The sequence below is a fragment of the Xiphophorus maculatus genome, chromosome 20, assembly GCF_002775205.1.
Source record: "Xiphophorus maculatus strain JP 163 A chromosome 20, X_maculatus-5.0-male, whole genome shotgun sequence".
Lineage (NCBI taxonomy): Eukaryota > Metazoa > Chordata > Actinopteri > Cyprinodontiformes > Poeciliidae > Xiphophorus > Xiphophorus maculatus.
In genome coordinates this window covers 30975036-31094275 of record NC_036462.1, presented here as the reverse complement: position 1 = coordinate 31094275, position 119240 = coordinate 30975036, and the positions used below count along the sequence as shown (strand labels likewise).

At 39.1% G+C, this 119240-nt stretch overlaps 1 protein-coding gene across 5 annotated transcripts; it reads right to left on the bottom strand.

The window, feature by feature from the left end:
• Positions 1–20116: 20116 nt before the first annotated feature.
• LOC102220602 (calcium-dependent secretion activator 1) lies at positions 20117–116434 on the bottom strand. Of its 5 annotated transcripts, XM_023324902.1 has the most exons (30): positions 115609–116434; positions 108795–108908; positions 108082–108414; positions 100760–100840; positions 99494–99730; positions 98393–98514; positions 97623–97734; positions 97396–97532; positions 95255–95321; positions 86358–86466; positions 83597–83809; positions 78902–79038; positions 76991–77178; positions 71655–71756; positions 71495–71558; positions 70463–70586; positions 67508–67576; positions 64176–64282; positions 63744–63752; positions 61636–61792; positions 56170–56311; positions 51401–51556; positions 50434–50581; positions 49178–49252; positions 48433–48516; positions 47933–47965; positions 44436–44543; positions 25075–25179; positions 24408–24616; positions 20117–20381 (listed from the first exon to the last, which is right to left on the bottom strand). In XM_023324902.1, the coding sequence occupies exons 1-29, from the start codon at positions 115957–115959 to the stop codon at positions 24443–24445; spliced, it is 3858 nt and encodes a 1285-aa protein (XP_023180670.1). In that variant the 5' UTR covers positions 115960–116434; the 3' UTR covers positions 20117–20381; positions 24408–24442. The 5 variants fall into 5 exon arrangements, with proteins under 5 accessions (XP_023180670.1, XP_023180668.1, XP_023180671.1 ...); XM_023324900.1 differs by having other exon boundaries at positions 20117–24616; XM_023324903.1 differs by lacking the exon at positions 63744–63752 and having other exon boundaries at positions 20117–24616.
• Positions 116435–119240: the final 2806 nt, after the last annotated feature.

Sequence of the window (119240 nt, the reverse complement as noted above, 5' to 3'; positions counted from 1 at the left end):
TCTCTCTCTCTCTCTCTCTCTCTCTCTCTCTCTCTCTCTCTCTCTCTCTCTCTCTCTCTCCCTCTCTCTCTCTCTCTCTCTCTCTCTCTCTCTCTCTCTCTCTCTCTCTCTCTCTCTCCGGCTCCCATCCTCACTTTAACAAGCAGAGCTCCGCACTCTGGACCTCCAGTCTCCACCTGTTTAAAGAGCGCAGACGCCCCCTTTGGGTCCTATAAGCGCCGCTCCTCCACTCGATTGTAAGGAAGCAATTTTCCAGCGCGATTCACAGAGAAAGAGAGAAAGAAGAAGAAGAAAAAAAAACAGAAGCTCATTTACTTTTCGCAACTAAAGCACCGCGTGAACGTGTTTTTTTTTTGTTTTTTTTTTGTCGTTGAAATAGAAGAGAGGGAATTAAAGATGGAGAGAGGAGAAAAGAAACAACGTTTAGTTAATGACATGTAAAAAGAGAAAATAGTAAAAGAGGGTATTTTTTCCTCTCCTCTCTCGCTTTCTCTACATTGTTTAGAAGGAATTTGCTGGAATCCACTTCGTTGACGGATCAGCCTTGAGCTTGTAGGCCTTTTTTTTTTTTTTTTTTTTTTTTTTTTTACCTGAGGGCGTCTGAGTCTGAGAGACAGGAGAGGTTCCGACCCACCGACACCGAGGGACAATGAGTGTGCAAAGCACATGTGGAAACCATGTTAAGTAAAGAGATCCCCTTTATTTCTCAGTTCCTAAACATTTGTGGTAAAAAAAAAAAAAAAAAGAAAAGAAAAATTAAAATTAAAATTAAAATACAACTGGTCGAGCAAGTTAAACAAGCACAACATTAGAAAGGAATAGCACAATGACAAAAAAAATATATATCATGTTTTATTTCATCAAAAACAAACCAAAATGTAGAAACAATAAAAAAAAAAAATACAAATAAAATCTTGACCAAAAGGATTCATCAGCATCTATGAGCCTCTCCATAGCAACCCTTAGATGACTCCGGTCTTCATGGAGAAACTCGCTTACATTTTGAGGTTGACAATTGAGAGGATTAGCAAATGTTTGGACAACTTTTCTTTGTTTTAATTGAAACCCATTCAGAAAATGCAGGAGAGAGAACCTCACTAATCATCCCCCCAAAGTGTTCAGTCTGTTCACAGAGACAAAATAGGAATCGACAAAAGCATTTTTGAACAGTTTTCTTTTTTTTTTTTCTCGGGCAGATCGATGAGCGCGGCTGTTCAAGTGAACCGCGACCGCGTACCGTTTATTTACCACCGGAGTGAAGAACTTCTTAGGTCTTCTAAATACAAATGGCCTCCACTGGGGCAAATTGGGTCAGATTAACAGCAACCCAAACGAGGAAGACGACAGCAGTAAAAGAACCTGGAGACCAGAGCAACACTTCCGGAGCCAGACCTGGGGAAGTTACCGGGCGGGTCATGAGGCTCAGCCAGGATCACAGGATCAGCTCCCCCCAAAAAAACAACGACTAGAGAGACACTGGCTTCATGTGGGCCCACTTCCTGTAGGCAGAGGCCTTAGAGAAAGAGTCAAGAGGTTCCGTCATCCACGGTGACTTGGAACAACGCGGTGTCCGAGGCGGACTGGGTCCACAAGGCGCCCTTCCCTTTGGACACTTTCTGGTCATTTTAACTCTCGCAGGAGACGTCAGGGGAGAATCAGAAAGGACTGAAAACACCTTTCGTCACTCCAGGAATGGCAACAGGTCAGGATGCGTAAACAAAACAAACAGAAAAAGTCTCTAATTTACGGTAAAATACCGCCAGAAGTTTACGGTATAAATCCGGTAAAAAAAAACAACAACAAAAAAACAACAACAACAAAAAACGTTAGAAACGTGTTTTTTGTTGTTGTTGTTGTTTTTGCTCAGGTAATCACCAAATTACACCTGCACACATTTCTGAGCCTCTAATTTGGTCTCAGTCTGGGTCAGTAGGCTGACTGGACAGGTGTCCAGAAGACAGTTCCCTGCTTGTTGTTCACAGAGCGCTATATCCTCATAGAAGGTTAAGTGGAAGGAAAAAGTGCAGTAGTTGGATCACATTCTCTCTGGTCTCCAACCTGATTTAACGTTGCAGTGTCATGTTTAGTGACACGTCTTCATTCACTTTCTTACCAGCAACTAAAACAAAAAAAACTTCGGGCCTCGTAGATCATGTGTTGTTATTTTTGTTTTTTCTTGTCTGGTCAGGAAGGACAGCATTCATTCAGCTTTGGACAGGGTCCACACTCAGTCTGGACGCGGAGCAGCGCCTGTTTTCTTTGGGTGCCACATAGGAGAGTCTTGTAGCTCATGTAGCAACCGGACATGCGGCATCTCTGTCCCAACGTGGCCCTCCCTCTGCAGCAGAACCTCCGCCTCCACATTGTGGATGCAGCTGCTGTGAGATACACTTTATTTTTAAACGTCGTCGTTCAGATTTAAACTGCATTTGTCTATCGAGCTCGGAGAGTAAATAGCAATGAGGAGGAAGGGGGATGATGGTGGGGGGGGGGAGCGTGAGCAGCAGCTCTGGGGTTTTTAAACACAGTTCTGACTCACAGAGAACAATGTAAGGATCCAGGCTCTTGCTGTGATCAGGCTAAAGTACTCAGTGCAAAAAAAAAAAAAAAAACACACTTACCATAGATTTATAATTCGTGATTCTTTCTGCCCGAACCTGCCAAGACGTGGATGCAAAGCTGCGGCGGGGGGTTAAAATTAATTTGTACAATGCCGAGCGTTGGAACTTTTCATTTTGCTGGATAAGCTGATAAAAACGTTGGGAGTGTTTCCCCCGTGCGGAGCGAGGCCGAAAGCAGAGGCACAGACATGTTTAATGCATAAAGGGAAATACTGCGGCTTGTTAGGGAAATTGTTTGGTTTTTTTTTCTACACGTGCTCCTCATGGACATGTCATTGAGGTAAGATGGATAAAAACAACAATATTTGTTGCAGTGGTAATCCTGAACGGGTCGTGAGAGTGAACCAGGGTAATGTTTGTGACCTAGTCCAATCAAGTTCAAACGGTATTAAAAAAATAAAATAAATCCTGGAAACAACACCGCCGAGGCTCCTTTTGGAAACTTAAGAAATTCTATACTTTGATTACCCGATAATTACCTAATTGTGACGCTTTCTGCTTGTGCATGGCCCACGTTGGATGAACTGAAACAAAGTCAATGACGTCAAATGATGAAAATGATAAAATAACTACTTCTTCAGCCGAAGAAGTAGTTATAACCTATACTTATTACCCTAATCAACATGAAAAATATGAACAACAGATTTTTCCTGAGAGAACTTGCTAAGCCCGGTGGTAAGGGGTCCACCAGCAGCCCACCGAGTTTTTGCGTTAAAAGTTACAACAATTCTGAGGTCTGTGTGTGTGTGTGTGTGTGTGTGTGTGTATGTTTGTGTGTGAGCTGGCATCATCATTTGGAAACTCACACCCAGTTCAATGTGTCATCTATGAACCGAGCCTAATCTGTCTTCACTGTTACTGCATAAAGAAACAAAACAAGTTAAAATAAGCAAACTCTACTTAGCTTGGTTTGGGGTGGCAAGTTAAGCCTGGTGGCCCGCCAGGCTTGTGATACTCTGGGGCAAACCCTGGTAATAATATCCAGTGTCCACGATAATATGCATCAGCTCTGCACAGCCATTCAAGAGGAGCGAACCAACACTCCACAAATGGTGATCAGACCAGATGCTGACTGGTTTCCAGACCCTCCAGTTCAGCAGAATATTGTCATTGCGGTTAGCCTAGCGCACGCCTGAGCCAAAATCATTCTAATGTCTAATCAGCATCTTCGTACGCCACACCTAAGAGGTGGGATGGATTATCTATGCAAAAAGGAGAAGTGCTCGTTCTCATAGGTTCAGACAGTTTTGTGAACAATATTTGAGAGAAATTGATATTTTGTGTACATAGAAAATGTTTAAGCCCATGTAAAAAAATAAAATAAAATAGGAGCAACAACAAAAGTGTTTAATTTATATTGTTATTCAGTGTAACTGAAAAAAAAATATATATATATATGAAAAGGTGTGCATAATGTGTGGCGCTTTCACTAAGATGAACTAAAAGTGCTTTTTTGCCTAACAGTAAACATCACAATATGTGAACATTGTTTAGTTATTTGAAAATACCTTACAAAAATACATTACTGTACTGCAACATTGAAATCGTAAAGTACACATTCAAGTGTCAGTATACAAATTAGAGTGCTAGAGTGTTTAGGCACAATTATAAAAAACAGCAGCCAGTCATAATGTCATTACAGTAACATAGATCATAAATATAACATCCATGGCAGAGGTTTTCATTTATGTCACTGAAAATCACAAACGTGTGTCTGTCAGTCATACTGTCATACAGTAAGACTCAATGCACTTCAAGGGGTCTTTAACTCTAGGTGTTGAGGGTTGGTGTTAGACCCGTCTCTGCTTCAACGCATAATCAGGTCATTAGCAGGAGAGCCTGACTGCATACTGATGAGGCGATTCAGCCTTTTGATTCTGGTGCGTTGGACCAGGACGCATCTAAAAGTTGCAGGACCCTCAGACCCGGAGTAAAGGTGTGCCGCGTGGCTCCTTCTCACCATTTGACGACTTTGGTATTTGTCACTTTTGGGCTATTTCATAACCTCCTTATTTTCCGTGATATTTCTCGAAGCACTCAATGCTTTGAATAAAACTGTGAATGCCTCCAAGGCATTTGTGGTGCGTAACACAACGTCTCAGGAAGCAATCCCCCGTGCTGATTGACCAGTAAGTGTCTTGGCCACCTCTTGTCGTGTCTTCAGTAGAAGTGTCTCTTGCCTTGCGCCAAACATTTGTATAAGAAAATATGCCACAACCCTTGACGTAAGCAGACGAGCACATCAGTCGTCGCTAAATGGTCTGTACTTGTAGAGCGCTGTGCTGAAGGACAGTGTTTCTGACCAGGTGGTAGCAGGAGCACCACAGGGCTCTGTACTCTCTCCATCCCTTTTCACAAGACTTTCACACACACAATCACACACTAGTATGTATTACGTTCTATCAGTCTGTGGGCCTTTATAAACTTTATCTATAAATAATAATTTATAGATAATAGTAATTAGAAAAACAATATACAGTAAAGCACCTTCTCAACAAAAAGGAGCTGGATTAAGAAAAAATAATAATAAACTAGTGCTGTTAAAATGTTCGTCATAAAGGCACGGTTATTTATTTGTGGTCCACTTGAAGTTGATATCCTCAAAAAGCCCAGATGGATTTTGTTATTTTGTGTCGTTTTAGTAAAAATGTCTGATTAATCGATGATGAACATTTGGCCCAATAGAATGACTGACATCTGTACCGCCCACGTTCTCTCCATCTTCCGCTTCCGAGGGTTTTTCATGTTGAGTTTTCCCAAAACACTGCAGTTCTTAACAAATGGGCTTTTTTTTTCTGCAGCTGTTCAGAATACGAGTAAATCAAAATGTCATTTGGAAACGGCGATAAAAGCCTAGATTTCCGTACGTAGAGAACAAGAGCCGTACTCAGCGACACTCAGAACACCTGACATGAGACGTCTGAGTCACATGCTCACGATGCGTAATACTCATAGTGGTTGGTGTTTAGCATTTTAAAAGCAAAATAATATTCCATAACACTCATTGAAAACAAAACAGCATGAGAAAATGTTTATTTTTCAACCTTCCAGACACTCGGGATGTCTGAGTTATTGTTTTTATTTTTTTTAATGTCTTTTTATTCTTGAGCTCACAGAACCGAAGGCCGCTGCTTTTTTATTATTATTACTTCCATTCAATAGTTTTCCATCGGTCTGTCATTCCAGAAACGAAATACAAATAAAACACATTTGCTTGTCTTCGCTTCACGAGTGTCTCATTTTCACTTTCAGCGTAATAGCACTTCTACTTTGCTGTTGTTTTCATTGCCATGTCTAATAACTTGTGGTGCAAACACCATTTTTACATGCAAATGAATAATTAAGGGAGCGTCTGCATTCATTCATGGGTTAAGGCGACGAGGGAGTGCAAGACAAAGGTCCTGTGTGCAGTTTTCCAGATTTAAAACGTCTGAGGTGAATTTAAGACCCTGTTTGTAAATCTAGCAGTTTCACAATTAGCAGTTTCACATTAATTAACTTTAACTCCTATTTTTTCCCTGAATAATGGGATAAAACTGTTAGTTAACATTAGGAAGTGATATGTTGGTGCAGGATTTAAAACTAAAACTATGGCTTAAGTTTCAATCCTGGGTCTGATACGCCAGAGACTCCATCTCAGATAATCCAAAGACAACGGATAGCATGCACTAAAAGCCTCTCCAGGCTATGCTGCTGGATTTTGTTAGTTTTTTTGACTCATAACTTTATTTTTACGAGGAAAATGTGTCCAGTTGTTCACAAAAACCTTGTAAACGTCTTTTATTTTCATGTTGGATAACAAACTCAGAACTTTGCTCATAGTTTTCCGTAAACCAAAAGACAAAGCAATTTATGTTTGTAATTTCAGTTATGAATTAAAGAAGAACTTCAGACTGTATATTCAGTTCAGGGCATCGGATGCTTCTGAAATTAGGAAAGCAACATAAATGGGCAGAGAACCCAAAAATTGGACTCAAGTAAAAGTTGTACTACTTCAACATATTTTTATTTAAGTAAGTAAAAGTAAAAAGTAGACATTCAAGACATTACTCAAGTAAGAGTAAAAAAGTATTTGGTAAAAAAAAAAAAGTCTACCCAAGTACTGAGAAACTGATCAAATTATGAGTCATTTCATATTTAATCACTACGTCATCAGACGGAACAAAATATAAAGTTAAATGGAAATGTTGGTATTTTAAGGACCAAAATGACAATAATTCACATAAGTAACAAAAAAAAATAGCAAAACCCATAAAAACATTTTTTTTTTCTTCCACAAATCGTTTTTTTTTTTTCTCTCTCAATAAAAAAAAAAACTTATGAAACTTTAACAAAAACTGCAGGTGTGTCTCTGGTGCCTGGTGAATTTTTGGTTAAAACATGTTTGTTCTTCATTCAGTGGACACTTGAGAAATTTTACTCGAGTAGCAACAACTTTATAGTAAAACGACTCAAGTAAAAGTAAAAAGTACAGAGTTGTAAAAATACTGGCTTTTTTTTTTCCAAAAAGGTTTCTCGTGTAAATGCAACTAGTCACTAGTCCGCTCCGGTTAGCAACACCTGTAGCACGTAGAGAACCACATTATGATCTGACTGTGTTTTAGAGCCAGAGTCAGTGTTTTAATTTAATATCGTCTGCCCCCCCAAAATGACCAGACACAAACCTCTACAGAAATGTAGCTCCATGGGATTTTGATCAACAAGGTTATTCTTATATGAAAAATGTTCCTGGAGCACTTAGTGCAGCGAACCTGAAGCCCCTGGATTCCTACAACATCTTACATTTTAGAGAAATACAAAAAAGTACATAAAAAAAAACTGCAGTAGTGAAAAAATTCCTAAGACATTTCTGCACTTTATCACACGATGCAGTGAAAAGACTATTTAAATAGTTTTACAAAACAGGGTGTTCTTTTTATTTATTTATTTTTGCAATATCTTATTGTATTTTGGGGTTTATGGGTATAAAAACAATCATAACTGGAAAGGCCTGAAACAAATACAATGGAAATAAAACAGCAAGTCACTATCAAACACTGTCATGTCTGTTCAGTTTCAACTGCGCGTACTTCACTCAATAACGCAGATTTAAAGCAAACGTTGACACTACAGAGGATGCACAGCGACCTTAATGTCAGCTGGCTGTTAATGAAATAACAGGCCGACAACGGGCCCGACTTCAGCATCACACATTTCCGTACAGGAAATCGCAGACAGTTGTCGTCACACTTTCTGACTGTGGTGACAACTTTCACTGACGTTAAAACCTGAGAAAATGAGATGAGACACTGGGGAGGGATTCTCCTACAGACACGGCTCACTTTAGCCTTTGCCAGTTCTCTGCTTTAACCTGCTATGCGTTGGCAAACACACGTTTGCTTCCTTGAGTTCCCCAGTCGTCGTGTCGCTCGTTAGATTTCTTACTGGCAAAAACAAATAACTGGAGAGGTTGCATGGTGATCTGCGGAGCGCGACGGAGGAGGAATGGAGAGACAGGTTTTCCGGTCTGTGTGCCGTAGCTGTGGTGAAGAGGAGACTGGTCACTTCTTCCATCATTCAAGTCAAACTGGTTTATAAAATCAACTAGGATGAGTTGTGCAGAGCTGTTGAGGTTGGAAAAGCAGCTGCGTCCCACTACACCACTATACCAGCGTGGACCAGTTGGACCGATCACAGCCCCACTAGTCAGTGTAGCTGCACTGTTACAAGAGTTGGGTAGCAACTAGTTACATTTACTCAATTACATTTACTTGAGTAATGTTTTTTTGAAAAACGTGTACTTTTAGGAGTATTTTTTTACTGCGCTGTACTTTTTACTTTTACTTGAGTCGTTTTATTATGAAGTATTTCTGCTCTTACTTGAGTAAAGTTTCTGGATTTTCTACACACTGAATGAAGAACAAACACGTTTCAACCAAAAGTTCACCAGACACAGACACACAGCTGCACTTTCAGAAGTTTTTTATTGTTGCTGTTGTTTTTCATTGAAAGAAACTGATCTAGAAAATAAAATAATTCTGCCTGATTTTGTTATTTTTCTGTTACTTCCATGAATTATTGTCATTTTGGTCATTAAAACACCATAATTTCCACCAAAATGTTGTTTTTTTGTCCAGTAGACTTTTTACCAATTTAAAAAAAAAAACCTTTCGTTGAGTAAAAATATGTTGAAGTAATGCTAACCTTACTTGAGTACACTTTTTGGGTCCTTTGTCCACATCTGACTGTTACTCCTCTTCATCATCAGAAGCAGAGCAGACCAACAACTGCCAGAATATGAATACTGTAAATGCTCAGTCACTTTAGTAAAAATAATACTCTTGTTGCAGTGCACCGATTGCAGTTTTCTGGTCAATTGCTGATTACCGATCTTTAAATAGCCTGATCTGCCTATTCTGATTGTGGCAAATACCCATTTTTTTGTGTCTGAAAGACTGGAGACGGAGTCCAGAGGGAAGAGCAGCAGGATTTATAGTTTTGGAGCCTGATCCGGATCGGCGGCTGTAACTTATTTGCAGACGTTCCCCAGAAAACGAACTGCTACATGTCTTATGAAAGCAATCGCTCAAACCTGAACATAGAGGTGGATTCAAAAGTTGAAACAGCATCTCTCCCAGTTCTTGAATGTCTGATGTGAATCTTTTTCCTCCATCTTGGAGAGGGAATGATTCAAACTCAAACAGTTAAAGAGCCGCAGTTTAACACGCCGTTCTCCTTGAGTGAATGGGAACTCATGGCTGAGCAATGCTGACTGTAAACACACGGCGACATTTTGAAGGTAAAGACGAGTTTTGCAAAAGAAAAAACAAACAAACAAAAAAGTAGGTCCAAAAGTCGACACTTTTTTAATGAAAAAAAAGTGTATCTGTTAAAATGTGTGTGTTACTTATTGACTGATTTTTCTTTTGTTTATTATTTTTACGATCCTTGCAGTCAAGGGAAACATTTTCTATGGACGATGTGCAGAACGAGGTCTGGCTCTGGTCTGCTGAAATGAACACGGACCCCTCTGGGAAACAAATCTCTGCTTGATCCTGATCATCTGTGGCACGTAGAACCTGAAGTCTGTCCCCCTCACCAGCCGACCCTAAATTAGACACGGCCGCATGTGACAACAGGCCAGCGTGATCACCAAGCATCCGTACATCTGACCTGAGTTAATCAAGTCAAATTTCTCTGCTTTACGGATTATCTTTACATTTAGTAATACAAAACGTTCCAGTTCGTGAATAACAAGAACTAGATGTGAAGTCGGTCCAGCCGGGTTAAATTGAACTGGATATGGTTCACCGCCTAAATGTGTTGAACTAAGCTCACAGCCTCACAGACTTAAAGTAATTTTTATTCATGTATTATGTTTTATTATAAATGAACAATGAAAGCATGCATGCGTCGTGACAAATAAGCATCCTCTGCTCCTATGAACTGCATTTGGCCATGGCTGAGTTCTCACAGCAAGCCGCTCATAGTCACATATTTTCTCGCTTTCGTTATCAGAAAAGAAAACAATAACTATGGTGAAATTAAACTCTCTTGTTGCAGTGGCTCTCCTCCTCGTCGTTCAAAGTTTGGAGATTTTTCTCTGGATTGTTCACGAAAAATCCGCCTAGTTGTGGATTTTTTTTTTTTTTTTTCCCGTAGAGCATATTTAAGAAATTCCAGCTGGAAAACTGAACCTGTTCAATGTAATGGTATTCGACACCCTATTGGCTGGGGGTTTGCAAAGCAGCCAATCCAGGAGAACCACTCATTTCCTTTGGTGCTGATTGGCTGAACACCTAAGAACCGAGGTCTGGTAAACTTCCTGTGTATTTTTGTGCGAACATGGTTTCCACTGTGGCTGTTGGTGCATATGAAGGAATATTTGATGTTTTAGGTATTAAAATAAGGAAAATAAACATTATTAGAAAGGTTTCAAGTATGTGTGAATTTTAGCTCTTCATTGGAGGATCATTATCTACCGAGTCAACGCAGATGGAATATGGCGGGAAGCTTTTCGTTTCCCTTTAAACGATTATTTCACTAAGAAAATCCTACAGTAATACCGCAATATCCGCCGTAGCCATTTATGTGGCCCTCAGGACTTCAGAGGGCCACATAAGTGGAGCTTCAAGATAACAGTTGTGTGCTTAAATACTATTTTATCGGTCGAATCAAGTCAATTTTAATTTTTTTTATCACTGAAAAGAAGTTCAATTGTATTTAATTTGAAGACGGACTCATTGAATACAGAAAAAGCTATTATATTTTAACAGTTTATCACATTATACCCCCCTTCTTCAGGCTTTTATGCATTTTTTAAGTTTGAAATATGAACTTGTTAATTGGTTTGAAAAATATTTCTTACTAGTTGCATGTGTTCATTGTAACACAGAGTGAGATGTAAGACATTCGACTATGTCTTGATTTTGCTGGAATTAGAAGAGATAAGACTGAGAAAAATGTTCTGTCATTATCTGACTCTTCAGCTTTGTTGGGTATTGTTTGTTTTGTGATTCAAACCAATTTGATGAAGACAAAGTAAATAAATAAATAAATAAATAAAATCATTGTGTTTGTATGAAATGTACGAATTCAAAACTAATATTTACACCACTTGTAAATAGTGATGGCTGTTGGCAGGAAAGATCTCCTGTAGCGGTCTGTGTTACAGCGACTCTGAAGGAGCCTCTGATTGAAGATACGAAGAGGATGGTCAGGGTTGTCCAGAAATTTCTTGATTTCACACAAATTCCGTTTTTGCACTCTAAACTCCGTAGAATCATAACATAATGATTCTTTTTTTTTTTTTTTCATTGCAAATATTTCTCACAGACCAGAAAATAAATGACTGACATGTTTTCCAAGTCAAACTTTGAGATGAACTTGAAAGAGTCTCAAAAACAGAACAACGGTTTTTGTGCTGATTGGACGACAGGACCTCTCCCTTCGTAGCCCAGCGATGCTCTAAGAAAAAATAAAAAATGAAGCTGAAAGTTTGCGGCCATGGATGCGACGTGTCTTGGTGTGTCACCTCAGGACTGCGGCTTTATGCTGCGAACAGCAGAAGTGATCGCTTGACTGGATTCCGACGGGAGCCTTTTTGTCAAGAAGCATTTCCATCCCGACGCTCTGCAGAGGGACGACTGTCACGTCTCTACCTGGCCGGCCGAGTGCTCCCAACCTCTCTCGCCCTGCGGCGTTACCTGTCACATCGCCTCACCTCTGTCAGCGCACAAATCTCTGCACATATTTGTTCCACCGTTTCCACCGGGAACGTTTACTCCCAGGCCTCCTCGTTACCTCTGCAGCCGTCGCTGAATCCATTGCAGTCCGTCAAAGTGACTCACCGCCGCACTTGTTTTTATTAAATGGTCTCTAAGGGCCCGAAATGGACATTGCGTTGGTAATTTCGCTTCGTGTGAAATGCGAGCGGACAGATACCAAGAGGCAACTTGCAAAGCAACCTGCTTCTCGGCTCACAGGTACATTGCCAGCAGGTTTCCCCCCCACAAACAACCTCCTCCAGCTTCTTTCACCCTCTCTGCATATTTACCACTTCTTTCTGTTACCCAGAGGAACAATCCTCTAATTTTTGACCCCGTTTTTTTCCCCCTTCCGGGTCATCAATCAGACAGGCCCGCGGCAAAGTGAGGGCAAAAGGAGAGCAGCAAGCCAGCTTCCGACGCCCACGTCTCCTTGAATGCTAGCGCTGCGTTGAATGTAGCCCAGAGAGACAAACAACTGAACATCCTAAACTGCCCCGGCAACCTCACGAGGAGGCACACAGAATAAGATGTCAGACGCTTACAAGTATTTTAGGTTTGTAGCCACTTTCGCGGCATCCTAATGACTCCAAGGCGTTTGTCACTTTTGAATACCGGCCGCCACATTACACTCACATTTACTCAATCAGCAGTGTGAATCTCAGGCTTTGATCAGAGGAAGTAAGAAAAAAAAAAGTGGGATGTTTGAGAATTCTGCTCCACGGGGCATTCTGGTGAATGTTCAAAGGATGTGTGACCCATTTTTTTTCATTTCTGCATCAGTGGAGTTTTATGCAAGCTCTACTTGACTTTATATACAATTCTAATGGATGTCCGTGTTTGGAGCCTCTGGCTCTGCAGAGGTTTCTTCAACCTTAGCCTGACCCAGGAAAAGGTTGTGTTGCGTTGTTGTGGAAGACGTCCTGCCTGGTTACGGTACCGAAGGAAACTCAAACATCGGCAAAAACTGATCATAAACCTGTTGCCCTCTGAAGGGCCATGTTCTTTAGAGAGTCCTGCTGGCCCAAACGGACAAGCAGACAAGCAGGCATCAGGAGTTTTCTTATCGCTGTGGAGTTGAAGATGCCATCATGCACCTTCTTCAACAAAACCTTTGTTAATATTTTATTTCTGGACACAGCAGGAAGCAGTGAGAATCATGACCTTTAATTTTGTCCATTTAACACAATTCAGCCTGATCTGCTTTGTCAGAAACTACTAGAAGACACAGGTGGAGGCCTCAGCAATCGCCTGGCTCTATGACTACCTCACAAACAGTTTGTGAGACTGACGGACTGTGTATCTAAACAGGTGGGTCAGTGACACAGGAGCACCACAGGGCTCTGTACTCTCTCCATTCCTTTTCAATCTCTCTCTCTCTTCAACCACTTCCAGCACAAGTCTGACTTCTGCATTCTCCAGAAATACTCAGACGACTCTGCAGTTGTCAGTCGTATCAGAGATGGACAAGAGGCTGAGTACTGAGATCTGGTAGAGCGCTTTGTGTGATGGAGGGAACAATCATCTCATCTCATATGTAAACAAAGCAAAAGGAGATGATTGATGATTTCAGGAGGAACGGGGTTAGATCAAACCCTATTTCCATCATGGGAGAGGAAGTGGAGGTGGCTGAGGATTATAAATACCTCAGTTTTCACTGGACAACAGACTGGACTGGACTGGAGACGCAGCAACAGTGAATCGTCTTTAAGAAGGGACAGAGCAGACTGGAGGAAGTGAAAAACATGCTGCATATCTTCTATAAGGCTGTTGCTGAGAGCGTCATCTCTTCTGCCGTTATATTTTGGCAGCAGCATCAGAGCCAGGGACCTAAAAAGGCTCAACAAACTGGTTCTGTTCTGGTTCTGTTCTGGGGACGTCTGTGGAACCTCTGGAGATGACGATGCAAAAGATTTTTCACAAAATCAAGACAGCTATGGATAACCCTGACCATCAGCTTCACGAGACTGACTTAGAAAAGCAGAGTTTCTTCAGTCAGAGGCTTCTTCAAATTAATTGTAACACAGACCGCTACAGGAGATCTTTCCTGCCAACAACCATCACTGTCTACAATAACTCTTTGAAGAATCTGAATTAATTTGAGTTATAACACCATTTAATTTCCCTTTGGGGTGAATTTTGAATTTAAGTTGAGTTGAAGTCATCTCATTCTAGATGTACTTCCTTATAAAGGCCTGCAGGTGGCCTTGAACACCCCAAACAGAAACTTTAGGGTTTTCTTTTACCCACAGACTATTAACCAGTCCCCTGACGGTGTGGTTATTTCAGTGGAAGTGTTGTATCCACCCACAGTCACTCTACATCACTGTTTTGCCAATTACTGCACCGCATTTACTGTATAAATCTAAGTCGATCAGCCACGTCAAAAATCAGATGTGCTCGATTTCTTTTTGAGCTGAAACGACTGGATAAGAATATTTAATCCATTTTCAGCTAGAAAAACTACAACCTCCAAGGGATTTTGGTAGTTTCACACCTCTTCCTATCGTAAAACATATTTTGAATTGCGTTAAAGTTTTTGTGGGAGAAAATAATGAATTCATTAAGGCCAACAGCAGAGTTCATAAGAGGAAACTCGGCAGGTCTCAACAATTTTTGGAGTTTTCCTTTAAAGGGATAGTCATTTTGAAAAGAGCCTTCTGATTGTATAGAGTTTATACCTTTTAAGGTGAAACAGTGACTCAAACATTTATAATATAGTGATGATTATATTATACTGCAGCAACAAAATAATAATTTTAGCAGATTTGTAAAAGTCACTTTCATGCAGAATTGTGGTGAGCAGGAGATCATCCCACTGTCTTCTCTTTTTCTCTTCAAACACAGGATGTTTGCCTAACTTGAAATCAAAGGACAGTAATAGTTTTGTTACTTTCATATTCCGTATCACGTTTCATTTAAATATATTTCTTATTATGATCGCCAATATGAGCTCGGGCGGAGCGATTCCACTGTCACAGCGGTGAAACACGAGAAACCATCTGGTGAAATTTTGCTCCATGAGATAACACACAATCTGCTTATCTGTGTTGCCTGAACATTGTGTAAGATTGCTTTAAATAGTAAGCTACTGTTTTCAGGAAGAAAAAAAAGAATCTAAAAGTAATCAGTAGGCTGGTTGTCCCTTCGTTAAGCCACGATAAGAAGGTTTGTGCGTGGAGAGGGGATCTATAAGAGGCTTTAAAGTCCGGATTTATTAAAAGGATCTGACATCTACCTGCGTTCCCAAATGACAGGCAATTTCCATAACGGCGCCTCGCAAATTAATTGTCCATAAACACAAACCCACAAACACGTTTGCGTGGCTATCTTTGTGGGGACTTTCCATTGACTTCCATTCATTTCTACAGCCTAAACCTAACCCTAACCAAAACTCAATTCACACCGTAGTCCTAAATCTGACCCCTGACCCCAAAACAGCGTGAGTCCCCACAACATAGTATATGTCAGGAAAATGGTCCCCACAAGGTATTACAAACGCGCACACACACACGCCCACACACGCACACACACACACACACACACACACACACACACACACACACACACACACACACACACACACACACACACACACACACACACACACACACACACACACACACACACACACACACCGCCTGGCCTAACTCCTGCTTTGTTCTGTTGACGTCGGCGTCCTGAAGGACACTGTGAATAAAATACAAATCACAAAACAATTTATTTTCGTCGGCCTGCTTGTTTGTGCTGCTATCTGATTTCAGACCTTTTTTTTTTTTTTTTTTTTTCCCCTTCCGCCGTTATGCGTCCGCATCATAAGAGAAACGTCTTGATGGGCAAAACATACGGCGGGATTCAGCAGAGCACAGCGGCGGTCTGCCGGCTCCTCAGACTAACGGCCAGCTCTCACTGTGATGGTCAGTTGGAGATTCTCTTTTATTTTCATACCGTTATCATTTCCCATTTCCGCGCTTGATTGAAGCTTAACAGCCAAAGCAGCTCAGATCGTGCCAACATAAATCTCCAGGCCCATTAATCCGCCCTGGTGTCGTCTCTTGCACAGGACTGCCCAATCGTGTCTGGATATTCATGGGGAAATTAAATGAATGACATTCAGAACGAGCTCACCCCCAGAGCAGATTGGATGGTGAAATAGGTATGCTGCTTTGGAAGCTGTGTGTTGATTATTATTTTTTTCTCTCCATGTATTGGATATGAAGGAATCCATGGCCTCTGCAGAGACAGTTAAGGTCAAGATCATGTTTTGTTCTGTTTTTTTTTTTTATTTTCCTCTATCAAATGGTTCTTTGACATTTCTTTATTACTTTCCATCCCCCCATCAATAAAGCTGATGTCTTAATTTCTGTTGATGAATTACCAGTGGAATATTACTCAAATACACCTCAGTAACTCTTTGAATGAAGTTCTGTTCCTGATATATTTTGGGGGTTTTTTAAAGGAGAATTGAAATCACATCTCAAAGTATTGATGTTGCATAAATATCATTTTGTGAAACACTACAATAAAACACTCCAGGGTTCCATTTCTCTGAGCTTAAGCTTAAACAACTTGTTTTTAGCGTTTATGACAATAAATAGAGGTCGCGGGAGATTTTGGAAGCCGGAGTTAACAGTCCACTATCACTGAAGCAATGATTTGTATATTTATTTTTGTAATAAATAATATACAATTCTACCAGAATGAACCAGAACCAGCAGATGTATCTCCAGAATCCAATTAAAACTCTTTACTGATCAGAAACATCAAGGCCAACATGCTTAGCGACCAAATTTGGAATGTAGCATAGCGATAAATGATTACCATTTGTGATGTAATATTTGTGGATTTAATGTCTCATCTCATCACAGAAAAAAAACAATGTTTTGTTTCAGTGTAGTGTTAAATTTTTTTAATACTTTTTTATTGTTTTACTTTACAACAAAAACATGTTTTTCCATATTTGTTAAAACTGTCACCATGTCATGGCGGTGTAATATTTTAGACAATGCGAAAAGGTTGATCTCCTCCACTTCCTTCCTGAGCTGTAGCAATGCTCCGCCCTGCTCAGAAACAACCAATCAGAGCCAGGAGGAGGGGCTTAGCGCTGTGACGGTAAAGGTAATTTTATGTATTTAGCACATTTTCAGCAACAAGGCAATACAAAGGGCTTTACAGGATTTAAAAGGAAATACAAACAAAATAACAAACCGAAAGAAAGAGCAAAAGAAGAAAAAGCTAATAATGTTGATCCAAAGTAAATAAACTAGTTACTCCTATTCAGGGTTGGTATTTAAGTATAAGTAAATAATTCTGGTCTAAGTGAATCAATGCTAATGCAGGAGAAACAACTTACCATTCCAGGAAAACTGTTTGTCCGTCGTCATCAGTCACTAAGCTAGACTTAGCATCCTCGGCAGGCTATGTTGTGGTGAACCAGCTGTAGACTAGCAGAGAGAAAGGGGGAGGGAGTGAGCACCAGAGTGATTGACAGCGCTAAGACCCTCCTCCTGGCTCTGATTGGTTGTTTATTGTGGTGGTGTATTTCCAAAATTGCTACTGCGAGAAGGGAGAGGAGCTCGATTTTTTTTCACAGATAATTTGTCTCATTATACTGTTATAACATAAAGATAATTTAAAAACAGATTTAAAAATAAAATAAAAGTTATAAACTTTAGCTCTAAAGTTAGAATTGGTCTATGGCCTACACCAAACATGTTAATGACATTTATTTTTTGCACAAAATCATTTTCAGATGACGAGATTTCACCTGCTCAGTCCTGCCTATTTTGAGCTGCTGGGTGTTTAGGTTTAGGTCACTTTTATACAAATGAGCTTTCGTTGGCCACGCCCTTCCAACCCCATGTTTACACATCAGCACATCGTCTTTATCCACATGAAAATGGTTGCAAACAGATGCCCAATTGCAAACTGTACATCTTTAACTCAGAGTCAGAGCCAGAAGCTGAAGTGGAGCCTCCTGCACAATCATCAAGGACACAGCAAGAGGTTTTTAACTGGTAAGTCAACAACAAAGAACTTATCCTTTCCAGCAGCCATTGTACAGCACATATAGTGTTAAAACAAGCAGGCCAAATGTACTGCTCTTCTAATAACCAAGTGGGCGAAGATCTGCTGAAGTTGCTAGGGCAGGGGTGTGTCCCTGCTGATATACTGTATATATATATATATACATATATATATAAGCTGTCAGTATGCATCAGTTAAGGCTTTGCATACACAAATGTGGATTTGTGTGGTTAAGTTTCTCACTCAAGTCACAGCAGAAGCATCAGTCAGAGCAATGGAGGGAAAACTATTCATTTTGGAGGTTGAGAACTACTGCAGCGTTTTCCATGATATTTCTCGTGATTTTTTTAATCACTGCCTTCGCGGTGCGCTCTCTCACTTCCCACGCCTGCGTCTTGCAGCAGCGCCGCCGTTCACAGTCGAGCAGAGGCGGATGTAGTGTAAATTCGGGGTTACGAGTCACCTTTATTCCCTGTGAGTGGTCCATTTTTCACCAGGTCCTTTGTGTCTGAAATGGTAATTCAATAATTAACTAATTAAGAGAGAAACTAACCATTTCGTCTTTACTAATGTCGTAAAGACATTAGTCTTTCAATTAGTTGAAAGGCAATTTCAATTAGTTTTCAATTAGTGATCATTCAATTAGTTGGTTTTTTTTAAACAAATAAATAAATCATCTAAGTCACAGGTGTCAGACTCCAGTCCTCAGGCGCCGCTGTCCTGCAGTTTTTAAATCTGTACAAAACACTGGAATGAAATGGCTTAATTATCTCCTCCTTGTGTAGATCAGTTCTCAGAGCCTTAATGACCTAATTATTCTTCAGCTGTGGTGCAGCAGAGGCACATTTAGAAGTTGCAGGACAGCGGCCCTCGAGGACTGGAGTTTGAGACCCCTGATCTAAGTGCATTGGATTAAATCATTTAAAGTGTTTAAAATCGTCATATCCTGATGATTTTTCCCCCCCGTTGGTCAATAGTGTTCGAGAGGGTCTGTAATTTATTTTAATGCTAAACAAAATGTACATTGTAAAAAATAAAATAATCTTAAAACTCACAATCAAAAACCGTAAAACTAACAGTTACAGACTGTGACGTCCAAAGCAACGTATTACTGTATGATTACTGCTCTTGTTTTTGAAATGATATTTTATACGATTTATTTATTTAATCTAATGTAAATATAAAACCTGTGCAACCTAAAGCAAACAGCCAACTTAGCAACAGCATCATTCACAGCCAACCCTAAACCCAAGGCGGAAGAAAGAAAATGGCACTGGCAATAATATTGAACTCATTTCATCCATCTTCATCTAAAACCTCTTTTCTTTCTTCTTAGAAGGATTTGTTTCCCCCGTTCTACAAATAATTAAGATTTATCTGCCCTTCTTTTGAGACTATAATATGCATAATCCTCTTGTCTTTTGTCTGGGTCTCTATATTATTTTAATTTTGAGACAGAGATCTCTGGATTTTAATTTAGTCATTGAAGATTTGATCTGTGACAATTCTTTCAATCTTCTTCTGGATGTGACACGAGTGACGCTTTAATCCGCAGGATTAATCTCCGAGTCCGTTTTAAGAAAATGCTGCTATGGATGAAGGAAGGAGATCATGCTCACGGATTAACAAATATGTATTTTTTTTTTTTTTTTTGCAGTCTCACAGGGTAAAATCCCTGTGCACTTCCAGTGTCCACTCCTTCTGAAATCTGGAACATGAAGTAGCTGAACAGTTTGTATTCTTACAGTTTTTTCTTTTGTACAAATACAAAGAAACATTTCACAAATCACTTAGCACGTTTTCTCCTCTTAAATGGGTCGTTTTACGTAAAATCGACTTTTTCTGAGCTTTAAATCGCATTATGATGTTATTTCCTTATCAAAATCATGCCTGGAGTGTTGTTTTGATTCTTCCAGGCATGATTGAGAAATCCTTTAATCTCCCACGGCAACCGTTCAGCTTCGCAAAACACCTGGGTTAATTCTCATGATACGACTTCATACTAATTCGTTTTCATAATATTCTAACTTCTGCGATGGACTGGCGACCTGGACAGGGTGTATGTACCCCACCTCTCGAAAATGGATAGATAGATGGATATTTTAACTTTATTCTCGTAATTTTATTTCTTATTCTTCCTCAGCGTGGCCCTAATACTCCATCATAGACAACACACCCATTGCTCTTTTCCTTTCAAAAAAGTCAAATAATCGAGTTGACAGCCGTTTCCACATTTTATTTACCTTTTATTGAAATGTTCTCAGAAATAATGGGCACTTGGAGAAGGCAAAACAGAAGTTTCCAGTGACTTCACACATGAAGCAAAAGCACTTTGAGGAGTGGACACCAGCTACATGCAGTACTTTTACACAGGATGACGCAAAGGTCAAGAAGAACATCGTTAGAAAACAGCTGATAGAAGGAAACTACTGGCAAAAACTTCACTTACAATAATCCAACACAAGGCGTGGAAGCCACATCGTACATCCTGGAACGAAGCAAAGGGCACGTAGAAAAATGTACATCAGAAATGGGAAATACTTCAATCATGTAAAAGGTATTTTATATGAAATAAGACATTTGCTTTCAAATGATAAATGTGAAAATATGTAACACATTAATGTAATAAAACCAAGATTCAAATTATATTACCTTGCTAACATATCCATTTAATAAAAAAAGACAGGAAAAGGAGGGAAACTGAGAACACAGTTGCAGTCGAACGTCTCGAATGTTTAATGATTTCTGACAAAAGGCAGCTTATTTTTAAACAATGTTATCTGTAAACTTATAGGGAGATTTATTATATTTCCAGCCTGTTTGCAGTGGTGCCATCAACATTACGAGAGCAAAGTTTAGAGTTAGAATACTAATTGGGGAAAAAGCCATAAAACCGTGGATCTGTGCCCGGAACAAACCCAGTGTACAAATTAAAAAACCTGCGGACCTAACTTAGTGTTTCACAGCATCTATATGGAGGTGTATTTGGTACAAAAGTACTTGTGTCTTGTAACTGTGAAGTTGAAGTTTTGTATCTTTTATTTGTAATTGGGACCAAATTTTAAATGTAAACTTTTTTAAAAGCGTGACTCAAAGAATACAATTTGTATACTTATACTTAATAATGTAAAGGCTGTTGTGTATTTTCCAGACACATAGTCCCGTTTTATAAGACAATCAAGAATTTTCAGTTGTTGTAAAAATGCTGCATATTTGTCAAATATGACGTTAAAGATAATAGACTTCGTAATTTAAAATTGGGCCTTTGTCTCTTTAAGACAGTCTCTCTCCTGCTCTTTCTGACACTCATTTTTTATTAAGTCATCACAACAAGGCTCCTTTATTAACCCTTTAATAATGTTTTAAACGGTGTTGCACTGAGAAGTAACTCTGATGAGCTCAGTAGAGGTGGAGCTCCACCTGGTATTTGCTAATTGCTGCTGGCTAGTCTGAAGGAGCTGAGGCCAAAGTTTAGAAACTACAGGTCTGAGGAGGAGATTTTACATAACGCTGCCTTTTCGAAAGACTGAAAAAAACCAAACTATTACAAAACTCCTACAGGATTTTTCTCTCTAACTTCACAGCTCCAAGGAACAAATACTTCCGAACCAAATATACAATTTAATGTCTCATGCAAGCGGACTTAAAAAAAAAAAACAAAAACGGTGTGTTTTTATGAAGTTGAATGTATTTCAACTCCAGATTGATTTCCCATAACCTAAATTGTGTAACTTCAACAAAGGAATTGATTTCGCCAACTTCTAACTACGGAGGTTTGTAATTAAATGAAAGTCAGGCTAACATCATCAACCAGCTCCATGTTTCACACATAAATCATTTTTTAATAAAAGAAAAGCATTTTAACTATCCCAACCCCTCGCTTAGAGCAGACCAGATAAGTTTTCTATGATGCAACTAGAATTTACTTTATCAAATACAGTTGAAACCAAATATTTACATACAAAATTTAAAAAAACATTTTTTTCCCTCCCTGAAGCTGAATCAGACCATACCTTTCTTATTTTTGGATAGTTGAGGCTCCGATACTCTGGCCTACTTTGTGTATCCTGTGAACCACATGGGCTCTGCACACACTGCGGACGGTTGAGATTTCATAGTCAAGCTTACCGACCGCATATATTCTTCCTGACAAATTCCTTCAAGTCCCACAATCCGAATGGATACTAGTAGGTTTGATGATCTAGTTGGGCGCTTAGCCCCGTTTCTCCTCCACCAGGGCAGCCAAAGCACACGTTAATGGCAACCTAGCTGCTTTGTGTCCTGGTCACTCTCTCAACCTTATCAGTTCCGTGTTGCATATAAAAAGATTCAATGTGAAAACGCTTTCCTGCAGTTTACTGTGCTACACCGGACATGTCCGGCACACATCCGCTTTGAGTCGGCATCGAGAACGCCTGGTTTATGTTCACCTACTGTAAGTATGTGGGGGGTCTTTAGAATCACCAAAATGATATTTATTTGCTAAATGCCTAAACTTTATGAGGATTTTTTTTTTTTTGTAACTTAGAAGTTTACGTACGTTTGCTCAGTATCACTGATATTTGTCTTTTAAACTTCATGACTTGGGTCAAAACTTTTGGGTTTCCCACAGGAACACTCGTGGATGTATTTTAAGGCCACACCTGAAACACACTGCTTCCACCTTTGATCCGATAGGAAATTAAAAAGAAATCAGCCAAGACATCAAGAAGAACACCTTGGGAACAATTTCTAGTCGCTTGAAGGTGTCGTGTTCATCTGTTCAGACAATTATATGCAAGTATAGACATGCTGGGAATGTCCAGCCATCATCCAGATCAGGAAGGAGACGGGTTCTGTGTCCCAGAGATGAATGTCTTTTGGTCCAAAATGTGCAGATTGACCCCAGAGCTAAAGCCAAAGACCTGGTGTAAAGACAACAGAGTCAGTTTTTTGGTGTGGCCATCACAAAGACCCAATCTCAGTCCTATGGAGAATTTGTGAGACGGCTTCCAAACCTGAAAGAGTTATGCCTTTTCTATCAGGCGGAATGGACCAGAACTCTTTCAAATTACTGTGAGAAACTTGCGGAAGGAGTCCTAAAAGGTTTGGCCCAAGTCATACAGATTCCAGACACATTTCTTTGATTTTGTTCAGATTTCACTAAACTTCTAAATTCAAAGAAAGTTACAAAACAATATTCGAAAAATGTTATTGCAAAGCTTTCTGGCATTTAGCAAATGCAAATACTTTTTGTCATTCTAACCAACCTAACACAAGAGAGGTTTGGTCTGATTTGGCCGCAAACAGTGAGAAACAATGTGTGTGCCTTTTTATTTGCTGTATGTACATTTCTGGTTTAAACTGTAACTAGACACATCACCAAATGAACATGTTTGGGAATTTTCAAGAAATTTGGCTAAAAGAACTTTAAGATACGGATAGATTCAAGTTGGGTTCTTAAATATTCAAGACCACAATATGCATTTTTGGCTGTACGACAATGTCACAAAAATTTACACAAATGTCAAAGAAAGGCATAGTTAAAGGAAGGAGACGTGTTCTGTGTCCCAGAGAATCTTTTTTTAAAGAAGCAAAACTTGGTATCGCTCATTTTTTTGATGTTTTTCAAAATCCTGCCAATGGGACAGATGTCTGATAAACATAAATGATAGCAAAAGAACAGTTTTTTTCTCACCTCTGGGTGTTTTTGTCATAATTTGATATAAGAGCCGAATCCCCCTCACCCCTATTCAATATTTGTTGCTTTCAAAGTTAGGAAGGATCTGAATGTGTTTGTTAGACCTATGGTAAGGTCTGCCATCTTGTTTTGCATGTGTGTCTCCTTTGGAGTTACTTTAACCAATGTAACATTTTCTGGAGTGAACTAGCTGTGGTTTATAAGCTGTTGCACTTAGTCCTGATGGTTTCTATGGTTTGGGGGCCTCATCTGAGAAGGCAAATGTTCACATCAAATGAACCAAATATAGCAGAGATTCGGGTCTGAGAGTCAATCAGGTAAGTTACCAGTGAAAGCGACGAGTCTTTACGACCTCTAAATCAACCTTTTTAGCACTGTGTCATGCTTTCCATTACTGATAATAGGTGCCATGACAACTGCCGAGCCATTTACTTCAGGGATGAATATCAATTATCAGGTTTTTTTTTTTTAAAGACACCAATCACTTGTTTGTGGATTGCTATTTAGGGTTTTTCAAGTTTCAGTAGCAAAAACAGGTGAAAAGGACTTTATATTTCTTCAGCTGCTTTGTGTTTCAGAGACGAAATGATGAAAAGATGAAAAGTTGGTCAGCATAGTGAGAGATCACTGTTACTGTACTGTTTATATTTTGATAAGAGTTTTTGATCAGCATTAAGCGTTCTCATCTTGTAATAACTTTTACAGAAACGTTTATTAATTGACCATTAGAATGCGACATTTGACAAAAAAAAAGAAAAAGAAAAAGCGAATTGACTAAATAATCAGTTCTGAACTCAAGAAAAGACAACCTGGGGTTATTGGAATGTCCCATACCATTTTGACATTGTGGTAGCAACCAGATCTTTGATCTAGTTATCATTATCATCTTCATCGCTGTCCCTCATTGTAATGCCTTGCATCCCTCCTTCCCTCACCGAAGCGGTAGCTTCTTCTAAGGTCAGCCGATTTCTTACGGTCTCATACATCTTACAGTTCAATGTTGAGTCCAGAACTCCTTGGAGACGGAAATCACGGTACTTTTTCTGTCACAAAGAACAACAGACAGTAAAGACACTGAGGAAATTATTTTTTAAAATATTTTCCTTTGTCACAAATGGGACATTCTTACTTTGAGTAAAAAACAACAACAAAAAATAAATTTAGTTCTCCTACAAAAAACAATGCTAGTGATTAATGTTGACAGGCTGCTGCACAATCAAAGAGCTGACTTGTGTGGGGGTGAAATTTGGAAAGTTTCCATCAGCAGTTGGACGCAGGAGACATTTGGTGTGTTATGTAGGCCCATAATTGTAGAACGCCTTAAAATGCTGTTCTTATTATGGGGTTGTGCGATAAGTTAGGCTTAACTTCAGAACAAAGTGAATATTAATTTATACTTTTATTTCTGTTTCACACCTGAATATTCTCATGAGTATTCACATAGTCATGTGATTAGTTTACAAAATTGGCGTGTGTTCAGACATTGGTGCATTGCTCTCACTTTGACAATCCTGATGAGTATCTTCAGTTGGTAGACATGCAGCTGCAGGTCCATACGGTCAGTCAGCCATGTTCCAATAAGATTCATACTGCTGGTGTACCATTGCTGTAGCACAGACACAGAAAATCAGAGTGCAGAATGGAATCTTCGCATGATGTACACAACAAAATACAAGATGTGACAGGCAAAGGAGTATTGATATATCTGTGTTAGGTCTGACGTAATTAGTAAAATAATGAAATTCACTTTTTAAACGTAAAACGGTTCTGTATAATTGTGCGTGTGTGGAACATTATCACTGTATGTCTTTGAGGTAAATTTTAATGTTCTCTACATTGTTCAGTGGTGCTGTGTTTCAGAACAATACAGGATGTTTCTCTGAACCCAAGCACTGAAGATGGTACCAAGGTCTGCTCTATCTGTTCATTATTATTAATTACTAAAAGTAAGTGGTTTGTTTAATATTGCAGGGTTAAACATTCTTGAAAATTAATGAATATTTAGCAATGTCAAGCAGAGACAAAGTCCTTATATTTTAGTGGAGTAAAAGTGAGTATGGTAAAATGTCTCTAGAGCACTCTGATAATTACAGCCTCCTTAATCAGTTCTCATGCAAACATGCTAAAAATATCGAGCTCCATACTGCAGACAACAAAAAATGGACCCTAAAGGCATGTCTACAAGATTGTTTAAGGTATGAAAGGTTAAAAGTTATCAAATCTTTTTTTTTCTGGCCAGGCCCACATACTTTGGGGATGACCAACTTTAAACTTTGGAAGTAAAAATCTAAATTGTAGCTAATGTCTGGAAAATGCCCTGCGACAGACTGGCGACCTGTCCAGGGTGTACCCCGCCTCTCGCCTGGAACGTAGCTGGAGATGGGCACCAGCAACCCTCCCGACCCCATTAGGGACAAGGGTGAACAGAAAATGGATGGATGGATGGATGGATGTCTGGAAAATCCAAAAATCCTAATGTTTAATATTAGTATCAATTAATCCTTGGCTTGCTACTTGTTCATATTCTGGCATCACCTAAGCTCTGCTCACTAAAAACACTAAATAAAATGTTAAATTGGGGGTGCTCTGCCTTTTAAATGCATCATCTTCAACCTGGATCATAAAACATAGAATGTCAACAAGTTATGAGGGACATTTAAAATTGCTTGGTTTGCTGTAAAAGAAACCTGTGGAGGGAGCAGATGAAATAAAACATTTGAAGTTTTAAAGGAAAAAGCAACATTTATGACAACAGGCCTTTATGTGGCGTTTGTTCACAGACCACTTCCACACCAAACTGCTTTAAGCTCAAAATGTCATGAGCTTAAATACGCAAGTTATATTGAAAACAGAGAGTAAACATGCTAGTTTATTTTTTTGTTACTTGTAAGTTTTACTGTCATTTTCATCTTTAAATTATCAAAATTTCCACTAAATTTATATTTTAGTCCAATTGATTGTGTAATTTTTAAATATTAAATGTTTGATCATGTGATCAGTTACTCAGTACTTGCGTCGCCTTTTCACCAAAATACTTTTTTACTCTTACTTGAGTAATTTCTTGGATGGTTACTTTTCCCTTTTTCTTGAGTAAATTTCTGTTGAAGCGCTACTCTTACTCGAGTACGATTTTTGGGGACTCTGCCCACCTCTGAAAGTAGGATACTGCAATGTTCACAACACTCATGGTTTAAACAATGTCTAAAATAAATGTTATTTTTATGCTCTATAAAAGCCACCGAGTTTTCAAACATAAAAATGTCGTTGATTCTTATGTTTGAAGTGACATACTGTGCTGGGGACTCGGTATCAGGAAAATAAAACCTAAGTGGGACAACTCTTCTGGCAAGACATTCGTCAAAGACTTTGTCCTAATAAAGAGACAGTGAAGCACTGAGTGCGTACCACTATATATGCCAAAACGTAAGAGAAAAACAAATGGCTAAAGTTGCAGAGATGCGGTAGTACAGTCCCTCATAGTTGGTCTTCACAAGACTTCACAGGTTTTCAGGATTGTATGGCAGAAACATTTTTAATCACACACAAGCCATAGCTAGTATCTTACTAAATACCTGGAAATGAATCGGTAATGCCTACATGCAGGTCAGGCTTGCTCAGAGGACCATATATGCCAGAGAGAATTGCTATGATGAAGCAGTGCTGGGGTGAATCAGTGAAGTGACCTGGTGCCAGCAGCCTCCTATCTGTCACTGTGTGCCTGTGAAGGCTTCAGCGTGGCAGCAGGCCTGTGATCGCGCCCCGAGCACAACCCCCTGCTGAGAGGCCAGGCCTGGAGTGACTGATCCACTGACTGGCTGCTCTCCCTCCTCCCGTCACCCACTCCTCCTTCCCTGCTTTTTCTGTAGATTTTTGCACCTTGCCACGCAGCTCCCATCTGCAGCCATTTTTTACAGCAGCCATTTTGTGCTCGTGGTTTTCAAGCGTTTTGTATTTTACATGGAAGTGGGCCTCGTTTTTCCAAACAATCGCAAGCAAATGTTATGTTACATTTAATGCGTCACTTTTCAATCGGTTCCGTTTAGAGTCTAAGACATGTAAGATGTCTTAGACATTGGCCATAGATGTAAAAAAATGTTTTCCCTTTTCTACAAGTAGCTTCTCTTAGAATTAAAGTATATAAAATCAAATTAATCAGTGCAGAAATCACATCTCAAATGTGTGCATTTCAAAAGAAATATTTCAGATTTGTAGAATTATGTCGTTTTCACACACAACCACGCCTACATAAGTATCTCTTAGATCCGACGGAATTGCTTTTAAGTGTATAAACTTTTTTCTTGCATTTGATATAATGTAACATTTTGGTATCAGGAAGACAGTTCAAAATATTTATCTCCATAACCAAAACTGCCAACACCAGAGAGAAAAAAACGTACACAGAAACACATGAATGATTCTTTTAGAGATGAATTTGATTTCTAGATTAATTTGCTATGATGTTATACCTTCATTTATGATTTTGTCACAGTTTAGCTGGTTCGTGCAAAAGTAATCGTTTGATGGATTTAAGGTTTGGTCCAAGTTGTTATTATACATTTCACACTAAAGATTATTTGATACTTTAAGATTATTTGATACTTTATTATTTGATACTTTATTAAATTGTTTTATGTGACAGTCCAAAATCAACTTTCTTCACATGTGGAAGCTAGACTTTCCTAACCTATCCTTAATATACAGTCAAGCTACCCGCAACTATATACATTTGTATACATGTACAATAAATAAAAATAAAAAATAAAATATGAACAATAGGAGTAGGATGACATTAAGAAATAAAGATGTTAACATGGGGGCAGAGAAATTATCTGATGTTGTATTAAATAGGCCGCATGAAGATCAGCAGGGGGCTAGCACCTCCTGCCAGCCAAAACAAGCGTAATATGGCTCTGAATAAATAATGCCATAACCCAACAGGGATCAAATCTGTGACATTCTAACAAGCTCCATCTGAGGAAAGCTTCCATGCGTCTTCAGCCGCATTATCTGTGTGTGCATTTGTGTGTTTTGACACTTCAGAACATTGTGATGAAATCCTACTTACACACAGGCGACATACATGCCATTGCAACACACACACACACGCGCGGAGTGTGTCTTTCTATTTTTACAAGGACTTTCCATTGACATCCATTCATTTTTCATTAATTTCTATAGCCTAAAACTGACCTTTATCCTAAATCTAACCATTACCTGTACATGACTAACCCTAAACTCAACCTAAGTTCAATTCACACCTTAGTCCTAAACATAACCCCTAACCCAAAAACAGCACTTCTTTTTTATGACAACTGGGATTTGGGCCCCATAAGGAGCAGTTGGTCCTCACAATGTAGTATTAGCATCATAAATGGGCCTTACAAGGTGAGAAATGACAGAACACCCCTACACACACACACCCGCACACCCCTACACACTCTCATATACACAAATCTACATCTGCTAGTCCATCCCCCTTTGAGTGAGAGCTGGGAGAGCGACCTCCTGCCCCCATCTGACACCAGCTCATAGCTCCGACTGAAACCCCAAGACGCAGCCACACACCAAAACCTCACTTGTTTTCACACCCAAATCTTCACACAGCACTTTAGTCTTGGGGAAAGAAGGGAGGGAGCATGATGCAAAAAAAAAAATGGTACACCTCTCCATCTTCCTCCCCACATCCCTCTAATCTCTTTTAAATGGCCTGATGTCAGTCCTAACAGGAAGTCTGCCGCTTATTAGATCAATATGACATCCAAAGTTAATCAGAGATCCAATGTGCCCATGTGTTTGGTGGAGACACACACTTTAGTGCTCCAAGTGTGCTTTCAAGTACTCTGCTGATGGCTTCAGTCAGGGGTAAATATAGATTGCAGCATAAGCAGTGGCATCTTGAGTTAAAATGGTGTACATCTGGAACATGTTCACTTTATCTTACAGCCTTATTTCAAATTGTTTTAAATTAATCTCTCTCCTCAAAATTGTTTTGCACAGATACCCCAAATGTTGTGGTGGAAAATGCATTTTGACGTTTGCAACCTTATTTAAAAAAATAGAAAATCATGGAATTGTAAGCATTCACAGCCTTTGCCAAGAAGCTCAAAATTGAGATGTCGCTAATCATCCTTGAGAAGTTTCCATAGCTTAGATGTTGTCCACCTGTGGTGAATTCTGTTGCTTGGACTTCGCTTGGAAAGGCACACGACTGACTATATGAGGTCCCACGGTTGACAGCACCGTCAAACAGCAAGCATAAAGTCAAAGGATTGTCTGTGGACCTCTGAGACAGGACTGTCCTGAGTCACAGGGTGAGAATCCAGAAACATTTCTGCTACTTTGAAAGTCCCATTGAGTTCAGTGGCCTACATCGTTGGTCAATGGAAGAAGTTAGAAACCAGCATGACTCTTCCCAGAGGTGATTGGCCATCTGAACTGAGCGATTGGCAGGGAAGAGCCTTAGGGAGGTGACCAAGAACCCGATAGTCACTCTGTCAGAGCTCCAGCGTTCCTCTGTGGAGAGAGGAGAACCTTCCAGAAGGTCAACCATCTTTGAATCAGTCCACCAATCAGGCCTGTTTGGTGGAGTGGTCAGACAAGACCCATTTCTTAATAAAAGTCACATGGCAGCCATGTGGAGTTTGCTAAAAAAGCAAATGAAGGACGCCCTGGCCTTTTGAGACAAAGATTGAACTCTTGAACAAAGATTGAATTCCAGAAATGTTTAGCGGTAACTCCACCATCTCTACAGTTGAGAATGGTGGAGGCAGCATCATGCTATTGGGATGATTTGCAGCGGCAGAAATTGGCAGACTGGTCGAGATAGAAGGAAAGATGAAAACCATCCTGGATGAAAACCAGCTCCAGATCACTCTGTACCTCAGACTTGTAGCATTTATGCTGATGAAAAGCAGCTAATGAATAGGCCTGTCACGATAACAAATTTTGCTGAGTGATTAATTGTCGCAAAAATTATTGCGGTAAACGATAATATTGTTTGAAGACCTTTTTACACTGATTTAATGGAAATTACGTAATAATGCATGTGATTTCCTGCCAAAGATAGATACACTTTATATTCAAAAGAACATTTAACACTGGAACTGATAAACAAAATAAAACAGTCATCATTAGATTTAAATAGAGAAAATGGGCAAATCCGACTACCTGATGCAATAGTTCACACTACAGGTTTTTTGCCCCGATTTTTCCCCTTACTACAATCTTAGAACTGGCCATTCTAAGATTGTTGCTTGCAATTTCGTCCTGTAGTGTGTGGTTTGTCATGGTAGATCGTCGTGGCCGCTCTGATCTAAATCAGGTGTTTTCCCTGACTTGGAGCTTAACACAGCCTGTTGAATGTGACAGGTAGCCAATCAGAAAGCGGGGATTCTCCTCCTTCTTTCTGAGGGGAAATGACGGAGGGGAATCCCAAACAACTGACACGGCGCAACCAGAAGTCCAGCGGACATTGGAGATGATTTGTGGAAACAATATTAATGTTTATTCAACATTTCGTGCAAAGAATATAGAAATGACAAGGGGAGGAGTTGGAGCGAAATTGCTACCGCAGTTGATAAACCCGGTAACTTTTCAGCTGTTCTTCGTGAACGTGACATAAATAGGTTCTAATGATTTTCATTCAGTCAGGACTGACACTAGCCATATGCATTGCAGGTAGATTGTAGTAAAGCATTGATTAATGCCTGGTTTTAAAATTAGTTAAACTTGTAGCCATTATTTTGTGCCCATTGTTGGACACCACATAGCAGGATCGAACCCTATCGAACCGTTATACCTAGGATTTCTGTCGGCTAGTTTGTGGTCTCTTAGGTTTTGAAAATGGGCCGACAATCCGACAGCTCTAAAATCGTGTAGTGTGCGCTGGGCATTACACTAAGAAAATGAAGAAGGGAGGGTCAGTGGAGAGCACCGGAGTTGAGCCTTTTTTCATTCAGTGTCAACAGAAAGAGAAAAAGGCCGGAAGAAACGATAAAGCCGATAATTAAAATGAGATCAATAGTTTTAATTTATCGTACGATTAATTGATTTATTGTTTATCGCGACAGGCCTACAAATGAATACATTTTCTACACAGTACTAAATGCTACTGGCCGTGCAAACCAATGGATTTATTTACTTATTCCCAGTTCATTGTAATGAACAAACATCCAGAAATATTTCAATGTTTATGTAGACAGCAGAAATGGGCAGTTGTAAAAAGAAAGCAAATAAAACTATCATTAAGAAATACAGATACAGGGACACCAATATTTTTTTCTCTTAAAAGCAGAGCGCTGACTAGAAACAGATAGAGGGATGATGGCAGCTTTTGAAACTCCCTTAAGTGAAACACAATTGTGCAGGATATTGATTTGGTGGTACACTGTATCCTCTATGTCCAATTATATTCAGTTAATTAAAATATGCATTTCCATGAGGCTCATTGTCATTAAGCAGGTACTAATGACAAACCCACATTTCTGTTCTCATTTTAAATGTTGTGTCTTCATTGGCTGTAAACAGAAAAGCATGGTAATAAACAGGAAAAAAGCTATGACATCAGCCTGAGTGTGATTAATCTATATGATCCATTTCACGTGGTGAATTACTGAAACAAACTTTTCAATAATATTCTAATCCATTGATGATGGCTGTCCATATATGTTGATAAATATAAATGGATGATGCGCAAGAAAAAACAAACATTTAATCTCTTGTTGAACACAAAAATGACCTCATTTAGTTTAAGAGCTAATATGAATAGACTAACAGGTGCGCAAAATCTACTTTCCTTTTCTAAATAAAATTAATGCCAAATAGGGCTGGCATTTCATTCTGCCATCCACCGCGAATGTGTCTAACACGGATTACTCTTAAATGTGTTAAAACAGACCATGAAATGGCCTTTAAAGACATGCACACACACTTACAGAATCTCATAAAAGGCAAGTGATTTGTTTGGTCAGAGGCTCTCCTTTGTGGGGCTACTATGGAGCTTTTGTGTTGTGAAAGCCAGGAATGTTAGAGGTAAGGAGGGGCCTCACTGCAGGGAGTACAGCGGGATTACAACCAACCTGGGACTCTACCTCTTTCTGCCTCTGCTAATCATGTGTGTCTGTTTATGTGTTTAGTTATTTTAGGACCTCATTTGAAACTTTCCTGAGTAAAAAATAAAATAAAATCACTAAATCTATGGAGTGCACAGTTGTATATAAGAATAAAAGAGTAGCTCCAAGATGAGCAAACATTATTAGGTGTAAATTAAGGCCAATGCACTATTCTTATAAAGGGAGCAGGGGAAGGCTAAGTTTTAATTAAGTACACTGGAGCTGAACATGCAAGATTGTGTCTTTATTTGGCAAAATGAGCAAATTATGTATGCTTCTGTTTAAATACAAATAACATAAATAATTTAAAATGTCCTGTTCTTGTTTTGTTTTGGATTTTATGTATTAAATAATTCCACTTCCATTTATGGATCAAAAACGGCAATTTCAGGGGGACCTGACCTTATCAACTTACTTTAAGAGTAACTGTGTGTTTTTGGAGTCTAGCCTAACATTTCATGGTCATACAGCCTGGAATCCAGCTGATGGTGTCTAGACTCTAGGCTGAACAATCCTGGAAAAAATCATTCACCCTTGAGTGATAGAGGACATGAATAACCAGCAAATGGTTTCCATATAAAGATAAATAATTTAAAGTACCTGAGGCCACAATATCTTGAAATCAAAAAGTTGTGGGTTCACTTCCGATCTGTTGATGTTAACCCCAAATCAATGCGTGGATACTTGGAAATGCAGCTGGGTCAATGTGATCAATGTAAAAGGAACATAGAGCCATTTTATAGCACAATAAAGTAATTATGTTACCTTCAGTTGCTATGAAAATGCTGTAAATATCAAAGACAAAGGAAGTTTGACTTTCCATCATAGCTTTATTTGACATCTTTCCAACACTTCCCCTTCAGCAAGTCATCACAACAATTCTTCTCCATGCTGTCCATTGATCCTGTTTTCTACCATCCTTTGGAGCTCAGTAGACACATAGCTCCACCAGGTGTTTGTCAATTGCTGCTGCCACTAGTCTGATGGAACAGTGTGGGGGAGATGTGGGAAAGGGGTGTTCACTGGGGGTGGGAGCTTGGCTGGGGTCTGAAGCTCCAAGGCAGAGCTTTGGGTACACAGGCTGCACATTGTATGAGCCATCAAATGGCTGCCATGGGAGTTTCAAAGATTTCTCAGACATCAATGAATGAGTCAAAGCAACACTCAGTCGATTTAGCATAATACCCCCCTTTACAAATTCAAAAACCAGACATACTGTAATATGTCTAATTGTGCATGGTGGAAGCCATCTTAGCACTAACACAGAAGCTAACGTCTACAGTCTTCCTTATTTCCGCTTTTCGGTGTACATCCAATCAGCACCACAGTAAGTGAATGTCGCTCCTCGATTGGCTACTCTGCAAACATCAGGCTAAATAGTCAAGTAGCAGCATGCCAAGTTGCATTCAAATATTTTATGCCTCCAACCAAGAAGGACAGAAACCACAGGAGGCTGGTATAACTATTTGATTGACATTGCACTGACTTAACTCACTTTGGTCCCATCAGTAGGAAGAGGAGTTTCAGGAAGGAAATTATGTGATGTCATGGGGACCTTAAAACACACAATAGATAGATCAATATGTCAATAAATAACACAAGATTATACATAATGACCTCATAAACGGACAATATTCAACAGAGTACAGATAGAAGTGCATTACTATAATATAATTGTCACTATGATGCTCGTTTTTCAAGCTCTGCACTTCAAATGGTCAACAAATGTATACTATGCATATCGACATTGTTTCACCAACATAGCCATATTGTATTCTTTTTAAGAACAGTTATTCTGTAGGTTTTAATAAATACATTTTAATGTAGAGATCTATCTATAAATAGAGTCTAAAAAAAGGGTGACTATTTTTGTTTGTTTCTATTCATTTAACTGCATCAATGTCAAATGTTTTGAAGTTAGCAAGTTACCATCAAGTTCATTTTCTGGGTGAGTCAGTGTGTGTTTTGTCATTGATAAACTAAAGCAGAATATGTTTCGGGTGTGTTTGTGTTTCAGCCTGTATGAAAGAGTACAGCAAAGAGGAAAAGAGAGAGAGAGAGAGAGAGCGTATGTCCTACTGACACCCAGCTGTGTCTGTTTCAGTGTCTATGAGAGAAGAAGCTAGCGAGAGAGAGAGCATGTCCTGCTGAGACCCAGCTGTGTCTGCAATTAGCAGGAGGCATGGAATGATGATTGCTGGTGCGGCAATGCTAATGCCAAGTGACAGGCTTCCTTGTGAAGGAGAGGGGACGGCTGCTGAGTCCCACAAAGCAACACTGTTTTTTTCTTTGGCACTTTCACTACACACATGCTAACACCAGTGTACACACACAACCCCATGTAGAGTCACACACAGATAAAAGAAAAAAATAATAGTTATTAAGGTTAATGAGGGAGGAGGCTCTTTAAATATGGACAAAGACGTTGTGTAACGCTACCCATGCTGCCTTACAGACTATATTGCTCTATCACTTTCTAGTTCGAAGTACTGGCTCACTATTAAGAGTTCTATGGTACATCTACCATAGCTTTTTACATTGAGCTACAAGCCATCAGCTAGCGCCCCCTCTGACCTTAACAACACCAACAGGCTCTAGTCTCTCCAGGTCTGTTCAGCAGAACCAAGCTTGACCCGCAGAGAATAGAGCTCTTGGTAGAAGTTGAACAGGACTCTGGATTGGGCACTGGGTGATATTCTTATTCTACACCATAACTAACATTCACATCAAATGGCTAGTACAAAATACGCTAAGCCCAAAATGCTAGCCGTTTTAGACTACTGCTCCTGGGTGGATTCATTTGTTTAAGTGTTTCTTAAATATTACAATTTCTCAGTTTCATAACGTATTTTCAACATTTTCAATCAAAAGTGTGGCACAGAAAAAAAAACGTTTAGCCATGGCCCGTCTCTTCTACAATGCACATTGAAAACCCAATCCAAAATCTTTTCAATCACAAGAGCAGCACAACCACACATCGTCTGGGAAGTATAAAATCATTTCTACAGATTGCTTTTGCTTCTTTGGGACATAGACTTCAAAAGAAATAAATGGTCAGTTCTTTGATTTTTTGGGGGGGAAGCTGCCCTTCCTCATGTCATCTTCTTCATTAAGCCCTCAGTTCATTAGCAAAAAATCCTGCAGTTGTTATTGATGTTATGAGTCCGTTGTATCTCCAAGTCCGTGTTTGTTTTACGTCTTGCATAATCCTCAGTGAGAGCAAGAAATCAAAACTCTAACCCCTCCGACATCTTCAACAGAATCAAACGCAAACCTTCATGGAGTTTAGCGTTGCACCATCGGTTGAACACATGAGGAAAGGAGCTTCCCTACATCCTGTTAGGAAGAGTGACACTGTTTCTAGCACTGCTGAAGCATTTAAGATGCAGATGTTGGTTCTATGAACACTAATCTTGTGTTGAGCAGAAGCTTCCTGAGTGTTGGAGAAGTCTGAATCATCTTGATAGACTAGATCATGTTAGTCTCTGGGTTACTGGAGTTTAAGTTCAACTGAGGTGAATTGTCACAAAGTAAATACTAACTTAAGTGGACAGGTCTTAAATAATAATCTTTAGGTTTTTTTGGAACGGCAGAGCATTTCTCTGAATCTATGGGAGACTTTTTGCATTAAAGTCATTGAATATATTGTAAAACTAACATCTGGAACGTTCTATTAAAATGTCCGTTACGCTCAGCAGTCAGTCATGGCTGATGGATTTAAAACTGAGTCACGAAGTTGAATAAAACATACAAACGCAGCATGTGCTCTGAAAGAGTCGAACCTGCCTAACTCACATTTACTTCTTTACCATGTTAGACAGTTGGTATGATGTGTTTGTGATTGTTAAAGTTTTAACAATAGAATCGTACCTTGTGCACAAACGACTCATTTGGCTCTTATTTTAACAAGTAAAGTTGTAAAATACTTTTACATGTACTCCTGTTGGACATTATAGGTATAACTATTTTGGCTTTTTCATTAAATACTTAAAATATTTACCTTCCTTGGCTGAAGTATGATAAAAATATTAGCGTTGGGCTCAGTGTACTCAAAGTTCTTTGTCAGCTCTTGCCCTTTATATCAAAAGCACAATCAAAACTGATAATTCATTGCTGTTTGAGCACAGTTGAATGGCAACAAAATGGGCTTTGTGGGCATCGCGTCCATGCAGCTGGTTTGAGGAGCGCTGAGGGGAAAAAGGATGGCCGGCCACCTCAGGAACAGCATCGTAGGAGAAAAGTAAATGTTTATCTCAGATCCGAGTTTCATTTCAGGCTGGCAATCTGGGTCTCTTTCAGAACTCTACCTGCAAGTGTCAGTTCAACGGGCAAGTGAGACTCAATAAAGAGCAACTTTATAAAAACATGGTGCCTTGAAGAATGAATGGCTGTGTATCGGGGCAATGGGTGGTTGGGTTGAGGGGCCATGTTGTGAGGAACTAAACAGTTGGAATTACGGTCAGCAACCAGTCATTGAGTAAATATACAATGAGCTACAGAAAAGCTCTGTGGTTGACAATAAAAGGGAAAAAAAAGCTGCCAGCTTCAGGCCCTGAGAAAAGTGAGCCATTCTACTTACAAAAAGCCGCTTAGGGGTGGATTGAGGAAAGAAAAAAGAAGGCTAAAACACTTGTGGGCTCAGGGAACTCTATAGGGGGAGTGAAAATGGAATAAGCCAGCAAGCACTTGAGGGCCCCGCCGAGAACCTGAATGGGTTAGAGGGGTGTAGTGACTGAGGGGGGTCTGGGGAAGGTGAATGGCCTTCTTTTTGGGTCCAATTTGTCTCTTTTCACCCCACTCGCCCTGCTCCGACTCTGACAGATGTACAAAGAAGGAGCGGCGCTGGGCCACTCATCCACATACACCCATGAGCAGCTGTCACTTTTGTCAGACAAGTTAATCAAACAAATGCCACCGTACCACCCTTTTTAATAAGGCAGAGGGAAGAGGAATGGAGGGGAACTGTGAAAGGGTGATAGAGACCGAAGAGATGACATGTGTGTCTTCGATCAATTCATCCCGCCTGCCCGCATCAATAAACGAGTGGGAGCGCGACAAAGGATAAGTTGCCATTAAACTTGTATTTTCCTCCTCTCGGGATGATCAAGGTTTTAGTGTTCTTAGCCGCTTCCTCTCAGCAGCGCAGATCTGGGAATACTAACGGAGGATTTAGCTGCACCCCCGCCCCTGAAGAAAAACGACGGCAGAAAACAAAATGCATTCTCTCAGTAATTACAAAACACACTAAGCTGCTTAGAGACTTCATTAAATGGAAGTGAAACCTTTTGTGATTGTTTTGAATAGTCACATACAGTCCAACAGCTGGATATGTTTTCTTTGTTGTTGTAAACTCAGCCTATACACACATTTTTTTCTGCTGTTTGGTGATGTAATCTCGTTACAGTAAGAATTTTAATAGGACACAATTAAGGAAAAAACAAATAATAAAAAAAAAGTCATTTTGTTCAGGTCTAAAATTTAAGAACACTTTGTGTCACTGCTGCATTTCGCAAGGCTAAATGGTAAAATGTTATGTTATACACAGTTACTGAAATGGAGAAAAGCTTGTTTCCATATCCAGTTGTTCAGTATTTGTGGATTCACTCATTCAAAGAGTTTTACATAAAATTTAACTCCAAATTATTCATGGGACAGTTAATGCAGCTGGAAAGGGTGAAATACTACATACTACTGGCCGGCGCTTGCAAAGCAGCCAATCCTGGAGCGTCATAAATTTTTTTTTGCAGATGATTGGCTTAACCCCAAGAGCGGGGATGGTACATATAAGCTTCTGTGGTATTTACAAGACATTTTTTTATCGTAAATATTAATTCATATTAACGTATAGTTGGTGTTTGAAATAATAACATAGGAAGTTTTAAGTGTATTTGAGGAGTCTCAAGTACTCACAGATTTGAACTATTTGCAGGTAGTCGTTGTCCCTAAGCCCTGGGGTCCACGGTAGCTTTTTTGAACAGGGATATTAATCTCAAAGAAAAATCAGTTTTATAGCATAATATAGGTCTTCGAGCCAGCTTGCATCTGTGACATTCAAAAACATCATCATCCTCAATTCAACATGTCAATTAAAGTCAAAACCATAACACAATAAACAAACAGAGAGTGGTACATTGCAGAAGCAAAACAAAGAGAAGATATAAAAAGTTGTAATCCAGATTATTATTATTAGTCAAAGGCAGTTATAAGCAAATGAGTTCTTAGCCTTAATTTAAAGCAACTCAGTGTTTCAGTATTTTTATGGAAGTTTGTTGCAGATTAAAGGAGCATGAAAACTGAATTTTGGTTCTCCATGTTTGGTTCTGGTTCTGGGGATGAAGAGTAGACTAGAACCAGAAGACCTAAAGAGGTTTAGAAGGTTGATACAACAAACACAGATCACTGATGTATTTTGGTGCTAAGGCATTCAGTGATTTATAAACTAATAAACAGTATTTTAAAGTATACTGCTCAAAAAAATAAAGGGAACACTTTAAGTGTTAAACACCTGTTTAAGTGTTCCCTTTATTTTTTTGAGCAGTGTATATTCTCTGAGCTTTTATTTATTTTAAAGTATATTCTCTGAGCTTCAGGGAGCCAGTGGAAGAACTGGCTCCCTGAAGGCCAGGGAGTCTTTATGAAGGAGTCTTTATGACTATTGTCATGAAGTGTCATTCGGTAAATAATGAAACTCTTAATTCAAAGTTGACACTTTTAATGGAATTTTAAAACAACTTTTAGTGCAACTTTGCCTCATCACTGAGATAAGGGTGTCCAATAATGTGTTCTTTCTTTACAAACACGAGTGAAGTCAAGTGATGTGACCTGACATCAGTTTTATAAAATTGTTCTCTTTGCTGGGAGATGGCAGTTCAGAAGACAGTAAAGCGGTGAAGTGTCCCCGGACAGCCAAGTGACAGCAGTCGACTGTCTTCTGGCATTCTGTGCCACACCACCCAGTAATTATCAGCCCCCCACCCCGACCCCGGCACAACCAGAGCAGCGGCAGAAACAACAACCTTTAATTGTCCCGTCTGAAACTTGATCTGACCCCTTCTGCCCTGTGGCACGCATCGAGTCGGTGAACGCAGCGAGACAAGCGGGAGCATCAGCAACCGAAAGTGATTTAACGCACAAGTGCAATTTTGCCACACTTGCGAGTCTGATAACCATCCAAGGTCAACGGAAATACTTCAAATCAATCAATGAGCCGCACTCCTAATCCTCTCTGGGCAAAGACAGATTAAGTGTATAATTGACCGATGTAATCCCAGTATCTGCAACTCCAGGGGGCGGGAGGCAAAGCGGAGTGGGGGGGACGACGACAAGGTGGCTCAAAGATTTACTGGCCAACAGCCTCATCTGTGTATTCCTCATTCTTAACTTGCTTTTTTCCCCCTCTGCATTTACCCTACCTGCTTGGCTTGCACACTGAGATGATTGCGAGGAGGGAGGGGTATCAGTTTTACAGCTATGGTGTATCAGTGTGAGGCTGGATTTGGCTCAGACTAAATGCAGAGCTTTTTTTTTTTTTAATCAGCAATCTCCAGTCTGTGCAATGCTAAATTCCCCCTCCACCCCACCACCCCCATCAATTTAAGTACATCTGCTTTAATCTGAGCCTCTCTGGCGACCGTTTGGAGAGCAATTGAGGGTGCAGCAGACAAAAACAAAATCCATTTTTTTGCCTATTCTTTTGACACGTGTAAACGAGTTATCATAGACACACACATTTTAGAAAATTATTGCAAATCATCGTCATCATTAGTGCAAAACCTTTAAATAGTAGCCAAAAAACCACAGTACTGATAATTAGGTCAAAAAAAGAAATTACTATAAGAACAAAATCAAAATTCTTCCAAAGTTTGACTAACATTCTTTTTCTCTACAATGAAAAATTGCAGTAAAACAAATGCAGAAAGGTTGCAAATTGTACATGTTTCAGGGGTCTGATTCAATATTAAGACATCTAGAATGTCACATAAATTGTTTAGCACTTTATCAAGTTTGAAGACTCCAACGCGCTTCACACTACATTCAGTTATTCACCAATTCTTTCACACGCTGATGGTGATAAGCTACATTGTAGCCACAGCTGCCCCGGGGCAGACTGACTACTGCAGTTTCGGACTAGCAACCCACCAGTTACAGGACAAATCCCGACTTCCTGCTCTGCTGCTGAATGAGCTCCATCCTCTGTCACTGATAACGTGGTATTGTTGCAAAGTTTGTTTTTTTTCCTGACAAAATCAAGCTAGTGTGCTCTTACAGATTCGACATGTGAAGTTAAGCAGGTTTCAACTTCAAAATCCTTTGAAAAAGAGATCACTGACTCCTACCTCAGGACACAAGAGTGCAAAGTATCATTTTAAAATGTGACCAGTGTATTTTTCTTTTTTGTTAATCAGTGGGTCAAACCTGTTCAGTTTGGAGACAAAATTCCTCAAAAAAAGAAAAACATAAATATGATCTTGGGATATGATAGATCACAAAAGAAAACAACTTTATAGCAGCTAAGGGGATTTCAGAGGCCCATTTAGAGTTTAATCATTGTGCCTTACACACCTGCTTTCAGAGCAATCTCACAAAACTGCAAAATACATAGTGGAATGATTGGATTAACACATTTCTAAGCGGCCGATGAAAGAATGAGTCATCCTTGAATATCTCTCTCTTTCTATCACTCTATCTCTTTCAAAACACGTCCATTCATACACACACACACGCACGCACGCACGCACGCACGCACGCACACACACACACACACACACGCCCGCACGAACAAATAAACAATCAGACACACACACTTCCCCAAAAACTTGTTTTAAAAACATATTCTCTCACGTGCTCCTCCTTCACTCTGGAATCTTTGAGAGAATATTAAGGACTTAGTCAATAGGCCTGCATCCCTACACACTGCTGCTTTGAAAAGATTCAGTCTTACACCGCACTCCAGTCAGTCTGATGTGAGCACTGACACATAAATTGGCACTAATAGGCTCTTTTAAAATAATCACCTTAGCGTGGCTGACACTAAATGCATGACAAAAGCCTAAATAAAGTGACACACAGTATAGACAATGGCAGCAAGACATGGTTAGAGTTAATTTAATTTACCTAAGAGTCTTATAACCCACCCCCCCATTCCCACCAACAAATACTCACTTTATTGGAAGTGCATTAACAATGTGTCTTCTGACATCAAAATGCACAGTGACTTGTTTAAGTAACGTTAATTTGATTACTGGTTTGGAAATAGTAATGCATTAGGTTGCTTGTTGCTGAAGGAAGTGGTGATATTAGAGCAACGCGTTGCCAGCATCGCTGATCCTCAATGTCTGAGCTCCCTTCTTGAACATTTAGTTTTATGGAAACATGAATGCTCCAGTTGATATATTCTTCCCAGTATTTCAGGGTGTGACGACACACAAAAAACAAGTCCGATTTAGTAGGAATGAGTGAAGCAAACGGCTCTTTGAGGACTTACTGTCTTGATTTGATTAAAATATAATCTCTTTTGTATGGCACTCTCTTATTCTGCACTACGGTTTTAAAAACTCTAATCTTGTCAGTCGGTGACAAGATGGGTATTCTGCTGGGTAAAAACAGATCCAGTCTTGAAAAGTAAGAATAGATTGTAAAATGTTGACCAAAAACTGTTTTCTGAGCATGTTGGGTTTTTTGAACCTTTGGGCAACGACGGATCAGGAGGTAGGTGTTCGTTTGGTTAGTAAATAAAAAATAAATAAAAAAATGCAGAGGGAGGGAATGAGTTCCCTTATCAAGCAAGGATTAGTGGGAGCCCATGTTGACCCTATTTTAGGGATATCCAGAAGCAAACAGAAAACTGCTGAAAGTGATGCCATGTGATGGTAAATGTTAATGCTCATTTGTTGCAACTTATCCACATTTGAGATGGAGAGATATTAAGAAGTCATGTCTATTACTCGGCATTTCTCTCTTATAAGCTGAATATCTCTCTAATACATCCTGTAAAGGACGGGAGTATTTGGACCACGGCCATTTTCAACTGGACATTTTCCCATGTGGAAAACCTGAGTGGCACTTCACAAATTGTTGCTGTTCAGAAACAGTGTTTTACTGCACCCCTCCAGGTTGTGGGCTCTAGTGTCCCTTATATGACAGTAGGCTGATAGGAAAGGGGGGAGGAGAGGGGGAGGGAGAGGGGGGAAGACATGCGGCAAACATCGTCAGGTCCGGCAGTCGAACCCGCGACGGCCGCGTCGAGGACTCAAGGCCTCCAAACATGGGTCGCGCTAACCGTTACGCCACCACGGCACGCCGGTTTTACTGCATCCTAAGCTGTCACACTGTCCCCACTGGGAAGGCACAGATTCTTAGTGTTTCCCAACAATGAACTAAGACTTGGTGCAATTCTCCAAGTAAACACCATTTGATTGTTTGTGAACAATCAAATGGCACTCAGTCACTCAATATATAAGAACGATTACTTAGTTACAAATGAAAATGATAATTATAATCACAGTGATAGTAAAAGCCTTACCAGATATATTATATATTGCTTCCATAAGCAATATGCTTCTAAATGTTTAGATTAAAACTGGGTCGACTTCTCTGATCCCGACTTGGTTTTTACTATATTGCTGAATTTAAAAGCTGACCAATCTCAGTGAATTTTGGTCATCATTTGACAAACATTAAATATTTTGAAGACTGTTAAAGAAAGTGTTGAATAAAAAAAGTATGATGACATTTAAAAGTAAAGACTTATTTTAATATTGATATTTTAGTGAACAAATTGACTGTCATGTAATATGTAGATATAACATAACCACCACAGTATGAAAGTTTATATGTATATGTTGTACTTGCATTTAGTTTAGATTAAATTAGATTCAATTTAATTCAACTTTGTTATTACATATGTATAAGTACAGAGCGATGAAATGCAGTACAAGTATCTAAACCAAAAATGCTTTTACCTGTACAAGAAATGCGTTTAGCAGTTATTTAACAAGTTATAAACGCCTACATGACTTGACTTAAATGTTAATCTCATATTGTTCCTGCCATGTTGAACCAAACAGAAGGAAAAAGGGAAGAAAAAGACAAACATCTGAAAAAAGAATGGATTGTAAAAAAGCACAACAGGGCCGCAGAGAGCGGTTGCTGACACCTTCACACGCCTCTTTGGTACTGAGGGAAGAACTGATCTGGAATGACAACAAAGAAACTAAAGCTAACACAAATTTCAGCAGCAGTCTTCGAGGTGAGGGGAAAAAAAGGGCTACATGGCAAGACAGCGGTCAAGTGTCAGACACCTCTCCATCAACAACAGTCACACAAACAGGGACTGAGACAAAATGAGAAAGGCATAAACCTAAGGCCTAAATTCAACACAGCGGCACACATGGAAAGAGGCAGGCCAATGAACATACAGTTTGAGAATAGCTGCAGGGAAGCGCAACCTTCACAGGAACTAGTTTCAACGTTAGCACACACTAACTAAAGCGGAATTATGTTTTGTGCACGGTTCTCTATGTGAAGCCGCTGAGTTAAGGTTCACATGTTCTAACATGAACACCTCAATTTTATAGATATAGATATCTATAAAATTTATATATAATATATATCTGGACTTATATATATATATAAATAAAAGGAAAATGTATTAAGATAAAAAAAAGCTTCACAAAAGTATTTCGATATTTCTATCATTTATAACTCGGTTGCTGAGTAAAGTGTGGGTGTGGATATGTTGCAGCTTACATACATCAAAAAGTCTCTCGACGTAAATCTCCTCATTGACCTTCTCTCGCAGCATGTCCTGGGAATGACGAACAAAGGTAACGTAGCAGTCTGCAACATCCATCCCTGGCTTCTGCAAGACAGCAAATAAAGACAAACACAGATGGAGATTAAGATGCACTTAAAGCTTGATGTTCTTTTCCTTTTATAAAATAAACACACATCCGATATTTGATTAACACTCTTTTTAAAAAAAATCTAATGAATTTATCCTTAGGGAAGTGGATATGTACACGATACTTTCAAAGGTGGTTTAATTAAAATGCTATTTTAAAAAAACAGAACATATAGCAGAAATTCTAGCCGATTAGTCGAGTGAACATTTATATCAAATTAATCTGAAGGTTTTAATGCATGCTATCATCATTAGACCGAAAAAGCAGTGAAATTTCCTAACTATATCACTGCAGCAAGAATAGACTTGTTTCTATGCTGGTCCCGCTCAGTCTCAGTGTTGCAGTAAAACAAAATTAGGCTGAGCAGACAGAATGACAACAGGTTGGTATAAAGCAGATTATTCAGTTTACTCATTTGAGTACAAATCTTTTTCATTCACCAGGTAGTTAAAGTTCCACAAGGCTCTGTGCACAGACTAATATCCATCACTTATATCTCATGCTGTATTTTGATGAAAAAGTCTGGGTGACTTTCAGTTTAAATACACCTTTGCAACAAACTGCTCAGTCAGTCACCTTCCCTGGTTGACATAAATTTACTACTATCTCTTGACCAGAACAATTCCTTTAAACACTAAATATGTTGATGTGAACACCCACTGAAAAACAGAGTCTCTACGAGTTTCACATATCTTCAGATATTTTTGGTTTCTCCATTCTTCTTCGTAATTTCTTTCAGGTTCAATGGAGAGTATCTGTGCAAATCAATTTTCTACTGCTGCCCAGGATTCCTGGAATTGCTCAAATCTAACCCATGCTCATTCAGGAGGAGTGAACACTGGAAGATAAATTGATGCAATCTGATGCGTTTTTCTTGGATAAAAAACTTTTTACCAACTTAATTTCCCTGGAACTGTCACCAACTCATCGTGATATTAGAGAAGCCAAAGATGACGAATTGATGGAAGGAAGGATGGTCAGCAAGACGGCCTGGTCTTGCTAACCAAGACATGAACCCTACCAACAAATAAAAAATCGGAGTATTTGTTCACCTGGGATGTTTTTCTGCAACAAACATTTTGAACCCTCACTCAGACTGTCAGATCATTCACCAACATTTAACTCTAAGTTCTGCACCAAACCAGTTCTCTTGTCTTAAATCCCAACCTTTAACAACAAGTCAAAAAATCTGCACAGAATCTATTATTTGCTTTTGCAGACCACACAAGTTCAGGATATTGTATTGACTTATATTTGTCTAGAGAAAGACTTTAGCAATTTCCTGTACGTGCCTAGAACTACGCATGAACCTAAATTCAATTTGCACAATACCCAGAACCCTAAATTGGGTTTGGTTTTCCCTAGAACAGTGGTGTTCAAAGTGGGTCTTCGAGGGCCGGCACCCTGCATGTTTTAGTTCCCTCCCTGGTGGTAGTAACAATCTTTTCTGCATGTCAATGTTCTACTTAGGCCTTCTAACGAGCCATCATTTGATCCAGGCGCGTTAAACCAGGGAGAGAACTAAAACCTGCAGGATGCCGGCCCTCGAGGACCGACTTTGAAAACACCACTGCCCTAGAACATGAAGGACGAATTCATCTCTGAACACCTCACTACTATAGACCATATAACTCCATGTAAATCTGGGATTTCTCTTATGAAAAGCCTTTGCTAATCAAACCTGTGCAGACACATAAAAAAAAAAATCATTTTGTCAGCGAAACTCTCTTTCCATGCATCAGGGATACAACTGTAACACGATTTGCATGCAAGGCCAGAAACTGTGAGCCCCTACTAGCATACACAGAGCCTATTTGCAAGGCATTAATTTAAAATTTGTTGCAATGGCCGAAGTGTTGGCAGCGAATGGAAATCTGATGTGAACACAGTCAAATGAACAAATCCTCAGCGCCAACCTGACAGCAGAAGTGGCATGTGTTGTCCAACACTGACTCGTGATGTATGTTGCGCTGAAAGAGCGAAGCACGCGTCATGGCTGCCTGCCAGTGTCTGGCCACATGCAAATGAATTGTCATTTGGGGAGGAAACATGGGGACGTTTGACAAAAAAGAAATATGACAAAAGCTACCATCTGGATTCTGGTATTCCATGCGAAATCATGGTCAAATATTTACACATGCACAATGGGAAAAACACACAAACATGCAATGAGAACTGCTTAGGAGGAAATTCCCTTCAATCACTGAGATTTTCAGTTTTACAGAAGTTTTCAAGACATCACTCTAGAACTGGATTTACTAAACTGCAACGTTCTTAAGGGTATTGTGCAAATTGAATAAGCTTAGTTGCTTATGTAAATTTTCTAAAAAAAAAAAACAACAATAAATACAAAGTGCTTTATTTTATTTGTCTCTACATTTTTATAGTTCTCATCTGAGAAGCTCTAAAAATTACTCTTGGGTAATTAAAATGTAATATAGTACAACAACAACAAAAAAAAAGATAAATAAAAACAGATATTGAGGTTTGGATTATATAAGCAACTAATTATCATAAACACGTTCTGCGGTCAAATGTGTTTAGTGACACAAAAATCTTGTGGCTACGCTTGCTTCAAGTAAAGATAAGTATTCTCATCCCAACCATTAAATATGCTTTTCTCTGTCTAGCAACTAATGATTCTACTCTGTATAGCAACTAACTATTTTTCTTGGCAAAATAAGGAAAATGTGAGACATTAAGTTTAATAAATAAACTTATTTATTAATAAGTTTAATAAATTAAACTTATTAACCAATTCAGATGTAATGTTCATCTGTATCAAGATATTTTCTTATTTGGTGACATAAGCTGGAGATTTTATTTCAAGTCAGTTTGAATTTTAGTGGAAGGTTTTAGTAATTTGGGAACGTAATCGCACCACAAAAGTCTCTGAACTAGAAGTTCAGGACCAGGAACAATGCCGGCAAAGTAAAAGCATTTTTGAAAAACTGCAAAGAAAAAAAACCCAACAAAAACTAAATAAATTATTTTGTAACTTTTTGTAATATTAAATCATAAAAAAAAAAAGAAATATAAAAAATTTTGTGATCAAATTTCTGTGGAGAACATTTTCATCTAGTACAATGTAATAATCCTTCATAAGTAAAATTGATTCTACTAAAAATAAAACTTTTGCCGTTATCCTGAATGTAACTGTAGAACCTGATCTCTTTGGAACGTTTTGATTCAGTTGAGCTTTCCGAGTTATCAAAAAGTATTCTCTTCAAGTACCTCCATGCTGGACCTAATTCCACATTTTCTTCGCATTGCATGTGTTCAGTTGCTTGTTAAAAGACACTATGCCAGGCTACCACAAAAAGCAAAGACAAATATTAATACTTACAGGTACATCTACATACTTTGAGGCAGCTTTTACCTTTAAAAGAAAGGCATAGAAAGGGGTTAGCATCATTACTCCAACTGTGAGACCACTTTTAAGAGGAAGGGCTACTATGGTGAGACTGTACATAGCACAGTGGTTAGTGCCTGCTGAACTAGCAGCCGTGACTTGCGGTGCATTTAGCAACAAACGTGCACTCACTAATTCAATATCCTTTTTTCCCCCACAATACAGCAGATGTCCAGCTGAGATGTTAAGCTATTTCATGGTGAGAGCGCCTTCATAAAAGGTCAAACTGTATTACAAGAAACACCAAACAGCTTTGAATCCAAAATGACTGATTATCAAATTACAATGTTTCAGTTGATCAGGAAGGTGATATACGATCAAGAGTCTGATTTTTAAATTCACTGCAGCTGATGAGCTTGCAAGAATTATGTTAATAATGGAAATTTAGATGGTGAATACTATCAGAAGGAACGAATAAAGGATGTTGTACTTACTGTGAAAGATAAGAAGGAAGAGAAGAGGGTTCCTTCGTCATATCTAGAGAGTTTAGATAACACACTCTCTAGAATGACCACAAACTAAAAGCAAAACAGGACAAATGTTAAACCATGATAGACAAAGGATTTGAAAAGTACAAAAAATGTTAATTGATTTGAAGTTTTATCCAACAACAATGTCTGCGAATAATTGCTTTCCATCAGGAAGAAAAGTCCAACACAGAGGCATCTTTGGAGTACAAGATGGTCCAGTTGTGTTCCTGAGCCCCAGCTGTGCATGAAGGTGAGATCATGCACCTTTAACAACTTATTCCGTGGCCCCCCTCGATTGTCTGCCACCGAACTTGTAACACCTGCACTTGATGGACTCAGGGGAAGAGAGTCCACTCAAGCCACAGCCTGGTCACCAGGTTCTCATTGGTGAACTCCCCAGCCCTGGTCTCTCTCGTCCAAATTTACAAGTTTGTCTTTTTTGTGTTCTGCAATTCAATCAAAGTCACTGAGTCAAGCTTTGTGTGACCCCTCCATTGAGGACAATTTGCCATTGAAGATTTTTAACCACAAAGCGATGCCCCAAACTACGGAGACCCAACAGCGATAAGGTTACTCAAACCTCTTGTCAACGTGGCGATTCACCAGAAGGAAACATCTGTGGGATTGCTTTGAATCTGAACAAATGTGTCTTTCCTTTCATTTTCTCATGTTATGTTGTGGCCTAAAAGCCCGCTCGGTGGTGTTGTACCTTTGCAACCAAAAGAGTAATCATCTCCTTCACCGTCTCCTCAATCAGATGGTCGATTTGGGAGTGGTATTGTCTCTGGGGATGGAAACAACACAGAGTTAGGCATTTTATCTACATTTACAGTATAAACATTTCTGAAAGAAAAATGACATCTGTCCATGTGTCATTTTTTATTTCCCCAGCAAGTTTCTAAACAATAGATCTCCATCTATCCAGCCTTTGCTGATTTTATGTTTTCATATTTACATTTTTAACTATATTTGAGTGTCAAAGAAAGAAGTGCTAATGTTTTGTTATGAAATTGTTTTTGTTTTTATACTAAATAAAAATTATATGCAATGAAACTAAATAGGTATAAACTAGATTACAAGATAACCATGAATGAATCCACCACAGTGATGGTAGTAATACAAATTGGGGGAGAACAAAGGATAAGAGGAAACTTTTATGAATTCCTCAGGTAAAAACATTGTGTTTTAAAGTTATGCAAATGAGAAAGGGGTAAAGTGAATTACTCGCCTCACTTGGTACTTTTATTTTAGTCATTCATTATAGAAATAAAATATACAAATTTAGGTGATATATGTAAATTAATGAAGTGCTCTGCGGATATTTATTTCACATATAGGGATAGAACAGAAAAGAACTTAAGAAACATTCATTCAGCAAAAATAACCTGCTTTTATGGGGAGCGGTAGAAACACTGTAAGACGACTTCTTTCCTCTGACAAAACTGTGAGGGACTTAGGAATAATGAATTTATCGTCAGTAATTAGTATCAGTCTGGAGACTGTGCAAAACATGAGATCTCTCACATTCATCCCATGTATATTCAATACTATCTACACATATGGTAATGAAATCCAAACAATTCAAGTGAAGGAAGACAGACAGTGAAAACTGATGACTAATTATTCATTTGGGAATTAATGGGGGGCCTGGGTGCAGGGCAGGAGGGTGGTGTGACTCGAGAGTTTCATTTAGATTTTGGTCACACTTACCCATTGTTTGACAAACTCCATACGGTAGACGGGGATGGTAAACAAAAAAAGTTGCAAAGAAAAATGGCATGGCACGTGCAAAATTACACAAAAAGCAGATGTGTAGTCAAATGTTTATCTTGCATTAAAAAAAAAGGATTTACACCTTTGTAGGCGTTTGCCCTTAAAAGTGCTCCAGCCACCACAGCACCAGTTTTAAACTGGGGTGAGAATATTAAAGGAGAAGATGAAAGAGAACAGAAACGGAAACCTTACCTCCTGACCGAGGTCCACAACACACAGTTTGGCTGACTGGGACTTGGCGTCCACCATGACATTAAACATGGTGCAGATGGACTGAGGCACGCGGAAATCTGTGGTCCGGCTGCTTCTCTGCAGCTTGGCCTCAAATGCTGCCCGGGTCCTTTAAAAGGCGGTATGATTGTTCAACATCAAAGCCACATATATCTATATAAAGATATACGTGACTATATGTATGCATACATAGATATGTATACACACTCCCTGGCCAAACAAAAACGTCGCCACCTGAATTTAAATGAATAAATATGTCTGAGCCTCCAACTGGATAGTTGGGAATTGTCTTTCTTTCATGATGGTATTAGGTTTTCTGACCCCCATACACAGACACTGTCAGGAGACAAGTAAAAATCAAAGACTATTATAAAAATGAAAAAGCTAAAAGCTAAAATCCAGGGATTTTTCAACCCCTAGAAAAAAAAATCCAGGGGTTGGATTTTTTTTCCCAACCTCTGGATTGGAAAAGGAGGCAAGGAATTGGAAACACCGCAAGGAGACAGAACGGATGAGGTCGAGCTGAAGGTGGAATGTCTAGAAAATTGTGTACAGCGATTACTTGAGTTTTTCGTGGATGGGGACGCCGGGGAGAGGTGAGTGGAACGTGGTTGTTGGTTCTTGTGCGGGTTTCCAGGAAGCAAATAAGGAGGAGGAGGAACGCCAAGGAACGAGGATGGTTGGAGAAAATAAATCTTGTGGCATTGCAGAAGTTTCTCGAAACAATCCCACAGCAAATATGTGCTGCAATCAAAGCTAAAGGTGAGCCAACAAAATATTAGAGCGTGGGACCCTTTCTTTTGGCCAGGTGGTGCATTAGCAATTCTCCCATACGCTAAGAAAAGAAACTCTTACCTAACACATTAATCTAATGTAATGTCACACTCCAAGAAAAAATATCAGTTATTTTTGTCCAAAAAGTGGTTACCGTTTTATACAAGATTCTATCATGTCACTGGACATCAGCTTCAGTCTGGTTTCTAGGTGCTTGCCGAACTCTTCTTCCGGCCAGTGGAGATCTCTGATGAACGTCTGCAGAGCGTCCAGCTTCCAGAACAGGTCCTCCGAAGTTGCTGAACCGTTGCTACAGAACCACAGATCAGAGTCATGTAAACCCAAACTGATAACTGAGACACAGCGAAATAGCATTTCCTGCTTACATTAAGAACTTAAGGCTTATTCAATTGTTCTATTAGTACAGTAATATTTGTATTAATATTCATATTAAGTGCAGGAAAAAAGGTAAGTGAAACGAAATCAAGGCTGTGTAACTACAATTTTCAGTGTCAAAAATAAATAAAAATTTTATAGCCAACGGTATTATCTGAATAAGATATCTTGATGAAGCATGATGAAGCATTCACACAATCATCATTTGACAAATTAAAACTGGCATACGCATTAAACAGGAACTAGAGCTAAATTGTAGCTGTTCATCAGCCACTGTATATGTAAGGTAAATTTAGGAAATGTGTGAGGATGACTTTTTCAATAGCTTTTCACATAAAAGAAGAAGATGGAAAAAAGAAATGAAACATTCTTTCACACATACATTTACAAAAGATTAGGACTACTCAGGAAGGAACTCAGGGAAAGACAAACGTACATGATAACATTGATAACTACACAGATCCTAGGTTTCAACTTTCTTTTAAAATCAGGTTTTGATGTTAAAAGAAAACCTTTTTTGCTAAGACATTAGAATTCAAGAAGAATTCAGGAAGGCTAAGAGATCAAAAATTGGTAGAAACTGGTACAGAGGAACTGACAACAAAGACATAGACGGAAGACAAGACGAGGACTCGACAAGGGACACAGGAGGGATTAAATACACAGAGGGGAATCAGAGAAACAAGACACAGATGGGAACAATCGAGGGGTAGATGGACAACACAGAGACTCAATAGACACCGAATCCTAAATGAATACACAGAAAAAACCAAATCTTCACAGTATTAAAGTCATTAAAATCATGGGGTCAATGTATGAGACCAAGCAAATACAAATGTACTTGTTCATTCCTGAGCTACAAATACATTGAACAATAAATATAAATACAACACTTTCATTTTTGCTTCCATTTTTCCATGAGCTGAACTCAAAGATCTCAAATATTTTCCATATGCACAAAATGTTCACAAATCTGTCTGAATCTGTGATAGTGAGCACTTCTCCTTTGCAGAGACAATCCATGCCACTTCGCAGGTGTAGCAAATCAAGATGCCGATTAGAAACTAGCATGATTATTAATTATATCTTTTGAGTTCAGCTCATGGAAAATGGGGACAGAAACAAAAGTCTTGCATTTATATTTTTGCCAAGCGTAGTAAAGGGAGTAAAGGTACGGGAAGATGACAGCTAACGGAGCAGATGGCTCAGGGAAGGCTCAGGACTGAAAACCTGAAAGGATGCAAACGTTCATAGTGAGGTGGGAAAACGTTTCACAGCCTGAAATAAAACAGCTTTAGTGTAGATTTTGTGGATAAACTGCCAAAATTGCATTGTTTTTTTGTTTTTAGATGATATATATCAAGATCATATATATATATATATATATATATATATATATATATATATATATATATATATATATATATATATATATATATGCTATATATATATATATATATGTATATATATATATATATATATCAAGATCATATATATATATATATATATATATATATGCTATATATATATATATATATATATATATATATATATATAGCAATACACACTCCGAATCACAATTAGCTTTTATCCAACTGGGTGGAGAAAAGTTGGGTATTTGTGGGAGGCTAACACTTGGTCCTGTTACATTTGGTAGTCTGGGCATTTGGATGCTGACACTCAGCAGAGTGCTTGCTATGCTCCCGTGGAGAGAATAACAGAAGATGTGGATCTGCAGTCAAGCCTGGAGCAACAGAGGCACACAAAGCAATGTGACCAATAGAATGGTGAAGACCTACTTAAGGACACAATTGAGACATCTTTAGAAACATATTAGGAGCCATGAAAAAGTGGGCTGATAAATCATGCTGTAATATATAATACAGTGCTGCACTATAGAAATGCCACTAATTTTTCAGTTTTAGAGTAAAACCAGGCTACCGAACGCCATCATTTCACTGGTTGTTCCAGAAAGTGAATCCATACTGTATTCTCAGATAGGCTATCAGTTACAGTTTTATTTAGTCAATATAACATATTTGATCATGAAATCATTCTCAATAGACATTTTATGATAATTATATCTAACAAACAACACACCCAGCTGTTTGTAGAATTTAATAAAGTAGTCAGACTGCAGGTTTACTGGTTCCTAGAGGTTCTAGATGTAGAATGAGATGTTCCTTCCACACAGAAGGTCTCCTGATGTTTTGCTGAGATGTGATTTTTTTTTTTGTATGGTCATTCATACTACTAACTAAACACAAGTGCAATCGGACTTCTGTGTAAACGGTTTACAACCCCAGAGCGACTCAGCGACCTGTGCGCAGAAGAAAAACGTAGAAGCCACACAACAGTGCACTGTTTAGAAAAGTAATAATGGATGGAGCTGTCTATAGATCGGCTCTAAAGTTTTTTAGCAGCCAACGTCATTGTCACAAGATCAGAGCAAGACGAAGGAAGGTGGTAAAAAAGAAAGCACAAGCAGCAATGGTGTTTTGTGGAGCATTGACTGTAGGGAAGACTGTTTGGATGTGTAGGCAGAACCAGGAGACGTCTGACTCTGATATGATCAACTTTTGTGACACAGATATCTTTCATAATTTCATAATCCTAATTTTTAGCCATTGTTGATGTCCTGATTTACTGCGTCAGGATTATGCAGAATTATGATGCATGCCTCATAAATGGCATCGTGTGAGATGACTGTTCAGACAGCAGGGATTTTTTAAATTATTGGATATGTATCTGATTTAGTTCCATATGTAGAAGTGGCACAGATCGTATTTTTTGGGGGGTGAAGAGATTGGAATTGGGTTGTTCAGCCTGCCTGAAAAGGTCAGTCTGAACTGAAGATATGGGCAAAAAAAAGCATATTTGAGTCGGATTTGCCTGCTGTGTGAGCATAGCCTCACTCATCAGACTCCTCTTCTCCGGAAGCAGTTCCCAGTTCCAGTCCATGAGGCAGACAACCTGTCTACGTATACAAATAGGCTTAAAACTTTTCTTTTTGATGAAGCTTAGAGTTTAAATATCCACCATGTTGTCTTTGAATAACATGATGGATGTAGCAAGACGAAGGAAACTGCAGTTGCTGGATTGTTGTGTCTTGTGTCTCTGAAACAGTTGTTCTCTGGCCGATGGAAACAAACTGTCCTCTTGGACTGCCCAATATTTTATTGCTCATTTTACCTTCTACTTTTACAAGCCATCCAGGGTACTGCTGCAAAGATGTATCCCTACAGCATGATGCTGTCATCACATCTTGTCTGACGGTCAAAAAGTTACATGTTTTCTCTCATCAGTCATAAGAACTTTCTTCCACTTGATCATGCATTCTCACACATGCCTTTTGGCAAGCTCTCACCAAGCGTTGATATAAGTTTTCTTGGCCAAACTTGGCCAACACGACCGAGTCAAATGACTGAATGACCTCATCAGTATGCAGTCACGTTCTGACAGTGATAGAGAGCCACAGGCACCCCATTGTCCGGTGATTCTCTTGGGCAGTGGCGCCCCCAAGGGGGTGCCATGGTCACCCCTGGAAAGACGCTCGCCACCTTACCCCAGGGAGTAATGCTTACAAAGGCTTGTGAGTCAGAAAATGCAGTAAAAAAACAAAATCCGCAATTCTTACATTTGAAGTAATCTAGTCATCAGGGTAGAAAATATAAAAGTAACCACAAAAGTTGATTCCAATGAACAACTTTCAAAAGACAAAAGAAAAAACTATCAAAGGTCAAACTGAGGTGAGAAACCATGAGAATCTGCTTCTCCTTTGAAAGACAGCCTGCAAACACACACTAGAGATTTTTATTAGAAATGCGACAGTACCAAATATGACCATTCTACAGAAAAATTTATAAAGGTACAGAATTCTCCAAATAATCTCCACAAGTATTTTTTATGCACATACTACAATACAAGATTGTGCTTTACATATAGTGGGGTAATATTAATATAGGTAACAGATTTAAAGTGAGACTAAAAAAGGGAAACAAAAAAGTGAAATGAATGAAATGTAATAATAATAATGCAGAACTAGGACTCATCCTGTAAAGTGGTGTTAGCATAAATGTTATTTTTGTGCTGCTTTCTCATGTTGTATTTGCTTGATGCATATATTATTTTTCATGATTCTCAGATGTTCATAGAAGTTTAGCATTGACCACACAAAATGATTGCTTTGGTGCGATTATTTTTTCTCCTGTCTACAACAGTGAAATAATTTTGGGGTCCCTGTCTCTGTCTCTCTCACACAGTGCAGTGTGGAAAAGGACGTGAGGTGGACAGGAGGAAAATGCAACAAGTGACGGAAATAATCCTGCTGTTAAAAGGAATTTGAGTTAATCCAGGATTAACACGTTCATTTTTACATATCTAGTAAAAAATAAAAGCTATAAAACTGATTCCAACACGCTGATATTATTTTGGACTCAACTGTATGAAGTAAGCCACATGTAGGTAATTCTACAAAAAGCCTCCTTAGTATAAGAGAAGATAAAAGAAAAAAGTGTAAATGCTTACTTTACTGGTTCCCAGCACTCTCTTTCAAAGCCTCTGTGGATGGACTGAGCGATGGACGACTCCATCAGGTCCACGTATCGCACCACCAGAGGGGCGTACAGGTCCTGGAGGTGTTTATGGAACTTCCCGTTGCACAGGTTGTCTGTAAGACCGAACCCGAGAAGAGAAATAACGTGTCAAGCATGTTTCTTCGTGCGCAAATGACATCAAGCACAATATAATCACCAGAACTACTTTGAAGGAACACGTCTTCACTGGTTACCCATAAAATACCCCATCGACTTCAAGAATCTCCTTCTCACCTTCAAAGACCTCCACAACTTGGCACCTGTGTACCTCACTGATCTTCTGAGCCTCTCTTCCACAGCTCACCTCTAATTCTGATTCTATGTCTGAATTTAGGTCTAAGCTTAAACCTCACTTCTCCAAACTTGCTTATTCTGTTTAAAGTCATTTCTTTCTGTCACTAGTTCTTCTGTATTTAATGCTCGGTGACCTTGAGTGCTTTGAAAGACACCTTCAAATAAAATGTATTATTATTATTATTATTATACACTGCATATGTTTTCTTTTGGAAACATATGCAGGGAAGAGTTATTCAGTCAAGATTTCCAGTTATTTATTTTAGATGCATCGGTGAAAAAAAAAAAAGTTTCATCTTGCATGTAATTTACAGCTACATTTTGGGGAAAACTGATATTCTTTTTTATTCCATTACTACAAATGAAACATTTCTTCTCCCTCCCCGACCCCCCATTCTTGACAAACAAAAGGTCAGAGTCTTGGGGTGTTTCTAAATCCAACACATCACAAACATTTCCCCCAGTCTCAGCTGACTCCCAACTGGTAAAAAGGCAACACTGACAAAGACCACAGGAGATAAAATGGAGGCCAGTGTGTGCTAATGTGATGCCTCACGGCTCCATGCAGTGTCTGCTTTTTCTCTCCTTCTCCCTCTTTGTTTTTCTCTCTCCCTCTGAGCATGTGTTTGTGCGTTTGTGTGTTGGCATTTGAGTCAAGGTCGATGATACACAGTAGGTGCAATGTTTGTTGTGTTCCCTCATTGCCACACTCCAAATTAGCCACTTGAGCGGCTGCTGTCCACTTTGATGTGTTGTATCCAGGAGTGTGCTTGCAGGGTTCGCCACGGCGAAGCTACCACTGCTTTAGACCTCATTAACTCCTCAAATGGCAGCCCGACTTTGGCGCCTGTCTAGTTCTATGGCTATTTACTACTGCATAAGTGCACCGCTGTGGGGCAACAGAACAGATGACCTTCTGCGGTAAAGATGTCCCTGCTATAATATATTTTACTCATGCGTCTAGTTACTCTATCTGGGCAGTTAGAGCTTCTGCTGGGATTTATACCAATATAGTGCTCTGGTATAATATGTACTGATAATGAACACCCTGTTTTAAGGGTCTATGACAACTCATAATGAAGTAATCGCCAATAACTTAAATCATTCTAGCATTTTAAATGTCATAAAGCCAATAATGATAACCTGTCAATGGTGTAACCAGGTGTTACTTTATTGATTCAGCAATAACCTAAATCCTCTATCAATGCGGGTGACACCAGAAGTTCATAGGCACCCACTAAAAAGACCCATAAACCTTTTTATCCTCACTGTCTGACATTGACCAAACTTCTCCTGTTTCAGGTCAGTTGGAATTATCTAAAATATTTCTATTCAATAAATGCCACAATATTTATAGACCGAACCCGAGAAGAATATAACAACGATGAATTTATTATTGTCATCAAGATTAGAAGTTTGTATGTCTTTCCTCAGTATTTCATACCATCACCTTTGAACTGTATGACTTGGGTCAAACGTTTTGGATTTTCTACCACAAGCTTCTCACAATAGAATCAAGTCAGGTTGGTATGCTGCTTCACTCACGCACAACTTTTTCAGATCTGCCCCACAAATGGGCATTTTGTAACCACTTTGATTTTATGCTTAGGACTATTGTCCATTGGGAAGATTCATTTGTGCCCAACCTTGAACTTCCCGGATGAGAGCTTGGATGTTGTTTCAATATTTCCACATAATGTCCTTTCTTCAGGATTCAGTTGATGCACCTTTGGCTGCAATCCCAGCAAAGAGTGTGTGTGTGTGTGTGTGTGTGTGTGTGTGTGTGTGTGTGTGTGTGTGTGTGTGTGTGTGTGTGTGTGTGTGTGTGTGTGTGTGTGTGTGTGTGTGTGTGTGTGTGTGTGTGTGTGTGTGTGTGTGTGTGTGTGTGTAGAACAATCTCTGCCAGGCTTGAATATCTGGACGCTGTAATTTTATTCCAATCTTCCTTGAAAAACTGTTCCAGTTCTATCAGGTTGGTGGGGATTGGCTGTGAACAGCACTCTTTAAGCCCTGCTTCAAATTCTTTACTGGACTGAAGTCTGGGCTTTGAGTACACCACTCCAGAACATCCACCTTCTCTTCTTGAAGTCTGTGTAGCTTCAGCTGGATGCTTCGGGTCGTCATCTGGCTAGAAAATAAATGTCCTCTGACGTTGTAGTTCTCTGGCAGATGGAAACAAATTGAGCTCTAGGATTTCTCTAGATTTTGCTGCGTTTATTTTGTCGCCCACGATCACAAACCTTCCTGGACCTTCTGCAGAGAAGAATCACCAAAAAGCACGATGCTTCCACCACAATGCTTCACAGGCAGGATGATCTGTTTGTGGTGATGAGCAGCCTTTGGCATTCGGCAACAATATCGACTCGTCTGATGGCCAAAAAGCTCCGCTTCAGTCTTCTTCCAAGTGGAAGAATTTTCTTCCACTTGGCCATGGGGTTTCTGACAAAATGGGGTTTAGTTGAAGATGTATTGTTTATTACTCTGATTGAGTAACAATCAGAGGATTAAGCAGACTTACTTCCTGATTTTTAACCTACTAGCCATGTTGTATGTCTGTAGTGTGTGCATGTTTGTGTGTTTTTTTGGGGGGATGGGGTCTGAGGATGTGGTCAAAACTTGATTCTGGTTGCTGCAGGTAAGTCATCTCTTTAATGAACTGCATGCTCTTGCCTGCAGGAACACTGAGGAGCAGTCTGCAGCCCTGTAAAGGATACACTTCAGTGTTCACAATGTGGACTCAATCTAGAAGGTGCTAATTGTCCCTTGGGAATGTGTCCCCTTTTTAGTTTGCCAGCCGGGAGTCAAGGAGAAGGCGAAGCATCGTCCACTTATTCGGCGTAACTGAAAAGACTGCAAATAGCTTGTTATGCTCACTTGTTAGTGTTATTAAATTGGCCTCCTCCTGATTTTCCTTCACATTTTCAGCTGTGTGAAAGTAGCAACTGAAGTGCATAGCAATGGACGTGGTTACACAAGGCAGCATAAAACAAGGACATTGCTGGGTGCTGGTTAGAGTACTGAAGAAAAAGATCACAAACAGAGACAAGCAGGCTTCTATAATTAGAGTTAATGTTTAAGAAATATGGCAGCCCAAGACTCTGGGCATTGTGTGTAAAGGTTTTTTACAATCTATGAAAACATTAATTCTTTTTAAAGACCTTTAAATATGTTTACATTGAAAAAAAAAAAGATGCTCTTTGATAGGTTCTACAATTGTTGAACCTCAAGGTAAGAAATATCAGCATCACTGTTACTTTTCTGTTAAACAAAAACACAACTAGATTTTGATAGCTTAGTTGTAGAGGCTTTTTGACTGAGTAATACGACTGTAAGGTTGAGCTATTTTGTTTTATTAAATTCTAAGTGTTTGTGATTATTCCAGTATCTGTATGAAGTTTGTCTGCTAGCCAGTAGCCTCAAATTCATTCCTTAAGAGTCTGACTCCCCCTGCAACTAGAACACACTCTGCGGTCCCCCTCTTTACACAGCAGTACCTCCAGCCCCACAACATCCAGAGCATTAAAGCGGAGGCATTTCGTAAATTATTGATATGTTATTCCCTCATCAAAAACATACATGGATTGTTGCTTTGATTCTTTCGTCCATATTTGAGAAATCCTTCAATCTCCCGTGGCAACCATTCGGGGGTGCCTAGGCGCTTGCTCATACAAAGCCCCGCATGTTAACCCAAAGAGAGGAGTTAAAGTCTCCAGCCGAGCATTCCCCTTTCAGCCCTGCCCCGTCCCCGCCTCTCCACTCAGTTCCTCCAAACTAGTGGCAGCACCAATTAGCAAACACCTGGTAGAACTTTAGTGAAAAATGTAATCTATTAATAAGTATTGAAATCCAATGCATGAGCAATACTGAGAGGTCTCAGCATTCCATCTAGTTCTATCAAAGGTTACATTCACACTACATCCTGAAGTGACCCGATTCACTTCAGGGTGAAGTGAATTGTTTTTTTTGCCTTAATGGAACCTGTATCTGATCTTTTCATGACAGATTTTTTCCACGGTGATCCAGGCCACTTGGACATATACGCATCTGATCTTTTCAAATGTGACCTGAATGGCCCAGGTTGCATTCATCTGACCTGAGCGTCATTGACACTCGACAAACGTCACCATTCTGCCTCCTGATATGCGGAAAAACAACAACCATGCCGAACAGTAATGAGGATTATGTTGCTAACGTGCCTCCTCCAGTCGGACAATTTTAAAATTGTGAGATGCGCTCCACCATAACCGTTCACGTTTTTTGTGGCGGTTGGTAAAACACTGAACACGCCCTGTATGTGTGACGTTATTGCGCCCCCTACTGCGCATGCAGAACAGTTCCAGGTCACTTGCAGTTCACACAGGAGATCTTATAGTAGTCGCATATCTTTGGAAATGAAAACAACCACAACAAAAACAAAAGATAAGATTTCACAAAAAAGAAATCGGAATTGAGAATTAAACCCTTCAGTGGGAACATAACCTAACATTACTATGTGTCCTTTTCGACTAAGGCAGGAAGTAAAATAACTATGATTTGACGTAGAATCAACTGTTTTGTTGTTGAAGCTTATATAAGTTTACAGTAACAACGAGGCTGGAAAAATCATTTCATAAGTAATATAGTTGATGTCATATTTTGCATTTATAAAACCTCAATTAAATATAATGCTCAGAGAATCTAAGTGACTCTACATGTAAGTAACGCCTCTGTAAAACAAAAATGTCAGTCTGCTTCTTACATGTGTTGACTTAACTGGAAAGGATTTAGCGTTACAACCACCAGCCTCCATATTCCATGCAGAGTGCGCACACACAGTTCAGAGTTTAGTAAAACTCTGACCCATCTGTCTCTGCAATCTGGCAACGCAAAATATGATTCAAGTGGCATCTGTGCAGTCGCTCCCTCTACATACAAACAAGTTAATTGCTTGAATGAAGTAGCTCACTTATGGGCTCAACATGCCGCCTACCCTCGCCAAACTACATCTACAGGTTGAAAAAACAAAAATGTGTAACTACACAAGTTCATCTCACAGTTCGACCTTAATTAGAAATACATTTCATTGTGTCCGCATGGGATTGTTGTTAATTTCTAAGTCACTCACAATCCACTCTCAGGAAGTCGTTGAGCAGCTGGAAAAGCGGGAAACTGTCCCAGCTGTCAGGCGGCTGGATTTCAAGGGCTGCATCCATGTCGGCCGAGTAAAGACACAGGAAGGTCTCGGCATGCTCCACCATCAGGTCCGACCACCACGCAAAGGCCTTCACACATTGACAGACAAGAGTCCAAAAAGCAAAGGGAAAACATAAAGTTGAGAACGAGGAAAATATGTATAACTATAATCAACGAAAGTGAATCTCTATTAATATGCACTTGCTAAAATCTTAAATAAAAAACTAACGATAAAATGTAACCTCACTGATCTGCTGGAATGACTCTTGGCTCTCTCTTTTACTTATTACCAGGTGGAATTAAGTTGCTGAAAATAAAGAATTCATCGTGGGATCTCAAGAGGAGGCTTCTTCACAACTTGGGGCGCAAACAACAGTTTTTTTGGCACAGAGATCGACATGCTTTCCTCAAGGCCCGCTGAGGGAACAGCAGACGCTCCTTCACAAGCATGGTAGGGAGCTACTTAAACACTTACCCACAGCTCCTTCACTTAGTCGGTCGGAAGAAAGGAGCCAGCGAGGCGTGCCGCACACACATCTCTTAATCAAATAGGTGCAGTGGAGCAGGTGTTGGCAGCCCCGCTACTCTCATGCACATCGAAAATACAATATTCTCCATGCACCGCTGCTCTTGCTGAGCCTCGTAGGACAGACTTCTAAGGATCCGTGGTGTTCACATCAAGCTGTTAGCACTGTAATGTGAATGTACCCACTAGTTTCTATGGCACTCATTGTGGTGGGAGAGGTAGAGGGGGATGAGGGGCTCATGCACTTGCCATAGCAGCTACTTGCAGCGAATACTTGATGTGGGAAAAGTTGGGAAGAGAGGGACAAGTCGTTGCCACTCATGTAACAGCGTCTGATGACGACTTGCTCTGACTTGAATGAGTTTCATGTGCAGTATATTCAGTTATTTAAACATACAAAGGTGGCAATAAGTAAAAAAAGAGAACATCTGGATGAAAAATGCAGTTTCTACACATACTTTGCATTGCACACGCATTGCTGCATAAATGTCTAGCAGTAGAGCTTTTTCTATATTCGCTATGAAGGTGGCCTTAAAGCGACATAAACATAATAGATAAATGAGAGGAAGATGAATTGGACTTGCAGAAAAATATTTTTCAAAATAGAAAACCTTAAAACTTCTTTATGGTAATTAAATGAAAGTTTTGAGGCCGTTAAAAGGTTTTTGTTTCAAAATTGCAAAAACTTGATGAATATTTGTTACATGACAAATTTGTGCCTAAATACTTTTACAAGATATCCAAACATAGGGAAATGCTAATTTGAGATACTTTGGATTGAAGAACTATTACGTGGTACTGTATTTTGATTTGGAGTATCTGTTGACGCCACCTTTGTTTGTCCACAGATTTCCTAACTGAAAAGTCTTCCTTTTGTAAAAAATTTTTTATCCACTTTTACCAAAACGTTTAGGAAAAGATTTAGCCTTCTGTTTGGGGGGTTTCAAGTTTTACTAGACATTGTTTAAAAGATCATTTTATTTCAATCCACTAATGATAATTAAACAAATGGTTACATAAGCGGCAAGGAGGAGGGGGGTTGTAAACATGAGTAAAATTGAAGACGGATATCAAAAAAATGAGCGAAATTGGAGGTGTGGCGTCAGGCAATAGAAAGCAGGCCTCACATTTCTTGTCTAGTTCAACAACAGGAACTTTATTCCTGTGCCTTTTTCTTTATAGTTAGCTTGCTACAGGAAGTAGGAAACAGGCCGGCATATTAAGGAATGATTTAGGGTAAATTCTTGAAAACAAATAACAGCAACAGACAACTCTGACATTTTTTTTTTTTGGTTTTCTCAGGGCGAAGGTCTGTTTTCAACTCTGCTGAAGTGCTTGTCAGTCCTTCTGTATGCAGCTTTAGCATACAAAGTACCGGTACAAGCACTTGGCTAGCAGTGGATATGTGGTAAGCATAATGGATCCTCTGCAACAACAACTGTATCATTATGTGCATGCGGAGGGCCTGGAGGGATCAGGACAGAGGGTCAGAGATAATACGCTGAATTACATACCTCTTTTCCCTGCTCAATATATGCAATGTGCAGACCAAGTAAACAATTGAAATAAAAAGCAGAAAGGAAGTAAATACATTTTCTTTCATAGTACGCAAAAAAAGCCTAAAAATAATTAAAGAGTCAGGCATATGAAATGTTAGGTCTATGAAGCTAACACGCTAACATGCATCTCCTTTCAGTTTAACGTGCTCCAAGGTCAGTTACTGCAAATGTTGTTATTATTGACCTTATACTATTATGACTCCATTGTTAGAGTGGGGGCAGTTTTTGGTTTGAATATCTCCTTGGCTTAGACGTCTTCATTAATAATAATAATCGTACTTGCAGGCCTTACACAAATCAGTAGCTAAAAGACATATTTTAGGGAGTTGTGAATAGACTGAGTGTGTGCGTGTGTGTGTGTGTGAAGATGCTTAACAGCACACTGACCTCAGCATGGTGTTCCTCATTCTGCTGAAGCACCTCGATAACCAGCTCAGACAAACGGATAGTGTCCTCCAGCTTTTTGGCAGGGGTGACTAAACGGCCTACATTTTCTGAAGCACAGGGGTTAAAAATCAACAATCACCTTTTTTTCCCCCACCTGGGGCACGGCATTTTGGATAATGCTTGCATGCAACCTAAGTGTCCTAATGAACTAAAGGAAGTACCATGCATGCTGTTAAATTGATTACACATTAGATCCATAAGTTTCAGTCACTCAAGAATTTGGATTTAACTGGTGTCTCGCAAGTGGCTCATATTTGGCCTTAAATCGATTCAAAACGTGTATGTACGCTAAAAAGTTTTTAGTATATATACATGTTTTACAACAGGTTGAGTAAAAGAAAGAATAAAATATCCTCTTACTATAACTGGAATCAGAGCACAACACTGAACATTGACTTCCATCTCAGAGATTAGGCATTTAAGTACAATTTAAAACCAATTCATATTTGCCTTGGTTAAAAGTCATTGTCCAAAGTCACACACAATGCATGTTTAACACCACCAAAACTGTGTTAGTTTTGGATGTAAAAGAAAGCTGTCTCTCTAGCTCGCTATCTATCTATCTATCTATCTATCTATCTATCTATCTATCTATCTATCTATCTATCTATCTATCTATCTATCTATCTATCTATCTATCTATCTATCTATCTATCTATCTATCTATCTATCTATCTATCTATCTATCTATCTATTTATTTATTTATTTATGTATCTACATCAATCTCTCTGTAGATACATAGTTATATATGAGGAGTTGTACCTTTACAGAACAGTGATGACATCATCTAATAAAAGCATGGACATGACGAGGGACATAAGCAGCAACACTCAACATTTATCATGCAGTAATGTTGTCATCTTCTGATTTTATCCAGAGGTTCTAAGTTACAATGTGTCTGTTAAACTTACATTTCACAATAAATGTATAAATACATGAGCCAAAACATTGTGACCATTCAGAGAAAGATGATGATGACCATCTCGTAACACTGGTGGAAGTCTGGTTAATTATGATTTATTTTCAAAATCAGCTTATTGACAGTTTCATGTTTCATGTCCAAAATCCTGACAAACAAGTGTGTTACTCCACAATGGTCATAATATGTTGGCTCATCACTGCAGGCTACACTGAATGAAAACTTGACCTCCACACCTTCATTGTGTTCAGTGAGAGGTGTATTTATACTATGGCCAGAAAATAATCTAACTTCTTGTTTGACAGAGTCTTGTGGAATCAACTTATGACAAGTTCCACTAACCGGTGTGTGTAAGTCAGAGTAGATTTACAAATCTGTACGTAAAAGGCCATGGTATAAGGATGAGAATGAGTTTAAAAGTGTTAAAATGCAGATGATTTTGATAAGGTATATAAGGCAGATAATGGAATTTGAGGCAGAAACACCATAATACAAATCAAAGTGCTTCCACTTCATCCATTATGCTCATATATCAGAAGAGCAAGTTAAGTTTTATCACTTACAATGGGACAGTGAAGTTAGCAGGCATAAAAGGCAGGCCAGGACTCTAAAAGTAAAAATTGAATTATTTGAGACTGAAGTAATTTGGTTGGATGATGATTCAGAGGAAGAATACACAATAACCAGGCTGCTCAGCCTACTGTCAGACAAAGAGTGCATAAAGAAACATTTGATGGGAGATTATTAGATTCAAGTCAAATACGGTGGGTCTCATCCATTTACCTTCGGCTTCCAAAGTCCTTTAATATTAATTAACCCACTGAACTACAGTTTTGAGGCTGATTCACAAGTTTTCTTAAAAAAAGAAAAATATATGATGGCAGTACCACCATCAAGTGACAGTGATATTGCTGTTATAAACAGTCATGTATGAAAAATGAGAATAGCAGGTGACCAAATACACACCCTTGTGGTATGACTGTCAGGATGCATTCTGCCATTTGGGCCATCTATTGCTAAGGAAGTGCAGCAACAGACAGGAAGCTGGCTGCAAAGATAGCTTATTATTGTTCAGGTGTGTAAGGATTGTTTGTCGACCTGTTTGACAAACAGGTTATATTATTAGTTATAATAGTTAATATAACTAATGGAAATCAAAAATTATTTTGATTTTAAATTACATAGCTAGCACCTTTAGCTGAAGCGAGCTGTAATCTTTATCAGGTTCTGCCCGGAAATGCTAAAATGCTTTGAAATGATACCTTGCGCCACTGCTGTTTTGCAGTCGGACATGTTGTTAAAAGTTTCTCTTTCAGTTAGAAACAAATGAATTTGATCCTTTAGTTTCTTTTTCCGTCACAGTACCTATTATTGTGAAGCTTCGCTATGACATTAGTAAGACTTCTACTGATACTTTAGCTTCTAACTTTTGCAAAAAGCTGATCAGCATATTTATCTTGACTTTTCTCTCCACACTGAGAATATAAGAGGTTTGTGAGATCGAGGTTTTCTGAGTGATGCACTAGATAAGGTTACGTTTAGGACATCACCTTGATCCTTTGCTTTTTTCTGAGATTTCTCTACTAGGTGTGAGGTAAATTAAGAGAGCAGGTCGCCAGGATGGAGAAGAGGAGGAATGAGAATGGGGGGGTTATCAGGATCAGGGTAAGAGAGAAGACATGAACATTAAGTACATATAGCATAGGCAAAATAAGGAGGAAGACATACATCAATAAATGCCAATTTTACACAGACTTTTAAAAATGTTTAACCTACTACCCGCAGGTTTATTTTAAAGGCGTCATTCTAAATATTAACAACAAGAAAATTAAACACATGATTTTTTATTTCAGGTATGTGCAGGTATGTGTAATTTCAGGTATTTGCAACAATTCCCCTGATGTAATGTCTAGTTGAAGTTCTACACATAAACATAGTTGTTTGTGTCAACAAAATGAGACCTAAAAAATGTCCAAAACTGTTGTTTAGATTTGCTGTTGCTACGGCTTTAACACTTGAAACAATTTACACGAAAGCAAAGTAAAAATGCATTCAAGTCGCAGACAGACAGAAAATGGGAGGCAGGACAGGCAACACAGATAAAGGAAGTAAGTAAGTAAAGAAATCCATAAAGCACTTTTGACAGTTGTGGAAAAATTGCTGTAGGACACTTGGAACATTAAAAAAAAGAATATCACAAGTTAGTCTTAATAAACAGAGTACAATCAAACCAAAAGATGCTAGTCAGCATTAAAAAAAAAGAGATGGTTGGCACACACTGTCTAAAACGGGAACAATACAAGAATCCATAGGAAGGCGAAACGAAGCAGGGAAGAAGCGAAAGATACTCACGAATAGTTAAATCCATCACTTGAGACGCCAAGCAGAAGACAGGATGCTCATACATCTCTCTTTTTTTCCCTACAAACAGAGGAAGGATACCAAGGCATGCGAGAGGCCAAGGTCAGAGAGGATGAGCATAGGAAAGACCGGTGGCTCAGGGGAATACTGCGTGATGTTAAAATACCAGAATGATAGTTGAGGAATACTGTTTGACTTACTAGGTAATGTAGTTAGTAAGGGAAACGCATGTTATTCATATAATGTCCTTCTATTTGAGTACGAGAATACCTAGCTATAAACGTGCATCTGTATAACAATGCAAAATGTATCTTGTACAAAACTGTCAAGTAGGGGACAAAAAAACTCACCTTGTAATTCAGAGGGTCTGGCCTCAGAATATCAAATTTCTTTAATTTGTCTGTAAATATACTGTAACCAGGTAGACATGCTCAGTAACATACAGTGCATCCAGCTTCTCTTTTTCCCACATGTTGTTGTGTTACAGTCTTATTCCAAAATGTGTAAAAATTTCTTCCTTTCCTCTAATTAAATCATGAAACATGCTCATACCGGTGATTAGACACTTTTTTAAAAGATGTGATTTCATTCTAAGAAGTGACTGAATATTGGTCTAAAAATGGCAAGAGCAACTAAATCAAAAAGAAAGACCTCAGGATTAAGATTTCTGTGTTTTGCCATTACAATCATCTAATGAAAATGAGGGTGCATTCAGACCGGATAGTCTGGTAGACTTAGTTCGATTGGGGACTAAAATTACAACATTTGTTGCATTTTCAGAACTCTAGTTCGCATTCACACTGCACTGTGTCAAACGACTAAAACGTACTGAAAACCTGTTCCCCCCGTCGCCTGTGGGGGCGCAGCACCAAGATCTACTGAAGAAATCGACACAAAACCTCTTAAGAAGGCCGGCGCAACTTCCTTCTTCACAAAAAGTAAACAAAAACGGAGCGGTGTCAGATTTTAGCGATTGTAGGATTTCTTCATTCATATACATTACTGGTTTGGACATCGCCTGCTAGCCGCTAAAGCTAGCGTTGCTCCTGCAGGCGCCATTACTACGCGGTGAGTCTGCCCACCAAACCAGGCTGGTCCAATGAAGGATGAGCAGGAATCTGTCACAAAATGATCGGAGCGCCTTTATTTCTTACCCGATTTCCATAAATATGGCTTAGATTAAAGCTGAGAAAATTGCTGATGTTTGTAAGTATTCTCCTTTGATATAAATCTATAGACAGTTTGGTTTCTATCAAGATGCAAGGGAGGACTAAGTAAATTGCTCTTTTATATTGGTGAATAATTACATAATTGCTGCTGTTAATTTTATTAATATGTCAAATGTAACAAACCGTGACTCATATACTTTATATATGGGACATATGAAATATGTCATCCTATTTGATGATTAAATGTGCAAACAAACGAAGCAATTAGTCCCGTTTTTGTCATTTATTAAAGGTCTAAAAAGCGCCACAGCAATGGGGATTTAAGCTGATAAACAGTAAAACAATTTTAAGCCATTTATATTCTGCTTTTCCTCGCTTTCTGTGTCGGCACGCAGAAAGACCTGACAGGTTTTCTATCGTTTTAGAGTCCATTTCAACCAGACCGAGGCCTAGGTTTTTAGGCGGATCGGAGTTCCCTTTTTCAGTCCGTCTTGGAATTCAAATTTGCATTCAGACCTCCCCAAAAAATCAGACTTTCTAGACAAACGGATTAGAGTCTGATTCAGGACTCTGATCCTGGGTTGGTCTGAATGCACCCTAATGTTTTTGATATGAAGCCCTTTATTCTGGTGGTATCAGGTTGCTTTATTAATAGACTTTATTTGGTTGTAAAAGGTCAGCTCTGCGTCCATGATGTCGCCTCGGTTTCGTGAAGTTTGATGAGATTTTGCTTAGGACTCCTAGGCCTGTTGCGATAACAATAATAAATTGATAATTTATTGACGATAAATTGCCCCAAAACTTATTGCGATATACGATAGCATTGCTGTTTTGAAAATATTTTGAAGTAATATAATAATAATAATGACATAAAAATGCAAGAACACATTCTCAAAGATCAATAAACTTTACATTCTAATAAACATTTAAAGACTGGAACTGGAGGACCCTTAAGATATCAAAGATAAAGAAAACAACAGAAACAACAAATAAAATAAATTATGAAGTCTCTGTAAACAAAATTATCTTTAAAAAAAAGGACTAGTTGAGACCAAAACAAATCATTGTTCAGTTTTTGGTAAAAAAAAAAAAGGGAGAATAAAATCAAGCAAATGAAAATTATAGAGTTATTATTTATCATGCAATTAATTGATTTATTGTGACGGGCCTAAGGAAGCCAAATGGCCAATTAACTTTTTATAAAAAATAAAATAAACATTCAAGTTACAATATAGGCTTCAGCAGCTCTTTTGCTGTTTGGGTCTAAAAATACTAAAAAAAACAAACAGTATGAAAGGAATACAAAGACGGAAAGAGGAGGCAGAGAAAACTAGCAGAAGGATTATGACTTTAGATACAAGAAGGAACAAGCTGGGATATGTAGGCAGAATGCAATTCTGCTGAAAGAGGCAGAAACACAGTTAGCAAAGAAACGGTATTGAATGCATTTTTACTTCAATGCAGACTTTTGTATTAAATAGCTAACATATTTAGATTTCTTGGCCTCAATAAGAGGGAGTTTGTCTGTTAATGAAACTAACTAAAGCAGCGTGAACGGCTCTAGAATGTCCTGGTGGATCAGTGTACTGACCCAGTGGACCAGAACCAGTTGATGACATGGCTTCCAACATCATCACTGAAGTTCAGTCAACTCATCCTCTGCGATCAAGAAGGATTTGGACTCTGAACTCTTATTTTAAACCTTTACAACAACAATTAGAACATTTCCGTGTTGCATTGTCACTTCAACACAAATGGTGACGGAGCCTCAATGTACCTTCCAGTTTTGCATACTCTGACAGGCGTTGGTAGTTGACTATGGCGGCCTGTTCCAGACACTTCCTGATCACAGCTTTGACATCTTCTTGTGGGACCGGTGTCACAACATCTTTCATCAGAACCTTCCCAAAATAAAGATTGCAACATAGTTACATGTGTTCACTTTTTTTTTCTTCTCATAAATACAAAGCAAATGCATGTCAATAAAATTGAATTACAAAAGCAATGCTCTTTAAAGTAATGACATTTTCCCCTGCTACGAAAGTTTGACTGCATTAGAGGGTTTCCATGTGGTTATTTTTTATTATTTTTTCCCCTATTTAACTGGACATAACAAAACAATCTATCCAGACCCAAATATACAATAATAGTGGCCCATCCTACACACAGAAACACAAAACTATCCCCACATGAGTCTAAAAAAAGTTATAGTTGCCAGTGAGATTATGGTTCTTTGAGTCAAAATATAGTAAAGTGGTTCAAATAAACAGCAACAATGTTGTCTTGATTTATTTAAGCTTATAAATCTAACATATTATGTCCTCTTGAGAAACAGCTGACCAGCAGTATGAATGGAAAATTCTGAACACAGAAAATATGTTCTGATAAAAATACAACACAATTCAATGGACGCTCTTTCACACTTGCTTTGTTAATAGTTTCTGTCTGTCTGTATAGCTCTAGTCTTCCAGGAAGAAAAAAATATTTTACTCTCAACATTCTTTCAGCTTTTAGCAGCTCAAATCTTTCCATGATTACTTGTCATAAAGTGGATGAAAATGTGCCAGAACTCTGTATTTAGACAACCAGAGACACTCCAGAAATGGAAAACTAAGGAGAAAGCTAGAATTTCAAGAAGAGTCAGAAATAAGCACAATAAAACTATTAGAGCAATGTGACCAAAACATGGAAACAATTAGAGAACAGAGAACTTTCATATGAGGACCAAAAGCAAATTCTCTAGATCAGTACAACATATATACTGCATATGTCTTAGCAAATATTTTAGTGTTTGTAAAATATGACGTACCCTTTCAAGCAAGGACAGAGTTGCTTTTAGTGCTCCCTCTGGTCGTCCAAATGGAAAACAGTATCTAACAAAAGAATGAGTTCATTTTTTTATTTTCAAAACCTCAAATATTCTCAACGCTTTCAAAGTCTTGACATGTTGTCTTTGATCCGATTTCTACCTGAAATGTGTAATCTGGTTCTCCAGAAGCACTCGTAGTCTCTCTTTGATTTCTTCAAAACGCTCCTTTTCCTCCACAGTCACTGTGCCGATCCCATCGGGTCTGAAAGACGATTACAACGAGAATGACAACGAGAAGACCACAGAGAGTACCAACAATATAATATACTAATATACTGCACAACAAAGGAAGCATAAATATAACAGCACAGGCTTCAAGAAAATATCCATTCATGTGCCATTAACATAATGTAGAAAGTCTAAAGATGTCATCCAAAGACCAGACAAGCAGGATAATCTACCAAACAAGCACAGGTAAACCATTCAGCTAAAAATGGAAAAATGAAACAGCTGAATTGATTTCTTTTTGTAACTTGACAGTCAAAGCAGAGGAAAGGTGAGAACATTTCAGAGTGACAGGAAAAGCAAAGTGTCACAGGATCAGCAGTAATTCGGTCTGACTCCTACTAGCATGTGGATGGCGTGAGACCAGAGGGGGAGGCTCATGCTGAGCTGCTTCAAAAATGTGGAGCAGCATGCAAGGAGTTCCCGACACATTACGTTAGATGATTGGTTATGTTATGTCCTTCTCAGCTGGTCTATACAAACGCAGTATTGGAAAGGGAGGTGTGTGTGTGGGAGGGGTGATGGCTTTCTGAAACGTTAAAAATGAAAAGGAAAATCCAAGAGGTAAAAAAGTCTGATAGGCTGATTTAGTTTGAAGTATTTCATTAATTACTGAGGCCATTGCTGGTGTTTGCTAAGCTTCTTTCGTAACTGGACTTCAGCTGAGGTTGACCAAACACTTTTTCTATCGGAAGGTAATCCAAAGGAAATAAAATTGGAATCTTATAATGGATGACCTGTGGTACAAAAGCCGATCTGCTTGCTGAGCTTGCTTTATTCTTCTCTGCTTATGAGTGGCTGCAGAAAACAATCTTTACAGTCTTCTTCCTTCCAGCTTCTAGTCTATTAAAATAGTTTTTAAAACACAGTAAAACTGAGTCTCTTTCTTTTGAATAAAATAAAAATTCCTAGAAATTATCAAGATATAAACACCTGCCCACAAAAACGGCCCTACTCAGCTGTCTGGCATATAGTGTGTGAAGGTATGCACTGCAAAAACACAACATCTTAGCAAGTGGTTGTTTTCTAATTTTTAGTACAAATATCTTAGTACATTTAAAATAGGAAAAACTAACTTAGAAGTAAATTTTCAGCAAGATACAGCAGCTTGTTTTAAGTCAATAATTCATTAATATTGATTTTTTTTTTAAAGTGCCAGTTCTATTGGCAGATTATTTCACTTACAGCAAGACATTTTTCCCATGTTGTAAGTGACGTAATCTGACAATGGAAATAGAATATTTTTTTACCAATACTAAGAAATAATTGACTTAAAACAAGCTCCTATAGCTCACTGAAAAGTTACTGGCAAGTTAGTTTTTCGTACCAAAATATTTGCACTTGAAAAAGTACTTGGTAAGATTTTGTGTTTTTGCAGTGTACACACATCTGTGAAACATTTGTGTTTTGGATGGTATTCTTCTCATTTATGATTTTTTAACACAGATCCGTTGGCGCAACATAATCTAAAGTTTCCACGAGTCTTGTAGCACGTTTATCGTTTGTGACACGGTTGTGTCTGAGTGGGCTGTGAGCAGAGTGCATGTGACAGAGCAGGCGTCGGACTGTTGGCAATGACAGTACGATGAGAAGCAGAGGACATGACACCCCCCTTCCCTCACATGTCATTTCAGTGGACAACGAGGAAGCATCCGCTGCAAGGGAGCTGCGTTAAGACTCGGAGAGGTGCCACTTTTTGGTCCGCTCCTTAAAATCTTTCGGATGGTTAGGTCCACTCGTTTTCGACGCTGGGCTTTGTTTACAGTCTGGTAATAATGTTGGTTCAATATGAATGAGAATCAAACAAAACGAGTGGACGTTATTAGCAAAATAAAAACGTCTCCAGGATCAGGATAAGAAAAATAAAAAATAAACATCTTTCTTGTCACTATAAAAGAAAGAAGAAGGAGATTTCACACTAATTAAACTCCTGCAGGGCTCTGGTTTTTTTCCCCCTCCTGTTTTGTCTGACCTGCTGACCTCACTGCTCAAACGATGACAGCGAGAAAGTGAGCCGTCAGTGGTAAAGACAAAGCTAGCTTTTTACTGCTCTGTAGGCAACATCACGTTTTGTCATCATGCTGTTGTCGTAGCAACCTTCCAGATCTCGCAGGTCTTCTGGTTCTGGTTCTGCATTTTCTAGAACCAGAACCAAACATGGAGAAGAAGCATTCAGCTTCTATGCAACACAAATCTGGAACAAGCTTCCGAAAAACAGCAAAACAGCTGAAACACTGAGTTCCTTAAAATGTAAACTAAAAGCTCAACCTGTTCAGAGTTGCTTTTGAAACATAATAAATGAAACATTCTGATGTTTAACGATGGAATTTGACAATATGTCAAAGTTTCAATTGTTGACTGTGTGTTCTATGACTTTTTTTGTGTATTTATGATGTAAAGCACATGTGTCAAACTCAAGGCCCCGGGGCCAAATCCGGCCCAACATTGCTTTTTATGTGGCCCTTCAGACTCTAAAGAGACACATAAACAGAACCATCAAGATAACAGTGTGCTTAAATATTGTTTTATCAATCAATACAAAACAGTTTTTATCTGTTTACTTGCATATCGCATCAATCAGTTCCTCCACTTTCTTGCGAAATATTGTGGAAATTCACGCCAAATCAACAAATACCTGCATTTTTTTGCTCTAGTCCATAATTGTGAGTTCATTGCCAATTTCTCACAAACATTGTGAAAACCATTGGATGTAAGTGACAGTTTACTCCCACCTGCAGGTGGCAGTATTTCTTACTTCTACTAAACAAGCTGCCTCAGCCTCACTTAATGTCAAGTTATAGTCCGTAATGATAAGGCGAGTAATAAAAACTCGAATTTACCATCATACGTAAGCACAAATATTTCTAAATAACTACCACAAACACTTTTTTACTGCAAAAAAATCACAAAGACAATTGCGAAATCCTGGAGTGACTGAAAAAATGTAAGAATTTATTTATATTTTACCTGTTAAACATGTTTCATCAACGCATTCCGGCACAACTGGCCCTTTAAGAACATTCCCGATCTTGTTTCAGCCCAAAATGAATATGAGTTTGACAGCCCTAATGGAACTCACTTTGAACTGCCTTGTTGCTGAAATGCACTTTACACATAAACTTAATTGATTGATGATTGATTATCCATCCATCTACCCATTCCTACTTACGGATAATGTAAATGATGTGAATATTATGACATTACCTACATAACTGTTGAGTTCAAATTCATGCGCCACATACTGAAGTCCACTTCTACACGCATCAAGCAGAGACCTGCTCTGCCAAGTCCAGCGACGGTGCCTGGAGGTCGGGACGTGACAGGTTGACAAGCTGTCATGTGTGACGGGCCAGAGTCCCAGCTGCCAGCGCTGATATGTGTGCTACTGTGCACACACCTCATCCATTTCACCACCACTACTCATTCACCCGAGCCTGGAGGTGCTGGCAAACACCGAGATGAACTCGGCCGGCCCCCTGCCCCCGCTAAAGTGTCAGGATTTGACTTTTGTCCAGCTGAATATTGATTCTATTTAGATACACCGCTTAACTCGGACGTTTTCCCCAAATGGAGCGCAGCAGAAGAATTGGGTTTGAGTTGAAAAATGTCGTCCCTGTTTTATTTATGGTGTATTTATGTTTCTATTTATTTATCTTTGTTAATTTTAAGATAAATAAATAAAATTACACATTAAAGACTATTTATGTCTTTAATGTCAAAACATCAGTGATAGGTTTGCGAAAAAATCAGGACTAGGGTGATCGACTATCTAATGCGGCAACTGTGAGGTAGAAAAATTTTTTTTTTAAAATGGTACTACGATGGTTGTCAATGTTTTTTCCAAAAGAAAAATAAATAAATCTGAAGCGTCGCACGCACAAGTATTTAACCCTTTCAGTTTAACACCCCCAAAATGAAACCCGGTGGAAGTCGTTACTGTCAGAAGAAACTGTACAGTGAGACCAGCCTGCTCTCCAAGAATCTTTCTTTATCAGGGATGGGAAAGCTTGCCAGAGGGCAAATGGAGAATAAACAGTTTATACAGTAAAATCTAATGAGTTTGCTTGGAGGTTAGTAATATGTTAAAATGGTTCAGTCAAAGTCCAGACCTAAATCCAACTGGGAACCAATGGCAAGGGTTAAAAACTGATGCTCTCCATCCAGTTAGACTGAAAATTAGCTAGTTTGGAAAGAACAAAAGTCAGTTTCTAAATATATAAAGCTGAAGGAGCGATACGGCAACGACTCAGAATCTGAACGAAGTTCTAGGGGTGAGAATACATTTGCCAGACATGTCTACCTCTTCCCATTTGTTTGAACTTGAACTGGTTAATATTTATTCCTCTCAAACTTGAGTTTGTACATTTGACTTGTATGCTATCTATGTTAATCTACAGAAACAAAACAACATTTGGGACTTGACTGCGGTTGTGTAAAGTAGCCTCTGCGTGATGAAGCCACTTACCTTCCAGGTCCTGGGAGAACCGCAGCTCTGAAGTCCTTTTTCTTTATGAACTCCATAATTTTGAGCTCTCTTTTTATGGTTTGAATGGGGGCATCAGGGTTGGAGGGGATCAGAGCGTGTTCGAGTTTGGCCTGACATATCGGCCGGTTTATTAATTCAGACACAAGTTGACTAAGAGCGGTTAGGAGGTAGTGGTTAAGGGTTCAGGGAACGGTGAAAGGGAAGTCATTTTGTAAATGTGGTAAGAGGTTATGTGGGAGAGGAGAGACAAGATAAAGCAGAGACGTGAGCATGCAGGCAAAACACCAAAATGTAAAAAACAAAGACTTAAAAATAAAATATGAAAGCAGATGCAAGAAATGACAATATGCATGGAAAGTTGTGTTGAAAATAGGAACGGTGTGTTTTAAAAAGAACCAAAACTCAAAACCCTCATTAACTTTCACTGCAATCAACAATGCTAGCAATTTTTCTAATAAAAAAAAAAAAACATCAAATTTGTTCTCATGATTTTTAACAGAAATCATGAGATTGCTTAATAAAGCATTCAGTTGTTAAAGAAACAATTCGAGCTCTGCTGTGGAAGCTTTCAAGTCCGACTTTTTACTCCAGATTCTTTGGGATGTGGTCAAGCACTTGTTTTTGTGTTTTTTTTTAAAGATACCACTAGGATAATTCATTTCTCCAGGATCAATTTGTAGCACTAGGGGGAAAAAAACCCTGCCTGCAGGCAGTTTGATCTTTACCTGTTTCCATGTACGTGGGAGGCACAGAAAGCATAGCTGTAGTGAAGCAGCGTGGGGTCAATCATGGCTCCATTCTCGGCCCTCTCCAGCAGATCACTAAGGTAACATAAGTGCCGGTGGCAGCCTCTGACGCCATAGCGGGCACAATATTCATCCAAGACAAACACCTGGCCGGGACTGAACCAACCCTGTGGGAAACACAAGCACACACACGCACACACACAGCACTCCTTTATGACCTCTGGAGGGGCAAACGGACCTGAAAATGTCCAAGCTTAGCTGCTGCTTTTAGGAAACCACACACTGCATGTGATGATATTCCATTGAAATGTGAAAAATTAAGCAATTTGAAGAAAACACGTTTGCATTTTGAGAAAAAACAAATATGATGATAAACTGGGTAGAGCCGATCTTCTAAACTACTGTTAAAAATAAATAAATTAAACACATGACCAAATGTAAAGATGATAAACAAAACTTTTCACTTGATTTTAAGTGTTATTTCTTTCCCAAAGTGAATTGGGTTTCCTTGTTTCTCCACCTGGATGTGACGTTTATTTAAGACTTGCCATAATTTGCAGAAAGTTTACGAAGGTATCAGTCAGATGAGGAGTATAAAAGCAATAAAAAATCAGTAGAACTTTATCAGAGATGCAGTTCAGCTCAAACTGATTCACATCTCTGGCAAATTTGCAATATTTTATATTCAACCAAAAAGTTGTTTTACATTCTTAAAAGAACACAGGTGTCTCTCAAAAGATAAAATCAAAAATCTGTTTTGATTTTTTAAGTTCACATTATATATATATTTAAAAAATGACAAACATTTTTGGTAAAAAAAAAAAAAAAACATTGAAAAACTATATTGCTATAGCAGCTCCTGTGCAGCTTTCTGCATGTTTAAGCTGGTATTTATATTTTGTGAAGAGTGTTTGAGGTTGTAAAACCTGCTGTCACCCTAATTTTCAGCTCCCAGCACAGGTTCAAGTCAGGACCTTTCGAAATGTTACTTTGTCTTTCAGTTATCAGAAGAATAGAATAGAAAGAGCCTTTAATGTCCCAAGAAGGGACGTTAAAGCAGCAACAAATAAGAAGATTCACACTAAAAGTTCACAATATGTAAAAACGATATGTAGGTGAAGTTAAAAGATTACTCTAAAACAGGAATTTACAAGGGGTTTGAATAATTTTGAGAATATGTGTTAAAACAGGGGTTTCTCAAAATGTGACGAAAATGAAAAGAGTGTTTGTCAACCAGTTGGAATCATGAGCCTTTATGAATACTAGTCAGTTTTCTGCTAGAAAGCCTTCATATTTCTTATCTCTGTGAATCCAAGAACTCCAGCAGACAAAACGCTGGAGAAAAAGGCTCAACGCAAAAGATGTCCTTAAAATCCGACAGGTCTGGAGCGTTGATTTAAAGGTAGAGTGTGAAATTCATAAAGTCAAATTTAGCACACCGCTAGCCTTCCACCAAATAAGACAGTAGAAACCAAATCAGAAGGTCCTTCAACAAATTGCTGGTTTAAAGAAGTGGAGACTTAAACCACTTATGTATTTCTTCTGCTTATGTATTTTTATGTTTCCCTCTAATGGATTTTTTGTTTTCAGTTTAGAAAGGGTGGATAGTCGTCATTTTTTTTTTTTTAAAACTTCTATTTTGGCATGAATGTTTTGAAACATAAGAAGTAAATCATGAATTTAATTGAATTATTAATGTCTCATCATCCAATGATGCCCCGCCCCCCTCCACATACGACCTCTCTTTAATCTAATCTATTGTCCTGACAGGCTGAGGTTCAATCTTGAACTTAAATAATGAGACCTGATTTACCCCATCCTGCTTTGGTTTACTACCTTTGTTTTGTCCATTCAACTGAATCCAAAAGCTTGAAAAACAGTTTTTCTTACCAGGCAGGAGTAGGAGTCATTTAGTCTGTGGTCCAAGGTGAGGCGTTGCACTAACTCAAACAGGGAGGCGTGGTCAAAGTTACACGGGTTGGCTGAGATGAACTCATCCATGCCGTGCTTTTGGGCTCGGTCAGCGTCTGAGTGCAATTTCACAACGAAACCGTCCGATGAGCAAATTGGCAGGAAGAAAGAAACAGAAAGAGATGACGAATGTCAGAAGCTGGCAAAATAAAGCAAGCACCATCACCTTAGATTATCATGCTTCAACATCAATGATGTCAGGAACCACAGTTTTATAAATAGATAAAAAAAATAACAACAATAAAAGCTGTTTATGTATTTATTGTAAACACTCGTCTTTATTACACTGGGTAAAATAGAAGCGCAGCAATTGCAGTTTTCCAGCCGATTACCGAGCTTTAAAAAAAAAGCTGGCCTGCTGATTCCAATTTTGACTGATAATTTTTTTGTCTGAAATGTCGCTGAATGGAGCAAGAAAGTTGCAGAGTTGGCAACACTGGGGTGACTATTATTAACCACAAATGTGCAGACATGGCCTGGAGGGCTAACAGTCAAACCTCTCACAGGAGAACAGAAGAGGACGGTGGTTGATTTTTAGATCTTTGCTGAGGTACATAAGATCAGGGGATAAGATCGGCTTCACATGTAAGTATCGGCTGATCGTCGATCTCCCAAAATTAAGGAAATCGGCACCAATACATTGGCTGGCCGGTAAATTTGTGCACCTGTTGAGTAAAAGCTTTTGTATATATGAAGGACTAATCAGGGCTATCAGTTCTAAAGATTTATTTTTACTTATCATAAGCGAAACAGACAAAGTTATCCTAATCTGGCTTTATTTTCATATCAAACACAGTCTCAGTATTAATCTGGATCGCTCCGAGGACGACATCTTTACGTTTCAATCATTTATGTGACCCATATTAATTCTACTGTAGGAGTATCACTAGTTTGGACTAATCAGGCAGGAAGATATTCAGGATTTCAGGAGGAAACAGTCATTTTGAAATCCCCACATATGTATTCAGCTTCAATGCAAAACAATGGCTCTGACTCCGCATTGGACAAATCCTCTGCATCAGCGGAACGCATTCCAAGTGCTGGACGCAGGCGGCAGGTGGGAGGGGACCACAGCTGCTGCCGCTGTGCTGCTGGCAGGCTGCTTCACTGCATGGCTGATGTCAACAACGCACAAGTCCGCAAGACCAAGAAGACCGGACCTGTGAGAACCTGAAGGATTACAGGCACTGACAGCCAGCTGTGCAACAACAGCTCAGTAAAACTCCCACCTGGACTTTTGGTTCCAGAGCAGAGTGGTTTTGTATCTGGGCTTCTAACAGTTGGCCTGTACAGACAATGCAGGGCCTGGATACATTCATATCACCTTAAATCAACTACAAAACAATCTGAAATTTTAAAACAGTCGTTTTCTTCATCTTGAAATCGTCACGTCATTTGCTTTTGTCCCGGACAGTTACTCTGTTCTGACATGTTGCCGTAAATGTTCCACATGGATCAACACAGAAGATCCATCACCTGCAAATATAGCAGTGGTTCCAAGTCCTATGAAACTGTCGTTTGTGTAAACTGCAGGGATATGTTTTTCAGACTCAACTTATTTGAAATGGTGAAAATTAGTGAAAAATACATTTTGCTTTATTTTTTATTTTATTTTGATTTCAAACATGACAGAAGTATAGAATCACACACATGAACAAGGAGAGCAAAAGAAATATTTTTGCTCCACAATAATCTTAACATGCTCGAAAAGCAAAAGGAAGAAGTAAGAAACGTATGAATTCCTACGCCATAAACTCATACAATATTTTCAGATGGACCCTCAATACTAAATCAAAAATAAATAAACAGGTTAATTAATTTTCCATTTTATCTGGGTCTAAATATATACATCCACACCCACACATCAAGCACAATCAAAAATTGTTTGATTTACAGTCAAACAGTTTTTTTTTTAATCCAATTGATCCTGATTACCAAACCACACAGTCAGGATAATTTAAATCCCTTGGAATCTATTAAGCATTTTGTTTATTGTCATCAGGGCTCTGTTGGACACTTCCCTGTTTGTCCAAAGTGACAGTGACAAAGTCAGAAAGTTTTAGTAGGTGGACCCTGTTTAAATTCAGTCCTGAACGGACAGCAGACCCAGGCTCTCCCCCATCAGTTAGCGCACACCGAGGGTCGATGTGAGCAGAGGTTATACTTAGCTACACAGCAATCAGGAGATTTGTCAGCCAACGTCCTCTTCACTGCCTATAGAAAACACCCCAGCTGTCAGTCAACAAGGAAACAATGAGCTGGAAGCTGATTTTGTCCCCTAAACAAGTCGCTGCACCCCACTCTGTTTCCCTCCCCGCCCCCCTAAAAATCAAAAAAGGTGACATTGTGGTGCCCCTTTGGTTTGTAGCTGGTGGGCTGTCAGGTCTATTTGATGTGAGTGAGAGGGAGTGGAGGCGGGAGGGCTGGACAGTAACATGCAGTGACATTAGTCACCCCCGTCCGTCTGGGCTGGAGAAGGATGGCCCTGGCAATGATTGATGGATGATATTCATTTATAGATCCGACGAAGGCAAACTGAGGGGCTGTGTCCTGGACTTGGCTTTGGTTAATCACAAACATTCTGGGCTTTTTAAAGTCTGGCTTGCTTTTTTTTTTAGATTTTTTCTTTGATGGACCACTCATTTCACGGAAAAGTAAAAGAAATTCCAGGTTGTTCAGTTATGACGGTAGAAAATGTCCATTTAAATGGTCAAAATGAATCTGGTTAACATTCCACAAGCTTCTCACAAAAGCTCCAACAACTTCATGGCCCATTAATGGAAAGTGCGAACAGGCGTTTTGGTTTCTGCTTAGATTCCTTCAAAAACAGCTCTAAGGTCTAGCATATGTATACTAAGACTGAAAGCTTCACCATCTGACCGGTGAAGCACCGCCTGAATCCTCATCAGTGGACGGTTTCAACCTGCATGGCTTTGATGTCATTCAGTCCGGTTTCGGTGCTCACTGCAATACTACAGACTGAACTCAGGCCTGAACATTCAGAGACACAGAAAGGCAGTTACAAAGCCAGTCTTCTGGTCTGTCCTTCACCTGAAAAAGGACTAATGTCCCAGCAAGATTCAGAGAAACATAGATTGACATAAATTGATTCTGGCCCGGACTGTAATTCCATTACTTCTCTTTATTTTGCCACTTCAAAGTAACGTTTTTGTTTGTCTGTTTATTCTGTTATATTTATGTCATGTAAAGCATTTTGAGCTGCCTTGTTGTTGAAATGTGCAGTATAAATTGACTGACTTGACAATATTCCCTGGTCAATCACACAGCTTCTCTGAGATTATAGTCTGTCTGCAATAACAGAGCTGACGCAATAAATGTTTATGACCTTCAGATTTTACTCTTGTTACATAAATGCATTCATATTGAGTGACATCTATCTATACTATACATTCTGAAAGTAAATGTTGGATTTTTATTACTCAACATTTCGAAAGCCAACAAAATGTGATTCTTTCCACGGTCTTTACATAAATCAAGAAAACACTGCAGAAGAAAGATTACTTTCCTTTTTGTCACAAAAGCTACAGTACAGCTGTAATCTTCTTCCGAAGTGTCAAAGCAAAACTGTCAACGTAGGAAACGGAAACTGTAAAGCTCAATTTCACATGTACACAGCGAAGCTTTCAGCGGTGTCTTTGTTGTTGCAATGTTTTAGTGTTGGTGGGGAAGTCGGCGGCCGGGTGTCAGAGGCGACGTGATCTTATATTATTGCACTGATACATGTGCGAACTGACACGCAGTTATTTGGTAACATTGAGCGAATGCTGCCCAATTTAATTGTGTGGCAACCACACTGTATTATTCATGACCTGGCACTTTTAACTTAGTAATTACCAGCTGCTGGGTCTCTGTGGGACTCCAGGGGTTGTGTCAAAAACAGCTCTCTCAATAAATTCACTTACGCAAATGCAGGAGTATTTCTTCATAAGCCGACCTGCTTTTATTTCTCTTTTATGTGTATACTCTTTGGACCATTACTAAAAGAAGAAATAATCCCCTCTGACCCCCCCCCTCATCGCTGCTCCATGTGTAACATTTGCTGAAACCTGTTTCCTGTTTGGCATTGATGAAGCGTCTACCGCACAGCACAAACAAATACCAATAAAAAGGTGAGAACAGGGCCACATAAAGCCATATTCACTCTGACTCAACGCTGAATGTTTTTTACGGTGTATACTATATGTAGCACAATACTTAAACAGGGTTGAAGGTTGAGTGTTGGGCATCAAAAAACGCACAGAGAGAGAAGACGGAAGGAAGTACTTACAGTTAAATCCAGCTACAAGACAGCAGGGTTAGAGTGTACAAGAAGAGGAAACAGAGAAAAAAATACAGAGAGAAGCAAAGCCACTGGCTAATAAGCCAATGGCTAATAACATGGAAGTGGCAAATGAGGGGAAAAAACAATTACGTGCTAAAACTGAAAGTGCTGAAAACAGACAACATTTCAGGATGGACTGAAAACCTCACAACAACCAAAAAGCTTTCAACTGGTTCAACATAAACTTGCTTACAGATTGCTGTGAGTTTGGGTATTATACACATAATAGACATGAATGTTTAACACCCCGCCCAAAAAACCCAAAAACTTACAGAACTGGGAGATGGGCGCATCGAGTTGCGGGGCAGTGCCGCTCCTGGAATTCAGCTTCTGGACCTGGGTAGGGGGCACCGGCTTGTGGGACTGACCGGTGGCCCTGTACATGGCCTGCACCCATAAGATGCGGTCCTGCTCGTCGTCGCTGGCAAATATCACAGTGTCACCCTCTTTCACAGCGTTGAAGAACGTCCGGCCGCCTTCCAGACCTGAAAAATGGCCAGGAGCACACAGAAGGTGGCAGCAACGTTATTCGTATAACAGTTGGTTTTGTCACTGCAAAAACAAAGCATGGGTGTGTTACACAAACCTGGAATAAGACTTGTAAAGGTCATATTTAGGCCTGTCATGAAAAGAAATTTTGCTGGACGATACATTGTTCCAGACATTATTGTGATAAATGATACTGTTGTTTTAGGCCATTGTCAAATCATATCAGAGTACATGATATGTAATAATACAGGAAAACATGGTCAGAGATCAATAAACTTTAAATTCTAATGAACATTTAACAACTGCAAAATATTTTAAATATCCATAATAACTAAACAAAACAACAGAAACAACAAATAAAATGAATTATGAAGTCTCTGTTAACAAAATTGTTCTTCAAAATAAGAGGCTAGACCAAAACACCAGACTGAAGATTTTTATCATCCAGTTTTTGGTAGAAAGAGATCAAAATCATGCTAATGTAAATTATTAGGCTCAGTTTAAATTATCATGTGATTGATTTATTAGTTGCTGTGACAGGCCTAGTCATATTAAACAGAAATCTGTTCGGAAATGCTCGTCATTCCAGCTGTTCGGTTTCACTCAACTGCATGCACTGAACGGTGGAGGTCAGAGAAAACAGAGGCTAAACTAAATCCATAAATACTTGAGACCACCTCATAAAATGCTTCAACCTGCCAATTTTAATAGCGCAAACACCAATTATACTTTAGTGTACTTTAATTTGCAACAGAAAACATGAAATAAGACAGAATAATCTGATCATCACAGTTACTTCATTGCTGCAAAGAGACAAGGAGGCAACATAGCTCAGGATGCCTTTGGCCTTAAGTTATTCAATTACTCACAGGAACAATACTTTTATATCTTAATTATGTAATTTGTAATGATTTTATACATGGAAGCAACAATTGAGCTCAGCTAATTTTGAAACAAGCCTGTTTAATATTCACAAAGAACAGGTTGATACTTGTTCTGTTCGGTGTAAATAAAGCTGGTTAGCTTCACTCCTAACAGGTAGAAAACCTGAACAAATATCAATGGATGCAGACTGTATCCACTGTGAAAACTGTATTTATCATCAAATATACTTAGCTGGCAGAAGTCTGTTGTGATGTAAATTAGAATCTGCTTGGAAGCTACAATTCACATTGTTTTTTGTCGCTATGGAGGCTTAGAAAATGTTAAGAGTGTGTCTGTTTTTAAAGCTTCATTGTGTGAACAAATTTGATAAATATGTTCTCAGCGCATCTCTGCAGGGCAGATGTAGTTAAGATTTACCTGTTGAGGTACAGGACATGTAAAGTCAGACTGCCGGACTGGACACACTACACTGAATATATTTAAGAAGTGGTGGGAAGTACAATTTTCGTGTATCTGTACTTTACTTAAGTAGATTTAATCATGGATACTTTCGACTTTTTCTCCACTACATTTTAAAGTAAGTATCTGTACTTTCTACTTCACTACATTTTTACAAAACCGTCGCGTTACTCGTTACATCCAAGTCGCATTGAGCTTTTTTCCGTTAAAATGTGAAGTTCAGGGACTTGACGTGGCGCCATAAAATCCAAGCAGTAACGTGACTCACTAATTACGTGCGTCTGTTGTCACCCATCACCTCCCCCTTTCACTCGCACGCGTCACTCCGAGACATGCGCAGTGGCTTCCTCTGAGCGGGAGAAGATGTCTGTCTAATCGTCAGTAATAGGATTCCTCTACATAAATCATAAGATTTGGTGACATGTAAAATCAGCAGCGCTTCGTCCAACTTTTAGCGTCACTTGGAAAGGAAGCTTAAAGAAAGATAAGCTATGTGGACGTGATGTTAGCAAAATTAGCTATACAGAGACGTATATGTTGCTTCTGCATGAAAAAAAGTTGTCACTCATGCGCTGAAGTATTGTGTGGAGGTGTTGACTGAGGTGTCGCATATATGGGACGACGCTGTGGCCAAAGTTTGCTATATAGTGATATAACATTCACAAACGATCCGATTCTTCTGGACGGATCTTTACTAAGTACTATAGACTGGAGCCTCACTGAGAGCCGTTCTTTGTTCTTGTAATGCTCTGCATACACTGCAGTCGCTATTATTTTATTTAATAATAAAAAATATAGAGATTTATTTAATTGGCGAATAAACAAAACAAGAATGTTTTGCACTGTTCAAATATCAGTGCAAACCGTTTCGGGTGCAAAACATGACAGAAACAGTGAAACAGATCCACCTGAAGCTACAAACTCTATTCTACTTTCAGCTTGTACCGTCAACAGAGCTCACTTCCCAACATCGCATATCTGAACTGTAATCAAAGAAAAACACTAGAAAGGAAAACCACCATCCATTCTCAGACGTACTGCAGTTGGTGCTGCATATTATTCCTCTAATCTTTAGATTTTTTTTTAAACTACATGTATGTTTTATTATTATTATTATTATTATTATTATTATTATTATTGTTGTTGTTGTTATTACAGCAGCACCCCGTCTAGCTGTTGGTTGGCCTTGGCTTGTCTCACCTGGCTGAGGGTCAGTGTAGTCCACAGTGTAGCCGTCCAGCTGCAGAAGCTCCACCGGCTCAGCCTTCTTCTCTCTATAGCTGCACATCGCAAAAGTGTACTGGCTCACCTACACCAGTTAAACACACACAGAGAACATGGTCTCTTAGCAGATAGCCTAATTCACAGGTCAGAAAACCATTATGCTATATAATTACCCAATCACATATAACAATAGTGAAAGCAAAGGAACAAACAAGACAGAACACTCACCGATATTCATTTCATTTTTAAACAATGATCATAACATACTCATGTTAAATCCTACTGGTAAGATGCAAAGTCTTGCGTATATTTTCTCTAGTTTCTAATACAAATATCTCAGAACACTTGAAATAAGACAAAACTAACTTACAAGTAACTTTTCAACAAGATATCAGAGCTTGTTTTAACTCAATAGTTCCTTAATATTGATGAAAAAATACTACTTCCACTGGCAGATTATTTCACTTATAACAATAAAACCTTGGATCTATGATTTTACTGGAGTGACAAATTCTAAGAATTTCTAAATCTGCCTTACAATGTAATCTATTATTATGATATTATTTTACAACACAGTAAAACCCATTTGTTTTTAGGATAGCGTCTTGCACGGTACTGTATGAACGACACAGATATGAAAACATGTGTTTCTTGCAGTGTGAGAAATAATACACGTGTGAATGTGTTCCTACAGGGTGTGGCGGTGGCGTTAACTGGTTGGCACTTTTGTATGAGGTTATTGCAGATTTTTTTTAACTTTTTTTTAAAAATTAGGCATTGCCTGAAGTCTGAGGTGACAGATACGGGGTAAGGCTAACCATGTAGCAGTGTTAATGAAAGCTTTGGAGGTTTGGAAGTGGAAGATCAGCAGCCCGAGCCTTTTTATTTATTTTTAATGAAAGCAATGAAAACTTTGCAAAGCTGGTTTTACCAACTAAATAAGTTAACTTACCAACCTATTAAACGTAGATGTGTAGTAATAATTAGCTCCTTTAAATCCACCCATCCATGCAGACATGCATTTTATATAAAGATAAATGCTACAAAACAAGTTAAAATATTAAAACATAAGGTGATTACTTATTTAAAATGGAGAATTCATATTTCTGGTGACTTCTACATGGAATGAAAAGAAACAGCAAAGATGTAACATATTTAAAGAAGTGATTTTCTTTCTACCAAGTTGTTTTGTAGAGTCTACATCCAGTTTCGGCAAAGACTAATGTAAAACCCAATCCAGCTTTATCTACAAACCACTTTAAATTACCACATAGAACCATAAAAAAAACACAATACATTAAAAACGACATTAAAATGACCAATGCAGATGCATTTGACTGACTGTGGCTCCAGTAATATGAACAATAAAATGACCCAATAGCACTTAAGCTTTGAATTATTTGCAAAAAATTTTAGCAAGTGGTCAAGTGTGTGAACTGTAATCTCTTGACAGTGACACATGGCTTTCAGATTTTTTTTGTCACCATTTTAAAACAACTGTCAATGACAAAAAATATTCCATTTGATGCGACCCCGGCGTTGAACTTTAAGAAATTGGGTCATCTATTGTGCCTTAAGTCTCTAAGGCGCAATATTATGTGTTTTTCACCTACATAGCGCCATTTCATAGCACAATCAAATAATTATGTTAATTTAAATTGTTAAGTAAATGCCATATATCAAATATGACTAAAAAGAGAATATACTTCTCAATTTAACACCTTGAAATTGGGCTAATTGTTGCTAAAACCTCCTGCCGTTTGTGCAGCGCTCCTTTATTAACCCTTTAACCAAGTTTTTACAAGTGTTGCACTGAGAAGCAGCTCCTATAATAAGCTCAGCAGATGTGCAGCTCCACCAGGTGTTTGCTAATTCCTGCTGGCTAGTCTGAAGGAGCAGAGTGGTGGAGTCGCAGGGAAATTAACTCTGTGAGGCAGAAGCTTGGAAACTGAGCCTCGCTGCACCCAGACATTTTGCACAGCTGAATTGTTGCCACGAGAGATTCAAGGATTTCTCAAACATGCATGAATAAAATCAAGGCAACGCTGCAGGTGTGTTTTTGATGAGGGAATAACATTGTTACATGATGTAAAGCTCACAATGGTCAATTTTCCATAATACTGACTCTTGAAGACATTTTAGTAGCATAGTTAGTACAGCTTCCACATTTATTTTCCAGCAGGAAATAAAGAAAATCATCAGAAAAGAACACAATTTGGGTGCAGATAGAAGCAAATAAAGAAACTAATATCCTGAAACTAATATCATTACAATATGGGGATGAAGCTAATGTCATTGACTCTTCCAGAATGTGTTCTGGGTTTGCGAGAAGATATGTGTTTAAGGTGAATGGTTATTCCCTAAACAAACCCATAAACTCCTTCAGGAGAAAAAAGTCTTCTATTGTTGACATGGGGCTTCTCCTGTAGTCTGCTGCTTGTGTTCAACATCAAAATTTAATTCACAACTAAAATATACTTCTTTTAAAGTTCCTGAGGACTGAACACAGGGCTGGCCCAAGCATTTTTAGGGCCCAAGCATTTTTAGGGCCCAAAGCATTTTTAGGGCCCAAAGCAGATTTTTATTTGGGGACCCCCCCATACTAACACGTCAACACCAGATGCTTTGTCATTCCTAAGCTACTCTATGCGTGTAACATATCTACTATCATCAGCATAATTAATAACTGACTAATGTCATACCAGCGGTATCGTGGCAATCGATTTTAACTTTACATGAGTGACAAACTAAAAAGATTTTGAAATGCAAAGTGGTAGTTTTGGACTGCCATATTATTTTAAGTATTTTAAACTAACACCAGCTAATAAACACTAAATTTACAGTAAAAGTTAAGTTTGATATATTCTATTTTCCCAACAGCAAGGATTAACCATTATTTGTGTAACAACTATAAAAAGAATATAGAAATTAATTTTTCACCTGTAATTGCATTTAGTTTGTAAAAAAAATTTTTAATATGCTAGCTTTGTGCTCGACCCCTAAACAGCCCCTTTACCCACATACGTACAGCTCAACCGCAAACCTCAACAACAAACTGATATAATTGGATATAAATCCTTCCCTGAATATCCACACAGTCCCGTCCACACAGTCCCGTCCTGAGCCCAAATATCCTGGAGGGTTTTTCCTGTAAAAGTCAGCCGTTTCAATCCAAAACCTTTCAACGGTTACACAGCTAGAGGGATTTCATTAAAAAGGGAAAATTTTATACTGTTCACTGGTTTTGTTAGAAAGGCAACCGTTTATGAACTGATATCTGACACTGAATTGCATTTTAATTGGTTCAAACTAGATACAACGTTACACAAAATCACTGCAATCTGTTGGCTGTAAATACAGAGATGATGGGATTTTTTTCTTTTACTGAACCAGTTGACATTAGTGCAGTTTGCCAGTCAGGCCAGACTATCGTCAAGAACCGTCGAGCGTGGCCAGTCGCCTGCTGTTGCCGTGACTACTGCCACGAGTGGCAGCTCTCACTCTTGTTCCTGCCACACTCTGTTTGCGTGGTAGCGAGTGTGTGGGCAAAGTTAGGTGGGGGACGGGGTGGCTGGTTATATGTTGGGTTTCCCTTGTGCTGGTGACAACTGAGATTCCCTAAGACAGTACTGATGACACCTAAGGCCATCATGGAAGAAGCTGGACTAACTCTGCAGCAGCTCCCTGGCCTCCAGGACCCCACAGAGGCAAATCTAAAGTACTCTGCCACCCCCCCTCTGTACCCTCCCACCACCACCACCACCACCACCCACTCACACACCCTAAAACACACAGTTTCCTGTCAGTCTGCTTTTCCCACTCACACTCGCTCAGCTGTCAATCAGCTAAAATGAAGATGAAGAATTAGAACACAAGGAGGAGTAGTTCCTATGATACATTTAAGGGTATTGCGATGTTAACATAATTGTTTTTATAAACTATCTCTTAATGTTTTACTGTAAAGTATAGAAAAAAGAAAGGCTTTTCCTTTTGAGCAACATCTCATTTTATTGTGAGAAATTTCAGGCAAAATGTTCCTATCTAAAAGAAAGGTATAACATCACTAACGCTGCTAAACTTGGGGAGTTTATGAAGGTTCAAAACTATTGAAACCATAATGATAAGAATTAATTTTCACTCACAAAAAGATCGGATGTCAATCAACAGGTGAGTGACAAAAACAACTGACTATTTCCAGAATCTGCTACAAAACGCCATCCCACAATCACTTCAAATAAGGACTTCCACATATAAGAGCCAAGTCTTCTGTCTTAGGAGATGTATCACATCATCATCTCATCCTATGTATCTGGAAAGAATAGATTGAGATCTTGCACATAAATAAACATATTCCACTACTTTGTAGAAGATATTTTTTAAGCATGTTGTACTTTGACCAGTTTTCTCTTCTGTTGTGTTTGTTGTTGTACTTACAGGAGAATTATAAAGGTCCCTAAATATATGAAACTTAAATCATGGATTTATCAGTTATCATTGTGTGTGTGCGCACGGGTGTGTGTGTGTGGTGATAAAGTCTTGGTGGGGCTGATGTGCCAGTAGATTTCCCTTCCTAGTCCAGTATCAGAATTCACATTAACGGTTGGAAAAGCAATGCAATTCCACAATAACAGAAGATTATTCATATAGCAAAATAACTAAATTATATAAAAGGAAAAGGTCTGTTCACTAACTTGCAAAACATACACTAAATCGGTGTCAGCTGACTCTGAACTAGTGAGGATCAAACAATGAGAACTAAACCACACTGGCATAGGATGAAGTAATCACAGCTACAGACATTAAATTAACCCAGAAATCCAAAGGAGGATGAGAACCAGTTTCAGCACTTCGGCTCGACCATGTTGAACAACTTAAAAGTTTGCATTGAACAACAATAATTCTGTTGCTGTATTTAAAATGGTTTTAGGCTTACGTCAAATAACATGAATTGATATTTATCATAAACCTTTTTTTACTGTCAATTGTTTTTATTTTCTTTTTCTACTGTTACGAAATCGACTTATGACAACTGCAACGCATATTTTAGTACTGCACTAATCTAGCAAGCCAACCAACATTGCAAACTATCAAGCTCCAAAATACTAAATCAAATTTGAAGAAACATTTCTAGTCGCAGTACGGCGCAGCCAAATAGTCAGACAGACAGAACAAGCCTCACCAGGGGGTGTGAACCAAAGAGCTGCAACTAAACTGCAGGATATCCCCGCAAACCAAACATTTGAAGAATGTTGGTTAGTCAAGATGTAGGAGAGGAAATGCGGCCCTTAAATACAATTGACTCCCCCTGGTGGTCATTTTTATGTTGAGGTGGCCCCCTACCTCTCCTGTTTAAAATTCACTATATAACTGTAGGGGAATCTTTGTCATCACCCGCATGTCCCTTCCTTCCCTCACTAGATGTCCTCAGGGAGCAGGATGGGAGTAGAGGTCAGAGGTCAGGTCCTTGTCTGAAGAGTTTTGAGCTCAAGTACGTTTGCGTTCTGCCCTACTAGGTGCGCCGCAACTCAGGATTCCATCCAGATCGTGGATTCCTTCCTCTGGTTCGGAGCGATCCCCCACAGTGGTCCCACCCCACAGGGGTCCCGGCTGGTCCCAGCTCCACCGTCCTTCCTCTTAATCCCACATCATCCCTCCCTAGCAGATCGCCCTTCCAGCACCAACAAGTGTCTCCGGCACTATACTGCTCCAGCATCTTATTTGGATTCACATATCTCTTTCGCCCTCAGAGTTCTGAGCCAGCCTTCCAGGGTGGGTTTTGTTTCAGCCCTGGGTACCTACAATTACATGCTCTTGCAACTTGTAAAATAAAGCGAAAGTACTGTTCTAATCTCCAGATGGTGTTTCTGGATATGGGTTAAACAGATTTCCAAAAATAATGACAATAACAACAACCAACAACTCAATTTTTTAGCGGGCAGAGAGAGACTTGGGGTCTTTTCACATCCCCATTCTCTGTGATTTGGGGTTGTAGGCTGGGATGAGAAGCAGGCCAGGTGATTGGGGGGAGTTGGACTGCGGTTGGGCATTGGGTCCAGTGAGTCAGCTATGGCTGGGCCTGGCACTTCAGATCTTTGGGGGTCGTTTGGATTTTGAGCATGGTTGGTGCTTTTGGGCGCCTGTGGGTTTGTGGTGTGGGATTGGTGGGATACCAGGTGTTTGGTTGGCTACACCGCCGTTCCTTCACTGCTTCTCCTGCTGCTCTGGCCCCAGCTTGGAGCCACCTGTGGTCACAGTCGGGTACGGTGTATAGTGCACCTTGTGACAGTGCTTGTGTAAACTGCTAGAAGAGCAGTATAGACTGTGGCTGCTGTGTGGTTCTCCAGAAGTTCTCCTTTGCTCCCTTTTGTGTGGGGTTGGCAGCTGTCCCTGCAGTGATCCTCCACAGACATGGAGTCACAGACATCCAGGGGACCTCTGGATGTCTGTGACTCCAATTTTCCCAATGCCTTCCTTGGGTCTAGCCTGACATTGTCTTCCTGTGCTTTCCATTCGATTCAAATCTTGCTTGCAGCACAGTCTAGGCTTTCTCTGATCAAATTGGATTCCTCCAGTAGAATTTCAACCAGGCTAATCAGTGAACAGAAGGAGAAATTGTGAAAGATGGCATTGATTTTCTGCTGTTACTGTAGTTTTAGCAATGGCAGAGGAGTAACTGAACAAAGCCGTTCAGTGTGTGTTGGTCATTCTTCCAAATATTGAATTAGCATTAGCAGATGCCTTGTTCAGATCGGCCCTTCTCTCTTCACAGTGGAGGATGATTGCTTACAGAGCAGGCAACTTCTGGTAAGATTCAAATTGTTGAAAAGAGGCATTACATATGTCACGGACAAACGTTAGCAATTGGGGAAAATTTTAAACTTGAACACAGTCCACGACTCCGGGAAGCAATTGTTTCTCCGCAGCCAAAAGTCCAAACCATCTGTACAAAGTAAAAAGCGTAGAAAATGAGCTGGTTTTTACCAGGATACCTTGATGAGTCCCAGGGGCCCGGTTTGTGGTTCTTCACACGCATTATAGAACGTTGTCATGGAGAAATATCATATACACAAGCGTGCTCACACACACGTACACACATAAAGAGTTGACTAGATTTAAAGGTTTACAGAGACACTTTGTTGGGCAGTGTTTGCCTCTAAATACATCTTGTATGAATTAGTACTATGTACTAATTCATCACAGTTTCAGTGATGGTGTTTTGGTATTGTTAAATATGCATGTATGGTTTCTCAGTTCTCTGTTTTCATCCCTCTCTTTCTACAGCTGTAGAAGAAGACTTCTACAGTGTTACTTTCTATTCTTTATATCCTTCTTTCTTTTCTCTATTCTGCTCTTATCTCTTCTTTTTCATTAAAACATTTTCTCCATTTTATTTTTCACCCCTTTTCTTTTCTGTCTCCTTGTCCATTTCATTTGAAATAAACCCAATGCAATTTTTAATATAATCTTTGTAAATATATCAAGAGGAGCACTGTAACGAAGGTCGTAACGCTCCACTTGTGAAAGCAAATCAGTTTGGCTTCACCATGTTTTTTTTGTTATTTTTACACTGGACATGTAAAAAATAAAATAACAGATGACATCATGAACCTTACCACTGTTAGAAATAGCTAAAAAGAAAAAAAAAATCAGAAAATTACCTATGACCTTTTAACGATGAATATTGCCTGAGTCAGAGTTGAAAGATTTTTTATAATTTAACACATTTGAATCAAACAAATTGTGCAATCAATAAAGCTCTGAATTTTTGGTGGCCAAACGAATATCCGCTGAGTCGTTAGCTCTGTAACACAGCAACCCGACAAACACGCGGCGTTCTTTGTGTCGCCGTTCAAACTTCATGCACATCGAAAGGCAGACATAAAAACAAACACATACACATGAGTGTGCAGTCTATTGACCAGTATTTGTCACTTGCTATATATTTAGCTGCGAGCAAGTGAGAGGCTTCAAGTTGGCGGTGCTCAGGCTTTTGTAGCTCCAAGTGTTAGACCAGCTAGTGTTCACTCGACTTTGTCAATCCCCTGTCAACTTGTAGCTCTGAGACATATCCTTCCTAACGCATAGGAGACAGGCCTACCGCCGCCCACCCCCTCTCTGCTGCCTGCTGCCCACCTCCCAACGCGGAGCCACCAGGAAATGGCCTCCACCACCTCATCTCCCACACCCCTCCGCGCCCCCCCTTCCCCCCAACAACTATCTCCTGACAAAAGCCTGCTTGACCTCTCCATCATTCATCTGACAACCAAAAGAAGACAGCTTGGCTGCATCTCTCTTTCTCACAGCGCGCCACAACATGTGGTTGGCAAAAAATGTCCTTTGCATAAAGCGGCACTCATGTCAAAGGCATCCCTGCTTCTTTGTCAGTTCTTTTTCTTCTTCTTTTTTTTTTTTTTTTAAAGATATTGTTAGAGGGCAAATTTTGGTTATTTTCTTCACCTATGAAACAATACAAAAAAAAGAAAAATCATCAACTTTTTTTTAAATAAACACTAGCTTCCAGTTTTTCTTAATCAAACGATTTGTCCGCCATAGCCGATTAAAGGGTAATAATAATCAGACTACAGTGTGGTTGCAATTTAAATTGAGCAAAACCTTCTGGGCTAATTAGTCGGTCGTAAGCAGGAAGCAGCAAATTGCCTCAACAGTCCCCACGACAACAAGCAGAAGAAATCTTCATATGTCGTCAGTTTTTATCAGTATCAAATATCATTTTTATCAAGTCCTTGACAGTGTTCATGATTTGGAGATGCAGCTTTCAAAATCTTCTTTCAAACGTTTTAAGTACAATAATAATAATAATAATAATAATTTTTGTTTTCAGATTTTGTTTTCTAAAAAATAAATATGCCTACCTGTACCAAGACAAAGAATCTCTTCTTCCATCTTTTCCACACATTTTTGCCAATGGCCCAAAGATACCTGTGGGGGAAAAAAAGGATGTTTTTTTTTTAACAAAGAAGGAATTTAACAGGATGCTTTACAGTGATTTTTTTGTGATGCTGTTTTGGCATTAGTTTACGCTGCTGTCAACATGACAGATTCAATGGACCAAGGTGAATATACTACTGCAAACACTGACCTCTTCTGGCAAAATACTGTCACTGCAAGGAGATGCAGGGCCTCTTACAAACCCCACATTTTTCTAACAGTAGATTGTAAAATTTTTTACAAAAGATTTGATGTATAGTAAAACTACAAGTTAATTTATTATACATCTGCTGCCACCAAACTAGATTGGAGAGGAATAATTATCCTTCTGAAGAAAGCTATTCAAAAAACATGTTAGACTAATCAATATGAGAGATTAAAAGGCAGCAAAAAAAAATCAATAAATTCAAAGTAAAATTTTTAAAATTAGCTATATAGACTACAGCAAAGTGGAACAACAGAATTCAGTATTTGGGACCAAACTGTGAGAATGAAACTGGGTTTACATCCAGTTACATCCAAAACAAAGACATCAGCTAAACAGGAAGGAAAAAGGTTCCAACTGATTAAATAAACAGATTATGAAACGGCAATCTGCACCACCAAGAAGATGATGCTTCTGTTCCTGTTTGTTCGACAAAACAAGTAGAAATGACTAAGAAAATAAATCTGTTTGAAGAAAGGCTGGGAAGTTGGCTGAACATGAGCTAACTCAGTGGTTCCCAAAGATTTTCTTCTGGGTCCCCCTATGGATTACAATAGCCACCCCCCCAAAAAAAAATCTTTTGTTTTCAAACTCCACTTTACAGTGAAACACTTTTGCGTAACTGTATTTTTTATTATGTTTTTCATTCATCCATACTGCTTCCACCCCCCCCTGCAATGGCACTGCACCCCCCCAGGGGGCGCGCCCCACACTTTGGGAGCCACTGAGATAACTAAACATGACAGCTCTGTATCTTTGTGTTCTGGTTCCAAACAGACAAACAGTTTGGAAAATGGCTGTAAATCTCACAAGAATCATAAAAGTGTCCCAAAGTAATTACATAACAACTGTGCCAAACATTAAATCTCTCTCTCTCTCTCTCTCTCTCTCTCTATATATATATATATATATATATATATATACATATATATATATATATATATATATATAATTCTACCCATGTTGTAAAACACTGAGCGACAAGCGTTCACTTTTTAATGTAGCAACTATCATCCTCATAGCAATTGGTGACCACAAGAGGGAAGCAAACGTCATATTTTGGAAACAAGTAGAAGCTGATCAGCAATTACAAAAAATGTTTGATTGTTATATCAATGTAAGGTTTTCTATGATTTATTGAGAAGGGCATGAATAATTTTTAATAAACACTTTTTTTTCCAAAAATGCTCCCTTCTTTAACATTGTTCATCCTAGGACAGATGGCTGCTTCACTTCCTATCAGAAACACATTTCATTTAAAATCTGAGTGATTTTACTCATTTTTTGGGGTCCAAATATAATTCACACTTATCTAAATCTGCTTATCATTGCAGGATTGTGGAAGGTTATTGTGTGTTGATTCAAGACAATATTCTGTTTAAATTGGTTAAAGAAATACATATGTAATAAATATCACCTCCTATGTGACTGTCAATAAATTGATATTAATATCATCCATGTTAAAGGTAAATAATGAATCGAAGATCTTTCACTAAAACCTTTATTGCAATAAAATGACGTTTTTGCGATTTGAGCTCAGAGCTAAATATTTTCAAATATTATCAGACACAAAAGTAGGGGAAACAAATACCCTGATATTTTTTGACAATACTGAACACTCCTACTGACCACTCTGGAATGACATAAATCATATAAATGAATAAGTGAAAAGTCTGAACTTAGGCAGACATGACAACTGGTTTCCAAAATCTACTTTTCCAAATGAAAGGGACAGAAAGCCCAGAACTCAAATCACTGAACAGTTCTTTTAAGTATTTAGATGGAAATCTGACAGACACGACAAACGCTTTAAATTGACCGCACTGACGAACGGCATCAACATGAAGAACTGCCACTTACCCACAATGCTTCATGTTCTGAGGCTTGTCCATGCGGATGGCTAGTTTTATCTTGAGCTCATCTGGGCAGCCTTTAGTCACTGCCATCTTATGGAGCTCACACTGTTTGGGACTGTTGGGAGTCGGGTGAAGCACAACCTGGAAACAGCCACAAGCAAATGCCTGAGAGTCAGACGCACTGCGTAAGAGAAAACAAAAATGAATGCAGTGCTTGAAATGTTCTCCCACCCTTCCGAGCTCCTTGTCCTCCAAAGCCAGCACGCCTGTGCTCTCAGTGAACAGCTTCACCTTCACAGCAGGTAGAGGCTGGGTGGTGGTGAAGTCACCTTGGGTTCCCCAGCTATGAACAAAAACAGATTTATTAAGTTAAGTCTGTGCGGTAAACGGTGTACCTCAGGGTTAGTGATGCCAACTTACTCCCCTAGGATGTTTTCTATTAATCTATTTTTAATAGTATGAGGTCCACTGAGCTTCATGTGAAGAAGCTCTCTGGACTTTGAGGAGTTTAGTCATAATAAACTCCTCCTAATGAATCTTTACTATATGGGCCAGTTTCTTCTATAAAGTCAGAATTTTTTTGCTGTTTTTAGGGGTTTGCAACAAACAAATAAATACATGAAAAAAATTCTCCTCGTTCTTATTCTAACAACCCTCCATAGAATGGATCTGTTACACTACTCATTCTATACATTACACTTTGTCTCCTTGTAAGCCCACTGTTTGGTCTTAGTTATATTTTCCTCCATGATAGGTAACATCTTATGTGGGAGTGTATGCATGAGGGTACTTTGAAAAATAATTGAATTCTGTCCACTCTTAGTGTAATGAAATACTATTCCCTCATCAAAGGTTTTTACTTCCTTGGATGTTTTATCCTTTTTGCTGCTCTGACAAATCCAACATGACTTTGAATGCAATCTTAACGAATTACGTGTCCTTCCAGCTGTGACTGTCGTCTGTCTTTAGCTGCCTAACTCCACGCTGTGCATTGCACATACATTGGTTTGGAGGCTTCAGCTTGGTCCGTCTGCAGCTTGTGTCCTCCTTCCACCTCCATGGTGCAGTAAACTATTCTGTTTGAAGCCAAAGACTTCAGACCCTGAACCTCCATTATCACCACCTGAAAAATAATGTCGATCATCCAAAGAGATGAAATAGTATTATACCACATCACAAAATACAAGTTATAGAGACTTCACTACTTTATTACTTAGTTACATTAGTTTCTCATGCATGCATCTCTTCCATTTTGGTGAGTGCGTATATACTTGCACTGCGCTCAACAAGTACTTAGTAATGTAAGGATTTCTAAACTTTTTTTCTGGAAATAGTTAATTTAATCTGTAGAAAGCTGGCTGCTCGGGTTTATGGAAACAACTCGTTTAGTGACACCTGCAGCTTCTGTGGAGGGATCATTTTAAAAGCTGAAAGCTTTGATGAACAAATTAAGAAGTCTGTGTGGAGAAAAACGACAGAGAAAAAAACTTACAGGTCAAGCATAGTGAGGGCATCACAATATCTAAAGATACGGCGCCAAGGAGGAAGCTCCTCTAAAGCAGGAGGAAGGTAATAGTAAAGCTCACTTAAGACTTGAAGCAAAAAAAAACAGTCTAATTCAAGTCTCTCATCTCTGAACTTGTCTATTTTTTTCCCAAGTTTGTTTAATTTGTTGTTTTAAAATGCTTATTTATATATATATCCATCAGACAGCATATGTAGCTGTTTGAACATGATGTTCAAACTGTGCCTATAATAAATCTCGCACTAAAGAGGCAACCACATGTTCCCCACAAGGTGCCCTTTTATTCACTTGAGCGCCTGATCCACAAAATCTCTGTGCCTCTGCCAGCCAGGTATTCATAAATCAGCCATTGACGAAGAAATGCCGTTTGGCTATCCTGATAATCGAGTACTGCCAGACTTCCAGTTTAATTTTCATTAATATGACCAATTATAAACAGTCATTCATAGCCAATTGTTGTACAACACGTTTGGTCCGTGGATAGATATCATGTGCAAGTTGGTTTGTAGAGTTTGGTGTTTTTTGTTTTCATTTTGCCCAGCCTGAACGTAACAGTTTTCTGCTGTAGATGCTTTACCTCCAGAGTGAATGAGAGGACCACGTCTGACTTGGACAGCAGATTTTCATCCTCCTGACCCATGTCCATAATGGAGGTGTTGTGTCCTCGTTTCAGCTTCTGCAGCTTGAACTCGCCGCCCTTGGAGACCGGCATGCTCTCCAGGTTTGCCATCAGCAGGTTGACAGACGAGCGCAGCTCCTCGATGAACATGGCCTCCATCTCTCTGGAAATTAACCTGGGAAACCTTCCTCCGAGCTTAGCAAAACAGGAGATTGTGAACTTAATCATCAAGTTGCATCCTGTATCGATTCTTGTAAAATGATCCAAGTCTGCATTTCTTTCAGGGACCTTCCTGTCTCTATGTCCATCTTGTTCTGTCAATATTGGCTTTGTATTACATGTCAGTTTTTAAAGGGGCAGTATTATGTGTTTTCCAGTCACATAGTATCATTTTGCAACACAATCAAGTAACTATGTTACCTTCAGTTGTTCTAAAAATGCTATATTTCAAGTATGACTCAAAAGACAGTTGACATTTGGGTTTCTGTCTCTTTAAAAACTCCTGCTCATTCTGAAACTCCGCCCTCAGGAAGTGATCACAACATCGCTTCTCTATTAACCCTTTAACAAAACTTTTTTGCCAGCGCTATACTGAGAATTAACTCATACAATGAGCTCAGGAGACGCCCATTTCCGCCAGGTGTTTGCTTATTACTGTTAGCTAGTCTGAAGGAGCTGAGAGGTGGAGTCAGGAGGGAAGGGCTGAAGTGTGAGGCTGAAGCTTGGAAGCTTGGAAACTGCAGCTCTGAGGAGGAGCTTGGTCCTTGATGGTCCACTCAGGTGTTTTGCACAGTTGAATGGTTGTCATGGAAATTAAAGGATTTCTAAAACACCTATTAAAGAATCAAGCTAACACTCCAGGTGGGTTTTTGAAGAGGGAATAACACTGTGACATGATGTAAAACTAAAAACAAAGTGAATCTGACATAATAGTTCCCTTTTAAAAACATCTCCGTGAAATATTCTGACATTTTTTTACACATAGTGCATCAAATTAATGTCTTTGAGTAATAATAAATCAAATTAGCTGATTTTATTAAGTGTTTACACTGCTATATTATGTAACAGGAGAAAGTCTTTTCAAATGCAAATTACGTTTAAGCATACAAACGAATTCCAATAACTTTATCACACATATAAAACTAAGGTTCACTCCTGCAGTTGCCTCTTATCATTTTACAGGTTAATCTTCCTTAATAACCCTCATCCATCTTTTCCTTTTACCCGAGCGATCTGATCCGCCATCTGCAGCCGTCCATCCAGTTCCCTTCTGATCTGAGCCGCCTGCTCATCAGGATTGTCCAGCTGGGAAAACACAGACATGCAGCAGTTTGTTTAGACATCCACTAAAAATCACATTCATGTCCATGAATTATAAAAAAAAGAAAAGAAAACACTATTTTAATCATACTGTAGTAAAAGTAACTTACACTCAACAACAGCAAACGTCGCTTATTACCAGGCTACACTGAAAATGATGTTTTTTAAAAAAAAACATAATCTATTACTTCATCCATTAGCCAACTAAAAGGATACACTAGCCTTTGGATACAGTTGCCATGGTAACAAGTGTGGGGAGTAGGTAAAGCAGTTTTCAAGTTGTGAATCTCTTTTAGGTGTGCACGTACGTGTAGCCTCCACAAGAAGCTACATTTCAGACATGACTCGATGCACTAGAATCATTAGAAACCAAACGTTTTCCTTTCACGTACATCCATACGGGCACCGATGACTGGAAGCAGAAAAGACTGACTTCAAACTGTTCAAGGTCTCTGTTTGACCGGGACGCCATCTGTTCTTTAATGAAGTACAGTCAGAGCTTATTTGGTCTTTTCATGTGTTATCAGAACAAATATGCACATAGTCAGAGCAGTGGCGACTGCATGTTCTGGACAGTGCATGGTCTGCATTATCACGTTCACCGCCGACAAAGGAAAACATGAAAAATAGATAAAAGTTTCGGTCGCCGTCTAAGCAAATGACAGTATCGCATCACTTGGATAAACAGTAATGACAGGAGTGAAGCGCTGACTGAAGGGTGGAGTCTGTAGTTGAATTAGTGAAAGCTTACAGTCCTGTAGCTAGCAGTCATGCTACGTTGGGTGGATTTCACTATCAACAAGCTTGGTGAAGGGGTTGATCAAAAAGACATCTGTGGCAATCAATCTACAATAACAGTGGCTGTGGTTGTTGGACTGAATTAAGAAAACTTTTACAAAAAGTTACTTGGAGATGATCCCTTACTGAATTCCACTGCCTTAATAAGGAGCCTTGAGGCACTCCCTTTGAAACAGGAAGAAGGGAGAAACAAGACCCGGAAGCTTTAACACACTGAGTTCCACCAGATAAACGATTGGAGAACTAGTTCACAGTCTTTACAGATAAACTAATCTATTAAAGTCGATTCATCAAGAAGATGTGATCTACCGTGTCAGATACTTATGAACATGTGCGATTGTCTCGTCCACCTTATGAATCCCCAAATCTAAACCGTTTGGAGAAAAGGACGACTGATCCAAACCCGTTTTCTTTTTCTGTGAGAACAAAAGTGACCCATATATCTGCATGCCTTTCCTGTGCACAGACCGATCCGCATTACATCTGTGCGTCAAAATCTTAGGAAATTTACCATTTACATCCGATGCACCATTTTATTTTCTTATTTTGTGTGTGCCTTAACATGTGTGTGCGTGATGTGTGCATATGTGGATAAATGTGATTCAGGTTTATTGTTTAGTTTAAACAATAAAAGATTTTTTAAAAGCGTTGGTTTCGATGCTCCCTGGGTTAAATAACACTAAGTCAGACTTCATTGCATTTAGGAGAGTTTTGATGTTTTGTAGTTTATTGTCCACTAAAAAAGTTTTCGTGGCTGGCGCACTTTCACAGCAGGTAACAGGTTTGCATATAATCACGTTTCATTTTGTACATGCCGACATGTGCGTGGAATGTTGCACTGCGGCAATTTTTGTGTGTACGCTTGATTCACGTGAGGTCCCTGGTGGATAGCAGTGTGTCGGCAACATTCCCAGTCAATTGTGACAAATGTATTGTTTCATGCCATATAAGTGAATGCATTGTGCAGCCATGTTGGCATTACCACTGATACAGAAGACCAGAGAATACCTGAGATAACTGTGATTTTAAACACTGAAATCTCTGTTTGAAAAAGCAGCAGGGTTGGCCATTGGACATTGCATGTGTCTTTCCATAAGCCTCACCTTCGTAAACAACGATGACAAAAGCTGAGATACAAATTAAATTATAGAATAACATAGTTAACATGCACTGAGAGAACAGCGAGGTTGTTGTTTTCTTTTTGTCAGATGCATTTTGCCATTAGGCCAGTTCAAATCTTCAATAGACTTAAAAGCATTTATTGAATGCAAAATCATTAAGAGAGAGCAGTCTTGTCAAAAGACAATGGTGATTTTATTAACCAAGTTAAAAAAGACATTCATATTAACAAAAAAAAACTGCATGCAACTTTAACACTTGTGTTCCAAATTATTATGCAAGTGATATTTTCTCAGATTTTCTTAAATGGTCAATGCAAATGATGGTCAGTATAATTTTCAAGTCATGAACTATTACAGTATAAATCAAATTTTACTGCACAAAGCTTCCCAGTATTTTTTTTCAAAAATAAAAAACTCAAAATGCACTGTTCCAAATTATTTTGCACAGCAGATTTTCTAAACATTTTATGGATTATAAAGAACTGCAAACATTCATTCTTTGAATGTGCAGCATTAAGTGGTCACATGTACTAAAATCAAAAGCTGCTTCAATCAAAAGCATCTTAACAGACAGAGTTACATGTTAACATAGAATCCCTTCTTTGATATCACAGCACAATTCTTACATCCATTGAACTTGTGAGTTTGTGGAAAGTTTCTGCTTGAATTTCTTTGCAGGATGTCAGAAAACCTTCCCAGAGCTGCTGGTTTGATATGAACTGCATTCCACCCTCAGATCTTCTGCTTGACGAAACTCCAAAGGTTCTCAATAGGGTTGAGGTCAGAGGTCAGAGGAGGATGGTGACCACACCATGAGTTTCTCCCCTTTCATGCCCATAGCAGCCAGTGACACAGTGGTATTCCTTGCAGCATGAGATGGTGCATTGTCTTGCATGAGGATGATTTTGCTACTGAAGGTACGGCTCTTCTTTTTGTACCATGAAAGAAAGTGACCAGTCAGAAAGTCCATCTACTTTGCTGAGGTCATTTTCACTCTGAAGGGGCCGACCAATGATTCTCTCCCCATGATTTCGGCCCAAAGCATGACTCCACCACCTCCTTGCTGACGTCACAGCCATGTTGGGACGTGGTGACCGTCCACCACCAATCCACTACTCCGTCCATCTGGTCCATCCAGGGTTGCACAGCAGTCATCAGTGAACAAGTCTGTTTGAAAATTAATCTTCATGTAGGGCTGGGCCCACTGGACCGTTTCTGCTTGTGATCTCTGGTTAGGGGCCCAATAGTAGCTTCATGCACCACAAGCCTCTGGAGGATCCTCCACCTTGAGGTTCCAGAGGCACCAGCAGCTTCAAATAACTGTTTGCTGCTTTGTAAGGGCATTTTAACAGCTGCTCTCTTCATCCGATGAATTTGTCTAACAGAAACCTTCCTCATTATGTCTTTATCTGTAAAAACCCATCTGTGTTCAGAATCAGCCACAAATCTCTTCACAGTACAATGATAACGCTTCAGTTTTCATTAAATATCTAATGTTTTCATACCTTGTCATACGGCACTACACTATCTGATGATTTTGGTCAGCAGAGATCCTTTCTCTTTCCCATATTGCATAAAACCTGTGGCCTGCTTAATAATGTGGAACATCCTTCTTCAGTAGATTTCCTTTAATTGAGCTCACCAGACAAACTAATCAACCTGCTCTCTGAAATTAATTATAGTGATTCAAAGAGCCCTGACACACAATACTATCTATAAATTTAATAGCACAAAAAAAATGAAATCTTTATGACACTTTAATCCAATTTGCATAATAATTTGGTACACGGTGTAATGTCCCTCGTCATTAAGCCTTTTAATATAGACTCTGGATAATCAATAATGAAACACAGTGAAAACACTCGAATAACAGCACCAGTTAACAAACAGTGTTGTTTTTAAGGAGATGGGCCCAGTCCAATATTGGTATTGCACCCAATATTAATATTTTGTTTGGACTGGATGTAAATAAGTTGCCAAAGGCCAATCAAAGGCAAATTGTCACACTCCTAAAATAATGATCTATGTCAATTTTTGACAAAAGTGCTTTTTTGCCTACAACATCGTTTAGAAATAAAGAGGTGGTAATTTTTTTTTCTTCCCCCAAAATCACTTTTGGCAAAAAATAACTTAATCCATTATTTTAGGAAGGTGGCAAAATGCTATACAATGATACTGAAACACCATGTAATGCATAACACCAATCATAACCTCTAGCATAAAATCTTTATTTCACAAAAGAGAGACGAACAGACAAATCATTAGCTGTTGGAGCTCAGATTACTTTAGGAACATCCAGGTGGTAAACAGGGAACGTGTATTTATTCAGTTTGGACCGGGTCTGATGTAAAATCAGAAGTCGTTAAGAGCGAATGTGCAAAACACTGGAACAGTAAAACATTCCCTCTGATACTAGCTGCAGTCGATGGAATAGTCTGCGTATAACAGATCCTGCTGTGCAACGTTGTTCTGTTCAGCGATAAAGAGGAAACGGGGAAAAGCCAGCGTAGACACCTTAGCAGATTTTCCTCCCTCTGGGGCTCGACTATGAAGACATTCACCATCTGGCGTATTGTACAGAGGCAAGACAGCAGTCACTCCTCTAATGAGAGCAGGGACATGCTGGGGAAGGCCTTGGAGGGGAGAAAGCTTAACTGGCTCTTCTTCAAACACATCCAAATCACATTTGGAAGCTGACAGAGGGACACCAATACCATCCCCTCGGCTTCTACCTGCCTGAGCTCTGAACACACTGCAGCCACGGTCATATATTCAGCTGCACAGATTTAGCAGAATGCATGTCACCAACGTACAAAGAGTGACCATAAGCTTTTACGGCAAAGGATTTTTTTTTTTATTATTGCTTAGTGGAATCATTTCTAAAATCTTTTTTTTTTTTCTAGCTTAAAGGATTTAACTTGTACATTAAGTACAAGTTAAATCAGATTTGGAGTTTAAACCAGGTCTTACAAATGAGAATCCATAAGTAGAGCAGCTAAACTAAGCATTATCAGCTATATAAGCTATTTGAATTTTCAAAAAGCTGTGAGGAAGCATCTCAACATTATATTAAGGTCATTTCTTTAACCCAGAAGAGTTTCAGTCTCTATTTGCGGTAAAATTATTCTTTTAAGAAGCCATTCGTTTTATATATTGCTTGATATTAATAGGCAGAATCAAGTTCTTGGACCTTAAATGCCAGTCCTTTTTTTTTCCCCCATGCGCACTAATGACTGGAAAGCAAACATCTCATTAATGTACTTGGAACTTTATTGTTTCCTATAATTGCTGCAGTTTCCTTCCTGCCAGCCCTCTGGAAATCACCACCCCAGCTTAAACAGGACAGCCGACTCATCATCCACCCTGTTATTTTGTGCCGGGACCCGAAACGGAACGGCCCCTCGGCAAACAAGACGGGATGTTGAAAAGGGATGCTTACTTCAATTGAGTCACACTTGCTACTAATAATAATAAAAAAGAATAATAATAGTAATTTTTTTTAAAAAGGAAAAATGTTTTATCCCTCTCATTTGTGTCAAGCTGTTTAACAGATAGACATTAGGTGCCGATCTTGGCAATTTTTAAGATATTAGTTACAGAAAAACGTTTAAACACATTCAGCTGTCAAAGTCCCCATGTCTTTAAAGCTACAGTATGTCACTTTTACATATTTATTGAAACTGCCACTACGTCATGACAGTACAGTTTGAGACAGATAATTTGTGAAAATAAATCTAGCTCCTGTGCCTTCTCCCAGTGTTCCCAATGCTACCTAGAAACAACCAATGAGAGAAAAGGGGCGGGTCTTAATGCTGTCCATCACGCCCATGCGTGCGCCACTCAGTCCCAATTCACCCTCCCTCCCAAGCTCTCTGCTCCAGCGTCTCCCCGTCACCAGAACCCGTCATGAATGCTAAAGCTAGTTAGCATGACAAACAGTTTTCCTAAAGCGGTAAGTTGTTTCTCCGCCACTGGCACGCCTACCAACGCATTTACAAAGTTGACTGACGGCCTGGCTCTGATTGTTTGTTTTTGGTCGGGAGCGGTGCGTTTCTTCAGACAGCAGTTTCTTATGTCTTGAGTTGGTGAAATTACATTAGAAATAACTGGCGAACATGACCTAAATACGTGTTGCCTGCTTTGAGCCAGTAAAGCTTTTTGAATTGTAAAAAAACGTTGGCTTCGTCAAAACCGTCAACATGTCGGTTACACGTTACACATTTCAGATGGAAACGGCCAGGAATTGACGTGAAATTTGCTCTCTCTCACAAAGTTTAGTTTATAATTTGATTCGTGATGCAAGTGCAACTGCTGGAAGCCGCAGACATGCAAATCATGCGCCACATAATAATGATACGCTACGCACCTCTCAGCACTGCTTCTTCAGAGGCCGAGCTTCTGAGTTCAGGGAACGTTCAAGGTAAGATTTAAGATTTTAAGTCGTTCACAAAATTGAAGTTATAAGCCTCTAGATTCATTTTTTTATTTAATCATTTTCCTGAAGACGTTTGACACCTATCCAGTAGACTTCAATTCTGACCTTTGTAGAATTTGTTACGGTTAGCTTTTGAGGTCAGGGGTTAAGAGTTAGTGGTTTGTGTTTCCTTTTTATTGTTCATTTGCTAATCCTTAGTACATTTATTCTCATTTGTGTGTTGGACAGTGATACCGACAATGCGTTACTTAGAAACATTAACTAATTTATCTAATACCTGCTAAGTAACGCATTACTCTAACATGACCACTTTCTTCAGTAAAGAGTAAATCTAACGCATTACTTTTCCAAACAAGTAACCAGATTCCACTTATCTATCCGAGTCAATGTGCACTTCTATTTTTCTCATTTTCTTTTCTTAAAAAGATACACTTGTTATCAAGTCAATCCTTTCACAGCTGCAGTTTGTAACTCACACACAGGCTTCCTTTCACCCTTCATTGCACAAAATAAAAATTGTTAGAGTTCAAGTCAAGTCTCTAGTCTTTTACTTCAGACTTTTAGACGCAATTCGAGTCTGCATCTTGAATGTGAGCCAAAATGTTTGGCAGGATGTTGTACTTAAGCATGGACTAAGATGAACCTCAGAGAACAATAATCTGTGAGGTCAAACTTTTTATGTTGTAATATTTTGGGGGAAAAAATAACACACCTACAATAAATAGCACTGATTTTATAAATAGGCAATTACACCAGTAGTTACTTTTTCTTCTTTTGGAGAATGGATATGACAGTGATATGAAACAAATATTCCCCTTTTTCTTTTTTTTTTACACGGACCAGTAGAAAGGGTGAGAAACAAGCGCACTAACCTGACAGGCATTGTAGAGCAGCTGGTGCTCAAACTTCTTGATCCCCAGGATCTGCTGGAACATTTCATACAGCTGGTCCTTGCTGAGGATGAGCTCGGAGGCAGCGCTGGCAGTCATCCTCTGCTGGTGCTTCCGGGGGTCTTCTTCCCCTCGGTAGATGGTGTCGAACTTGGCTATCCACGAGCTCAGCACCGTCTCTTTGCTCAGGCCGTCGATCTCGGGCAGACTGCGCACGCGCTTTTCGATGTGCTTCTTAAAAACCTCACGAGAGTCGCTAGCCGAAAAACCGCCGCTCTGCACCATCCGGGACACGCGGTCACTTTTCAGGAAGATCTGGAATCCAGTTGGAAAAACAAAATATGGTTTCATTATGTTAACATTACGCTAACATTACGTTAGCGTAATTACGTTAACATTACGCTAACGTAATGTTAGCGTCTCATAAAACTAACGTAATGTTAGCGTCACTGTTAGTGACGCTAGCGTCGCTAACAGTGACGCTAGTGACGCTAACGTAAAGTTAGGTCACTAGCGTCACTGGCTATTGCATGTCAACCCTCTTTTTAACCTTAGTTTCTTCTTTTGAATGATGGGGAATGATGTTTGTGTGTTTCTGTGTTCATATCTGTGCGGCTTACAAATGTGGTATCCAATCTGAAACATAATCATGTTAAATTTGAGGGATGAGAGAGCCAGCTCGCTGTGAAACTCACCTCATAGTAGCTCTGAACAGCGTTGATGAAAGCCTCATCAGCCACAATCTGAGTGTCTCCACTGAGGAATGCCTGAAAGCGATCTTTGACGGTCTGAAGCTGCAGCTTGCTGATCTGAGTGACGCAGAAAGCATTTCACATTTCAAAAAGAACAAAGCAAATTATGACCCAAAAAAATTAGGAATGAAGTAATGAACATGAACCCAATTTAACGTTTTGACTGTTCAGTCCAGAAACACTAAGGCTTCTCAGCCACTGTGAAAGCCCAGACAAACCCAGACCTTTCTGCCATTTTGCCTATTTGGCGGTCTTGGGTGTCTTCCTTCAGGAGGTACAAAGGTCACAAAAAGTAAAATGTCTATCCATTCACTGGATGATCATCAAAGGACAGTTCACTGAATCATGAAATCCTCTATTTCCTCCATTTCATGATGCTACATTTCTGTTGTTCTGCTAATCTTGTGAGGTGAAGACGTTTCCAGCCAGTTCCTTGCCATGAATAAGATTCCACACAAATAGTATGAAGTTCTCATATTTGCAAGCATCGTATTATATTACTTCTACTTCAAAAACATGGGTAACTTTACATGAGTTGGCCAGGATTAAGCTAGTGTTCAGCTGATTCAAAGGTTTCAGTCAGAGGCCCCAAAGCTGTGGAACAGTTTTCTCCTGCAGCTTTGCTTTCCTCACTCTCTGGAGGTTTCTGAAAAAAAACAAAGCAACTGAAAACACTATTTTTGTCATTATTTTACTGTTTCTTATGCCTGTTTTATTCTTTGTATGATTTAGGGTTGATTTGTTGGATTCGAGACAAGACTGATCTAATAAAAGGAATCCAGACCAAACAAACCTGAAAACATCTCAGGATCCTAACCGATGTAATCAACCCCGAGTAGAGCTTGAGATCTAGATAGAGTTTACTCATCTAACAGTGACAGAGGTGGGATTAATCCGGAAATCTTTTAAATCTGCCTGCCTCTTAATTCCTCTGCTCACCAGATTCAGCCATGCTTTTCAAAGTCAGATATGAAGAGCAGACACGGTCCTCGTTTTTTAAAATATAAACACAAGGAAACCTGTGATTTGAAACGGTTCACTATGTACTTTCAGAAAAAGACAAATGTTCACATTTGGTGTGTTTGGTCTAGAAGTGAAATATTGGTTGATCTCCAACCTATATTGCCATGTGTTTCAAGTTTTATCTGATGTGTCATTGCAACGTTTTTGGGTCACATTAAAGAAACTTTTTATCCATCTTAATTGTCTGTAAAATTGTTGTTTTTTTTGCAGTTTTCTTAAAAGTGACAATTTCAACCCTAATGATGTTAAGGCAACAAAACTCGGATAAAGGAACTCTGTTGTATGCCACACCAGCAGATGCGTCTTTATAGTCGTACGTTAAATTACTCTTTGTTTTTCCGGCAGCAGCAGAATCGTAGGACAAGCTGGACGTCACAAAAAAGTTACATCAGAGGCGATCGAGGTTTTTCAAAATGCCTCTCTCGATGAAAGCTTCGTGACGCTGCAAAGACGGACGTTTCTCACAAATTAGACTCTGAATAGGTTCGATTGGCACACCGACTCACCCCGGCTGTGATCGCAGAGCACTTGCTCCCGCTGCATTGTGTGAGCGAGTATGTGTAAGAATCAGCATTCATGAAAACCATACGGTGCCCGTTCATGTGTGCCGCGAGTGTGTGTGTGCCTGTCGCTGTGTGGGAGTGTGTTTGCATACGAACACAACAGGCCAACTAAAAAGGCTTTCATCATTATTAGCGACCGACATGCTGTTCTCATGAATTATGCATATACTATTGAACTGCTGCTTGCAACAAGTGCAAACAAGGACCAGCATGCCCCTAACACACACACACACACACCTGCACACACGCACACACACACATGGGCATGCACAACATTATGATCACTGGCCGGTTAAGTGGCTAACTGTATTCATCTCTTCCCAATATAATGTTCTGGTGAAAAACTCGAATGGTGCTTTAAATGAAGGTTAGTTTCAGATTTGTAATTTAACATATTAACACACTGCAACACCTGCCTCCGGTTCAGCCTGTTCATCCTCTATAATAATAATTTAAAATTCTGTCTGGCCTCGTCGAAATGATGGCTTCATACTCAGCTTTCACCCCATAAACCCGCTGAACTTCAGCAAGTTCATAACGCCAACATCACATACTGTAGTTCTCTCATTCATCCGTCATATATAGTTTGAAATAAAGTTTTAAAATATATTTGTATGTCATGAACGCCCTTGGCAGAATTAGATTTAATATTATTTTCTTCCTAAAAAAAGAAGTTGGATTCTCACCGGGAGTGAGACAGGTCACTTCCAACAGAAGATTACTCGATCAAACACTCGTTAGAATAGCTGGCAAACATTTTGTATTAGTGATAATCAACAAAAAAAAATGTTTGCTGTAATGAGAATTCTGATTTATAATCAACAACAATAAATTTTAAGAGAAGATTTTTGGAAACATACACTAAAATTCCCAAAATGGCATATTATCAGCCAGTGTCTGGAAATGGGCCTTTCAACAACTTATGTTTTTTATTATTAAAAATTGTGGTATTTATTGCCACTGCAGTTGTACCTTCTATCAGAAAAACCATGTTGGGCAACGTAAAAATGTCTTTTTAGTGTTAATTTACCTATAGAATGTACAAAAGTTTTGAGCCCAACTCTTAAAGATGATCCACTTATCACAAAGCTTTAACTTTTATGTCCCACATCAGACATGAGGGAAATGCTTCAAGAGTTATTGGGGTTTGTACTCCTACTCTGAAGAGGAACCAGTGGAAGTTATAGGTGATATTGTAATGTTCTAAAAAAAAAAAAAAGAAAAGACAAAAGAAACGGTTTACGTTTGCTGATATTGCGAATACAGGCCTCATGTTGGATCTTGAAGCCTGTTGAAAGCTTTCATTTTGAAATCCCACACTGGATTTGATTGAAGCTTTTTGATTGGCATCCAGAGGCCGTCTGCTCTCAATCTGAAGAGGAACCAATCCGGAATATCAGTTTCTGTGTGTATTTATTGAAACATACAGTAAATATAATAATTTACCATAATATTTTTAGGTGCACCTCTAATGGCTTATTTTTGGGGAAGGAAAGCGTAGCAAACAGGCTTTTAGTTCAATATATTTACATAAACAAGCATTTAAGTTACCTTTCAAATAAAATAACGTTTATTAGTACAAAATAAGTAATACTGATGTAAGCAGTGGCGTAAACGCTGAGTAATTATGCAGAGATTAGCATAAACATTCACTCATATGTAGCAGAAATCTAAGAATTGAATGTTTCCAATCTCCGAAGTCCATTTCTTTCAATACAAAATCAATCTACTCAAGTAAGAGTAGCAATAGTTCACAATATTACTCAAGTAAAAGTAAAAACTACTTGCAGTAAAACTACTCCAGAGCCCAATAATCAATCAGTGTCTTTCCAAAACAGATTATTTTACAGATATTGCACTTAGTTCAGGCGACGCTTTAGAAAACTGTACGCCTCACTGACAGGGAGAAAACAATCCAGTTTCTCTGAGCGTTGTGCAGCCTGAGGCTGGCATTATGCGGTTAACGTTTTATGGCTTATGCTGGAATTTACAAGTGTAATATTGGCTCCTAGTCATGAAAAAAGGCTAATAAAAATAACGAACCCCTTTTTCAGCTCCGTTGAAGTGTCTGTATTAACGAAGTGTGTCTGTGAGCCGGCTTACCAACCCGCACAATGTGCTCTGATTACACAGAGCGTTGACACCTTGCTCGCTGCTTCAGCACGCCGTGAAAATCATTTCCTAATGTGACGCCAATTAACAGGCTGGTCTTTTGCGGCTGAATCAGAGATCAGCAAACAACTACAAAATAAACATCTGACAGTATATGTCAGATTCTTCTTCTTTAAGCTGTGAACCTGTTGACTACGTGTGCCTAGGGGAATAGCTGATTCAGCGTAGCCCACTGAAAAACTGATCTATTACTGCAGCCTACTACTGCAGAAATAGAAATAAAGGAACTATTTCTTTATTCCATTTATTGAAATAAATAAATGGTTTTAGCTTGTTGTTCCTGGTCCTCTTATAGTCTTTTGACAGGATAACTCTCTCTCTGAGTTGATCCAAGCTTCTTTAGGATGCCAATGTTGAAAAACATCAGTTGTTACCAATTTGTTTCCCACGGTTACGACAACATGCCCAGAAATGTCATGTAAAAAAACAACAACAAAAAAACCCACCAGCATCCGGCTACTTCTGCTGTCTGTTAAGCACTAAACCCAAGACATCACAAAACTTTAGAATAGACTTCAGATTACTTGAAATAACATTGATATAATTTAACTTTGATATTTTTCATTCTTGTTTACTGTAATCAACAAGAATAGCAGACTAAAACCACTCTGCTCAATGTAATGTCATGGCCTCTAAACGTCTGACTTGTTTAATGAACATTTGTAATTGTACTCTTTCCTAGTGACCTTCTCAGACATGATCAGAGCAAGCAGCTGTCTGTAAGTCGGAAAGATTTTTATCAAATGTTTTAAAACAGATTTCTAAAACTGATTCGAAAAAAAATGTGTACGGTAGAACCCTGCGTATTCAGTATTCACGGAATTGCATATTTTTCTGTGGAATGTTGCTCCTCATTATTAGCAAAAAATGCACATATTTGTTGGTAGAGAACAACTAAAATAGTCAAAAGACTGTGCCGTTTTCTTGGCATCTAGTATTGGCATGAAGTATTGGCGCTTTGCAAGCAAGTCTGTCTGACTTGCTTGCAAAGACTGTAGATATTATCTTCTGCAGTATAACTTAGAGGCTTCTGGTCGAGTCTGTTGTTCAGGTGAAGTTTGACATGCTTTGTCTCCTTTGTTTTGTTCCCACATCATGCACAAAAGGTCCACCAACTCTCTGTACTTGGCTTCTTGTCCGGTTCTAACAGGTGAAGAGTCATCCGAGTAGCTCTGTAGATGACAGGACTCTGGAAGTCTGAGGTGTTCAGAGCAGAAAGGAATGGTGAGAGGACAGTGCCCTGTGGTGCTCCAGTGCTTCTCAGACACACAACCTTTCAATCACAAATTGTTGTCCGTTTGGATCGTTGATCCAAGTGACTTAGTTGTGTAGCAACAACAACTTGGTCCTGAGAGTGGATAAAGCTAAAGAGCTGGTGATTTACTTCAGGAAGAATCAGCCCACATTCACTCTACTCTGCATCAACAACGCGTTCAGCACATGAAATTCACGTGATGAAACATCCATCCTGGTCTCTGGACGCCTCCTCCTTGTCATTCAAGATGGAAATTTTGGTTTAAGCTCAGGCGGTCATGCTCACCATCCTCAACTTTATCACCATAGCAATCCAAAATGTGAAAATGTGAAATTTCACATGTGAAATTTGCCCAATTCAGCGATGCTGATTGGCCAAATAGCTATTATCTTTCTCTAGCAACCTCACACGATTGGCTATTTTGCCTCACCTCGGGATGCTGCTGACTAGAAATGATGTGAAATCTGTCCAGGGAAATTCACCGTTACATCAGATTTCCTGTAGACACACTTCAAAGACAAAATGAATACAAAAAAATTCATCTTTGTATTCATATTCTGCTCACTTTTCCCCTTTGTTTTCATCAGCCTTTTCCTGAGTTGCCAACAAGGACCAGTGCTCTTTATTAACTGGTCCTGTTCCCTACAATGTTCCTGATACCGAAGAGATGATGCTGAAAGTCTTGTTTTACCTTCACAGTTTTCCTTTCCAATGACTTAAAAATCAAGGTGTTGCACTTTTGCCTTCAGTCGTGTTTGGTGGGATTGGTTTTCATCTGCAATCTTTAGGTCTGGAGCCACATGTGGCCTGAATGGCTCGCTCAATATTTTAAACAATGAAATATTGCTCTGTTTTTATGTTTTATTCTTGTCCTGTGTGCCCCCATGAAATGTCCCACGGGTAAATTTGACTTGAATGCTGAATGCTGATACGGCTTTGACCACAGGTCCACCCAGACTCTGGAACTTTCCCGCCAAGCTTAAAATTTGTCGGGTGAGTTGACTCGTCTATAATGAGAAACTATTTTTTTTCAACATTACTTTTGAGTTTTCTTTTGTTCCAAAGCACTTTGTGACATTTACCTTTTAACGGCACTAGTCGTATATTTTGGCGTTTGCTTGTTTGAACTTTCGAAGCCTCCAAAGCCTCCACAGTCCATCTGAATATTGAAACATTTTGGGCCCAGAATGTCTTGGTGTGGCAAAGAACACTCTCTTGTTTTCTTCATATCAGTTGCTACTAATAGGTAGAGGCAACGTCGCTGCTGCTACAAGCACACACGGTTTATGAATAGAGTGTATAGTAGAAAATAAATAATGAATGCAAATCCTCTGTCTCCCTTACTTTCTCTCTCCCTTTATTGCTGCTGTTTGTCCTTCTTGTTTGTCAGTCAAGTCTTTCCCTTTAATAGCAAGACTTGCTCCTGGATACAATTTATCTTTTAAAAAAAAGGCATGCCTTATATTGTTTGTATTCACTCAGCAAAAAAAAAAGTCATCAATAAAGCTCCAGATTTGTATCGGTTGCGCTACAACTGAGGATTATTAAAAGATTCATTAGTGACTGGAACATTTTCCTAACGGAAGCGGGTCCTCCCCTCCCCTTCCCTCCTCCCTTTGATGCAAAACGCAACATGGTGCGCCTCAGGAAGCAACAGTTGGTGTCATGTGATGTCTGTGTTGCAGCTTCCATCTCAATCACACAACTAAAGAAGCTTTGTTCTCTCTTCTCGTGCCCGTCTTACCTTTTGCTGCCTCCTGGCCATGTCGGTGGGCTGCTTTGCGTTGAACGGATAAGCAATGCAGCGCATCACAAACACATACAGCTGGAGCCGCTTTTTCTTCTCCTCCTCCTCCCTCTGCATCTTCTCCAGGTCCTCCTTTTCCTTGTCGCTGCCCACCGAAGGGCTGGGGCTGGAGGGTCGGCCACCGGCGCTGCCGCGGCCCCGGGGCTGAAGCCCTCCGCCGCCATGATCGTCGGCGGCTCGGCCCGGTGGCCGTCGGGCTCCTCCGAGGCTCTTCGAGGCGGCCACCTCTTTGCGCTCCACCTCGACCACCTCGTCCCCTTCTTCCTCACTGGAAGACGGATCCAACATGCTGCTGGAGTCTAAAATAAACTACTGTTAGGCTAAATCAAACTGCATTAATTGGAGCCACAGGAGGAAAGAGGCACAAACGGTGCCTGATTAACGCCACGGGCTGCTGGTGTGTGTGTGTGTGGGGGGGGGGGGATCTGCAGCCGATATCAGCTAGAAAAAAGAAGAAGAAGAAAAACAAGAAAACCCGGAAATACTGTTGAGTCTTCTTGGTTGCGCGATGTCCAAAGCCTTGTAACTCCAGTAGTGTGTGTGACAGATAAGAAGGATTTATCAGGAGAGCACATTTAAAAGGGGAGGGGTCGCAGATGGAGGAAGCGCTGATGCGTTGATGCTCCGCTGCCTGCAGGAGGAAAGAGGCAGGGCTCGGAGCTGACCGCGGTGCTGAAAAACCCCGTTCTGGGATCAGCTCGGCCAGTCAGCCAGCGACCACCTGATGATCCAGCTCAGTCAAAAGAGGGACCGGTTTTAGACAGCAGCAGCAGCAGCAGCAGCAGACCGGAATCGAAACTGATTTATTTTCGCAGTAAAAGCTTTCTGCTTCGTTTCAACGGAATAATGTTTGATAATTTTAAAGTTTCATGGAAACACTTAATTGCATACGGCAAGTAGCAAAAACACACACACAAAAAAAGAAAAAAAGTTGCATATAACTGTATGTCACTTTTATTCGGGGAATGTTTAAGAACTGGGACAATTTTTTTTATTATTACTACTTTTTTTAGATTTATGTAAAATCAAGTGTCTTAGAACAGCGTTTCCCCAACTCTGGTCCTCAAGGCACATTTACCTGCATGTTTTACATGTTTCCCATTCGGACGATTGCAATTTGGCAGAAGTCTGTTCATCAGCCATCAGTTGAAATCATGTGTGCTGAAGCACGGAAACATCTAAAACATGCAGGGCAGTGCGCCTTGAGGACCCGGGTTGAAAAACACCGTCTTGGAAATCACTCGACAAAACCCAAAACATTTCAGAGAGATTGCCATGATGTGTTGAACACAGAGATGGCAAATAAATTCCAATGTTTAATGGGGGGAAAAACAACATCAACAACACCAAATAAAAACTTACAAAGATCACAAGTAGTGAGGGCAGGGAAAAAAAATAAATCAAAATCCAAGTGGAAGAAACCAACAGGGAGAAACTGAAACCTCCCACTGAGCACAATGGGGAAGTGATGGGAGTAGACCAGATGATGCAGCGAGGAGTGACTGAGATAAGGCGCTTAAATACTGGGAGGCTGAACGTTGGAACAAAGGAACTGGGTTGATTTCTGACTGAGGAACACAAAATATGACAAAACCCAAAACCAAACTTAAACAACCCCAGATCCTGACAGAGATAAAATATGTAAATTAATGTGGTTCCCACGTGTTTTCCTCTAGTCCACACCTTAAAAGTAGCAATTATCAAACTACTGTTGCACTTTGAAATGCCTTGCTGCTGAAATGTGCTATACAAATAAAATTTGATTGATTGATTGATTGATTGTAGGAAAAGAACAATCTGGACAAGTTGCTAATGCAGAATTACAGACCAGTCATCCATTCATCAATAAGGTTATTGAAGAAGCTGCATTTCAACAGTTAAATACCTTCTTAACAATGACCAGTTGCTTTGACGTCTTTCAGTCAGGTCAGTCAGTCAGTCAGTCAGTCAGTCAGTCAGTCATGGATGCAGGTTGTAGAAGAACCACGGTTCTGGTATTTTTGGTCCTCAGCGCAGCATTTGAAACTACTGACATTGACGCGACTGGTTTGAGTCTTAAAGGACAGGAACTTCTTTGTATCAGTCGGTCATTTTACGTCATAGTTCACATCAGTCACATGCGGGGTTCCCCAAGGGTCCATCTTGGAGCACCTCCCTCCTATTTAAAATCTACATGCTCTCTCTGGGTCAGATAATGAAAAGTAACTAGATATGCTACCAAAATCATACAGATGATACAGGTTATACAGTCATCAGGTAACTATGAAGCTGTTCATGTCAGTAGATGCAGTTCAGCTCTCAAGTTTGCGAGATCAAGAGTCCTTCCACTGGATAATGGCTCAATCAGGTTCTTCATGGATGAAGGACAGTTGTTATTTTAATTCCATAATCATTTTCAACTTTGTGTAACTCTCGATTTAAACTGAAAAAAAAAATTAAACTGTTATTATTATTAAGTGTTCCTATAATCCACATAAAAACATTTTGTGTTGCGTAACTATCTGGGCCCAGGCTAGCCAATCAATTTAAAACCTGGGATGTTCTTTTAAAAACACCTTTTTTAAGGTTTGAGATCAGAATCGAAATCCCCCCAATGTATAATAACTTCAAGTTTGATAGATTTGTACATGCTTTTGTAAAACAGATTTTTCAGTATGTTAAAATTTAAAAGAGAAAAGTATCCAAAGTCTGTAAACAGAGAGTGTAATTCAGCAAGTTGCAAAACATTAGATGGAAAATCATTTTGTTAATTTAAAAATAATTTAATTTGGAAAACTTAGTAACCAGCAATCCTTTTACTAATTTTAGAATTTTACATCCAAGAAAAAAATGGACTAAGTTGGGGCAAATCTGTGTACACTAAACCACCAAACTAGAGGCCTAACCCTATGGGACCATGGTTAGGTTCTTAACATTAGTGTTTTGTCTTGTTCCTAATCAGATAACCTTGAATAATTTAAGAAAAATTTGTAGATTTTAAAATAGGCTACAGATTGAAACCAATTCTTGAATTCTGAACAATAAAATTTTGCAGAAGTTTTAACAGTAACACTTGGCAATGTACATATTTCTAAAAAGAAATTCTCACAACGAACATGTAATTTAGGTTTTATTGTGTTTTGTTTAGACAGAACTGAAAATTGCTACTTTGTGCTACGTTGTATCCTTTAATACAAACCATGTACCACTGTCACAATTCACTCGATACATTTTAGAATCAGAACACATAATCAATTTTTCTCATTTTGCTTCTGTATATGACCACAGTGAATTTTAAATGAAACAACTCAGATGCAGTTAAAGTGCAGACATTCAGGTTTAGAGCAGTCAGTTGAACAAAAGAAATGACAAAAAAAAGAAAAGAAAAAGAGAGGAACTAAATCATTTATAACATGACTCCTTCATTTCTGAGGCGTAAACGTAATTTGACGAATGAAATAACCAAAATGAAATGTTTATTTCTAATACTTGATTGAAAACTCCTTAGCAGCAGACCACACTTTGTTCAGTTCCTTCTGTCCTGTGTCAAATCAAAAACCTGATGTTCCAGTGCCATTGGCACCCAGTGC

Bases quoted from the DNA above. Each gene is read 5' to 3' on its own strand.
- LOC102220602 (XM_023324900.1), bottom strand. From the start codon at position 115,959: ATGTTGGATCCGTCTTCCAGTGAGGAAGAAGGGGACGAGGTGGTCGAG. The intron at 97,533-97,622 runs GTGGGAGAACAT...GGCTGTTTCCAG, and splicing joins AGGACAAGGAGCTCGGAAGG to GTTGTGCTTCACCCGACTCC. The intron at 83,810-86,357 runs GTGAGACAAGCC...GCCATTTTTCAG, and splicing joins CTACACTGACCCTCAGCCAG to GTCTGGAAGGCGGCCGGACG.